The following is a 137,567-nucleotide window of genomic DNA, read 5'->3' as shown; positions in this document are numbered from 1 at the left end:
GCAAGGAGAGGAACCGGGACGCCAGCTGGGCAGGCCCCGCCCACCCGCCCACTTCACAGTCACCCAGCGCCCACGCTGACCTGGCCGGGCTGAACTGGCCACCTGAGCCTCCACTGGCCTGGGACAGGGCAGAAGGGGAGACCTGACCCCAGGGCCAGCCCCAAGTGGTCCTGGGGCGCACGGCCTCCTTCCAGCCTCCCCCTCGTTGCGCCGGCTCTGAGCCAGGAACCCACTCTGCTCTCCTCCCATTGGCACAGGACAGCGAGCCCCTCTCCCGATTGCAGGGAGGGGCCGCAGAAGCTCCAGAACACCACCTGCAACCAGGGCCCCCCCATTCACTCACCCTGGGACCCTCGGCGACCCCATGCCCGGGAAGCTGGTGCTCAGCCACGCCCGCTGCCCTTCCGGCACCCCCCGCCCCAGCACAGGGACCCTAGACTCTTGGCTGAGCCCCGCAGTGCAAGAGGCCAACACTGCTGTCCACGCAGCAGTCCACCTGGGCACCTCGGGTTAAGTCCAGTGCCTCTCTCTCCAATCCCCCAAAGCTGGTGACTGAAAGGCTGGGGCGGGGCTTGTCCTTTGGGCTGTGTCCCCAGTGGGCGCTCAGTGAACATTCAGGGGGCACCAGATGAAGCACCCTGCTGCCCCTGAACCTTGCCAGGACCTTATCCACAAACACCCAAGGCCCACTCCCCGCCTGACCCCTCCTGGGCTGCCGCCTGTGCGGTCCAGGCCTGCCAGACCCTCTCACCACTCCCACATGCCCGGCCCCTGTCAGAGCACCTGCCAGACTGTGTCCCCGGCGTGGGCTGAGTGCCAGACTCCACCCCCAGCGTGGGGTGGGGGAATCAGGGTGGGCACGGAGAGCGAGGCGGGGCGGCTTTGCACTGCAGGCCTGGGGTGGGATGTTCCGACTGGGAGGCATGTGCGGGTAGGGAGCGATGTCTTGGGTGGCTGGGGGCCCCGAGGACGCCGTCGGCGCTGGAGGCCTCCTGCTGGAGGTCACGAGGAGAGTGGCCTGGGCCACCTTGTCGCCTGGGGTGCGCATTGGCGCTCGGGCTCCCCCTGCAGGGTCGCGGGAAGTTGGGGGCGCCCCATCCCTGCGGGGAAGCTGGGCAGTCCCGCCCAAAGGCGAGGTCCTCTCCATCAGGACACCCAGTCCTTGGGGAGGGGGGCTGCGTGGACAAAGGCGAGAAGGGGACACGGGCGCCAGCTTGACCGGCGGGCGGGGTCGGCACCCTGCGACAGCCAGGGCCGCCGGACCAGCCTGCAGTTCTGCGAGGGGCGCGCCGTGGGGCTCCTAAGACACACAGAGCCCTGGGCTGTGAAGCCCTCCCAGGCGGGTCTGAGAGGGGCCCCGACGCCTTGCGGCCCCTTTAAAAAACGGTGCCGGCCCGCCCGGCCCCGCCCCCGGCCCCGCCCCCGGCCACCGCCTCTCCTCCGCACCCGCTGACGTCACCTGCCCCGGGCCACGCGCGCTGATTGGCTGCGGGTGACGTCAGGGGCTTTTTCGCCGGGGTGACCTCATCTCCTGAGCTCCGCCCTCCGCCCCGGGCTGTCACTCGCGGTCCCGCGGCAGCCCCGGCTCCGCGACCCCGCCCGCCGGACCGGACCCGCGCCTGCCGAGCCGGGCCGAGCCCAGCCGAGCCGGGCCGCACGCCGGCCGCGCCCGCTGAGCTGCGGGCTGGGATGCGCGCCGCGAGTGCGCGTGCCCGCCCTCCGTGCGCGCGCCCCGGCCCGAGCGAGCGCTCCCCGCGGCGGCGAAGACGACGGCGGCGGAGGCGGCGACGCGGCCCGCGCGCCCCCCCGGCCCCGTCCCCGGCCTCGCGGGCCCCCGGCGGGCCCATGGGCGGCGCGGCGGCGCGGGCGCCCTGAGAGCGGCGCAGGTCCCGGGTGCGCGCCCGCGGCGAGCGGCGGCCAGGTGAGCGGGGGAGGGGTCCGTGCTTCCGTCCCGCTTCCTCCGCGCTTGGTCCAGCCGTCGCGAGGCGAGGGCGCGGTACGGGCGCCGGGCGGGGCTGCGGACGCGGTGCGGGCCGCGGGGGCCCTGCCGCAGAGGGGCGCCGGGCCTGGCTCAGCGCGCGGGCCCGCAGGAGGAGCAGCGGCCTGGGGACGGGATGCGCGGCGCCTACTGCTCCTCCTGGCCAGCAGCACCTGCGCGGACGAAAGTGCCGAGCAGGGGCAGCCGGAGGCGCGTCCTGAAGTCCCCGCTGCCTTTGGCCGGGCCTCGGCCCTGGGCAGGCTCTGGGCCGGCCACCTGGGAGGAGCTCAGTGACAGAGATGCGGATACTGCCAGGCCGGCAGGGTCCAGGATTCCTCCCTGGCACCGCACCCCTGTCGTGGGGCCTAGGGTCGGCGAGCCCCTGAAGTACTGCTCGTGGAGGAGGACGGTCCAGTCCATGCAAGGGAGACAGCCGTGCACAGGCCACCTCTGCCTGACCCACAGGGCACTGACCACCAGAACCATGGGCCATCCAGTGTCCAGTTGGGGATGTGGCCAGAGGAGGGCCTAGGCCGCCCAGTGTGCACTGGGGACATGGCCAGGGGGAGCCCTGCAGATCTCTGGCAGGGCCAGGCCAGGTGGGGATGGAGGTGGCCTCCTGCCCGGCTCCCAAGGACACACACTCTCCCGTGGCAGGCCTGGCCTGCAGCACGGTGCTGGCCTGGGGTGGCTCTGCTTGGCCTTGGCATTGGACAGGGAGGCCAGTGATGCCGCCCCACCTACCCTAGGCAGTCGAGGGAAGCGAGGCTGAGCTGCTCCCTGCCCCTGCTGACCACGGGCTGGCATCTCAGGATCTTGTTCCTCCAGCTGCTTCCTGAGGGTGTCTAGGTGTGAGCAGAGGTGGGGCACCACTGTGACAGGGGACACCCTGTGCTCAGAGCCACAGTCCTGATGGCCACTCTGGGGTAGTGCATTCCCCTCTGGGCCCTGGGCCTGGGGCCGTAGCTGGTCATGCGTGTGCTCAGACAGAAATATGCCGTGTAGGGGCCTTGGTGTGGGAGCCCAGCGGGGAGCTGGCCTGGGGTGGTCTGCAGATGCCCAGCATGTGTGCTGGCATGCTTGTGTGTGCATACCGTGGGTCTCTGGTCCTGGCGTGTGCACACACGTTGGAGTGTGAGTGCAAATGGGGCTGAGGTGGGAGAGGGTAAGGAATGTGTGTCCCGAGTGCAGAGCGCTGCGGAGGGGTGTGTTCCTGCCCGTGCAGAGCAGCTGCCTGTGCGTGTGCCCAAGGGAACCTCCCTCCGTCCAACCTTGGACTTGGGTACTTCGTGCTCCTTGGCCCGGAGCCCCTAATGGGGGGGTCTTGGCTGCCCCCCCCCAGCCAGGCCTGGGGTGGGGGGCTGGGCAGGAGGCTGGCAATGCCTAGCCTGTTCTGCCCACACACCTGCCCACAGCTGACCTGATGTCGCTGCCCGCCTCTGCCATGCCACCCGCTCAGGGTCCTGGTCCCTGGGATGGGAGGGGCTTCCTGCCAGTGGGGGCACCTGCTCTGGGGGAGGGAGTGGGTGAGGAGGGGTGACCTGCCCACTCTGCAGAGCAGCCACTCGCTCATTCTATGGCTGCTGCAGGAGCAAGCTGTTGCCTGGCACCTCTGCTGTTGCCATGGTGACTGAGGAGGTGCTAACTTGCTAATGAGTCCCCCTTGGCTGCAAATAACCATAGTGAAGCAGTTAATAGGACCAAGCTCCAGCTCTGAGAGCACCCAGGGAGCAGGGGTGGGGACCAGGCACTGCCCTCCAGCACCCCCCTTCTCACTCCGCCTCAGCCTCAGGCACATGCCTAGGAGTGGGCACCCTAACCCCGCGTCCCTTCCTGGGCAGCCTATGAGTAGCTAGCCATGGGGCTCAGCACCTGGATCCCATCCCCTGTGGCCCTTCAGGATTCTGGGCTCCTGGGGTTCTGCCCAAGGTGCAGGGGGTGGGGGCTGGCAGCAGTGGTCTCTGCCACTGTATATGAGGTTCAGACTAGGACTCAGCCAAACACCCCAAGAGAGTACACCAGGGACCCCCTCAGCAGGGCAGGGATCCCCTGGGGCAGGCTGGCCCTTGGCTGCTAACCTCGCCTGCCTGCGGAGGGACTGAGGAGAGGCTAGGGCACAGGCGTCCATGAGGAACCCCAGGCCCCTGTGCCCATGTGGACCTTTCCTTGGGATGCAGGACCCCAGAACCCTGGGTTCTGTCCAGCCTCCTTGTGTGACCTCGTGTTGTCCCCACCCCTTTCCTGTGCCTCAGTCACCCCGTCTTTTCAAAGCAAATTTATCAGCATAACACTGTCCCTTCTGAGGGGTGTGAGGCCTGCAAGGTGACAGGTGACAGGAGGCAGAGCTGCCAGGTGGCTGGCGGCAGGGGCTCTGGTCTCCACCTCCTGTATATGGCTGCCCTTAGCTTCCAGGGCCCTGCTGAGGTCCACCAAGGTGGGGTGTCTGCCACGGAGGCCACTACCCCAGCCTTGCACAGCACAGGGGCACAGAGCCCCAATGGCGGGGTGGGACAGCAGCCACAGGGAAGGAACCCCCAGACCAAGCCCCAGTGCCCCGGCTGCATCCTCCAGAGTCCCCCCACCCACAGGGTCTGGATTATTGGCTAAGGGGGCCCACCCAGGACTGGCTGTGCGCACTTTGCCAAGGAGGGAGGGTGGCCAGCTGGGAAAGGGGCAGAGGGCTTGGTAGGGGTGAGGGGCAAGCTCTGGACCCTGTCCTGCAGGGCTAGGGGGGGATGAGGCGGGGGCGGGGGCTCTGGGAGGCCTGTAGATGGCCCACCAAGGACACCAGGCCAGGCCGGCTCTGAGACCCTCTCCGGGTGCCCACCCACCCTCCTCCACCTACGTGTGTCCTGGCACCCCCGTGTGCTGCACAGGGCCTTTCCTGGAGACTCCCCACCAGTGAGACCACAGCCCATAAGGGGAGGGGTCCCAGGACATGTGTGAGGACCCTGTGCCCCAGCACGGCTGAACCCCTGGCTCTCCCTCAGGTCGGGCACCATGCGCTAGGTGCTGCCAGCACCGCAAGGCCACACCCTCCTCACCGCGAGGTCACTGCCTGCTGCCCACCGCCCCACCATGGCCGGGGACCGGCTCCCGAGGAAGGTGATGGACGCCAGGAAGCTGGCCAGCCTGCTGCGGGGCGGGCCTGGGGGGCCCCTGGTCATCGACAGCCGCTCCTTTGTGGAGTACAACAGCTGGCACGTGCTCAGCTCCGTCAACATCTGCTGTTCCAAGCTGGTGAAGCGGCGGCTGCAGCAGGGCAAGGTGACCATTGCCGAGCTCATCCAGCCTGCCACTCGCAGCCAGGTACCCATGTTCCACCCTCCTGTGGCTTCCCAGCCGGCCCCTTCACCCTGGAGCCAGCTGAGCCCTGGGCTGGGGCAGTGGGCCCTCAGACTGGGCTTCCCAGGGCCAGGCAGGACGATCGCTCCACGGAGGCCCCACACTGTCCTCAGCCTCCCTGTGTCCTCACCCTGCTCCTGCCTGGAAGCCATGGCCTCCTACCCCTCTGGCCTCCACAGGGCTCAGAGATGGGGTCCTGGGCCCACCAGGAGGCGCAGTCAAGCACAAAGGCACCGGGGGGGGGGGGTGCAGGTGGCAGAGGCACAGTGCAGGGGACGGGACAACTGGGTCTGGCTGCCCTCACTGCTGTGGGGCTGGAGGTGCCCCAGGGCTCTTGCCGAGCTGGCCATGCCCGTCCCCTAGTTCTCCCTCAACCCCTGGGAATTCTCTGTGGTCCTCAGGAACATCCTTCCAGGGGGGCAGCCCACTGCTACTGGGACCCCCATGCCCAGCTCCTGGGGAGGGACTAGCTGGGCCATAACCTTCCCCACCCACGACCCCTGGCAGGGAGGGGCATGCTAGCTGCCTGGAGATAGGAGAGGACCCTGGTGGGACAGGCTGCTTGTCTGGAGTTCCTGAGGCTAGCCCCGGCAGGGGAATCCATGATTAATCACCCCAGCCCGGACTCCTGTCCTCCTAGAGTGCAATCCCATTGGCTGATGGTGACATCATCCAGCCCAGGGCTGGCAGCTCAGCTGGCTTAAAGGCTGAGTGTGCTTAGGGGCGGAGCCATCGACCTGTCTGAGCCAAAGCCGCCCAACATCTGGCCCAGGGTGGAGGAGGGGACAGCAGGCACCCAGCTTCCAGGGCTGCCACTGGCTCGGTGGTCCCTCGGGGTGGGGGCTGGGTCCTGACCCAGTCCTCAGTTTCTCCACTGGGATGGGGGCTGGGGAGGGGCGTGCTGGGTCAGCAGTCCTGCAGGGACAGCCCAGGCCCAAGGGCACCGCCCTGCTCCAAACCCCAGCACCTGCCCCCCTGCCCAGGGCCTCCAGAACCAGTTTCCCTGTGCTCATCCACCCTGAGAGGCAGCCCTGGCACTGCACACGTGCCCCCAAGACCCCACACTGTGTCTCCTCAGGGGATGCCCACCCTTCCTCACCTGTGGGTGACTGCCCTGGCCCTCTTGGTCCACTGGCCCACCTGTGTGGCTGTGGGCACTTTCCCGGGCAGCACAGGAGAGCCTGGAAGTGTAGAGTGGGTCACTGCCCTCCTCCCCAGGTGGCAAGGTGATAGCAGCCCCTTCCTGCATCCTAAGTCCTGGCTCCTGGCCAGCGGTGGTGGCAGGGCATTGGGCGCCTGAGGGTGCCTGCAGTGCCCTGACCTCTGCCTGGTCGCCCCCCAGGTGGAGGCTGCAGAACCACAGGACGTAGTGGTGTATGACCAGAGCACCCGGGATGCCAGTGTGCTGGCCGCAGACAGCTTCCTGTCCATCCTGCTCAGCAAGCTGGACGGCTGCTTCGACAGCGTGGCCATCCTCACGGGTGAGCCTCTCCCTTGGCCCATCCGCTGGGCTGAGGGGTCTGAGGAGGATCTCTGCTCTAGAGGGCTCGGGCCTCACACTTCAGGAGCCCTGCACAGGGCCCGTCCCCACCCCACAACCCCACAGTGGAGATGGGGACAAGAGAAAACCCCAAGGCCAGCTCGCCGCCGTGCGGAGCAGGTGAGGGACCTAGCCAGCACCTGAGCAAAGGGAACTGGCTCTGAGCCTGAGCGGGTCCCTCACCAGGGCCTCACCAGGGCCTCCCCTGGGCCAGCAGGTGCAGGTTGCCTGGCAACAGGCACCTTGACCAGGACTGCAGCTTGTGGGCCCAACAGAGGGCTCAACAGAGGGCTCAGGCTTCCTGCGCTCCAGAGGCAGCCTGGACCAGGACCACTCAGTCACTCACGCCCTTGTATACTCACTTGTGCACACACACCCACGCACATAGTCATATACTCATTCATGCACACTCATATTCACTTCACCCTCATGCACACTCACCCGCATACGCACACTCATGTACTCACACTTATATGCAAACACTGCCCATTCACACATGCACACACCCTTATGTACTCACACAGATCCACACCCACATGCATGTACTCATATACCCGTGCACACACTCATGTGCTCGTGCTCACTTGTGCATGTGTGTATGTACCCTTTTACATGCATTCACACTCAGGTATACTCACCCTCACACTCGTACAATACACACTCAGGTACCCATTCGTGCACACTCACAGTCGTGCACTCACTCATGCACATACACACTGTACCCATCCACACACACGTGCTCATGCACTCTCACACAGGCAGTGGCTGAGAGGGCTTCTGTAGGGCCCCCTTCTAGGGAGGTAGCCACATGGGGCTGGCCGTCCCAGACACCACCCCCTTCTGCCTGCATCTGGAGTCTTCGCTGACTCCCTGCCTCTGCGCCATGGGCTGAGGAGGCAGGTGTGGAGTGGAAGGGTGAAGACAGCATCCTGCCCACCACGTGGCCGACAGAGCAGCCTGCACCCTGCTGACTGCTGTCCTTGCCGCCACAAGGTGGGGTGTCCAGCCTGGGCAGGAGGCACCCAGGGACCTGTGGGCTGCTCTAGCCAGGCTGCGGGGAGACCCCGAGATAACAGTGCAGCCCTGCCCTGGGGACGTGGTGGGGTGGGTTCCCTGTTCAGAGCTGGGTGGGGATCTGGTCGTTGGCAGCTGGGAGGGATGCAGGCACGGACCTCTGGGGTCTGCACTGGTCCTGAGCCTACCTGGCTGGGATCCGTGATGTGTGTAGGTGAACTCGGAGCAGAGGCCCTTGCCCACGGAAGCAGGGCACTGGGAGGGGAGGGGTGCGTGGGTCCTGGGGATAGCAGGAACCCCGCGGCCCAGCACCACCCAGGCCAGGAACTGAGGCCTGAGACCCTTCCTTGTGGAAGCCCACAGGGTCAAGGCAGCCCCTCCCTGGCCTGCCTCCCTGGGCGCAAGGTAGGGACAGTGCAGGTGCCCTCCCTCCGCACTGCAGGAAGTCTACCTGGACTGGTGGTCCCTTCTTGGCACCCCCGCCCCTCTGCCCTGTGAGGTTTGTGTCTTTGTCTCCACTTCCCAAAGGGCCCAGTCGGGAAGGTGTCCTGACCCCCACAGTATCCCGGCCGTGAGTTCAGCCTTCTGCCCTTGCCCATGCGCACTGCACCCCCAGGTGGGGACAGCCAGCCCTGAGCTGGGCCTGCCTGCACAGTGGGGACAGCGGGAAGGGGTGCAGGCTGGGCAGGTCGCTGCCCACTCGCAATGAAGGTGGGGTTCCCCAGGGTCACACACAGTGGGTGCTGGCTGCTGGGGACAGGAGGGTGGCCCTTCCTGGGTGGGGCTGGAGATGGGACAGTGGAGGAGCTCGCAGTGCTGGGTTGCAGGCCCTGCTGCTGTGACCTTGTCTGCCCCTGCCCATCCTGCTGCGTCCGTCCATCCTATCCTGTCCAGTCGGGGGGGGCGGCCCTTGGCCCACGGTGCTTGGCGCTGTGGGAATGCAGGCTGAGCATGTGCCTATGGCACCTGTGGACCCTGCACAGAGGACGGGTGGGGACACACCTGGACTCGCAGAGAAGCGGGAGGTGTGCACGCGGCTCCCTGTGGGCCTGAGAGCACCTGGGACCGTGACTTGACTGCACTCGTGTTTCAGGTTAGCCTGGACAAGAGTGTAGGGTGCTGTGTGTGAGTCTGGGATTTGACCCCGAAGTAGAGAGAGCAGGGGTCGTGGAGGTCTGGTGGAAAGGTACCCTTGGGGTGCCAGAGTAGGGTGCCCTCCTCCCTTGTGTCCACTTCCAGAGCCCGGGCTGAAGTCCCTGGAGCCTCAGGCCTTGCTGGCCTGGCACCCAGCCAGGCCCGGGGTGCCTCCCCAGGAGTCCTGGAGAAGGTCGTGCCCCCGCCCAGCACGCACCGCCTGCCCTCCTGGGGAAGAACCAGCCTCCAAGGGGCCAAGCTGCATAGGGAACGGCAGGAGAAGGAAGAGTGGAGAGGCCTTGCCACTCTGGGGGTTGGCCCCCAGCAGCACCGTCTGGGGGTCCCCACAGCCCCAGCACCTGGTCAGCCTCCTTGCAGGGCACCTGTGAGCTGTGACGTGGCTGATGCCAACGCCACCTGCTTCTCCCTGTCCGGCCCACAGCTTCCCCAGGAAGGGGCCAGATCTCCTGATGCCTCTACGCTCCCTGCCTGGAGGCTCCCAGCTCCATGGCCCCCCAAAGCCTAGCACAGGGAGCCCACACGGGGCATGCTAGGTGGGGTTTCCTCACTGTGAACTGGGCCAGGGACAGCAGCCAAGGCACTGTCCTCCCTGGGTCCCTGGCACTGCCTCCCGTCAGGCAGTGGGGTGTCCTTAGCCTTGTTCCACTGAGGCATGGTTAGGAGCCAACTTGCCGGGGGCTTGGCACCCTGGAGCGTGCATGGGCAGCCCCAGTGCTGCCAAGGGGACCTGCTCTGCCCAGCCAAGAGTCGGAGGCGCTGGAGGCGCTCCCTCAGCACAGCCAGGTCTGTGCTCACGGCTCACAGTCTTGCTGTCTTTGCGCCTTGCAGCAATGCTGTGTAGCAGGCAGGATGAGGAAACTGGAAGCCAGAGGCAGGCTCAGCCCTGGTCACTGAGTCAGACATACTGAGGACTTGAGCTCAGTCTCTCCAGCCAGCAGCCGAGGGCTCCTTCACCAACCTCCACCATCTCCCTGCTGCTGGGTGGAGAGAAGCCGTGACCGGGCCACAGGTGCCACTCCGGGCTGGGTCGGTTCCAGGGGTGAGGCCATGCATCCGGCCAGGAGGGCCCTGTGGAAGGCCTCACCTCCTGGGGCTGGCACCTGAGCCAGGCTGGGGCTTGAGGCCAATTGCAGGGAGGGAGGGATGCGAGAGTGATGGGGGAGTTGGCAGCTGGGCTGGGGAGGAAACTCACAGGGGACTGGAGCAGCCCCTGCCTGGGCCACGCAGACTGTGCTGCTGCCACCTCAGCCACTCTCACAGCGTCACAGCAGCGTCCTCCGTGGGGCCAGCTCCTAATGAGCAGCAGGAGGAATGTGGGCAGGCACAGGCTCCCAGTGGGCATCAGCACGCGCCCCAGTGGCGTGGTGTGAGTTCCTGCAAGCAGGAAGCAGGTGCTTGGCCAGCCGGCTGGGCTGGTCCACAGGGTGTGGCGGAGCAGGCGGCAGATGCAGTGTCCTAGGCCTCTTCTGCCCCAGCTGGCCCGCTGGCCTGATGAGCCTCCTTCTCTCTGCCCACAGGGGGCTTCGCCACCTTCTCCTCCTGCTTCCCTAGCCTCTGCGAGGGCAAACCTGCCACCCTGCCACCCATGAGCCTCTCCCAGCCCTGCCTGCCTGTGCCCAGCGTGGGCCTGACCCGCATACTGCCTCACCTCTACCTGGGCTCCCAGAAGGATGTCCTCAACAAGGTGAGTGCACAGTGGGGGGGGGGGGGGAAGGATAGCGCGAAGGTGTGGGAGGGAGGACCCAGCCCCAGGAGCCCCTGGGGCTGGAGGAGGGGCTGGCTGGCCCCTCCCCTCCCCTCCCCTTCCGTGGCTGCCCTGAGCTCCTGTGGTGCCTCAAACCACTGATGTGGCCTACCTGGCCCCAGGCCAGCTCTGAGAGAATCTGTGTTTTTAAAACTGGTGAGGAGGGAATGGTGAAGCCACCACCCAGGCAACTGTAGAATTCCTGGGAGCCAGGGCCGACTTTGGGCGGAGCTGGCGGGAGGCTGTCCCCACACTGTCACTGGGCTGTGGGCTTCTGGCTCAAGGTGGGAGGCGCTCCAGGGCCCAGCCCCTTCCGCACTGCAGGTCCAGCACTGGCTCCAGGCTCCAGTGCCTCCCAAATGCTGAAGTCCTCCCGCCCTCCACCACCCCTTTCCAACCTGTCATCCCACCCCTCCAGGATCTGATGACCCAAAATGGAATAAGCTACGTCCTCAACGCCAGCAATTCCTGCCCCAAGCCGGACTTCATCTGCGAGAGCCGCTTCATGCGCATTCCCATCAACGACAACTACTGTGAAAAACTGCTGCCCTGGCTGGACAAGTCCGTGGAGTTCATCGGTGAGGGAGGGGAGGGCCGGAGGGTGGGTGGGCCCCCCAGAGAGGAGGAGGATGTGCTCTGCTGCCTGGGGCAGGGCCCACGCTCCAGCCCTCACCCCCTGCCCACGCCCGCCTGCCCAGATAAAGCCAAGCTGTCCAGCTGCCAGGTCATCGTCCACTGTCTGGCCGGCATCTCCCGCTCTGCAACCATTGCCATAGCCTACATCATGAAGACCATGGGCATGTCCTCCGACGACGCCTACAGGTACTGCGTCCGGTCCCAGGCCCCAGCCTCCGTCCACCTGCGCCACCTGGCGGGTGGGGGCAGGTTGTGTGGGTACTGGGAGGGCTGGGGGTGGCCTGGCTGCCAAGCGCCCTGCCATGGAGCCGCTCCCACCCAGGTTTGTGAAGGACCGGCGGCCGTCCATCTCGCCCAATTTCAACTTCCTGGGCCAGCTGCTGGAGTACGAGCGGAGCCTGCAACTGCTGGCCGCCCTGCAGGGCGACACCCCCCACCCGGGGACCCCCGAGCCCCTCCCGGGCCCCGCAGCAGGGGTCCTGCTGCCAAGGCTGCCACCACCACCTACCTCAGAGAGTGCTGCCACCGGGGGCGCGGCAGCCACCGCAGCCAGGGAGAGTGGCACCTGGGAGGCCCCGGCCGCCACCCCGGCCACTAGCGCACTGCAGCAGGGCCTGCGCGGCCTGCACCTGTCCTCCGACCGCCTGCAGGACACCAACCGCCTCAAGCGCTCCTTCTCCCTGGACATCAAGTCGGCCTACGCCCCGAGCCAGCGGCCTGAGCGTCCGGGGCCGCCTGCCCCCGGGGAGGCAGCCAAGCTGTGCAAGTTGCACAGCCCCTCAGGGGTCCTGCTGGGCCTCCCCTCACCGGCCTCTGACAGCCCAGACTCCACTGCAGAGACGCGCCCTCGGCCCCGTCGGCGGCACCGGCCGCCCGCCAGCTCCCCAGCCCGCTCCCCGGGGGCACACGGCCTCGGCCTGAACTTCGGCGATACGGGGCGCCAGACTCCAAGGCACGGACTCTCTGCCCTGTCTGCACCCGCACTGCCCGGCCCGGGTCAGCCCGCCAGCCCGGGGGCCTGGGCGCCGCCGCTCGACTCCCCGGGGACACCCTCCCCCGACGCACCCTGGTGCTTCAGCCCCGAGGGTGCACAGGGGGCCTTCAGCCTGGCAGGCGCGCCCGGGCCCGGCGGCAGGGGCGACGGCTGGCCCGAGGAGCCCGCCCCAGACTCGCAGTTCAAGAGGCGCAGCTGCCAGATGGAGTTCGAGGAGGGCATGGCCGAGGGCCACGCGCGTGGCGAGGAGCTGACAGCCCTGGGCAAGCAGGCCAGCTTCTCGGGCAGCGTGGAGGTCATCCAGGTCTCCTGACCGCGGCGCAGGCCCACCATAGACCTAGACTGCATAGGCTGCAGAGGAAGGGAAACGACTCTACTGCGATTTTTACCGAGAAGTAAATATTTCCATTTTTTATTTATTTAAGCAGTTCATGCTGGCAATGATTCGGCACCCATGTGGCCGGCCTTCGGCGCTCTATTTTTACTGTCTGGTATTTAAACTGAAACACTTGTCTCTAAGCAATAGGAGGCTGACATCCGTCCCTGTCACGAGCGGCGGGCCAGGCCTGGGACCTCCCTGCGCCCTCCTCCCCCCGAAACACTGCTGATGTTGCAAAGAGGCTGCCCGGCTTTCGTGCACTTTTTACGTAAGAAAAAGGGGAAAAAGCAAAAAAAAAAAAATCTTCTTTGCCGCAAACTGAGCCGCAGAAGCTCCTCCCCCGCCCGCCTGGCCTCCTTCCCTCCCCGGGCTCTGCACCAAAGCCGTAGGTGGGGAGGGGGGCTGCAGGAGCAGGGCCCTGCCAGCTCCGGGGCCAGCTCTCAGTGGCATGGGGACCCTGCTGCCTGTCGGCAGGGCTGCCCCTGCCCGGTGTCGGCCAGCACTGGCTCCTGAGTCAGAGGAGGTGGACCCCCAGGGCAAGGATGGACAGAAGCGACCCTCCCCCTCGGGCCCAGGTCCAGAGAGGCCCTGCAGAGGCAGCCGCTCCCCTCTTCTCTCCTTTAGGGGTCTCCCCAGGGCAGCCTGCAGGGACAGAGCCTGGCCTGGGGGCTGCCCCGATCAGACAGGAGCCCTGGCCCAGATCCAATCCTGAGGCCTGTGCCGAGCTGCTGTATTCAGGGCTGGGGTCCATGGCTCTGGGAAAGCCCCCACGGGAGCAGGCCCTGGAGAAGTCCCCCTTGTCTGCCTGGCCCCGGGGGACCTCTCAGGAGAGAACCCCCTGTGCACCCCGTTCCTTTCCTGGCACTCTCCCCACATCTTGGGGCGAGGTCCAGACCCCACCCTCCAGAGGCTTTTTGGCCAGGAGGGTCAGCCTGGAGGTGGGGCAGGAGGAAGCCCAGCCACCACACCCCACAGCCTCTCAGGTCACTGGGGCCTGAGGCTTTGGGGGCAAGGCCTGCCCCTCGTGTCCTGGAGTCCGAGGGTTGCCTGTCACCCCGGGAAGAGGCGAAGGGCTTGGCAGGAGTGCCCAGCCCGCCCCAGCCCCGCCACTGTGTTCTGTTTGTTCTTTTGTCCCCGCCCTGTGTTCCGTCATCCCTCTGAGCAAAGTCCTGTTCCGGCTCCCTCTGTCCCCCACGCCCTGTCCCCAAGAAAATAAGCTATCATTGTTGTATTTGCAATCTATGGATTAGAGGTTTAAGTATTTATTATTATTGGTTAATTATTATTATTAATTATGTAAATTTGCCTTCTGTCTGATGCTTTGAGTTTCTGAGGTGACCCTGGAGGGGTCACTGGTGGATGCACTGTCCTGTTGCCCGCCCCTCTGCTGTCCGGGAGACAGTGGTGTGGGGTCACTGGTTGGGCCCCGGAACTCTGGGCGGGTCTCGGCCCCTGCCCTCCCCTGGCGGGGGGGTGTGCGGGCCCCTGGAGCCTCAGTCTGTCTTTGTTCCCGCTCCCCTGACACTGTTTCCCCAGAGTGAACAGCTGGAATGGGGAGAAGGCCTCCATGTGCCAGGAAGGCAGGGCACCAGGGCCCTCAAGTCTCCGGCCTTACCTGGCATTGGGCATCACCCAGAACAGACCTGGCCCCTCCTATTATTTGCTGGAAAGTCCAGCAGAGGAGGGCGCCACCCCCCCAGACCCCCAGTCCCTGGGACCGGGGTGTCCGACTGCCCCCCACGGGAACCCTGCCCCTGCGGGTCACACTTTCCCGTTCCCTCCTTTTGTATTTGGAAATCATATGTTGTAATAAATCCCAACACAGGTGTTTTCCCCACGCCTCCGCTGCCTTTCTTTGGGCTGGGGGGGGGGGGGCGGGGGAGGGGTCTCAGGCACCCTGAGGCCAGGACCCTGGGGCTGGGGCCTGCAGGCCAGGCCGGAGAGCAGGCAGTGACTGGAGGCAATCAGCCCGGCCAGGTGAGGGATGTGGGGCCTCAGTGGACCCTGGCATGTGAAGCCCCTTTCGTGTCCTTCCTGCCGAGACCATGTAAATGGCTTCCGACTGACCACCGGAGACTCGGTTTGCCAGCTGCCTCCCTCCAGTCCTGGGGGTGTGGGTTCCCCATGGCAACTTTCCCAACAGAAATGGGGTCTGCTGAGTTGTACTTGCCTGTAGCACAAGGATTAAAAGCTCACCAGCGCCAGCAGGGTGAGGCAGGTCCCAGAGCTCACGCCAGCCTGTGGGACGCCTCGCCCTCCGCATCCCCTTGCAGACTCAGCCCTTCTATAGGACAGACGTTCGGCCATGGCTTTTCTGGGCGGTGTCCACATCTGCCTGGCGACCCTGCCACGCCTCCTGTGTGCCCAGCACGGCTGGGAATGTCCAGCTCTGTGTTGTGGGTCCCAGCCAGGCAATGTCTTCCTGGTTTGCCCGCTGGGGTCCCAGGGACCCTTCTGCTTTCCAAGGCGGGGGGGGGGGGGTCCCACCAGTGACACTGGCTGGTGCGGTACACAGGACACAGGTGGCCCCATGTGTTTCCGACAGGAAGAGGACTCCAGAGAAGGCTGCAGCTGGAGGAGGTCCTCAAATCCTGCATCTCCAGTCCTCAGAGGCTGAAAGCTGGAAGCAGCTCTGACTCCAGCAAGGCTATTTTTAGCTCAAGAACATTTATTTATAACCCTGACAGCCCTGGGAGCCAGTCAAGGCCAGGCTGGAGAACAGAGAAAGTGCCAGGGCCCCAGGCTCCTCCCTGCACAGGAGCACCTGCAGCTGGGCGGGGTGGCAAGGCCCCCACCCCGGACAACCCTGGCTGCACACGGCTCAGGAGACTCCTCGTGGGTGTGGAGGTGCCACTGCCAGCCCAGCCAGGCCCTAGAGGTCACCCTGACCGCACACCAGGGCCTGCGCACTGGGCTGGCCTCCAGAGGCCGAACCCTTGGCACCTCCCTAGCCCCCAGGACAGTGGAGGGGTGGGTAGACAGGTGGATAAGGGGTGGATGGACATGGAGGGGCAGGTGGATGAGGAGTACATGAATGCATTGAGGGTAGGTAGAGCCCAGTGCAGTGGCTTATACCTGTAATCCCTGTGCTTTGGGAGGCTGAGGCAGGAGGATTCAAGTTTGAGGCCAACCTGGGCAATTTAGTAAAATGCCTCAAAGCAAAAAAGAAAATAATTTTTTAAAGGTGGGGATATAACTCATTGGTGAAATGCTTGCCTAGCATGAGTCAGACCCTGGGTTCAATCCTCAGTACAGAAAATCCCCGATTTATGAACATTCAAGTTGTGAACTTTACAGATATGAACAGACCTCGCATTTGGTTTTTTTAAGCTTTACATTGTGTTTTTTGTGTCCAAGGTGTATAAGACTCACTTTGTCCGACTTACACATGAGTCCAACTTACAAGTGTTCTCCTGGAAAGGACTAACAAGAAGTCAGAGACTTACTCTACTGCAAAAAAAAATTTTTTTTAAAAAGGGTATAAGAGCAGACAAGTTAGTGGTGGGGTGGATGGGTAGGTGGCTGAATGCTCACTGGGAGGGGAGGAGGAGGTAGGAGTCTTGCTGCACTGAAGTACAGATGCTCCTCCCTTAACAACCGAGTTCCTTCCCTGCGACTAGGTCATCGACCGAATGCGTTGCGGAGTTGTGCATAGCATGTGCCTTACAATATTCAGAACAAAGAAATGCTCAAAGGAAACTGATGCGATGACTGCTTTACAGCGGATCCTTGACTTAGGAACTCAATTTGTTTCCAAGGTTGATTGTAATTCAAGTTCGAAGTCTCTCTCCTGTACACGGACAGATCTCAGTGTCCTTAGACCCTGGCCCAGGATTTCTCAGTGAACTCCACACAGGAAAGGATGCTGTCATGCTCCTTCCTGAACTCTTCAAGGATTAAATCTGTGTCTGAGATCTTCTGGAAGCACAAGTGGCCGGCATTCAGATTGTGACTCAAGACTTTGGTCATAACTCAGGTTGTCTGTCAGGCAGGTTGTAACTCAAGGGTCCACTGTACTTGCATAACTCTTGCATGCAGCATTGTAGTGTATAAACAGAACATAAAACTATAGTAGTGTACCATACAGTGCCATCAGCAAAATTACAGTACTGTATACGCAAGGTGTGCTGTACAGAAAAAGACACGAGGCTGCATCAGCGAGATGCACAGAGCTGTACAAAGAACCAAAATGACCCAGGAGTCCATGAATCAGGTGGTAAGTCCGAGCAGGGGCAGGTCCTTAAAGGAGGACCTTGGAGCCCTGGAGGCAGGAGGTGAGAAAGTGGGTGTGACCAGCCACCAACTGAGACCCAAGAAACCCAGAAAAGCAGTTCCGAAACCCGGGTGCCTGGGACCCATCAGAGAGCGCTGGCTTCAGTTCTCCAGGGACTGAGAACAGCAGGCATTTGAGGCCGGGAGACCTGGTCAGCCCTCAGAGTGGGAGATTTGAAAGGCATGTGAGCCCGGCCGCAGTGTCTGCTCTCAGCCTGCAGCATGTACACTGCTTCTCCTCCTGTGTTCCGTGGCCCTGGCTCGCTCTGCAGAGCATGCTTCTTTTCTTTTCACACCTCTTATAAATGTAAAACCTCGACACCTTTTGTGCCCATCTTGCCCGTCCTTCATCAGGACAGGAAGAACCTAGAAGCCACCTTTCGAAGGCGGCTCCAGTGCCCCCAGCCCTTGAACACCCTGCTAGCTGGCCTCACATTAATGCTGGTGCTTACCGGGTCTCCCCTTGTGGTGTAGACAGGCCCTGTCCCCACACTGGAGCTGCCCTGCGCGTGCTCATGAGTAGGCTGCAAAACAGCAGTCCTGGGTCTCACACGGCTGGAGCACCCAGCTTAGTGCCCTCCGAGGGTGGGGAGAGGAAAGGGCTCGTGCCTCAGAGCATCAGAGGAGGAACGCTGGGGCTAGGCTGGGCTCCCCCATGTCCTGGACAGGTCCTGGCCCTGCTGAGAGGGCAGGTCTCAGTGGCACCTTGGATCCAGCAGCCTGGGCTGGCATCTGTGGGTGGATCTGTCAGGGCTTGGGTGAGCTCAGAAGTGGAGGCCAGGTCTCAGGATAGCTGCAAGAGGAGGCCCCATCTCAGCTTGCAAAAGCCCAGGGACCGTCGAAGAGGGTCACAGGGTGACAGAAAGGGCAGGGGGAGGGATGAGCATGGCCAGGAGCTGAGCGGCAGGCTGGGTGATGTCAGAGGTCCACAGAACGTGCTTCACAGCGGGCCACGAGGGACAAGACTTCAAGGGTCTGAACAACAGGCCCGGGCACAGGCATTCTGGCCTCCCAGGAAGGTGCAGGGGACAGGTGGGCCTGGACACATGGGCAGTGCCTGGTCAGCCTGGGCCGGGGGAGCTGACCCTCTGGAGCAAGGGAATCCTTTCTGCAGGCTGAGGGTGAGCTACGCTAGGAGGGCAGGACACAGGCCAGGCTTCTGGGTTCCAGGGCTCCTGGGAGGACCGGCAGCCACGTGACAGCTCCACGTGACAGGGAGTCCCATGTATTGGCCAGCACCACTCTTGGCCAGAGGTGCACGTGTGGGGCAGTACCGACGCCAGGGTCCTGGCCGGGGAGCCTGAGCCCCCTCCCTCGCCAGTGCCCAAAGTAGGGCAAAGTCCAGGCAGCGTCTGTGTCACTGGATGGGGTCCCAGGAGGTTCCTGAAGCAGAAGAGGAACCTGGCCCCCCTTATCCATAGAATAGGTTAGAGGTGTGCTGACTCTGGTCACAGAAAAGGAATTTTCAGGACGAGCTAGGAAGAGGCACGGGAAGTTTATCAGGCAGAAATTCCAAAGTACGCACTCAAAGAAATGGAGTGCAGGCTCTCAAGAGAAAAGCACTTGTGTTCTTGATACTGGGATCATTCTAGCTCCTCTCAAGGGCGTGGAAACCACAGGAAAAAGTGGCCCACGCCCCAGAAAGGTACTGGCTCGTTTTCTGTTTGTCCTTGAGACAGGGCCTCGCTCTGTATTCCAGGCAGGGCTGGAACAACCACTGTCCTGCCTCAGCCCGGGAGTGCTGGGATCATAGGCTTGTGCCCCACGCTGGCTTGGCTTTTTGTTTTTTTAACTAGATAATTTAAACATTCTTTGGATTCTCTCAACCCGCTCTTTATCTTAGATCAGGGTCCTGCTCTTTACTTTCTCAGTTGATGGACAGAGTATTCCTGAGGAATCTGCGGTGAGCCGGCCTGGAAGGGGCAGGCCTGGATGTACACAGGGAATGCTGACAGGCACAGGACAGTGGCTTGGCTGGGCCTGAAGTTGCAGTACGAGTTTCAGTTATGATCTCCTTGTCCCCTTTCTGCCTGTCTTTTATGTCCTCTCTACCTCCTGTGAGCTGCCAGCCCTTTCCAAGGAGCAAGGACCTTCCTGGCTCCCGGCTCCAGTGCAGCCGCCTGGGGTGATCTGAGTTGGGGAGGGTCTCCCCATCCAGGAGAGCACAGGACCCTCTGGGGCAGCAGGGGGGTCACTGCGGGAGCAAAGGAGCCAGGCAGACCTCAGCGGGCAGCGGGTGGCACTGCGGCAGGGGTGGCCGAGGCCAGCCTCAAGGCCACACAGCTACAAATAGCCCATGGGGTGCCGGAAATAGAACGTGGGGGGGGGGCCGGGGCGCGACCCACCGGCCTCCGCTCTGGCCGAGCCCCGGCACAGCACATACCTGGCCCAGGTGTCTGGCTCCGGAGCCAGCCGCGCCCCCTGCTGGCCAGGCCCGGCAGCGCGCTCTGCTGCCCTGCCACGCTGCGGGAGCCGGAGCAGAGCGCAGGCCTTGCGCCCCGCACCACGTGCCCGCGTTGGCACCTGCTGAGGCCTCCCTGTCTCCTGCAGCCTCTGCTCCCCGCGCCTGCCCTGGACGCCCCATCGCGCAGAGAGGTCAGCCACCGCCGTGACCCCAAAAGCTCGACTGTCTCTCCAGCTAGCTTTCCTCCTTCACCTTCACATCCGGGGATGCCGAGCTGTCTGGGAGCGCCTTGCCAGCTCCTGCTCCCCACCACTCGCTTGGCCTGGGGCCCTACCCGAGCCTGCTCCTCGGCCACCTTGCAGGGCTCACACAGTGTCCCCCTGGGCCAGCGTGCCATGGGGAGCCCCACCCAGGGTGCGTGTGTCCTGGGGCCACTGCCACCAAGCCCCCCACCAGGTGGCGTGGACACTGAAAATTTCTCTCCAGATTCTGGAGGCCAGAACCAGGCCCTTCGTGGGCAGGGTGGGTTCCTGCTGAGGGCTGTGAGGGAAAGTGTCCCCAGGGTGACCTTCGGCAGTGATACTCATTCAACACAAGGCCACTTTCCAAGGCCCTGGGGGTTAGGATCCCAGCACATGAATTTGGGGGCACAATCCCACCCATCAGTGGAGGGAGGGCTGCATGCATGTATACTCCAGGACCAGCATCAGGAAGCCCCTGTGAGGTTGGTTGGGAAAAACCATCTGGCCTGGGGACTTGGCCAGATATCTACTGTGTTAGTCCCTTCTACATCACTGAGACAAAATAACGCACACCTGAAACTTAAAGGACAGGATTGTTTGGCTTACAGTTTCCAAGGGTTCAGGCCACGGTAAGCTGGCTCTGAGGCAGAAGCAGTGTGGTGGAAAGGCCCGGTGGAGGGAACTGCTCAGCCCATGGCAGCTAGGAAGAGGGGGACAGGCAAGGACACACGCCTGCAGGTCACTTCCTCAGTGATCTCCTCCGCAGCACAGTCAGCCATGAACTCATCAATGGGTGAATCACTGATGAACCCCCGTGATCCAGTCACCTTGCAAACACATGAGATTTTAGGCCTGCCCTTTAGATCTAAATCTTAACACCTAGGGAGCCGAATCTAGGGTACAGGGCCCATGAATCCATATTTCTGAGGCTTCTCCAGGGAGACCACTGTACCTGTTGATGGGGATGCTTGGCCTTGGGGGACCCATGCTCTCTTGTTCGCACGCATTGGATGGAGGAAATGAGGCTCAGCACAGCTGCACAGCTGGGAGAAGGGTTGCATCTTCTGGCTTCCTCCAAGGCTTGTCTTCCACTGCCACCTGCCAGAGGCCATGCCTGGGACCCTCAGCCCACCCCACCCTACCAGCCATGGGAACACAGGGGCCTTGGCACCCTGCTGCATTGGCTGGCACTCAGACCTGCCCCACTCAGCTCTGCACCACTCAGCTGGTGAGCCACCTGCGAAGGATGAGGGACAGCTCCTCCCAGCAGGTGAAGGGACACAGACTTCATGGGCCCCACTGGCTTCCCTTTCTCTCACTGGCCCTGGAACACCTTCCAACTAGAGAGGGTTGGGGCCCCCGGGGCCTGCTGAGGTGTAGGGAGGAGGCCCGGCCACTCCAGCCATGCCCAGCTGCACTGGAGCTGGGTGGTCGCCATCCTCTCAAGGCCCTGCCTCTGCGTCTCCAGCCCTGGGCCTTTCGCTGCCTCTTCACATGCCTGCCCTGACAGGGCACCAGGCTCCCGCCAGCACAACCTCTCTCAGCCCAGAGCCGGCGCTAGGCTTTGGGGACTGGTGGGCTGAGGCTCAGTACCACTGCCCCTCACAGGGTGGCCCTGGAGAGAGTTGAGCTGGGCCTTGGCATCCCCACCCAAGAGCAGGAGCAGGCTTGGCAGCCCCTCTCCCACCCGGAGCCCAGGAGACGGTGCCAGCCCCAGCCCTACCATCCTTCCAGAGCCTCAGATCCTCATCTGTAACACGAGCCAGGCCGGGAGGGGGCTGAGGGGTCCCCGATCGCTTTCCTGGCCCCTCCCTCCCAGGCGCTGGGGTCTGCACAGGACCCCACCCCCAGCCCCAGGAGCCCCAGTGCAACACGGGCCCCAGTGCTCCCTGTGAGACCTGTGGTTGTGGGCCAGGTGTGTCAGAGCGAGGGGGCTGGGGCAGCTGCCTGGAGGAAGGGGCGCTGGCGAAGCTTTGAGGAGCAAGCAGATGGGAGCAGCACGCCACGTGCAAGAGGGCCTTCTCTCAGGCTGCATGGGCCATTTTGACCCGGCGTCTGCCTGGGCTTGGCACTCTGTGGGCGGCAGGGTGGCCACACCAACTCCTAAGAAGCCTGGGCACCCGCACGTCTGTGCCCTAGAAAGGCCTGTGCTGGGGGCTGGCACCAGGGACGTAAGGGGTGGTTGCCGGGGACTGATGGGGCAATTCCTAAGCCACCGGGTGGGAGGGTCCTCAAAGGCCTCGGGACATCTCACCCTGCCTTCCTGAGCTCCCTCCACCCCGGTCCCAGCCTGGGGCCCCATCTGGCTGTGCCAGGGCTCCAAGGGAGGTCCTTCCATCAGGGCCAGGCAGGGAGTGGCTCCTCCAGCTCCCCCTGGGTGTGTCCCCCTGGGAAACTGCCCCTCCTGCCTCCTTCTGGAGCTGCCAGACCCAGAGCCTCCCCAGGGACCTGTTCCCCCCCCCAACCTGGCCCAAGATGCCTGGCGCTGCAGACCCTGCCAGGGTGGGCCCCCCTTTTCCTGGACACCCCTCCCTGGGAATGGGAAGCCCTCCTTGTCATTCTGCCCTCCTGTCCTAGTGCGAGGGCCCCCAGGAGACCTCCGTGGGAGGGAGGGCAGGGGTGAAAGTGGTGTGAGGGAGCCCTCTGCTGGCCTCCCCTCCCTGTCTGGACTTGGGGCCAGGACAAGCCCCGGGACCAGAGCTGCAGTGGGAGGTGAGAGGGCTGACAAAGCCACCCTGTTTCTGCAGTGGCACATATTTGGATGGGACTCACTCACGGTTGCCTCAGAACCACCTATCGGCCCAGCTCCGGCCGGGCTGGGGTCCAGGGCCCACGCTCACACAGATGCACGGTCATCGAGATCCTCTCTGCAGTACAACGGACGCTCAGAGCCCAGATCCCGGAGTCCAGAGCCTCAGGAAGAGGCCGGCAACATTACACATGCGCCTTGCTCATCTTCTGTGAACAGGCCGGTCTCGGGAGGCCTAAGCAGCAACCATCTGCTGGCCGTCAGAGCCTAGCTGCCCTTTGCCAGGGGACACGGGAAGCCCACCTGCAGCCTGCCCACACCCACTTGCCTCCTGGCCCTTAGGACCCCGGGACATCTGTGTGGACAAAGACCTCCCCATCTTGTAGGCAGCTTCCTTCCCTCTGCCCGCTGCTGCAGAGGGAGGCCAGGCCAAACAGGACAGTGCTAACACATCTTTGAGGCTGCTGAGGACTCGGGTGGGTGGAGGGTGGAAGCTTTGGCTCCACCCCTACGGGTGGCTTGAACCATCCTGGGCACCAGCTCTGGCCGGCAACAAGTGATGCCCAGCTCAGGCCACAGCTGAGCCTCTCTGGGGCCTCGGGAGGCTCACTGGAGCCTCGGGTGACACAGCTAAGGAGCGATGTGAACTGTGTGCCCCAAGAGGTGTGCTCCAGTTGGCCCCAGCACCTGGGAGTCTGCTTCGTTTGGAAACGGGGTCTTTGCACGTGTGGTTCCATTAGGGTGAGGTCACGTTGCGCAGGGTGGGGGTAGTGACAAGGGTCCTCCCAGGAGGGAAGTTTGGGCCCAGACACAGAGAGGCTGTGGGAAGACAGCACAGGTTGGAGCTGTGCACAGACAGCCGGGACCATGGAGGAACACCAAGCACACCAGGAGCCTCCGGGGGCGGGAGAGAGGCAAGGGCAGGCCTCCCCTGCGACACTTGGCCTGGGGCTTCTGGCCTTCAGGACAGTGGAGAATCTGTTGCTGCTGTTTGACGCCAACCTGCTGTGGTCATGTGTCATGCCAGCGCCAGGAGACACGTGCAGCCCCGGCCGGCCCACAAGGTTCATGTAGAAGTTAAGGCTGGCGGCATGTAGCGCTGGCAGCATCTCGGGGTGGATGGGGCAGGCGGGGCAGGCACAGCCTCTGGGCTGGAGGTGGTGGTGCCACTCCTTTTCCGGAGCCCAGTTAAACACACAAGCTGGCTTTTCCAGAGCAGAGGAACCGGTCCTCAGTGGACTCTGGCTGGTGCGAGCTTGGAGGGCCACAGAAGTCATCTGGGGCTCTAGGGGAGGAAGAGGCTGGGAAGGACCAGTGGGAACAGGATGGTAGCAGCTCCGGATGTGGTGGCACAGCATGTGGTGACAAGCCTGGAAGCAGGTGCTCTGGCTTGCCACCTCCCGGAGTGTGCCCCAGGCCAGGAGACGTGGCCACAGTTGCGTGGCAGGGCTGCCGAGGGCCGGCACGTGGAGGCCACTGAGAGGACACCAGGAGGCTGCCACGGCTCACATGCAGGAAGTGAACTGTGCCTGGAAACAGCTGGGGGTGCCAATCTCTGCAGCCCTACTCTGGCTTCCCGTCATCTTAGGCACCACCGGCACCCCAACCCTGTGCTAAGCTGAACACACCCGGACAGGGATTTTCTGCTCTTTGCTGAGGAGGACGCTCAGGGTGGGGTCTTCCGCTGCCCCTGCGGTGGCCACCTCCACTGTCCTCCCAGGCCTGGGGTGGACAGCGCCCGTGGGAGGCAGCAGTCATGGAAGAGGAGAGGAGGTGGTGCTGGAGCCCTAGCTCCCCCCAGCTCCCTGAACGGCTTCAGAGAAGTCCCAGCCCTCTCAGAGCCTCACTCTCCGCACTGGGTAATCACCACCTGGACCCTCACGAGGGTGACAGCAGCAAAGACGAGGCCTGGGGAGGGAGGGCCACCAGCCACAGCTGCCCCGGGGCTGGCTCCCTAGGTAAGGCAAACCGTCACCTGTGGGCGATGGCTGTGGGGCCACCATGACGAGGCCCAGCCTCTCTGCTCCCTGGCAGGCACAGTGGCTGTTGGTGCCCATGGCCTCGCTGGGGACTGTCCCCAGAGCCAGCACCAGCTCCCGAGGTGAGAGAGAGCCATTGTTCCCGGCGTCCCGAGGGAAGGGGGCATGTGTCACAAGGCCCACCCTGTGCCAGGCCCTCCCTGCAGGACAGCAGGGGTGGGAGAAATGCTGTCCGCCTGGCCAGTGACCGTGTCCCCGACTGGCTGTCAGGGAAGGGCAGGGACAACAGGAAGGCAGTGAGTGGACCAGGGAAGGACGGAGGAGTCAGAAGCCCCTCAGCGTGTGAGAGGGAAGGCAGGAGTGGTAGCCCTTGGTCACCCAGAACCTGGCCAGCCAGCTGTCCCCACTACACTGGGGACAGGAACCTCAGGGCTCCCGTGGGTCCCACCTCCGAGGTTCCCCCCGTCTGGAGCGGAGCACAGTTGGGAACAGCAAGCCCTCACTTCTTGGCCTGAGGACCCCCAAACTGGTCAGCTGAAGAGAGACTCAGAGGGATGCTGTCACAAAGGCCACCAACTGCTTGGCTCAGAGGGACACAGTCTTCAGTGTCCCCGGGCTGGTTCCTCCTGAGTGCTGGGAGGGGGTCCGAGGGGTGGGGGCAAAGCCTCACAGTTTCCCTCCTGTGTGTCCTCTGAGGGGAGACACAGGCATGGGGTGACTCCCAGGGGGCCAGGGTCAGCTGGGAGACAGAAACTGCAGACAGCAGGAGAACAAACAGCAAATAAACGCATGAAGAGATGCTCAACATCCCTGGCCATTCAAGAAATGCAAACGAAAAACAACACTGAGATTCCATCTCACCCCAGAAAGAATGGCCATCATCAAGAAATCAAATAACAAGTGCTGGCTAGGCTCCCCAGGGTAAAGGAAACTTCTGCATTGTTGGAAGGAGTACAGACTGGTGCAACCACTATAGAAATCAGGGTGGAAATTCCTTAAAAAAAAAAAAAAGAGTGACTGAAAATAGAAACTCTTACTGAGCCAGCTATTCTCCTTCTGGTAACTTCCTGACAGAGCTATGTATTAGAGTGCTACATGCACACCTATGTTTATAGCAGCACAACTCACACTAGCTAAATCTTGGAAGCAGCCTATATTTCATCAACAGATGAATGGAGAAGGAAAATGTGTTATTCACACACAATGAAGTACTACTTTGCCATAAAGAAAGATAAATTTCAGTCATTTGTAGGAAAGTAGATGCACTTTGAGACATTAAGTAAAATAAACCAGACACACAAGCTTAAGTATTGCATGGCTTCTCTTATACCAGAAATTCAAAATATAAATAGATTGAAAAGCAAAATAAAAGATAGATAATAGGAAACAGGGAGATTGAATTTTTGCAAATAGGAAGAGGACTGAAAGATGAAGGGAATGGAAGGGAAGGAATGAAAGAACTAAATGTGTTATGTACATGTGCCAACTCCACATAATGACTGGGATCATTATGTACTGTAAACATGGACTAATAATAAAAAATTAAGCCAGGCATGGTGGTGCAGGCTTGTAATTCCAGCATCTGGGAGGCTGAGGCAGGAGGTCCACCTTGTGTTTGAGGCCAATCTGGGTTCCACAGTGAGTTCAAGGCCGGCCTGAACTGCTTAGCAAGACCCTGCCTCAAAAAAATAAAAAGTAAATAAATAAATAAATAAAATTACAAAAAAGAAACTGGCTGAGGGGAGCTTCCTGGTACGTGAGCTCCTGCTTGGTGACTGACCAGTGCACTGGTCAGCTCTTGGTCATGATGTTGAAATACCCCACACAGCCCAACTATATGGTCGGGAGGTTCTGAGACTGACAACCCAAAGGGCACGTGAGGCCATCTCTCATGGGGACAGTGGTGGCAGGAGCACGGGGGGCCAGGCTTTCTCCTTTTATTACCACCCCATTGGGACAGCAGGCTTGGCCCACCCGAGTTGCCATAATTGCTTTTGAGGCCCCAGCTCCTGAAGGTCCACACCACCTCCCAACACTAGGACTTTAGGGGACCCAGACGTCAGCAGCCAGGCGGCCCTGCCCCTGCCCACCTGATCCATCTGGGCAGCCTCCACCAACTGCTGCCAGGCTGAGACTCAGAGGCAGTCTGCCACAGTGTAGCCCGACAGACCAGAGCTCCGCAACTGCCATCCCACCACAGGGCCACACCTCCTGACAGGCGCTGTAGCAGGACCTAGGGACAGGCTAGAGGTTTCCTGTACTCACCAAAAGGAATATTCCCGGGAGAATGTGCACACCCACCGCTTGGGGGCTCTGAGGGTCTGGGAATAGCAAGACTTCTCCTCCAAGTGCCAAGAAGGGGGAAAGAAGAGTGAATGAAACAGGACTTTTTTTTTTTGGTACCGGGGATCAAACTCAGGACCTTGCACTTGCAAGGCAGGTGGCAGTACCACTGAACTAAATCCCCGGCCCACAAGACTGTTTTTACTGGCCAGGGATTTAGCTCAGTGGTTTCGCCACCTGCTGCGCAAGCACAAGGACCCGAGTCCGATCCCCAGTACCAAAAAAAAAAGACTGTTTTTACCAAAATAAGGGCAGAGTAAGACATTCAGGACTGCCATGGTCATTGCAGGGTTTTGCAGGAGCCTGAGTTCTTCCTGTCTTTTTATTCTGCCTTCCTTTCCTGCCGCAGGTTCCAACATGGCTTCAATAGCTGCAGCCATCATTTTCCCATTCTTTCTGGGAAGCAGGAGCCTGGGGCAGAGTTGAAACTGGGGAAGAAGGACATAATTTCCACATAGAAGCTTCCATTCCATCACATTTGCCCCCTTGTCTACATGGGAAAGTGGCTGCTCGGCATGCTATTGGTAAGGCGGATGAGGAGGACGAGGGAAGAGAAAGGTGGAGAAAGCAAGAGAAAAAGGAGGAGATGGGCAGCAACTCATAATCTCACACCATTGCTCACCGAGGAGGGCTGTTCTCATCTAGATGGCAAGAGACGTGAATATACAAGCTCTGCGCATGCCCCAGAGAAAGAGGTGTGGCTCAGCCTGGAGGGCGAGCAGTTCTGTCACATGGCATGTAGGGCTGGATAGGCCGGTTTGGACAGAATGAGACAGAAGGGCCCCGGGGCTTTGGAGCAAAGCAATGGCCTCTTCAGTATGCACCATAGTTCTTGGAGACATGTTTACAGTCACACACTGTGTAACAACATTTTTGTCAATATAGGACGGTGGTCCCCTAAGATTATAATGGAGGGGCTGAGTGTGTAGCTCAGCGGTAAAGTACTTGCCTAGGATGGATAAAGCTCTGCGGTTGATCCCCAGCACCAAAAAAAAAAAAAAAAATTCTAATGCAGCTGAAAAATCCCTAAAGCCTACTGATGTCACAGCAGTCACAACATCTTGCATAATGCATTACTCACAAGTTTCTGGTGATGCTGGTATAAACAAATTTGCTCAGAATCACAAATATCATTGTGTTATAATTGCCTGCAGTCTTCAGTAGAGTAACAGGTTTGTAGCTGAAAAGCAAGAGGCTATGGCAAGTGGCCCTGGCACCACAGGCTACAGCGTGTAGGTTTGTGTAGGCACAGGGTCTTATGTTCACACAGTGAGATGGTCCAAAGCAGCAATTCTCAGAACATATCTCCATCGTTAAGTGACGCACGACTGAACCATTTCCACTGCACTGAAAAGAAAGCTAAGGCAGAGAGCTACAAAACAGTATGTCCAAGTCCTTCAGGTAGGAACTGGAAGACACTAGCAAGTCCTGTGATAGCCAGTCCACGTGAACAGCTGAGATGATGGCTGCTGAAAACAGGCAGGATTGCCAAGAGCTAATGCTCTTCAGTAGCGATGTACTGGGCCACTCTAAGCTAGTTAGCACAGGGCAAGCACAGGGAGAGTCATCACCATGGCCATGTTGGTGCTGTGGGAATGAGGACTAGCAGGTATCTGCATGCTCTTCCTGAGATTTCTGTATTAGATGAATTTTTCTCCCCTTGCCTTCATATTTCCTTAGGGTTTCATCTCAGGTGGTTGATGAAGTTTGCCAAGTTCTGCTGTGAGCTCACTTCAAGGTGATAAGATGGGATGGAGGGTCCTCAGCATCCTGGCAAGGGCTGGAGAGATGGGAGTGGGCCCTTTAGGGAGAGGTGAGCCAGTGTTAAATGCATGCTGCTTGCATTATGGTGGACAGCTGGCCTGAGGCTGTCTGACATCCAGTGGCTGGATTGCCAAACTACAGGATGTCCCGGGGGGTGAGGCTGCTGAGCAACTCCCTGTTCTTGACTGTGCTCCTAGAGGCATCCTCCCAGGGAGGGGGGAGGGGGATTCAGCCCTTTACAGGCCGTCACTGAGCTCCTGGTATTAGCCAGGCCCTGGGACAAAGCAGCCGGCAGGACAGATGCCCTGGGAACATGGAGAGAGCCAGGGGCTGGAGAGGATACAAGATGAGAACAGCCAAGAGCCAGGGGTATAGCTCATGGAAAAAGGAGACAGTCCAGGGTACAAGGGGACTTGAAGGGACAAGAATGGATGTAGGGGGACAGCTGGGGTGGCAGGGCACTACCTGAGAGCGAGGGGTCAACCAGGGGAGAGTTGGTGCAGTGGGGAATAGTCCTGGCGCAGGAACTAGGTGGGGCCTGGGGTCACAGGAACAGCCCAAGGGCACGGAGAGGGAGAGCCGGGCACAAAGGACAGTCTGAAGGCACAGGGGACAGCGGGGACATGGGTCACAGCCAGGACACGGGCATACTAGGCCAAGGACATGCCAGGCCAGGCCAGCAGAGCCTAGGTAGCACTGTCAGAGGGAATTCGGGGGGCCCCTGGCACATTCTGGGGACATGGGGTACAAACATGCTTGGGACACACGGGTTGGGTCCAGGGCGCTCAGAGTCTGGCACACCAGAAGACAGGACAATTTCCCGGGGTCCCGGACGTTCCGAGGCCCGAGGCAAGGGTCACAGGTTACGGTCCCGGGCGCTGCAGGTTCGCACTGCGAGACACCGCAAGCTCCGCGAGGGCGCGAGCCCCGTGGCCGTGAGGCGGGCGGAGCCGCAGGGGCCGCCGGGACTACGCGTCCCAGCAGGCCGCGCGCGCGTCACTTCCGGCGGCGGGCGGGAGCGAGCGAGTGTTTACTTCCGGCCGCCGGCGGGGCTGAGGCGGAGCAGGCGCCGGCCCCGCGCAGCCATGGACTGGCTCATCGGGTGAGTCGCCGGGGCGGCGGCGAGGGTCGGAGGGCCGGGGCCGGGGCCTGGGCGGCGACGGGGTCGCTGGGGGCGGTGGCCCGCGCCAGGCGGCTCGGAGGAAGGGCGCTGTGCCGGCGGCGGGGCGAGCGCGAGGCCCCATCCCGCGAGGCCGTGTCCCCTCGCTGTGGGGTGACGAACGAGGACCGGTCGCCCTTGTCCCGGAGCCTGCGAAAGTGATTCTGCTTGAAGTGACTTAAAATTACTTTTGAGGAGGGCCGAAGGCGGGCGCCTCTATCCCGGCCCTTCCGCGGAGTCAGCTTCTTCCCGCGGGTCGGGTTCGGCCACAAGGGCTTGGGTGGGTGGGGGGTCCGGAGCCGGGACGGCTCGGTGGGCAAGGGTCCAGTGTCTCGGGAGCTCGGGGAGGGCCCTGCGGACACCGTACCTCAGGCTATGGAGCCCCTGCCCCACCCCCCCGGGCTGTACTGTCCCCTAGCCCGCAGACCCGGAGGCGCGCAGCCTGGGAGTGAGTCAGGAGCCCTGGGGGCCCCGGAGTCTGAGTGCGGGACTCGACGCTGGAGACCTGGAGAGGCAGCCTTGCCTCCCCACCTGTCTGTTTACTGGCAGTGTACACCTCTCTAGAGCTGCTCATCAAAGTCACCTGCTGGAAGAAAATCGTGCAACTTGCAGTACAGTATTGTGGAAGGGTAAACTGAGGTAAAGGCCAGTACATGCTTGGCTTACGGTAAATGTTGGCAGCTGCAAGTACAGAGAGACGTCTTGTACCAGATCTCTGAAGTCCCCAGGCTCCGAGAGTGCAGGGCACACAGCTGTGTTCACCCTATTTGGAATCAGATGCTTGCTCTCTGTATTTACTGGGAGGGACGTGCTGGAGGCAGCCTGCTTCCAAGTGAGTGTGTTTTGAAGTAGTTGCATTCACAGGGATTCATGGCAAGGGGACCTGCTTGATCAGCTGTGTTGTTGAGGAAAGTGCCCATCGCGGTGTGTCTGTGTGTCCATAAGTAGCAGATGCTTTGGGCCTGGAGGCTGACCAGCAGTCAGTCTTTGAGCTGACCAAGGTCTGTGCTTTACGAGCTCTGCTGTTGTTTTCATTGTGAATATCCAGACATTAGCTATCGTCGGGCTTTCAAGGGCCTGGTTCTTGTGACTCTTGTCAAACCTCAGGTCACAAGTAGCTTACCCAGGAAGCTCAGCTGAGCCCTCTTCTCCTGCCCTAGGCTGGGAACCATCCAGGTGCTGGTGGAAGGGCAGTGAGACGCTGGTGCTTTTGAGGCCCCTGGGGAGGCAAGGAGCATTGTTGCTGTCTCTCTATGAAAACAAGGTTTCAGTTCCAAAAGGGCAATGGAAACTTTTAAGGAGTAATTAGGGTGCAGTGTGGTTGTCTTTGTGTACATATGTTTTCACATTCAGTGGGTGGCAGTGAGTGGTCATTGAGAATCTTGCATTCTTAAACAGTTCATTGAATATAATCTCCTTTCTTAGGTGACACATTTCAGTCGTCAAGCATACTTCCTTCTTGAGAATTGGGTTTTAGGTTGGTATCCGGAATGGTGGAGCCAAGGTGGCCCAGGTAGCCCTCTATTTCTCCTCCTTCTGCTTCCTTCCTTCTTTCTTTCTTTCATTTATTTATTTATGTATTTATTTATGTATGTATGTATTTTTTGAGACAAGATCTCGCTCTGTAGCCCAGGCTGGCCTTGAACTCTCTGTGTAGCCCAGGCTGGCCTCAAATTCATGGTGATCCACCTGCCTCAGCCTTGTTTCCTATCTACTGTAAAGATAAGAGGAAAGCTGCAGCACAAGTGAGTCGCACACACCCTGATCCGTCCCACTGTGTGCACTGTCACCTCATTGGGTGGCTTCTTTGGAGGAGAGATAGTGAGGGCTCAGCATGAGTGAAGCTCCCATCCAAGGGCCTCTGTGTGCTCAGTGCTCGGACTTTCATCTGCCATTAATCCTTTAACTGGGATTTGGACTGGACTGGAAAAATTAGGAAATTTTTTTTTTTTTTTTACTGTTTCTTGATATTTTTCTTAATTCAAACCATTACTGTCAACTAACTAGGTAGGTAGTTTGGAATACAATTTTCTTGTGTCTTAAAAGGTTTTTTTTGTTTTTTTTTAAAGAAAGGGTTTCTATTTATTTGTTCACACTGGATGGCAAAGGATGGACTTGAGGGTAGCAGGTAGCAGAGCTCTCCCCCCTCCCTTTATTATGACCAACGAGTGGTCTACAGACATGCAAATGAAAACCATATCTTCCTTTTCACTGAGGGAGTGAGTCAGGCCTGCTGAGCATAGAGCAGCCTTGTCTTCCATGCTCCAGCTGTCCGAAGGAAGGGAGGCCCAGAGGGAAACGTGTCCTGGAAAGCCAGAGCGGAGCTCGGCACCAGGACTTAGTGGTGGGCCTTGCTGGGACTTTGCTGGAGTGTATTGTGAGGCATGGCTCTCAGCTGCCTCTCTTCCTGTGTGTTTCCTGTGCTTGCTGTTGCCTTGAGCTTGCTGTTGAAGTATTGTATAGTTAGACATCTTCCTTCCTTCCTTCCTTTTTTTTTTTTTTTTTTTTTCCTTACAAAGACTAATTTATAAATTGCAAAGGATTACCGCCTCTTGTGTAGTCAAGCTGTTCTGGGCAGCCAAGGACAGGGCACCACCCAAGGGGAGGCTGCACTTGTCTGTGAGAGGGAAGGACTCTTCTGTGTGGTGGTTGGTACTTTAGGAGCTACTTTTGTCTCCTTTGCTGGCAGCAACAGGCATTTGTGAGCAGAAAGTAGGAGTGCAGTTTAAATTATATCCAACAGAAAGCAGGTTCCAGAAACTGCTAAACACCTCAGAGTCAGAAAAGGAAATACCCTCCTCCCCTTCTGACTGGTGGGCGAATACCAGCCCTCCTGTGGGGCGCCCTGACCGTGAACATCTGCCCCGCCCTGCAGCACTGCCTCTCCAGCATGGCTGGCAGGGCCTTTCCTGAGCAGTCGTGGCTCTTCTTTCAGAGCTGCAGGTGCCATCACAGTGACCCTCTCCTGGCTCCGAGATGGTGGGCAAGGTGGCCTGTAGAGCTCTTCCAGTGCTGGTGAAAGGCAGAAGCCCGTGTGGGCCAGGTAATGCAGAGCACAGCTGACGGATGTGACTCTTACTCAGCTGCCAGGTATTTGCTAAATGGCCCCAGGCCTCTCCAGCCTGTTTGGAGCTGCCTACAGCAGCCTTTCACTCTGAACAGGAGAGCCCTGTGTACAGGTATCTGCAGTGTGGATGGCTTTGTTTTCCCCCTTGCTTTGCTCCTGGGAGGGTGTTTCCTGTGACTGGCACCAAGCTGGACTTGCCAGGCTCTGGGCTTTGTTTCAACAGCCTCATGAGGTATCATTTACATACCACAAAGTTTGCTTGTTTCAAGTGTACAATTAAATAATTTTTAGTGAAATTACAGGCTTTTGTAACCTTCACTGTGGATTAATTTTAGAATGTTGCCATCACCATCAGAAGAACCTTTGGGTCCACTGCAGTTGCCCCGCCCCTGCCTGAGGCAACACTAATCCATTTTCTGTCTATAGATTTCTGGTTTTGGCACTTCATACAAATGGAGTCCTGCTATCAGGTCTTTTGGCAGATTCAGTAGGTAGTGCACCCTTTATTTATTTATTTATTTTAGGTACCAGGGATCAAACTCGAGACCTTGCAGTTGCAAGGCAGGCGCCGGAACCACTGGGCTAATTCCCTGGCACTGCCTCCTTTAAAGTTCATCTGTGTTGCACTCACTAGCAGTTCCATCCTAGGCAACGTGTGGAGATCTGCACATTTGTTTCCCTGTTCACCCGCAGGCGGACACAGGGGTATGTCCCTTCTCTGCAGTTATTGCTGATGCTGCTGTGACCCAGCCTTTTTTTTTCTTCCTGGTACTGGAGATTGAATCTAGGAACTTTACACTTCTGAATTTTATTCTGAGCTGTCTTTACTCTTTTATTTTGAGACAAGCTCTCACTGAGGGTCCCACCCAGGCTGGGCTTAATTTGTGATCCTCCTGCCTCAGCTTCTCCAAATGCTGGGCTTACAGGCGTGTGCCACCATGGCCTGCTATGACCTACTTTCTTTTGACAATGTACCAGACTTCTCCCTTAGCCAGGGTCCTGCGTTTTCTGGCTGTCCTGACTGGCTGCGTGTTGGGGGTGAAGCATTTCATGATCAAAGCATTTGGGTTCTCAGGCTGGCAGGAAGGGTGAGGACAAGTGCCCTGCAAGCATGGAGGAGGAGGGAGTACAAAGTGTGCAGGAGGGTGCCTTTATTTATTTATTTATTTGTTTAATTTTATTAATTTTCCAAGGAGAAAGAAAAGGTGGGGCCCCGGAAGTGGGAATAGTCCTTATGGAGGCACAGAGGCAAGAGCTGTCTCTGCCTCCAGCTCTCCAGGCTGGCCCTGCTGCAGGGTGTGTCTTAGCCTCTCTCCCTGATGGCTCTCCCAGTTGGTCTTAGGGCTGGGTTTGTGAAGGTATCTATCTGCTTAGGGCAGTATTGTACTCAGAGACCCTTTAAAGATAATCCTGGGTGCCATATATGCCAGGATGCCCTCAGCAACATGTCATTTCTCTGTCCTGCATCCCACAGAAGGCCTGGAACCAAGTGCCCTCCAAGCCTTCAAGTCACCGGTAGGGTGTGACCCCATTGGAGGTGGCAAGATAGCCTCTGCTGTGTTGGGCTGGTGGACAGCAGGGTTGGCTTCCCAAGCACAGGTGTGTCTGGGAGCGCAGCAGACTTGTGTTCGTCCTCCCCAATGCCTCCCACATCCAGCTGTTGCCTGAGGTTGCCTACCCTGTACCTGCTCAGCAAGCCTCTTCTAAGGACCTAGGGAGCCAGTGCATGGGCTGCGTGCTGATCATGTATCAGTGGGTACACTTAGGGTGGGCATCAGGTGAGGCTGTGCTCATCTACAAAGGCTTGTCTCGGGGGTAGTGTGGCCTCCGCTGTGGTCACTTGTGTGGGAAGGGTCCTGGAGGCCATCTCAGTGGTGACACTTGTGTCAGTGATCTTTTAGCCCAGAGTTTCCTGCATCAGCCCCATAGTAGCTATGGAAACAGAAACACCAAACCCCACTTCCTGTGTTTGCTTAGCTCTGCTGTGGACACCGAGCGAGGCCTAGGCTTAGGAGGCAGCAGGTTGAGCCAACCAGACCCTGGGTTGCTCCCTCTGTTGCTGCTGGTGGTGACCAGTACTGGGACAAGCTTCAGGGAGCTGGGGTTTCTCGTGCCCACCTCCTCAGGCTGATCCTGGAGGGAAGGTGGCATGTGCTGCTCCTGCCTGTCTTGGCAGAAGTGCCTCCCATTCTTTACTGCCTTGTGTTTGTTTTTCCTTCTGCACAGGTTTCTGTGACTAGGGCATGCCCACTGGTGTTCACTGCAGTTCTGTGGGACAGTGCCTGGGTACATGGAAGTAGGACAATTGAAATAAAAACGAAGTGTGGAAATTTAAAGGGAGAAGAAGGTAGTTGGCAGGGTGTGTGACCATGTGTGACCATGGCCCTACTTGGAGTGGGCCACACATCTCTGCCATAGCTTGTGCCTGCACATGTCTTTCCTAGTTTCCTTCTTTTCAGAACTTTCCTTTGTCTGTCCACACAACCACCTGGGCTGCTGTGTTGATCCAGGGGTTCCTTGTTGGTGGATATTTCCACCAGGGTGCAGCGTGATATACTTAAGTCCATGTCATGTCTTTGAATGCTGTGTGTATGCTGGGTGGCTGTGATGTTGGGCAGTGTGCTTGAGCATTGTGGTGTTTGGAAGGCAAGGTGCCCCTACAGAGGTGTGTGGCTTCACCCAGGGGAGCTGGTGAGTGGAGGGCTGAGAGGCAGGAGCAGAGGACACACTTTGGCTTTGACCATGGTCTTTCTAGGTAGGGCCTTTCCTTTCAGTTTCTCTTTTATTACCACCTTTTCCCCTCCTACCTTGGGCTGGCACAAGGAACAGCCTCAGGAGCCCTTGAGGGGTTTGGACTGCACCATCTGAATCCACCATGTTCCCAGCCCCACCTTATTGGGCTATGTCCCCAGTCTGTGGAAAAGCCTGACAGTGCCAGGTGGCCCCAAGGAGCCAGATGCCTGAGCCGACCTGGCCCTGGGAGTGAGCCTAGGAGCGTAAAATTAGCTTGGGTGTGGCGTGCACTCACTCTGTGTCCATATGGGGTCTGGCTATGTGTAGCCTGGCGAGTCCCTCACCTGCCTCCATGTCCTATACAGCACTGCTCCCTGCATGTCTGCTTTTCTGCTCCATAATCTGTTCTTTTGGTGCCCCATTTGTTAAGACAGTTTCCCATAAGCAGTGGTGTTGAGAGGTACAAAGATATGAACCAGAAAATGTGGTTGGATTGAGTAGGTCCTGGGGACCTGAACTGTAGGGAACATGTAGCTTCCTGCTGCTGAGGGGATGGAGTAAGGAAGCTGGGGTATGTCGGGGTAGGGGTGGGAGAGCTGTTTTGGCAGGGGTTCTAGGAGGCCCCTGAGAAGCTGCCCCAAGGCTGCACTGGTGAGGTAGGTGCCAGGGGAGCGCCAGGCCTCTGTCGGATGGCCTGCTTCTGCTGCGGCCCCCATGGTTTCTTGGGTTTGCAGTCAAGAATAGTCTTTATTGTCATGATTTTTAGTTTATTACTTTTGATGAGTGAATTGTCCCAAAGTTAGCCAGTGGGAGTGCTTTTGAATTGGCTTCTCTGTCAGTTGAGTAGGAAGAGTGGGCAGGAACCATTTACTTGCTGCATGGCCTGTTGATGGCCACAGAGCGGGGAAATGTGAGGGCAACGCGCACTGAAGATGGGGTGAGGTGAGCGGTGGCGGGGAGCACAGGTGAGCGCTCTGTTGTGAGGTTATGGCAGAGGTCATATGTTCATTGTGTTTTGGTAACAACAAAACAAATGCATGTATCAGTGGCATCAGTAACCAAGTTTTTGATGTCAAGAAATACAATGTGAACTACAGCAAACTAACAAAAGAAACCCTGTAATGCCACATTGGAAATATTATGAACCTAAAGTTGGTGCATCTGTCCCTTGGTACCCTTGGGGATTGGTCCTAGGACCCCCTCTGTAAAATGGTGTACTGCTTGCACAGAGCCTGTGCACATCCTCCTGTACACAGTAAGTCAGCTTTGGATCTCCTCAAACCCAGTGCAGTGCTACTGCTGTATAAATAGTCGTACTCTATTGTTTAGGGAGTAACGACAAGTCCTGTTGTATACTCAGTGCAGACAGTTTTTTCCTGAATATTTTTGGTCCTCGGTTGGTGGAGTCCAGATAGATCCCACAGATGGAGGGAGATGGGGGCTGGTGTGTGTATATGCATTTCCTGGGCCATGTTGCACACTGCATGTATTTGGGGCAGTACTGGTCACCTTGCCTCTGCCTGTGACCTACCACTGCTGCCCGGCAGGTGAGTCCTCCCCTCCCTGGAACCTCCTGCCTCAGTGAGGGACCTTCACCTCTCCTGCCCTACCCCACGTCACTCTGTTACCTCCAGCAGTGGCTGGTGTAGGAGGCCTGAGGGCTCCTTGCTCCCCACCGAGGCCATGGGGGCCTCTCTCCATGTGGAGTCATGTCCTCAGTCTACAGAGAGTTCTCAAACTGTCTGCTCTCAGGACCTCTTTACACTCTGAAAAAATGCTGGATTTCCATGGGTTGTAGCTGCAGTGTTTACTGTATTACAGATTTAAAATCCAGGTGTGGTGGTGCATACCTGTAATCTCAGCTACTTGGGAGGCTGAAGCAGGATTGAACGTTTGAGGCCAGCCTGTGCAATTAGGTGATATCTTGTTTTAGAATTTAAAAATAAGGGCTGGGGATGTTGCTCTGCACTCATTGGTGTTCAGTCCTTAAACTATACAAATCGGGCCGGGGATTTAGGTCAGTGGCACCATGCCTGCCTCAAAAATGCAAGGTCCTGAGTTTGATCCCTGGTACCAAAAAAACAAAAACAAAACTATACAAATCAAAAAGCCTGAAAAAACCTTTAATTCATTTGAAAAGAATAAGAACCTAGTATTATTAACGTAAGTGCCATTTTTAGTTTAAAAAGTAACTACTTTCCAGAGTAAAAAGTGATGAGAAGAATGGCATTCCTTGTTGCTAGTTGATTCTCAAGCTGGCTTCCACATGGCTTCTGGTGTCGTTTTGTGCTTCGTGGGGCTTCTGCGGTGCTCTACCCTGTGTCCGTGAGGGGGCTGAGAGGCAGGTATGCCTTTGTGGTGCCCTGCAGAGTGCTGGCCTGTGAGCCTGGACCACACTGGGCACGGAGCCCCAGGGCTGTCCATGGCTGTCCACACTGGGAAGCTGGGAGACAGGGGCATAATTTTTGCTACTTTGTGTTGTCCAGGAGTCACAGCCACCTGGATTCAAGACAGGAGAGGAGAAACCTGCCTCAGGGCAAGGCACTCCAGTGCAGCTGGGGCTCTGCCGACAGTTCCACTTGGGGACGCTGGACACAGGGGGCCCGCTGAGTCAGCTGGTCCTGAGATCTCAGTATCCCTGGAGTGATGATGATGGTTTGCAGCCTTCCTTTTGGCTGGCAGGTGAGGCCAATCAAGGCAAAGGGCGCAGGTGCACTGACTTCTGCACAGAGATTGTGTAGGGCATGGGGCCCAGGCTGGGCAGTCTGGTTTGACTCTTTCCTTGAGCCACTCTGTACCTTCCCTCTGTGACTTCGAGCTGGCCTGTGTGCCATCACGGAGTAATCAGGTGCCGGCATTCCTGGTAGCAGGTGGGGGAGCACGTAGGCCACCGTGTGGCGTGCTCTGACCCTGGCCCACCCCTGCCCTGCATGCAGCAGTCTGGCTCATCCCCTGCCCCTCCGTCGTGGATCTGACAGCACCTCATCTGCCCAGAGCCCCTGCAGATCTACTAGGTCCTGTCAGCACAGCAGCCTTTTGTCTGTGCCTGCCCTCTGCTCCCTTATACCTCATCTGGGAGCCCTGCTGGTCTTCCTCGTGGCCTCTGACTGTGAGGTAGAGTGTGGCCATTTGCCTTTCCTGCCTATTATATATTTGCTTCCTCAGTCTTCCCCTCCCTCAATGGTTATTGCAACCAGGTCTTGCCCAGCAGTGCCAGAGCATGGCAGTGAGGCCCATGATTAGACGCCATGCCTAGCACCCTCCTCTCCATGATGTCTTCTAAAAGGAGCCTCCTCACATTGTGATGGGCTGCATGCCCATGTGGAGGTGGGCAAGGGGAAGAGAGAAGTCTGCTTAGGATTGGCAGTGTTCTTGCTGCCTCCTGGGCACCTTCTGTTAGCTTCACCCTACCCCTGGAGCAGTTCCCCCTAGCCTGCCTCGGTGAACCACAAGGCTGGGCCCTGTTTCTCTCAGCATCTTCTCAAGGGAGCAGCAAGAGAGTTTACCATCTGCTGTCCACACATCCTTGCACTGGACTGCTGTTTCCCTGGACTCTTCTTCGAACTTCTCAGGTATTGGCTGCCTCCTGCCTTGCTCTCTACCCCAGCAAAGTGAAGGTAAGTGCAGCCCACTGCAGCAGGAGCAGCTGCTGCCATGCTGTAGCCTGGTAGTGGCAGTGGTCTCATGGTGCTTGTAGACAGGGATTTGGTGAGAACCAGGGCTGTTTTAGGGAGACTGGTGGAGGCCTTGCTCCAGCCTGAGGCCTGCGGGGCTCTCCTCTGTAGCACAGCATCCAGTGGGCCTGGCTTCTGAAGGCAGTCAGTTTGCTAAGTGCTCTTGGGCTGAGCTCTTGGGCCCTTGGGAGCTGGGAGTCCAGGAGAGCTGGTGGGAAGAGTGACCCATCCAGCAGGTAGGAGGAACTAGTGATTACCACCCAGTCTCAGCTACTTATTAACTAGAAGCAGCCAGTGTAAATACACCTCCTGGGCAGGGGAGCTCGGTGCCTGGTGGGGCTGCACCCTGGGGTGCCAAGAGGGTGTAGGTGAGAGGGAGCCGGCCCCAGCACCTGGGCTTCCTTGGGCCCTGGGCCTTGCACAGGGAGGGTTCTGCAGGGGGCAACTTCAGATGCAGGTGAGGGGCACAGCCTGTGCCGCCATTGGGCCCTGGGGCCATGCAGATTGGATAGGCGCTACTTCTGGCCCAGTTGAGTGCACCCTGCACAGAGATTGTCTTGGCAGGTTCATGACCTAAAAGGCAGTGATCCCCTGGCTTCCAGGCTTGATGAGTGGAGGGGACACCCTTGAGGAGAAGTGCTGGGTGGCTCTCATTTAGGAAGAGCTCCTGAGCCGGGTCCCTTTCCGGGGGTCATCAGTACCCAGTAGTTCCTGCACAGCTTGGACTCCCCTGTTGGACCACTATGCCTGGCACTTAGCGCACAGCCATGTGGTGCTGGGAGGAAGAAGGTCTAACCTTACAAGACAGGCTTGGGCAAACAGCCTGCTCCTGTACTGCCACAGCCCCATTGGATGACTTTGTACTTCATTGTATGTCTGGTCAGGCTTCTCTGGGGGCTGCTCAGCCCTTTTACATGTGCCTACACTGCAGCGGCCTGGCAGGACCTGCTGGGTTCCCTGGCTGCTCATCCCAGCAGGGACTTCACAGTGCAGAGAAGCTGGGCCCCTGATGCCACAGGCGGCTGGCACTTGTGGCAGCATGGCTCCATTTGGGTGGGTGCCTTTGTAACAGCTGCTTGTGGGTGAGCTGGTGGGGGGTGCAGTCAGGATGGTGATCCTGGTGCTGTCCTGCAGCCTGTGGGCTTCTGCTTTCTGCCTATGAAATGGGAGTAATTTACTTTGCCTTATGAGGCCTGGGGATGTGCTGGTCCCACAGAGGTGCCTTACCCAGGGCCTGGCACCTGGGGAGACTGGGTGGAAAGTTGAAGTGGCCATTTCTACCATGTCATTGTGTTGTTGGTGACAGGACAGAGAGGAAAGTGTGCATATTGCAGACAGCTTGGGCCTTGCCACTGTGCCGTGAAGGAGACAGAGAGTGCCTGCGCAGGGAGCCCGGAGGGCACCTCCAGTCCTAGGTGGAGATGGAATCCTTTCCAGCTGCTTGGGAAGGCAGATTTGAGGGGCGCGTTTCCTTGCGAGTTTAGGCTTTTCTGTTTAGACAGCCCCTTCCCGGTGGTCCTTGTCCATAATGTCAAAGGGGCCCAGGAGAGGCTGTGCCTGACAACATTGTTGTGTGTGGTTTCCTCACCCACCAGGTCATGTGCCTCCAAAGGGCGGGGACTGACATGCCCACTTTGCTCCCCAGGGCCTGGTGTGTGGACGCACTCGGGACCCTCTGTTGGGCTCAGCTTTGTTTGCCTAGTACTTGTGGAATATTGAGGGTGTGTTTTGTGGCTTGTGCAGGACAACACTGGAAGGGACAAGGTCCCTGCTCTTCTGGAACTTGGTGTTACTTGCCCATTGTAGAAGTACAAAGCACAGAAAAAATAGAAAATAAAAAGCAAATCATCCCCCCCACCCCACCCCCAGACAGTTATTCTAAACTTTAAATTAAAGCCATGCCACACCCTGTGTGGACTTTGCTGAGCCAGTAAACAGTCAGAGAGTGTGAGATTCTCAGGGCTGCCTCTGGGTGTGCCCAAACCTACTTGTTCCTCTGTTGTTGGATATTTAGGATGCCTCTAGGCTGTGCACTGCCTACAGTTGGCATTTTCCTGAGTAGCACCCTAGCAGGCGTGCCTGCATTCCCTGCTGGCAGCAGTGGCACACACTAACCTTCGTATTCTCTGCCAGCCACACACATTGTTCCTCTGGGAAGAGGCCCTGGCTAGCTGGCAGCCAAGACCAGGGCCCATCCACTCTGTTCAAGGGCAGTGGGTTGGTGTCCTTGTGCCCTTCACCTTTCGGTTTCCTCCTGTGATCATCTGCTTGGTCCTTGCCCACTTTACCTTGACTTGGTCTTGTTTTCATGAGGCAGACATAAGTTCTCTGCCTTTTAAGGGTATGAGTCTTGAGTATTCAGATATTAGCCACAAGTGAGTTCTTAGAGACAGATGAAAGCCAGTGCAGACCCAGTGGGCAGGCAGGGGCCTGAGGGCCGTCTCCACCACTCCCCTTCCCAGGCTGCATTCGGAGGGGGTGTGTGTGTGTGTGTGCGCGCGCGTGTGCGCTGGGACCTAGGCCAGGGGATGGGTACCAGCTGGGGACAGGGCAGGAACTGTAGCACTCCTGGCATCTCCTGGGCCCTGTGCTGCCCCTTCCTCGGCTGGAACTGACTGCTTAGCTCCTCTGTTAGGAAGACACTTGGGGCTGACTGGCACTTGGCACTGCTCGGCCCCCAGGGAATCTGCGTAGAGCTGAGACGGCGGGACATGCTGCAAAGGCAGTGGGCGCGGAGCAGTACCCCAGGAATGCTTGCCCCTGAGATGACCAGGTGAGGTGGGAAGCCCTGGACTAATCAGATCCTTTGGGGAGCTCAGTGAATATTAGGGGCTCTGAGGCTGATTCTTTAACCAGCGGCTCCTATCACTGCCTGAGGGGCAGAGCTGCCCGCCCCCCCGCCCCGCCCCGTTCTTCTGATTTCATCCTTCTCTAGCTGTTGGGGGTATGGTTGAACAAGAGAAGAGCCAAAAGAGCTCAGAGGCCGGGGAGGGTATACAGGTGCTCCGCCGTCTGCCCTATGACTGCACATCGCCGGGTGTACCCAGAAGGGCTTTCTTGTCATTTATCATTCTGTGACATGCCTCCTATGGGGATCTGGAGTGCAAGGCTCAGTCTCCCCTAAGGCTGCTGGGCATCTATCCCTTGGCATAGGTTTGAGGACTCCTAGCACCTCCGTCTCCTGTGGGCACAGCCTCTCTCTGGTGACAGCAGCACTCCCTGCAGATGTCCTTCCTGCCCCCTCCCCACCCTGCTAAAATATGCTCCTGTTTCAGAGTGGGCTTCTCTCTTCCATGGGGGCAGGGAGTGTGCTTGATAGGTCTGACCCCAGCCGTGCCTACAGCTGCCCCGAGGCTGGGCAGCATGGCATGCGAGAGCAGTGCTGCATGAGATGCTGAGGGCCCTGTCTCCTCTCCTGCTGTGCATCTTGGGGACGTTGACTGCAGCATTTCTCATCTATCTGTAGTGGAGGCCAAGGTCTGTCTGGAGGTGGTACTGTCACCAGGAGAGTCAGAAGGACCTGTCTTTAACATGTTCACCATGGGGCTGTAATTCCTCTGTCTCACTGCCAGGTGGGTCTGATTTGAATGTGATACGTTCCCGCCAGCTTTGACCACTGGTGGTATGTGCATGACTGTCCCATCAGGTGGCATGGGACAGTCTCATCCAGTGGGTCAAGCCGCCTGATGGAACCACACACATGTGGTTCAAGCTGGTGGGACTGTGTTAAAAGCCCTTTTCCTGTGCCTGACGGAAACCTCCACCTTGGCTGAAGCAGTGCTGGGCATCTGGTTCATGGAAAGTTAGTGTCGTCTTGCAGGGGCATGCCGGGCAAGCGTACTTCCTGCAAGACCATGTACACTGCCACTGTCTGCTCAGGTGCTCAGGGCTCTGGCCTGCAGGCCTTCTGCTCTGATTTCTCTGCAGAAATGCTGTGTACAGTGGAGGGGATAGTAGTGTTGAGTGCTCTGCTCCCCTTGGGGTGCTCTGCGTGCTGGGTCAGCTGCTACTTTCTGGATGCCGTGATTCGAGTAGCAGCATTTGTGATTTGCTGCTCCTTAGATCCGGACTGTCACGAAGTCCGCCTTGGGTGACACGAGCTGGGCCATTTTCCCCACACAAATACAACCGTAGCCATCTTCCCCAAGTCATGAAACAGTTAAGTTCATAAACCAACGCACCACTGTACCTGGTAGTGCTGTTTTGACACTGCTGTCCTTGGAGCTATAAGATCCTCCCATGCTGGAGTAGATGGGGAATGGTGGAGACTCCTTGGCCCTGTCCTTCTGAGCACCACTTTCCCTGCCAGGTCAGGTACAGGAGCGCTGCTGTGGTGTTTCTTGTTTTCTGGTGCCAGGGATTGGAACATGGTCTTAAATGTACTCAACAAGTGCTCCCTGCACTGCAACTTTCTGTCATTTCTGACAGAAAGAATAAACTCATTATGGGAATAAGAAATGTCTTCTTTTTGGTACCGGGGATCAAACTCAGGACCTTGCGCTTGCAAGGCAGGCGGCAGAACCACTGAGCTAAATTCCTGCCCCAAGAAATGCCTTTTGCTGAAAGAGAACACAAATATTTTATGTCAAGACTTGCAAGGTACACATGGGCCAGAGAGTAGCTTGAGCCTGCGGTGTAGGAGCCGGAAAGCAAGGCTCTGACTCACTTACTGAGCAGCAGGCAGGAGGAAGGAAGGTGGGAGCTGGGCAGGCGGTGCAGGAAGTAGGTCTTCAGCAGAGAATTGTGAGGCCAGAGGCTGTCTTTGAAAACAGGAATAAAGTGAAAAACCCTCAGTGAGACCTTAAAACAATGCAGCCAGCCAGTCTTTTTAGTGAGTCACCCGGGTGTATTTTAAGTCTGGGCTCATCCCTTCCTCCATGGAAAGAAACAGCTCAGTCAGGTAGGACCCAGGGCTAGATGTGTCTGGTCTTGCCCTTGCCTGGCTGTTGAGCACTGGAGATTGGCTGTACAAACGGCACTGGACTTCAGAAGATAACAGAATGTCCTCTTAGTACTTGTTATATTGATTACATGCTGAAAACATTTTAAATTTTGGGTTAAAAAATAAAAATTCTGTTTCTTTTACTTTTTCAGTGTGGCCATTGAAAGCTTAAAATTACACCCATGGCTCCTGTTATGGCTTGTGTTACATTTTTCTTAGAGAACACTGTTCTAGATCTTGACCCTTTGGTTAAGAGAAGTTTCTTTAAAGAGGACCAGAAAGTACTAAACTTAAAGGAAAAGATGAAAACTTTGATTTACAAGTTAAGCACCTTCTGTCCATCAAAAGAAATCCTTCAGCTGGCGTGGAGGTGCATTCTTGTAATCCTGGCACTTGGGAGGCCAAGTCAGGAGGATCACGAATTCGAGGCCAGCCTGGACCACATAGTAAGACCCTGTCTCAAAAAACCAAACCAACCAAACAAAGACAAGTCTTTCAATTGAAAGGTAACCCTGAGGGACTTTAGATTCATGCTTTCCCAGTGGCTAGAGGCAGGAGACGGGACAGCTGGCTCCTGGGAGAGCAAGTCTGGGTGTGGGCGCCTGGCCTGTGTCTGTGAAGCAGTGCAAGCAGCCCTGAGCGTAGACAGAGCTGATGGTGCTCAGATCATGCCCCACATGCTGCTGAAGGTCCAGTGGGCATGTGGCCATCCTTGCTCGGCTTGCGTGTTTCACATCTGGTGTGGCTGCTGTTAGCTGAGGCGAAATCCTCCCATGTGGCAGGGTTCCTGCCCACCCAGCCTCCCCACCACTTGTCATCATTTTGTCTGACTTTGGCCTTCCTTCTAAGCCATGCCTTGGGAGTCACGTGCTACTTGTCCTTTGGTAGGCATCTGACAGCATTCACCTGTATGTGCAACATGGGTGTTGGTTGACCACGCTGTGCACCTCCTTGGGGACCCTGGACAGAGCACTTTCCTGCACTACGTGTTTCCTGAGTTGAGTGCACAGGGTAATGTGTTCTAACATTACGTGCATTTGTAGCCCCAGACATCATCCTGGTCAGTTCCTCTGGTTTTTAATGTCCTGGGGTCCCTCAATTTCTCTGCCCCCTGCCGTTGGTGATGAGCGTCCTCTGTCTGCTACAGGCCTTCAACACCTGATTGATCTCACAAGATCTGCTGCACTGTGCGTTCTCAGCCCTTTGGCCTGGGAAGTGCTCTCCAGGTGTTAAGTGCTTTCCATAGATTTTCTCCCAGCTTTCTGCTGCTTGGCTTCTCAGTGCGTTGGAAAGTCAGCTGATGAGCAAACCGTTGGTCTTACACTTACTTTATCATTTTTTCTCTCTGTGCACACATACACCCACCCATTCTTCCTGAGTGAGGGTCACATGCTTATTCCCCCGGACAGGGAGTAGAATGTGCTTGTGTGCACATCTCTAGGTACTACGCCACTGGAGGATGCCACTGAGGGGTCAGAGCCTTACCTTGTTCACAGACTATGAGGTAGGCTCTTGTCACTTCGAGTATGAGGCAGAGGAAGATGGAAGAGGTGAGGGTGATTGTATCTGTGTCAGGAGAAACAACCCGCATGTCTGGGTGTGCTGTGGGAGTGACCGCATGGGACTGCCAGTGCAGAGCAAGGTGAGGGGATGGAGAGAGAAAGGGCAGCCAGCTCTCAGTTCTGCATGTCTTGGAGCAGCGGCCTGCAGGGTGGGGACATGGCTGTCCCTTGGGTCCCCACATGCCACTGTTGGAGACCATGGAGACTGGCCCCTTCTCTGGTGACAGGGTAGAAAATAGAGTAGAGGGAGGAGAAGGGCTGCTTGAGGAGCTTGGTGGCTGACCCTAGGTCAAGACACAATGTGGTACAGAAGTATAGGTCACCCCGAGTAAATGCCTCCATTACATAATTGTCACAACCCACACTTCTTTTGGAAAGGTCTCTAAAGCAGTCTTTGTTAATGAAGCTCAGTTTTCCATTCTTCTGTTGATTCACTAGCACCTCTTCTACGTTGTTTGAGGAAACCTCAGGTCTTCTTTGCTTCTTGTTTTAATCACAGCTCTCACACTCATATTGCTGAACAGTTGCATTAAGCCTTTTCCAACTTACTGAGGTTAAAAGTGCTGAAGCCCATTTCCAGACACTCTGTCCCAGGGGCGCTTCCTCTTCTGGCACAACCTTTCCCTGAACTTCTGGTTTTATAACATCCACTGTGTTATGTAGATGCATCCTCAGAGCCCACATGAACCCTCCTGGTGCCCCCCAGTGTGGCAACAAATAAACATGCTTCACAGTCCAGAACACTCGCCTGACTGAAATAGTGGCTCATCCTCCTGACCCTGTCCTGCATCTCTGGCCAGCGCTGCACTGTCTTTTCTGCTGTCTGGGGAACAGCCAGAGGCTGCCCAGAAATGACCCAGGTTCACCTCCTGCCTCTTGCTCCTGTCCTGCATGCTGGCTTTCTTTGCACTGCATATTCGCTTATAACATCTCTTCTCGGGGATGTCATGTGCTGGCCTTCCCCCAGAAGGCTGGGCCAGTTCTTAGGTTTTGTGTCCCAGCATCTCACAGGGCTGATGCCCCGCCGATGTGTGCTCAGTTCAGTGGGTGTGGAGAAGCTATGGACAGGAAGCCCTTCTGCTGCCTTCACTCAGCTTCTGGCCGGCCCTTCTCATGGCTCAGCTTGCTTGTGGCCCAGAGCATCAGGCGGGACAGGTCTGCTGGGCTGTCTCTCCTAGAGGAGCCACCCAGCCCCAATTCGGTGTTCAGGGCAGCCAGGCAGGCTTAGAGCTTGTGGAGGCCCTAGACCACCTTCTTTGTGCGCCCTTTGCATGGAGTGAGGGGCTGCAGAAATGGGTTTGGGAAGCTCAAGCCACTTGCAGTGGTTGGGAGTGACTCAAGCTCTGGGTATCAGAGCAGCCACTTTGTGAAGGGAACTGTTCCCTGTAGCAGGCACGATGTGCAAGGGGGCTGCAGCACACTGGGACCTCCCTGCTGGCACTGTGGCCGCCTGCCCTGGGTCACAATGCTGGGGGAAGGGAGACAGACCCTCTGCCTCAGACAGTGCAGACAGGTGGATGCCAGCTTCAGCCACCTTTTCCTCCACAGCCTCAGAGTCTTTTTCACACGGGCTGGTGGGACAAGCTGAAAGGGTGCCATGGCCAGAATGCAGTCAGTGCCCCACTCTGCTGTCGCACAGCCTTCACAGGTCCCTGTTGGCTTCCTGGGTCAACACTGTGATGAGCACCTTTGCTTCTCTGAGATGTCCTCTCCTAGGGCCTTGGGCCCTGGGCCACTGATACCGCCATCTGAGGCCCTGAAGGGAACAGAGGCCTGCCCTGAGTTCCCTCTAATTCCCTCCCCTTTCCTGGATGTGGTGGTTCAGGCACCTCCCCGGCTCCCTCCCTCGGCCTGAGACCCACTCCATCTTCCCCTGTGCCCTACCTTTCCCTTGGGTCCTATTTCAGGATGGGCATGTGCGCAGCTGGGGGCCAGCAGGGTACCACTGTGCCCATGTGTCAGGCTCCATGTGACCTGGAGGTACGTGATCCCATTGGTTTGTCAGCACCCCTTTCTGTGAGCTCTTCCCTGGGGCTGGTTAGTGTGTGGGTCCTTGGTCCCTGACTGGGGGCCCTGGCCAGCTGCCCTATGAGGTAGAGGAGGCTTTGAGAAGTCCCAGAGTCAGGACTTACCCCAGGCCCGCCTGGCCAGAGTGTCCACGCCCAGGGGCACCTCTTGCAGGGCCCTGTTGTGGGCTCTGTCCCCTGGGAGTCCTATGGTTCCATCTGTGAGCTTGTGGATATGGGTGAGCATCACTGCAAAGGACAGCTGCTGCCTCCAGATTTGAGACCATCTACAAACACTAAGAGAATCAGGCTCCTCAGCTGTCGTTGCTGGAAACATGGAGGGTGTGGCCTTGCGTGGTGTAACATGGTGCATGGAGGTTGGTGATGAGAGGCTGGAAGTGCTTGTGAGGAGCAAGGAAGTGGTTGTGACCTCACTCATGAGGCTGGCTTTCGAGCAGTTTGGGCTGGGGTGTGCCTGGCTGTGTGAGGGTGTCCTGGGGTTCCAGAAAGCCTTTGTCAAAGAGTTTGGCAGAGTGGAAGGTGACCCCTGCCTGCCTCCCTCAGTGTGGCTGTTCAACTCCTCTGGGGGCAGCCACACCAGATAGTGGGAGTTTGTCCCTGACCACCCACACATCGACAGCTCAGTGGTGCTCTCTGCTCTTGATGGTGGGGCTTGCACATGTAGCCAGCAGAGAAGGGGGTGAGGGGCATGCTGATGCCCAGCTCAGCGCTCTTCACCTTCCTCTGCCATCCAAGTGCTTGAAGCCTCAGATTCTCTTGGAAAGTGTTTCAGTGTACATCTCTGAAAGATAGGGACGGTTTTTTTTTTTGGTACCAGGGATGGAACTTGGGTCCTTGTGCTTGCACAACAGGCGACAAAACCACTGAGCTAAATCCCCAGCCCTATAGGGAGCTTTTTTAAATGTAGCCACAATAAATTTTATGCCCAAAGCAGTAAAAGTTCCTTAACACTGTCAAAGTTCTATCAGTGTTTGCATTTTCCCAAAGATGTCTGTCTATTCCTCCATAGCTCCATATGCATTTCCCTGCCTCCTGTGTCCCCCAGTTTATTTGGTTGAGACTCAGGTAAAGCTCATGTGTCTAGTTGGTTAGAGCAGCTGCCTGGCCACTCTTGAGCTGCAGGGCTCATTCTCTCCTCACACTGTGCTCCTGAGGAAATCAGATCATGCTGTTGCTGTGCCCCTATCTGGGCTATGCTGGTCACCAGGTGTCGCTCGCCCTGGACTTCCTATGGTTCGATCTCATCTTAGCAAGACCTAAACTCCTTCACAGGTGTGGTATGGCTGTTTCCTCAGGTGTGAGATGGCTGCCTCTGCTGGGAATGCTGCCAGCCATTAGTGGTCCCTGAGATCCATGGGATCGCAGGCCTGCTGGCTGTTGGTCGCACATTGTCATCACCGGCCTTGTTAGCTGGAAGACGTTAGCAACAAGAGCGTCCTGTTAGCTGCATGGGTACTGTGGGAGAGTGGGGGCAGGTGCTGGATCCTTCCCTCCATCCCCTAGCTCTCAGAATAAGGGTGTTGAGCCCTGCCCTCTTTAAAGCTGATTGATGAGAGTTGAGAGAGATGGATATCGATCTTTAAGCATTGGTGGATCACAGCTGTTTTGGGCTGTCACCCACTGTGGCCGTCCCTGTACAGATGAACACGTTGTCCTATCTTGGGCTCTGAGTTGCTGAGGCCTAAAGCACAGTCGTGTAGCCTTTGGCTGTGACAGTGATGTCCAGGCTCCAAGTACCCTGTTTCTAGGCCTGGTCAGCAAGCAGAATTACATGGAAAAGTGGAGGCACAGGCCTCACCTCCACCTTTACCTACTTTGGGAGATGTCTATTCAGGTCCTTTGTCCGTTATCTCTTGCCCTGGAGTCCCATGAGCTCCTTTTGGGTATGAACCCTATCGTGGGTATGTGGTTTGCAGATACTTTCTCTGTCCTGTGGCTGCCTTGGCATCTCCTTTGTCCCCTGGGGCCCTGGCATTGGCTCTTGGCTTGCTTGGGCTTACCCTGTTATGCTGTTGTCCTCTCGTAGGAGATAGTCTCTACCCTTCTGCTTCCAGGGGACCCTCCCTCCTTGCCTGCTCATCTCCATTCCTTTCTCCTAGCCTGTTACCTGATTGACTGAGCTCTACTCTCCTGTCTCCAGGGCTCTAGCTGCTGTTTGTGGTGCTGATTGAAGTACAGGGGATGAGCTTGGTGAGTGGCCTGGATCTGTGGCCTGGCCAGCAGGCTTCTCACTGCCTGTGGGTCAGGTCAGGGCCCTGCACCCAAGAGGACATCGTTTTGCATAGAGTACAGCAGACAGCTGGTGAGAGGCCCCAGGCCCATCCTCTAACCCCCCTAGAAATGGGAGGAAGATGGGGGTGTGGGTGAACTGAGGAGGCACCCAGAGGAGGAGAGGGAGGGAGGCCAGCCAGAGACAGGGCCAAGGAGCAAGGCGACAGGCTTAAGGATGTGACCAGACAGCTTTCCTGAGGCCCCTGTAATGTTGCGGGAGGAGGGGGCAGCGCCCATCACACACCTGCGGCTCCCTCCCTTCTGCTCATGTATGAGAGGTAAACAGGTGCTGGAACCACCCATGGTGCTGCTTGGTGGGGGCCAGGGCTCACTCTTCTGGCCGTGCTCACCTGCCCTGGGGCTCTGGTCAGATTTGAGATGCCATGGTGGGAACAGCAGGCTTCTCTTGGGTGAGGAGGAGGGAGTGGTGGCAGCCAGGTCTTGGCAGGAGCAGGTGGGGATGGGGCATTCATCTGTGGAAGCTGGCAGAGGTCCTGAGTGTGTTTTGGGGTACACTGAGCCTGCAGTGGTGTGAGACAGCAGGAGATGTCAGGTGGGTAGGGCCCGCGCCTCCTCGAGGCAGGTAGAGGAGGCAAGGGGAGGAGGTAGAAGCAATGTGTATAGGGGGATGGGGACAGAGTCTGCGGGGGCGGTGGCTGCTAAGTGCAGAGTGTGGCTCTAGAGAGGAGTACGCTGCTGCATGGGTATGGGCTTGTGTCCTTGCGGCCAGAGCTCAGTGTCCCTGTGGCTGCTTAGAGTGGGACCAGCCCTGGGAGTCTCCTCCACCTTACAGTATGTTCAGAAGCTCTTAGTGTTGTTTCTGAATCCAGGTGCTCAGAGAAAACTGGGAGGGGGATTGCTGGCCTTTCCAAGATTGCCTGGGGCGTCCAGGGCTGGTGGAAGGTCCTGGGGAAGTGGTGTGCTTTGCTGGCTCTGGACACACTGGCATCAGCATTCCTGTTGCACAGGGTTAAGGCATAGGTTCCCAAGTGCCACTCTGCTTCTTTGGAGCTCTTTGTGGCTGTGCCTGTGGTAGAGGCCTCCAAGGGGTCAGGGCAACTCCTGAGGAGTGGCCGGCCCATCTTCTGCTCCCTTGAAACCCCTTTCAGAAACTCCATTCTCGTGGGGTGAGTGAGGCACATGCAGGCCTGTACGGGGACAGCCCTCCAGGGACCTGCAGGAGGAGGGGACAGGGCTGGCCATGGGGCGGTGGAGTTGTGCAAGCGGGTTCTGTGCCCACCGGGGGGCGCTGTGGGCCCTCAGGAGGTGCATCTGCTGCTGGTGTTGCTTGGTGCAGGTTGGGCAAGAGGCTGGTGAAGGCTTTGCAGCAGCACCGTGTCAAATGCCAGGTGCAGGGGCTGGAGGGGCCAGAGCTGTGCAGGCTCTGCCCTGAGACCTGACCCCTGTTACCTCCAAGCCAGTCCCAAGACCTGTGCCTTTGTCACCACAGTGGTGAGAGGGCTACTAGTACTGGGTGGCTTCGGCGTTTTTATCCCTGCCTGTCCATGGGTGGAGAAGATATTTACTGCCTCAGTTGGACCACTTCTGGCCTCGTTGGCTTTGACCCCACCCCAAATGCTGGAGTTTTGTTTGAAGAGTTCTGGGTAGCCTGTGGCCACTCTGCACCCCAAAACCTGTTAGGATGGCCCTGGGGAACGTGTCCCACTCTACCCTTGCTGGTTCTCACACCAAGCGAGGGGCTGTGCAGAGCAAGCACATCCTTCCCAGCCCTTTGCCTGGCTTGTCACTGGTCAGCACTTGGGTGTCTTTGCTCAGATAAGCACCTAGAGAAGGGATCTTGCACTTTGCTCCATGGTTGGCCTTGAGTTCAGGTCCCTTGTGAAGATGGTGACCGCATCCAGAGGTGGTCCACACCACAGCTCATGTTGCCTGTGCTCTTCCTGTCCTGGCCCACTAAGTCACAGGAGCAGAAATGGAAAAGGACACAGCAGCCAGCAAACTGGGAAGGGCAGTGAGAACTCAGCATGTGGGGCACAGGCTCAGCCCAGCCTGAGCCATCAGGGGCCATGTCCACTCGGAGCCTAGATGGCTCCAGAGTGGGTGTGGGCCAGGCCTCTTGCTAGAGCCTCACTGGAGGCATAAGGAGCAGTGACCCCTCCTGTCTTCCCTCAGTGAGTGGGTCCTGCTTGGTCCCTGCACACCATGTGGAGTTACTACCATGCAGGTAAAGCAGAAGGTGTAACACATCCATAACGTGGAGGTTTCCCTGCCCACCATCCCAACCACTGGCTCCGCCCTCCATGCAGACATTGGGGTCTGACCTGCAGAGAGAGAGGCCTCCAGACCCTGAAAGAGGGAAGGAGAGGCCACCCCGTGCCCCTCACACACACCTGGGTTGGGGTTTGGCCTTCAGGGAGGCCTTGCCCACAGAGCTTCTGGGTTCTCTGGTGCCCACTGGTAACACGTGGGGCCAGGATCCCTAGATGCTTTGAGGAATGCCTGCGTGTGAAAGACCAAAACAGAAAGCCACAGAGGAAGCCAGTACTGTACCCCAAATGAAACAAAAACATCTTTGGTGTGCTCAGAACCTGCTGACTGCACAGCCACTGCCAGGAGCAAGGGCCAAGCCAAGAGAGGAAACGTGCAGAACACTGGGCAGAGGGCTGGGCTGAGGCTCTGGAGAGCAGGTCGGCATACCTCACAGCAGGCCGAGCAAGCAGCCAGGCATCGGGTGTGGAACCCAGCCTGCGAAGATGGGAAGGTCAGCATGTCAGGCGGGCGTTCCAAAGAGGAAGTGATGAGGGAACGTGACTATTCTCCAGGCTGGCAGGAAATGGTTCTCTGGAAGGTCCACAGTGACCCCTGTGTGCCTGGTGTGTAGGGACAAGGGAGACTGAACAGGTCACCCAGCATCTAACACAACTAAAGGAAGACCCTAATCATGCACACAAAGAGTAAAGAAAGGATGCAGAAAATTTTCACAGATGAAAACAACAAAAACCAGGTCATCTCCAGTATACAAGAGTCAGAATTCTGGCTCTAACCTAGAAATTAAAAAATAGTCTTCAAAATGCTGTCAAAAAAGGATTTCCAAGGGGCCAGGGATGTAGCTCAGAGGCGCCACTCCTGCCTGGCAAGCTCAAGGTCCTGAGTTCCATCCCTGGTACTGAAAAAAAAGAAAAAGGATTTCCATCTCCTCAGCGTCAGCCATTCTATCAGTTGTGTGTGAGGGTGGGATCAAAGTTTTTTCTAATGTGCCAGGTCTGGGAAAAGGTGCTTCGAGAAAGCCCCCTTCAGGAAGCTCTGCCGACAGTCCATGTGGAGAGATGAAGGAGTCTAAGTCAGGTGTGTAGAAAGAGGGCCTGTTGGGCAGCAGGGTGGGGCAGGAGACTCACACAGAGGCTTTCTTTCTGGTCAGTGCTGAGAAGCCACTTGGAAGATGCTGAGGGTAGTTAAGGCTGGTTTGGGAGGGAGGTCTCAGCCTGTGTTCCCATGTGTGTGCCCTGGTCTCAGGTTTCAGAGGCCACGGTCGCTCTTTGCCATGTGACTTTCACAGACACCTGCAGATGGTCACCCACAGGGCAAGTGTGTGTTTGTATTGCTCTCTTCCACTTGAGTCTTCTTGTTTTTCCTCTTTATATGTGTAATGCCTACTTTTAAAGGAAGTTTTGGAGTGGACAAAGCATGAAAAATGGAAAGAAACTCACCCACAGTCTTGTATTCCCTCACGAGCAGAGCTCTGTTAATGGGAGTCATCTTGATAGTGAGTCCAGGGGCTCCTGAAAGGCAGTTACTCCTGGAATTCCCTCTGCATTGTCTTCCTAGTGACCCGGCCCTTCTCGTCTCTGTAGTTCCAGGACTCAGTTGTAAAAGTGTGTGTACGTGTGTGCGTGCCTGTGTGTGTGTGTGCACACGTGTGCCAGCAAGATCTGCTGGGTAAGGTGTCAGTGACATGGCATAGATTTCCCTGGTGACGGGCGCAGTCCAGTGAGTTCTGACAAGTACATGGGATCATGCAAGCAGCCCCTCTGACATGTCCCCTCTCCCTACTTCAGCCCAGCCCCGCTGGCAGCTCCTCTGGACAAGGACAGTCACTCTGCCTATTCTAGAAGGTCTGGGGAGCGGACCACAGGCTCTGTGTGTATTCAGACCGGAAGTGGCCGTGCTGTCTGTGCCTCGGGGCTGGTTCCTCTTGCTTTGAGAGTCTCATCCATTGCAGGGTTCCTGTGGCTCTCATCTCTGCCCACTAGCTCTGAGTTTTTGGGTGTCCAGGTTTCAGTCACCGTGGCCAGAGTTCCTTGGACCATTGCTGAAGAACAGGTGGTGGATAATGAGATTGTTGGGTGGCATGGTGAGTGGATGTTTAGCTTTTTAGGAGTCCACCAAATGCTTTACTCTCTGTAATCTTTAACATCTCTTATGACAGAGGAATTAAATTTTATTTCCAATTATAATAGCAAGATTTTTGGAAAACTTGGAAGCCAGAAAAAAAACTGGCATTTTCTTTCTAGGCCTTATCCTGTGTATCTCTCCCCAAAATTAAAATAGTGTCTCAGTTACTTTTCTCTCGTTGCTAAGACAAAATACCTGACACCCAAAGTTAAAGGGGGAAAGGTTTATTTGGCTCACAGTTCATAGAGGTGTCAGTCCTAAATCGGCTGACTCCAAGACAGGGTAGCAGAAGGGCCACAGCTCATGGTGGACAGACAAGAGCAAAGCAACCAGAGAGAACCTTAACAGCGTCTTTCTGCCCCTTTTATCGTATCCACACTACTTAGGGCAGGTAGGACTTATGCCCTTAATCCTGGTGCCCTTGAGCCTAGCACAATTCCAGAGTCACTCTAGATCCAGCCATCTTTGAAAAAGTCCCACATAAGACCACATGAGGCTTTGGGGGACATCTAGACACAGCCGTAACAAATAGTATATTTCTTTTGATTATAGTGATTATATGTTTTCATGGGAGAAATTCCACTAATGCACACATATACAGGGAAAGTAAAATCCTGTGAAATCTCATCATTTCCCAGTGTCCACTGTTGACATACATTTTTCACATGGAAAATTTCAGTAATTCTGAAGCCTTTACAGAAAATGTACCTCTAGTCACAACCCCCGAGGAGCTCTTGGCTGCACTCTCCAGCGCCCCAGCATGCTGCAGCCCTGGGCCCTGACCAGCCTCCCTCACCTCCAAGAGGCCTTTCAGGAATCAGTGCTTCTGAGTTTGAGTGTTAGTGACCGATTGGTAGTTAGACTTCCTGATCAAGGCGTTCGTATTTTGCACCATGGAACATTCTGGGTGTTCGTGAGGAATTCATCAAAACACATGTGTTATCCAGCTGCTGGCCTGGACTTGGCTTCCTGTTCCCGCTGAGCCCACAGAACCTGGGGGCAGGGGAGGTGGGGCTCCTGGGTGACGTAGGCAGACTGGGCAGACTTGTAGGACAATGGGTCGCTTTCTGGCTGATGAAGCATATGCACAGGCGCCTCAGAAGCCCTTGGGGGCTGGAGAGCAGTCACGGCCAGATGAGGGGGGCTGCGGTGGCTGGGGGCATGGAGCTTGGGTTCCCAGTGCAGCAGTGCTGAGGGGTGGGCTCGAGGAGGTGACCCCTGGAAGGGGTCTGCCCTTGGAGTGGTTCACGTCCCTGTTGTGGGAGTGGATTTGTCACAGAGGCAAGCTCAGCCCCTCCTGACTGCTCTTGCGGTCTGGCCCTATGGCCTTCCGCTGAGGGGTGATGCCCTCTGACCCCTCAGCAGGTATCTGTGCTTTTTGCTCTTGAGTCCCCCAGCCTCTACCACCAGATACTGAATACATACATCTCAGCGTACTGTGAGTTACTCACTCTAGGTCCTGTACTCTCTGAGGAATGGCACAAAATGGACTGCGGCAGCCCCCGGTGCCTCGGGTCCAGGAGTGACTGAGCAAACTTAGGTTGAGAAGGAGCCCTCCAGCTGAGGGCCACGCTGGGCCAGCATCAGCCAGGTGGCCACCAGGTAAACTGCTGGGACTGGCAAGGCTGTGGGGCTAGGTTCTGTCCCTGGTGGGACAGCAGGCAGAGTCCTGTCACTTGTTTCTGCAGGTGCTTTGTGCTGACTGGCCAGCAAGCCCACCTTTCCTCTCAGCCTCTGGCCCCTGAAGGGATCAGAAGATGGGCCAGGACGTCTTTGCTCCCTTCTTACCGTCACCCTTGAAATGTGGGCTGCTGCCACACCTGACACATTCCCCCTGCTGCACGGACAGAGATGGCACTTCTAATTAGAGAGGAGTCTTCATGGAGGAGGCTGCCTGTCTGGGCACCCTTCCAGTGGGAGCAGGTGGCCAGTGGGAGACTAGGCCCCGGGTCATCTCACGGTGGCCAGCCCACCTTCACCTGTGGATCAGCCAGGGCAGGTGAGGACTGGTGAGGTGTGGGGCCCCCACAGTACCAGGTGCTGACTGCTGGCCTGGTCACTGTCAAGTTCACAGATCCCTGGGTGCTCAGTGTTTGACTCCCGTGTGGCTGTGGTGGGCCAGGCCATGTGCCCTGCGAGTGGGCCAGGAGCTGTGCTGGCGCAGTGCCACCCTGTGCCCCTGGGACAGGCTGCCTGGCATGGCCCAGACCTGGGACAGGTGGTGGGCCGGGCTGCCTGGAGGAGTCCTGGAGGGAGCCACTCCACCTCCCCTCTGGACACACCTCTGTCCCTCCAGGCAAGGCACCCTGCAGTTTCTCTCTGGGTTTCTCTCGTAAAAGGCTGTTTTTCTTACCCAGATTTCAGTAGTTTTGAAAACAACCTACTGGTTTTGAGTTTTTTGGTTAGCGTACCTTTGGCAAGGCCACTGTGAGAGCCCCCTTGAGGGTGTTTCAGGAGGGGTCTGACCCGGCAGCCAGCAGCCAGTGGGTAGGCAGGCAGGCTCTGGCCAGCTCCATGCTGCCCGGTCGTATCTTCCGTCTCTGCCTCCCTCTCTGTGGGCTCCCAGCTGCCTTCCTGTGGGACCGGCTTGGGCTAAATTTTGCAGCTGAGGTTTTTATATCAGACGCACAGGGTGGGGTGGGTTGGCACAGCCCATCACCCTTTCCTGGCTGGAAGAGCACAGGGCCTGTGAGGCTTGGAGGAGCAGGGCTGAGGGCAGCTGATGGGCAGGGCGCACAGGGGAATGGCCTTGGGCCTGTGGGCACTGTGCTTCTTCCACCTCCCGAGTGTGGCCCCCGGGTCCCTGGAAATGCCCCCACCCCCACCCTAAGGAGACCGAGCCCTAGATGATTTTGCCCTCCTGCCAGGCCCAGATGAGATGCCTGGACAGCTCCGGCTACCACTTTCATCCTTTGGAGTTTGGTGTACTGTGAACTTGAAGCAGGAGGATGTTTACGTGGGAACCCTGTCCGCATGTGGGCTGTAGCACCCCTCCTGTGCTCCCCCTGCCAGGCAGCTCCTTCCTCCCACCTCCCACTGCTCCTGCTTCTTGAGCTCCATGGTCATCCCCACCTCTGGGAGGGGTCCCTCTGACTTTCTGTACCACTGGCTCTGTCTTGGGTGTGTTGTCTGGGTGTACAAGGCATGCAGGGGCTCCACTGGGCCTGCTGTTGAGGTGGGGGTGCCCTGCCTCACTTCCTGCCTCTTTCCACATTCCTGGGTTGGCACTGAGCTCCCCTTTCTTCTTGGGATGTGGTGTTCTGCTTATGTAAGCTGTGCACTGTACGTTTATAAAATTGAGCCGATGAAGGCACACACTCTAGTGTGTTCTGACAGATGTGTTGCAGAGGAAGCACATCATGGTCCTAGTGTGGAGCGTGGAGTTGCCTGTGCCCTCTGCATCTGGGCAGCTGCCTGCCTGCTGCACAGCACTGCCCTTCTGGCACGGGGTTCCAAGTGCCTAGTTTCTGTGTCTGGCCCCTTCCCTTAATGCCGGCTGCTGCTGGGGTTGCTGCTGTCAGGGCGTGGCTCCTGTGGTTGCTGAGGAGGATGTCTTAATGACAAGAGGACACCTTGCTCACCTGTTCGCTGCTGGTGGCCATTAGGTAGTTTTTAGCATGGACAGGTGTATGTGTATGCTTGCTTTGGCCCGGAAGCGGTTAACCTGCTGGGCCACAGGGAGGTGGAACCTGAGGCAGGGCCTACACAGTGCTTCGGGGCTTCCAGCCTGCAGGGTGAGGCTCTGAGGGCTGGTGGCACCCCACCCTGCTTGCAGTCCCTCTTGATTCTTTCGGGGGGTTGGGGGGGGCGGTGGAGCACTTTCTCTGTGGCTTTAACGGCATTTCCTTACATAGTGGCAACGGCAGGCACTGTACACGTGTCTCTTAGCCATTTCTCTGTCTTGGGGAAATGTCTACTAAAATACTTTGCCTGCTTTTTAACAGGATTTTCCTTCTTACTGTTGACTTTGGCACTTCTTTATCTGTTGTGGTGATAGGGCCTGTATCAGCTGTATGATTAGTTTGTGGCTCATATTTTCTTTTCTTTTTTAGCGGAGGGGTACTGGGGATTGAACTCGGGACCTTGTGCTTGCAAGGCAGGCACTGGAACCACTGAGCTACATCCCCGGCCCAACTCATGTTTTCTTAACGGTGTCTTTGGAAGCACAAGTGCTCTTGGTTTCATTGCAGCCCACTTGTTTTCCTGTGTGGCCTGTGCTTTGGTAGCTTTCTCCTCTGTGTAGAGGACTGAATTCATGGTGTCACTGCTCCTCAGCAGTCCCTGCCTCTCCACTTGTACCCTTTCTGTCATCTGCAGCTGGCTCCCAGGGTCAGGCGGGACCGTTTGAGTCTATTTCTGTCTTCTTTTCACTGGCCAGTAGGCGTGAAAGGTGAAGCCAAGGGAGAAAGGAGACAGTCCTTGAATCACCTGCCCCCCTGCCCTTGGAGTTGTGGGTGTCTGGCTGCGTCCAGGCCGCGTTTGGGGTGTTCTCAGCCAGTCTCTGAAACGTTGGCACCCTCTGGGCCTGGAAACTTTCAAGCTACCAGGAGCCGCGTGGGGCCTCTGCTATCTACGTGTATGGAACCAAGGCTTATACAACCATTCAGGAACTTGGTGCTTCTGCCAGGTGTGGTGGCACACGCCTGTAATCCCAGGAGCCTCCCAACTTGGGAGGCTGAGCCAGGAGGATTGCCATGAGTTCAAGGCCAGCCTGGCCTACATACTGAGTACAAGGCCAGCCTGAACTACACAGTAAGACCCTGTCTCAAGAAACCAAAGAGATAAGTGAGGAAGGGAGACGGGGAGGAGGGACAGAGGGAAGAAAGAGAGAAAGAAAAAGAAAGCAAGTAACTAAATTAGCTAGCCTGGTGCTTCTTGTGCCAGGTTTTTAGAAAGGAGAGGTGAGCAGATTAACAGCAGCCACACCCTACTGGCTGGGAAGGTAGCCAGTAGCCTAAACAGTGGTGGGATTGAAGACCTGAAATCCCTCAAAAGGGACACAACCTGACATCATCCCTGGCTGCCTGCCGTTTTCCCAGGGCTGCAGGAAGGAAGCAGGTGAGCCCTGTGTCCTGACAGTCCCCTCTGGTCAGGGGCTGGGGTGGGACGGCCTGTTGGCAAAGGCTCTACACAGGTGCCTGTGCCTCGAGGAGGCCGAGCAGTAAGACACTCGTGTGTCAGAGCAGATCCCCAGGCCCAGGCAGGAGGAGGCTGTGTGCCAGCTTGCCCAGGCCTCAGAGCTGAGTGACACAGGCCAGGGGCCAGGGAGTGCAGTGACGCAGATGCACACAGATAGCTCACTCACACCGCCACCCACAGGCTTGCACTGCGTAGCCTCGCTGTGTCCATGACCATGCGGTCCATGCACAGGCTGGCCAAGCTAGATGCTGTGCTGTGTGGCCAGCACTGTCAGGTAGGGTGGAGCATGTGCTAGAAAACTCCTGTATACATTCAGTGGAGGCTCGTGTGTGTTGTGTGTCTGGACAGTGGTGGCCACTGTGTAAGGGGGCATCAGCATTTGTGTGGACCCTTTATCATGTCCATTTCTCCTGTGTCTAGAGTGGGCATGGAAACAATCTGCTGTGATTATCTGATGGGGTGGGAGGCTCCCCTGAGGTAATAAGCAAAAGCATGAGGGCGTTGTGCTTAGGACTCAGAGCTGCAGAGATTTCATACTTCAGGCTCCTCCCAGGTTTCAGCCCCATACCAGCTGCTGTGGATTTAAAGCAACAGGATCAACAACGCCGAGTTCCCATCTTCCAGGTTTTGTATTCAAGGACCTCAGGAATCTGGAGCCCTCCAAGCTATGCTTTCAGCTTTATTTGGCACCTCTCTCTCCTAGGTCTGGAGGTACTGCTGACGCAGCTGGCCAAGCATCCTCCCCAGTGCTGAGGTTGGGATCTGCTAGGCCCACAGCAGTCCCAGTCCCTGCTCCCTGCTTGAGGTGGCCTCGGTCTGTGCTATGTAGACCTTCTCATTTGGCTAGGTGTCTCCTCCCTGGCAGCCTTGCTGAGACCTGCCTTGGGCCCACTGGCTTCGGGTGGTGTGTGTTCTGGAATGCATGTCCAAGTTTTCTTGAGAGAAGAAGCAGAAGAAAGTAGCTTCTTCAAAGCTCAGATAGGAGTTGAGCATTCCCTGTGGCTGTCTTCAGTTTTTAAGTGTCTGTTCTGGCAAGTGCTGGGCTTGAGTGGAAGACAGCTTTGAACCCGAGTCCTGGAATCCTCTCCCAAGCCCAGGTCTTGGATGAGGCCCACCCTCAGCAACCTGTGGGCACTGCACTGCCGGGTGTATGGGATATTCCCAGGGCTGGCTTCCCTTCCTGGCATTTCAGCCTACTGTTTGTATAAAGCCGTAGACAGAGGGGCCATTTGGTGTCTGTGCCAGGTGCTAGCACTGGGGGCAGGGTTGTGGGTATCTCAGTCTCACCAGGTCTGCCCTGAAAATTGCCTCTGATCAAGGGGCAGAGTACGCCACTCAGCCCACTGGGTATGGAAGCCCCTAGCCTGAGGGCATAGAGGATGGGGAGTATCTTCTGGACTCGGGAGTGCGCTGCCATGGTTGTCTTGCACAGATGCCCTGCTGCCCCAACCCCTCTGAACTCTCATGCCATCTGTGCCTCCTAAAGGGGGCCGTCAAGTGGAGGGCAGGGTCCCTCTGTGCTGTGTGTCCTACAGGCTGAGCCCCCAGGGGCAGCTGGGCAGAGTGGCTACTCCCGTGGGCAGGTGTTGCCGGGACCCTCATGGAGGAGGTTGAGGGGGCCTCAGGAAACCCATCATGGTGAGTTTTGACCTCGTAGGCTACTGAGAAAGGTCTGTGGGCTCCACAGAAAGTGACCAGAAGAAAGACTACCCCTACTCCTGCCTGCTACCCTGGGCACCTAAGCTCCAAGGCTGCACCAGGTAGACTCCAGAGCCAGCGCCTCCTCGAGGAGGTGTGCCCAGAGACCCAGGGAGACTGAGCACCTGGCTTCCAGAGCCCAGTTTTCCCCAGATGACAGCATCAACAGGTCATTTTGAGGAATGTGGTCCCTTCTACCTGGGTCATTGTGGGCAGCCATCCCCCAGCATGCCACTTGGAGGTCGCCATGTAGGAGTGCCCTGCCCTGGTCAGTGTACTACACATTGCCAACCTCAAACTCCAAGGTTAAATGACCAGCAAGAGCAGTTCCATAAATCAAGTAGGTGTGGAATGACAGGTGGTGGATCAGCATGCTCACCTCCACACCCAAGGCCATGGGATAAACTCGGATGTCCGCAGCTGTCAGGATAGAGCAGTGGGCCTGGGCTCACCTCCCATCTGAAACGGCAAAGCACTGGGCAAATCTGGGAAATGACAGTTCCCGAGACACTGACCATCCCAGCCTCAGAATGAGCCATGGCATTGCCTGGACTTTCGGGGAAGGTCAGGGACAGAACATGGTGTTGGCTCAGACCACAGGATGGAGAAGAATATACTGAAAGGCAGAAGACAGGTTTTTGCTCATTTGCTTGGTTGCCACCCACCCATAACTTCTCTGTGCCTTCAGAGCTGTTTTCTGGCTGTGGTGCTAATTTTGCAATTTCTTTCATTCATCAACATTGTTCCTGTAGAGGTGTTGGGAGTTAGAATGCCCTAGAGCTGTACATCCTAATAGGGCAAACACGCTGGCCCGTGGAGTGTGGCTGGACAGCACGAGGCGGGTCAGGGAGGGCCTCCTAAGAGGCTGCTCAGGAGCAGGGACCTGAGGGCCTGGGCTGAAGGACAGTCTGAGGAAAAGTCTCAGCTTGAGCCAGGAGCAGGGGGAGTAGCAGAAACGTGTGGCTGCAGCAAGGTGTGGAAGGAGGGTGAGGGCTCAGAGGGGCTCCTGAAGGGCAGTCAGAGCACTGGTAGGACATGGTCTGTTCTCTGAGACACAGGAGCTAGGGGCCATTCTGAGCAGAGGAGGGATGGGACTGAAGTTAAGTTTGTAGGAACCTTGCACACAACTTGGGGTAAGGAAGGAGGAAGCCCTGCCCCTGCAGTGGTCAGTGATGGCTCAGGACCCGGCCCAGGACCCAGCAGGAAGAGGCCAGATCCCGGTGTATTTTGTGGCCAGATCCATGAGGACTTGCTAGTGGATGGGAGATGGGGTCTGAGAGAGCACCTGGGAGAATGGGTGACTCCCTCATGCCTGGGGAGACTCTGGAGGATGACTGAGTGAGAAAGGCCAGCAGGTGCCTCACAGGGCTCCTTGGGCAGTGGGAGGGGAGTTCAGTGAGGAGGCCCTATGGAAGCTGGTCTGCTTTTGAACCTTCCTCATGGTTCCCTTGACATCTAGGAAGCTGCCACGTGAGCCTGAGGGTGTCCCCTGGTCCTCCAGGCAGTCTTTCTCACACTGGTAGCTCTCATACGTGTAGGCTGTGAATGCTTGGCTGAGGACTTGGGAGGCCTTTGAGAGCTCCCCTCTTGGGTGTCCGAAGACTCTGAGACCTCTGGCTCCCCTGTCTCACCAGGTGACTCCTCTCAGCCACCTGCTGGACCTTGTCAGGCCCCTTTTCTGTGCCCTTTTCATCAGCCAGAGCTGTGATCCAGAGGCCCCTGTGGTTACCCATGCCACAGGGGTCACACAGTCCTTTGCTGCCTGGTGTCCAGCTAGTATCTTGGGAACTATCATTTCCCAGATTTGCCCAGTGCTCTGACGTTTCAGATGGGAGGTGAGCCCAGGCCCACTGCTTCATCCTGACAGGTGTGGACATCCACTGAGTTTATCCTGTGGCCTTGGGTGTGGAGGTGAGCCTGCTGGTGCACCACCTGTCACTCCACACCTGCTCAATTAACAACTGCTCCTGCTGCTCACTTGCTTGGCCTTGGAGTCTGAGGTCAGTGATGTGTAGAACACTGAGGGTTAATTGTTCTGTTTTTCCAACTGTATAGTTACTTTGCTCTGTCCCACCCAAGCACTGGCCATCTTGACTTCACTTGGCCTCTGAGATTAGGTGGGGTTGGGCGTGTTCAGGATGGTATGTTTCTAGACAGTCTTTTGTTCTCTCTAATGTGTGGCCATGGTGGCCTCTTTGGTGACCAAGAAAGGCCAACTCTTGTATTGTTTTCTTTCCAAGTGGCAGCCCCGTGCAGAGGTGCTGGTGTGCCCCAGTGTGCAGCAGCAACTGTGCTGCACTTCCTGGCATCTCTGCCTGTCCATCGGATCACGCTGCCCACAGCTGTAGGCCAGCCAAGTTCCCGAACTGCCTCATCCAGGGTCTTCATCAGCAGAGTCCCCACTGGATGGCAGGAACCACAGGCTTGAGAGCATACCTCTGCCGCGCTTCCTTGGACAGAGGTGGGCAGAGGTTAGGGTGTGCACAGATACAGGTGAGCATCTTATGAGCCCCGAAGAGATTTCACACATGGGGTCCTAGCAGTTGAGCCCGTCTTCTCTACCTGGAAGTTCTGTGTAATTCTTGAGAACTCCTATTTTTTTTTTTTTTTTGGTACCGGGGATTGAACTTGGAACCTTGCACTTGCGAGGCAGGCACCGGAACCACTGAGCTAAATCCCCAGCCCCAAGAAATCTTTGCAGTCTTCAGTAGTTGTTGTAGTTTAGTCTTTTAAACATAGACATGTACTTTGCAAATAGGTTTTGTTGGGTTGCCCTTGTGTCAGTTCTCCAGGTCATTTGCTGCGTGGTCAGGACATTAGGCGTCCTGCTGTCTATGCGTGCCACACCCAGCAGGCACTCCAGAGGAGAGAGGCAGCATGAGGCTGGGCCAGCTTCCTGAGGGCTATGCTCCCCTCTGCTGTCCTTGCTGGACATGGTGGGCAGGGAGGTGGTTGGGAAGGGGTTAAATGCACTGCTGAGGTTTATTATTCTGCCTGAGGTCACAGCAGCACAGACTGAGGTCTGGCCCCTGCTGACAGGAAGAATGTCATGTGGTCACCTCCTCTGGTGTGAATTTTGACTTCACCACTCCCAGCTGCCTGATTTCATGGGTGGGCCTGGTGGTTTCTGCACAGGGGCACTGGAGGCTCTGTGAGGGTCACCATCAGCTTTCCCCTCCTGGGAGCCAACCACAGAGAAGCCCCCAGGGATGCCGATAAAGTTCAGTGTGTTGCTCAAGCCAGGCACAGGGATTGGGAGCTGAAGCCTTGCTGGTTGTACTGTGGGCATGAGCTGTGTGTGTACCTACTGGCACCCACCCTTTGAGGGCTTTGTAATCCCAGAAGTGCTATGGCACATCCGTCATTGAGAAAGGTCATGTTCCCAACACATCTGGCATTACACTACCACGGTTGTTGCCTCGAGGTGACACCCCTGCCTGTCCAGTCTTGGGGTTTGATCATGTACCTCCAAGCTTCAGTGGCCCTGGCCCTTTGGGGGACTGGAGGACTGAAGGGAAGTTCTGTCTCTTCACAGACATTCTGTGCTGTGTGCTCCTCCACAGGGGCTGCGTTCCCCACTGGTCATAAGGGTGAGCGGTCCAGGGGCATGCTGCCTCCAAGCTCTTGTCCAGCACACTTGGAGCTTCCCTGGCACATCGCAGACTCTGGATATGTGCCGTTTTCACCTATGAATATTTCCTCCTGGATGTGAAAGGCAGTCTCAGTGTCGTCTCGGGTCCTCCTCTAGTCTCCTGCAACTTGTTCCAGTGTGTTCAAATGTGGATTCAAATAAGAGTCATGCTCTACGTCTGCAGACAGACTCAGTCCCTTTTTAGCTTTATATTTTGAAGTAGTTATAAGCTCACAGGGTGCACAGAGCACAGAACCCAGTGACCCTCATCAGCCTCCCAGTGGCTGCAGTGCCGGTCAGAGCAGAAAGCAGCGTTGGCACAGTACTGTCAGCCAGGCTGCGGGCTTTACCCCCTTGCGTTTCAATCCACAGTCTCACCCTTTTGTTTTCTTCTGTGCATTTTTGTTGGTTGGACCAGGTTGCTCTTCCTGTGTGTGGATTTTGTGGGTTGTTCAGCACCCCCATTGGTAGCTGGATCTGGACACTGGGCTGTCAGTGTTCAGGTTCTTTTCATCAGGAGGCGAGACAGCTCTAGGTGGTGCCACCCTTCCTGGCAGAGTGTGTGACGGCTGGAGATCTTTGGGGTGTGCAGCCTCCCCTGACCTCCACTTAGAGTCCTCCCGTGTGGTTACAGTGCCACCATGGGGGCTGACCTCTCAAAGACTCTGCCTCAAAGCGCTGTCACACTGGCTTTGGGCCGCAGCTTCGGAATTGGGCAGGACAAGCATCGAGTTCATGGTGGCAGGCTTCTGAGGGGAAGTATCACTGAGGCCGCTGCAGGCATGGCTCCCTTCCCTTCGGTGTAACCTGCCATGTGTGCAAGCACTGTCATTGTGGACTGGGCACTCTGGGGTGGGTGGTTTTGGTTTGGCTTTCAGGCTCTAGCTTCAAGGCTGTCTTTCTCTTCAGTTTATCTGCCACCTTTCTCAAATGCTTGCTCCTTCTTCCTGTTCGCAAACTTTTAGTTTCTTAAAAGCTGGACGATGATATTACGGATTTTAAATGTAGATCAGGTGAGTTTCACAAACGTGAATTCACCTGTAGCCATGCCAGTTGAGATGCAGCATGCTCTACCATCCCAGCAGTTCCCTCCGAACACCTGCCCCCTGTCCCAGGAGACACCCATGTTGTGATTTTCTTCAAAGGCTGGTTTGATTTGCCCTCTTTAGAACATCGTGTAAGCACAATGATATGGTCGCTGCTCTTTTGCTCATGGCATCGGCCCTCCATAGAATGTCTGTGAGGTTGAGCCATGGTGGCTTCAATGCTTTTGCTTGCTGAGCAGTGGTCCACTGTGTGAATATGCCACGGCTTGTTTAGACATCCTCTGTTCGAGGGCTTTTGGGTTGTTTCCAGTTCTTTGTGGTTGTGAGTAATTTTCGTATGTGACCATTCTTGTATGAGTATGTGGACAGATATTCTTGTTTTCTCTTGGGTAAGCAGCCATGGTTGGTTCATAGGTGCATTTCTAACCTTAAAAGAGATACCAGTGATGTCCGCCATGGCTGTGCCATTGCATGCTCCCCAGAGTAGTGTGGAGCTCAGGCTGTCCTGCCTCCTCTCAGGTTCCCAGTGTTCATGGTCTCCTGGGTGAGCCACTCTTTAGGTCTCATGGTGGGCAGAGCCTGCATGTCCCCAGCAGCCAACCCGCACTGAGCACTATCTTCTGTGCTGCTTGGCTGGCTAAATATTGTCCTCTGTGGTGTCTCTTCAGACATCTACCTTTCCTGAAAATGGAGCTGTCTTTTATCGAGGTGCAGGACTGCTTTCTGTAGGACATATAGGAGTCTTTGTGAGATCCACGCAGCCTGTGACTTGCCCATTTGTTTTTTTAAAACAGTACCTTGAATGGGGGTGTGTGCGTGCGTGCGTGCGTGCGTGTGTGTGTGTGTGTGTGTGTGTGTGTGTGTGTGTGACTAGTTTGGTGAAATGTATTTCACCTGGCTTTTTTCATTTTGGTTAGTGCTGTTTAGATCTTAAGGACCTTTGCCTGTTAGCTTTATTGTAGACACCTTGTAATTTTCTTTTATGTTTAGGTCTCTGACTCATCTGGTATGAGGTAGAGCTTTAGGGTGTTTGTTACTCCTTACGGATATTCCATTTTCTCAGTCTTATTTATTATAGATACTTTGCTTTTCCTATTCAGTGGTTTCACATCTTTGTTGGAATCCAGTTGAGCATGTAAGTGTGCTTTGTTTGCGAATGTTATTCTGTTCATATTGATATCAGGGACAGGCTTTTGAACACTGTGGCTGTAAATAGGTCTTGAAATGAGCCCTTGGCTCTTCTTTTGTAAGAATGGTTCAATTACTAAGTCTGTTTGCATTTTCATGTGCATTTCAGAGTCTTCCTGTTAATTTCTAAAAAGTAAATTGTGCTAGGCTTTTGGTAGGATTGTATTGAATTAGGAAGATTGACATTGTAACAATATTGAGTCTGCTGATCTATGACCATGGTGACTTTCTTCATTACTTATACTTTTAATTACTCTCAGCATTGATTTGCACTATTTAAATGAGAGGCTTTGTACAGTTTTAGAATTATTTCTACATTAAAAATTCTGTTGTAAGAATTTATAAACTTTCTTTTCCATTTATTCGTTTCTGTTATACAGGAATGAACCTTATTTCCTACTGACCTGCTGGCCCTGGTACTATGGATATACCTAGCAGCTCTGCCAATGTGGTGTGCTCTCCGTGGACTTTTCTCTCTGTACAGTCATATTGTGTCACACAAGATGCCCTTTCCTTCCTACTATGCATGCCCTTTTATCTCAGCTCAATGCACTGGCTCAGACCACAGCACGGCGCTGAATAGTGAGAGCCCTTGCCTTGTTCCTGGCCTGAGGGGAAAATGTTGAGTCTTTTAACTGGATATTTGATGTGAGCTTTGTATTTTTTTGGAGATGCCCTTTACCAGTTGAGAACATTCTTTTCTTTTCCCAGTTTGCTAAGCTTTTGCATAAGTATTTTGCCATATATTGTTTCTACCTTTAGTTGAAATAATTGTACTTTTTTCTGATTCATTCCATTAATACAGTGAATTACATTGAACGATTTTTAAGTATTAGCTAATGAATGGTTTTTATATTCCTGGGATGAATCTCTCTTGGTTATGATATATTGCTATTTTTCTTTTTTTTTGGTACCAGGGATCGAACTTGGGTCCTTGCGCTTGTGCAGCAGGTGGTGAAACCACTGAGCTAAATCCCTGCCCTATATTGATATTTTGATATATTGCTGAAGGCAATTTATTATATTATGTCATGGAATTTTGCATATGAGTTCTGAAAGACACTGGTCTGTGATACTCCTGTTCTTATAATGTCTTCTTGTGGTATTGCAGGGGTATGCAGTGGAGAGCTATGCAGGCCCTCCTCTTTTCTGAAAGATTGTGTATGTGGTTAGTGTTACTTCATGTGACTGATAAAATTTGTTTTTAAGACACTTGCACTTGGCATTTCATTGTAGGGAGGTTTCTAGTATTCTAAATTTCTGCTTCCTATGTCAATTTTGATAACTTTCCTTTGTGAAACAACTTGTTATCCTTTAAATGTCTGTGGGATCTGTAATCTCCCCTTTTATATTCAATTTTGGGGATTTATGCCTCCCCCCTACCACTGTTTCCTCTTCTTTTTTGATCACTTGGGAAATTTATCAGTTTTCTTGAAACTTTCCAGGCTAACCTTGCAGTTAATTAATTCTTCATTATTGTTCATTTTTAATTTCATTGATTTCTCTTCATTTCCTCTCACTTTGTATTCAATATACATGTTTTTACTTCTTAAGGTGGATGTGTGGATCGTTTGATTTTAAGTCTTCTCTTCAAATATAAGCATTTATAGTTAAAAATGTCCAATTTCTGTTTTAGTTGCTATCTATAAACTTCAGTAAGAATGTTTTTATTTTAATATTTTCTTTAGCATTATTTAATATGCTATTAATCCTATCGTAAAATTTCATTTCAGATTTTTTTCTTTTTTAGTTCTAGAAATTTCTTTTTTGGAGTTTATCATTCTCTAGAGCCCTGATCTTTTTCCTCGTTGTAGCCATACTTTCCTCCTCCAGATCTTTAAATATATTTATTTTCATTGCTTTTGAAGTTTTTGTTGCTTCTAACATTTTATTTTATTTAGGATTTAATTTCTCTATTAATTTTTTTTAATGATCATATAATAAAGTGAACTTTTTCGAGAAGGAATCTTTTCTGCAGCCACCACCACAATCCATATAACAAGCATATTCAGTCACCTCTCCCCTCACCACTCACTGCTGATGACCACAGATCTGTCCCTGTCACTAGCATCATGTAAGTACAGTCATAGCTTTTGTGGCCTTTTGAGCTGCCTTCTTTCACTCAGTATAATGTCTTTGCAAGCCATCCGAGTTGTTCTGACAGTATTTGTTTCCCTTCGCTTCTGCATAGTACTGCACTGTGCTCGCTGTTGTAGCTGCGCATGCACCTATTGAAGGGCCCACAGGCTGTCTTCAGTGCAGGGCGTTATGATGGAGCCACTCTGTACACTGGTGCCCAGGATTTGTGTGGACGTCGGTTTTGCTTCTCTGGGTTGAGTGCCCGGGAGACACTGGCCGAGTCCAAGGAACTGTGGCCCTGGCCCTCCGGGTATCGCCAGACTGCTTGCTGGAGCAGCTGTGCCATTTGACTCCTTCCAGCAACCAAGGGGAGGGCCAGCTGCCCAGGGCCTTGTCAGCACCTGGTGAGGCATCTGAGGTAGCCATCCGGCAGGTGCAGCTATGGTCGGGACAGCCAATGTGTCCCCCAAACATTCTGTGTTGAAATTTAATTCCCACAGTGAGGCATTAAGAGGATAAAAGCTTAATCTGGCTCTGGTGTTTTGAAGTGGGGCCCTTGGGAAGTGATCAGGATTAAAGTCATCAGGGTGGAGCCCATGGTTTAGTCCTAGTGGCTAAAGAAGAGGGGGAGAAGCCAGACAGATGTGCCCAGCTCGCCATAACGCCCTGCATGCCTGGCACTCTGGCAGCTAGTGGGCAGGTCGCCAGAGCAGACCCTTGCACCTCCAGAACTGTGAGCCGAGGGAACAGAGTCACAACACAGAGTGGCCCAGTACAGATACACAGTGGTCTCAAGGGCGGCTTCGATGCCCTTTGCTGTGCTACCTCTGGGCCTGGCGCTCTGTCCACGTGCCCACCCCAGCAGCTCACACCACAGCCAGAGGGACCCTGAGGGGCATCAGTGGATCATGTCATCACCCTCATGTGCCTTCATATGGCTTCCCATCCTGTCCCCACCTGGAGCCTTCCAGTCGTGGTGCCTCTCCTCTCTTGCAGCAGGCCAGGGCTCTGACCACACACATTCCTCCACCTTGCCTGGCTGGCTGCCCCCACCCAGTTTCCCCTCTGTATCGCTGCCCCAAGATGCTTTCTTCACCACCCTTCCAGGAGCTCTGCTTCAGTGTCACTCATGGCAGTGTCACAGTGTCATCTGTATATTTGTGTGTTCTTTTTCGTTTTGTTTTGTTTTTTCTTGTACTGGGATTTGAACCCAGGGTCTCTCTCAAGCTACGCAGGTACTAGAACACTGAGCTAGACCCTTTTTAAAAATTTCTTTTTTTGTTCTTTCTTTGTATTTGTATACCTATTTGCATTGGCTTTTGGCTCCTGGCTACAGGTTTCATTTTTCTGCCTTTTAGCCCACAAGTTGAGTTTCGTGCGCTGCACGTTGTGCAGGCACTGCTACTCAGTCTCAGCCCCTAGATGCTCCCTGTTGTGTCTTGCCTGCTTCGGGTCTGTGGGATTCTCTTGGGACTTGTTGCTGAGCTTCTTTAGGACTGGTCTAAAGGAGCCCCTGCTCTGGGCTGCTGTGGCTGCCCCTGTCTTCAGGCTGGGCACTGTCCTTCCCTGTCCCTGACCCATTCCCTCTGGAGTCTCCCCTCAGTGCATTCTCCCTGGAGCTGTTCTCCACCAGCCTTGGGGTGGTTTGCCCTGCACACCCTCAGCTGCTTACAAATTTGGCTGCAGCCCTTCTCTGTAGCTCCATCCTGTGAATCCTCCCACCTCACAAATTCCAGCAGTCCAATAGTACCAGGCGTGGAGCCCTCTGCCTGCCCGAGCTGTGCTGCCTCCTGTGTTTTCCCAGTGTTGCTGTTGGCCATGGTAGAGGTCAAGACCAGTTCCCATCATTCTGTTGTGTTGGAAGTGGTCTGCTCATTTCTTTCTTCTTTAGAAAATCCTTTCTATTTCCATTTTCCACTTGTGTAAGTATTGGCTTTGTATTCTTTCTAAAGTTCAGACTTCATTTCCTGGTTTGCCTTCTCATTTCTGATTCTTATTTTGAGTTCTTTAACCTCTTTTAAGTCACCGTTTCTGTGATTTTCTAATGCTAATGTATTTGGGTTGTGAGTTCTCTCTGTTTCCTGTGTGTGTCTTTCCAGGGTGTTTTAATCATCACAGGCGTCACTGTCCTCTCTGTTCTCTTTTATGTTCACTGGACTCTGTCAAGACATTGTTCCTGTGTGCTGTTAAGTGCACACAGATGCAGGGGAGCATCTGTGTGAGAAGAAGCAGCAAGTACTGCTGCCTTGGAACCCTGGAAGGGGCTCCTTCCTAGAGGGGTCTGCACACAGGCGAGGGCAGAGGTTAAATGTATAGCTGTGCATGCACGCATAGCTCTATGCTGTGCAGCTGAGAGAGGCTGGGAGCAAGGGTACCCTCAGCGCTCTGATCCCCGTTTTTAATATTCTCTAGTAGGGAGCCAGGACTCCTTGAAGAAGTGGCTGATTCCTCAGCTGGGGCAGGAAGTGCTCCAAACGAACCTAAGGCTTCCTATGGTAGTGGACAGTGTGGAAGCACCCAGACATACCCATGCAGCAGTGGGGCACCCCCCGGCACCAGAGCTGGCCCGTCAGATTAGCAGAGTAAAGTAGTGCTTTTCATCTCAAGCTGTGACATAAATACTTGGGATTCCACACTGATGTTAGTAAGAGAGTCAGTCAGTTAATAAATGGGAGAGGCCGGGGCTTTAGCTCAGTGGTTCCACCACCTACCTCGAAAGCCCAAAGACCCGAGTTCAATCCCTGGTACCAAAAAATAAAAAATAAATAAACGGGAGAGAATTCCAAGTAAGTCATGTAAATGCTGTACCCTCAAGCTGGTGAGGAAGAACTCTCCACCCTTTGCACATGGCTATGCATAGCATGACTTCCCTCCCCAGAAGGGAAGGAGTCACTGCACCCCGGAAGCCCGACACACCCAGCCAGGAGATTGGGCACATCACTGGGATGCGTCTCCTTGGTGGAGGTGATGTGGAGGCATTTTGCCTCTGGTCTTCCTCCCAGACCACAGCCCATCTGACCCTAAGAAAAACACCTGTCAGATCCCAGCTTAGGGGCCCCACAGTGCACCCTCAGAACCGATAGGTGTCCAATCATGAGGGCAAGAAGCTGTCACAGCCAAGAGGAGCCCCAGGACCACATGTCTGGTGGGATCCTGGATGAGGTCTAGGACACAAAAAGAACAGGAGGGAAAACCAAGCCTTTCCTCCATGTGTACAGATTTAAGCCAGACTGGAGCCCTTGTGTGGTGGGTTCTTCTGGGGATGTTCCCTCCCTTTGCTTCTGCCCACCTGATGCTTACTGCGGAGGGACTTTGTGGGTCTGAGGGAAGGGTCAGGTGTCTGGACAGTGCCCCATGTGGCCCATGTTGGCTGCCATATGGACCTCCTCCCAAGCCCTTGGACCACACTGCAGCTGCTGTGGGCCCAGACCCACAAAAGGTGGTACTGTCCCTCTCCAGGAGTTTGATCTTCACGGCTTGGTGATGAGCAGTGTGCAGAGCAGCCGTGAGGCAGGCCTTGGCCACACAGCTTCTCGGGCACCCATGAGGAAGTGTTTCCGATGTTTCCATCAGGCACTGGGCCTTGGTGGCAGTGTTCCCAGCTGGCAGTCCTGCCCAGGGCCAGCACAGTACCCTTCCCAGTGCCCCAGGAGCCAGGGGAGAGATGGCAGCCTGTGTCTACTCTGTCTGTCCTGGCTTGAGGGTGCTTGCTGAACCAGCCCTGCCTGCCTGCTGGTTTCCTGGGTTGACCTGGGGCCAGCTGCCATCAGCCCCCTCAAAGTGTGACCTGGGGCCTCTGTGACAGGCCCTTCCCAGGTCCCTCCTCCTGGCCCTGCTCAGCCCAGCCCCGCCTAGCCAGCTCTCCATAGCTCTGAAAAGGCAATTCAGCCACTCCTGAGTCTAGCCAGCTTGGGCGGTAATGTTTTTCTCTGCAGGCGTCCTCATTGGCCCAGATCGAGGGCGGAGGGCACTTCCGAGGGAGGGAACCAGGGACGGAGCTGACCAGCCAGCCTGGCCTGGCCCCTACGCACCAGCCAACAGTCTCCCTCATCATGCTCGGGGATCACTGTGGTCTCCCTGCAGACAGAGCTCTGCTCAGCCAGCCTCCCAAAACTGGATTCTGCTGCAAAATGGTGCTTCAGGCAGTCAGCAAAGTACTCAGGTAACAGCCTACAGCAGGAGGGCAGTCAGGATGGGCTGTGGCCCCAGCTGCCTCCAGGGAAGGCAGTGCTGGTCAGCCATGGGCAGGCGGGCAGGCCACCCCTGGGTAGATGGCTGATGAAGCCTGCAGCCAGCCTCAACTCCAGTGAGTCAGTGCATCACCCAGGAGAAGCCAGAGTTGGTCTGAAACTTTACTCAGTGAGGTTCTCCTTGACCCACTGTACTTCCTGCTGCCATGGGAGAGACCTTCACCCTGAACCCCAGGAGGGAGGCAGCCCAGTCCCCCACCAGGGCTGGAGGGGCCTTTCTGGCCTCACTGTGTCTCACCAGCATACGGTCCTGCCTGGTCCTCGGGGGCCCTTCACCACCAGCAGGCAGGGGCTTTGGCTCTCAGAGGTAGGGGTGACCTGGAGCTGTCCTCAAGAGTCCTTGTCCAGAGAGGTAATGTGGGGTGCCCCCAGATACCTGGTGCCAGGCTGGCTGCTGTGAGGGTGTTTGCCAAAAATACTGTTTCTAACAGTTCTCTGGCCTCTTGTTTTTCTGATCCGCATGGTGCCCCCAGCCTGGTATGTATATACACGCGTGTTGGTTTGTGTCACCTAGTATGTGAATGGGTGTAGTGTGTGTACATGATGTTAGGGTGCAAGTGTGCTCGCATGTATGGGTGCATGCGTGTGTTAGTGTGCTGGCGTGTGAGTGGCATGTACAGGTGGGTGCATGAGTTCTGGACATGCCTTGGCTTCTGGAGCCTGGAGCTGTGTTTCAGCCAGCAGGGCAGGAATCCTGGCAGGGTCACTCAGGACATGTGTTCTGGGAATCTGCCCTTCCCTTCCATGCAGCTGGCTGCCTGTCATCTCACAGTGTCTCACAGTCAATCTCTGCACTTGCTTTTCTGAGGCTCCTTTCATCGCAGCCCCCAGAGCAGGGTTCTTAGGCTGTGAGTGAGCGCAGCCTGTGGCCCCCTTGGGACCTGGCCAGGAAGTCCTGGGGCGCCTGTTCTGTGTGCCCAGCCATCTCCAGGTACCTCTGGCTCCGTCTTTCTCTCCCTGGCCTCGCTGCTCAGGAGGTCCAGGTGGAAACCAGAGAGCCAGCCTGCCTGGTTCTGGTACAAAGGCGTGAGACTTTGGGAAAGCGTAGGTGGGCAGGTGGTGTCTCTGGCTCTAATCTGGAGCAGGGCTGACATCGATGGTGTGTGCAAGCATGTGCACACGCGTGTGTCTGCACATGTATGGGGGTGGCCTGCAGGCACTGCCTGGCTACAGGCACTGCCTGCCTAGCAGAGGCTGCTCCACTAGAGGAGGGAGGTATCACTGGACAGGGCGCTGTAGCTGGGCCTTACAGAGGAGTGGCTGAAGAGGGAGGGCTGTGGCCCTGGGGGGCTGCAGCGGCTCCTGACTTGCATGGGCCTTTGGCTCTGAGCTGCTGTCTCTTTCTCTGCCACCTGGGCATTTTCCAGCAAAATGCATCTCCTAGTGTACTGGGGACACGAGAGGCTGGTGAAAGTACGCCTGGTCTGTGGGGCCACAGGACAAGGGAACTCGTGTGTCCTCTCCACAGTGTTTGGGCCAAGCCTATGCCAGGCAGGGTGCTGAGGGATGGGATGGGAGATGCAGGATGTGGTCCAGGTGGGGTCTGCCAGTGTTAGAAACACAGTTTAGGCTGCATGGAGGCCTCAGCTGCATCCGCTGGGCTGGGGGTAGAAGGTGCCCTCACCTGCGTGTCCAGTCTGCTGTCCTTGTTGGGTAGTGGTTGGCAAACAGGAGGGAGGCTGGGAGGGCTCAGCCAGGGAGCGGGGTCCTGCCGAGCTGCCCATGTTACGTCCTCGAAGGAGGCACTGCCCAGCCAGTGTTGGGAAAGAGGTCCTGCGAGCCTCGACTTGGGCTCGGGGGGCTGAGCAGCGCCCACAGTCACCCTGGCCAAAAAATGTGGAGGTCCCTGGTGAGAGGGCTCCACCATGTTCTCCTCTTTGCTTCCCCTGAATGCTGCTCAGACAGCGATTCCTCAGGCCCGGGCTTCAGGACTTGTGTCTCTGAGCTCTTTATACCACTCCTTGCCCCCACAGTATTACCCTGGCCACTCCTTTCTTAGGGCACTGTATTCTGCTAGGGGCCTCTTGGAACTGCTCCTTGCCATTCCCAGGCCTTCAGTCTCCTCGGGGGTCTTGCTTCTGCCTCAGCACCCACACCACCCTGCTGGGGACAGCTGCCCCTGCTCTGTGCCTGGGAACCCAAGGCCCCCTGGCTGACACAACAGATACCCCAAAGATTCTTTCTGTTTTTAAAATCTGCAAGCTTCTGTTGCTCCTTGGCCACCAGGGATGCCAGGCAGGGCACCCTGCAGTGGCAAGGATCCACTTTCGCCTGAGGCCGATGAGCACAGCCTCACAGGGTATGGCTGGCTGGAGGTGGGGTGTGGCTTTAACGGGTCTTAGAGGAGCAAGTGAAGTTGGCCGTGTGGGCAGGTGCTCTGGTGGAGTATGCATCCATGGCAGCAGTGAAGGTGTCAGGAGCTTGGGATGAGGGGTGAGTTGGAGGCAGGACAGAGGTCATCCTGGTAGTGCCTGGTCATCTCAGGAGGTGCCTGCCCTGTGGAGGCCAGGCTCAGCCCAGCTGTCAGGCAGGGCTTGTTTTGGGGGCTCCCTTCCCCCAGGTCACAGCAGCCCTGTGGGTGGGCTGAGGCCTGGTGCCTCTGGCCCAGTCCCCCTCTGTGAGCCATGTGGGGAGCAGAGGAGGCCCATGGGGCCACTGCCTGGCAGGGCAGCTAGGCCACCAAGACCACATCCTGGGTAGGCCTCTGGGGCAAGGCTGAAAAAACCTGTTTCAGAACCAGGATCCCAAGGATGGCCATAAGGACAGAGGCCCTGGGCCGGTGGATTGGGGCTGGCTTAGCAGAGCTGGTGTCCCAGCTGAGCCCCTCCCAGGAGGGAGGGAAGCAGGGTTGAAAGTGTTTTGCTGTCTTACCTCCATTGAGTCTCCAGATCCTTCCCGAAGCAGAGGCTAGGCCTTATGTGTCCCCTTGGTCCTGCCCCGTGGGGCCCAGCTGGAGAAGGCCCTGGGACCAGGGTCCACAGAATCGAGGTCTGGCAGGAAGGTTGTCCTGGAGTGCAGGGACCTCAGGAACCTTAGGGACCCCAGGCCAGTCCTGGGTGATGAGGTCAGCGTGAACCTGGAGGAAGAGCTCATGGGTCCTGGTGTGCACCTGCCTGTTTGTTCCAAAGCAGCGGTGCCCAGAAGAGGAGGCAAGATGCTAGTGCCCAGCCCAGGACCTCATGGCCTGTCACAGAGGGAGCCAGGTCCCTAGGCACTGCCTGACTGGTGGCTCTGAGAACCAGAGGTGGAGGGTAGCCTCGGTCTGGAAGGGTTCCCCATTTACTGCTCTGTGACAGGGCTCTCTTCGCAGGGCAACCTCCCCAGGCAGGCCCTGAAATCAGGACTCAAGGGGGTGCCTTATTCCCAAGATGGCTTTGCCTGTTGCTCACAAAGCATGAGGTGGGTCAGCAGCTGGACTGGCAGCCTGTAGTCTGCCCTGCTGTGCAGTAGGGCCCCTCCAGAGGGAGGCTGAGCTCAGCCTGTGTGGCTGTCCAGGTGGGGCTGGGCCCATGGCAGGGGATCAACCTGGTGGTGATGAGGGCCAGGCCCAGGGTCCCGGGGAGCACCTGCCCTGTGGATGTGGGGCGTGGGCAGGTCCCACAGTGCTCAGTGAGGCTGGTTCCATGTGCCCGGTGTTAGATTACAGGCTGGCCTGGGCTTTCGGACAGAATGGTGCTTGAACTCTGCACATAGCATGATCTGATGCTGGAGATCAGAGCAGTGCTGGGGACAGGGAGTAGACATGTCCAAGGATATCTGTAGAGCTCTTCCTGGAGACCTTGCTGTGCCAGGCCACCATCATGGGCCCCAGGAGCTCCTGCCGGGAGCCTTGGTGTCTGTGTATCCATGCCTGTGTTCCAGCCCCGGAGGAGCCCAGGTATCTTCCCCACAAGCTTGCTGTGTGTTGGGTGCTCCGGGCCTGGGCTGGGCCCTGCCCTGTCCCCTGCCTGGCTCTGGCCACTCCTGGCCCCGCAGCAGAAGCCAAGCATATGTCGCCTTTTAAGGCCAAGATCTGCCGTGAGAAGCTGAAAGAGAAACATTTCCCTGGCATTGAGGGAGCATTTTTCTTTCCTCTTTCTCTTAAACTATCAGCAACCTTTCAAAACAGAAAGGAAAAAATAGGATTGGTCAGAGTTACAAAGACCTTTCACCTCCACCCCACCGTCCATGTGGCTGCTGACGGACAGGGACACAGCCAGAGTAGGCCACCTCCTGGTGCCATGAAGGTTGGCTGGCCTCAGTGTCCTGTGTTCTGGGCCATCAGGAAGGCACCAGCTTGTGCGCTCTCACTGGGTGGGCACCTGGAAAGAAGCCCGGGTGAGGTTTGTGCCACCTTCCTTCTAGGGGCACTCACTGCCTAGTGGGGAGGTGCTAGGGACTGAGCCCCCACCTGGGGGCTGGCAGGAGAAGGCCCTGGCTGTGGTGGTCATGCCTCTAGCACCTTTCTTCCTTCGGGTGTCCTCTCTGCAGCCAGGCAGGCGCTCTTGGAAAGCCTTCCAGGGCACCTCCTCGCCGGGTTGGCATCCTTCCTCACTCCCCGACTCACTTTCCCAGGTATGGGGCCCTTGTCTCCTCAAGCAGGCAGCCACACCAGGGCATGCTGTGTGCTTCCTCGGGGCCTCTCTGTCTGGGCAGTGCTCCCTCCTTGGGATTGTCTAACAAAGGTGTCTTACGCCTGTCAGTAAGTCTGCATGCCAGTGCTAGTTTACACCTGGTTTTGTAAAAGTCATGGTGTTTACCACTAAGGAATTCAGGTGTTCAGATGGGAACAAGAGACTGAGCCAGGCTATATGGAAGGCTTACTGCAGCTTGCAGCCAGGGCCTCCCTGCTGCCCCTGGGGTCCTCAGAGGTCACAAGGCTCCCCTGCCCCCAGGATTTTCATGCTCCCTTTGGGGTCCCTTGTGTTGTGCCCAGTGGAGTCTGCCTTGGGGAGCTCCCCATGGAGGCTTCCAGTCAGTCACCTCTTCGCTCCTGGAGGTGCATGTGGCTATGGGATGGGGCAGAGACCTTTTTAGAAGAGTCTCCAGGCTGGTGTGGCACCTCCTGGAGAGCTCAGGGCAAGCATCCGGCTGACAAGCACTGCAGTGTTTCCTCCCCAAGGGGAGCAGCCCTCCTCGTGGCCACTGAGACGCTTATTTAGCTTCTAAAGAAGCTTGGGGGCTGGGTGCTGCCCAGCGCAGGGGATGGCTGGCCTGAGAAAATGACCACATGCAGGGCCACAGCACGTTCTGCTCAATGGCCTTAGTGCCTGATGGCTACTCTGTTCAGCTGAAAACAAGACATACACTTATTTATTTTGTTTAACAGTACTAGAAATTGAACCCAGGACCTTCATAATGAGCTACATCCCAGCCTATTTTTAATTTTTATTATCTTTTTAAAATTTGAGACAAGGTCTTCCTCAGTTGTCTGGGCTGGATTCAAATTTACAATCCTCCTGCCTCAGCGTCCTAGAGTGGTAGGATTACAGGAATGGGCCACCAGTCTTGGCAGTGAAACCAAAACATTTTAGAGACATATATTTATCCATTTAAGAACAGCCATACCAAGGCATTGTGTGTTAATACAGCTATGCAATTTTTTGGAAAAGAACTGTTTTTCAAACAAGAGCAGAGCTATTGAGAAGCCTATGGGTCCTACTCCCTGCGGAAGCTGGGTTCTCATGCCACCCTGCCTCACGATGTACCTGGTGGAGAGCACAAGGTGCTCCATGGAGCCTTGGTCCCCTGTGGGTGTATAGACGCCTTATCTGGGACTCACACAGGGTGCAGGTGGGGCCCCTTGCCCTGCTGGCTGCTACTCAGTGGTCGTCTGTGAGGCCTGAGTCCCCAGAGCTGTCACCTGCATGGTCTCCCTGGTGGCGTGTGGGATAGCTCAGTAATGGAGGACCCGGGGTACCCAGGTGATGGTTTGGGGCTCCTGTCACACTGGGTGGGGTAGGCATCCTTTGAGGCCAGCCTTCCTGGGAGGATGAACCTCCGGTGTGCCTGGGTGGTACAGAGTGCCGGGTGAGCCTGGCCACTGCAGGAGGGGACATGCGGCCCACAGGACTCTGCTCGGGGCTCAGGAAAGCAGTTTTCTGAGGGAGGCTCACACTGTAGACTTGCCGACTGATGGCCACCCTGCCGCCGGCTTGGTGGCCCTGTGTTGAGTGCAGAGGCCCACAGTATTAACCAGGATGTTGTGAGGTCAAGTCACCCGAGCGCCAATGTGGCCACCACCTGCCTGCCTAGGTCCAGGTTCCAGCTAGCCAGAGGCCCAATGTCCCCGAAGGCTGGTCCACAGCTTCCTGGCTGGATCAGCCCCACCGTGGGTATCCTGCTGAGCTCCGGCAGAGGATGGATTCCCTCCAGGGGCTTGGGCAGCCCGTTCACCTGCACTGCCATGAGTAACCACAGTGGGGCCCTCCTTGAGGCCCCATGGGGCCTGAGTCCAGCCCAGCATATGGTGACCAAGCCACCCCTTTTCTCTCGGCAGGAAGTCAAAAGCAAAGCCCAATGGTAAGAAGCCTGCTTCGGAGGAGAAGAAGATGTACCTGGAGCCAGAGCATACTAAATCCAGGATCACCGATTTTGAGTTCAAGGAGCTGGTGGTGCTGCCCCGGGAGATCGACCTCAATGAGTGGCTGGCCAGTAACAGTGCGTGTGGGCTGATGGGGAGGACCCAAGGCTTCGGGCAGTCCAGCCTCCCGCCCCCATCCCGAGGACCCCCAGCTGTTGTCCAGCAGCCCCCTTGTGGAGGGGAACAGGCTTGAGTGCCCAGCTGGAAGCAGGGTGTTTCAAACCTGGCCCTTTCCTTCTCTTCCAGCAACAACATTTTTCCACCACATCAACCTGCAATATAGCACAATTTCAGAATTTTGCACAGGAGAGACATGTCAGACGATGGCGGTGTGCAACACGTGAGTAGCGGTTTGGCCACGCCCTCCTGGAAGAGGTAGGGTGGTCTGTAGTCGGCCCTGCTGCCAAGGTCCAGGCTCACCTAGAGTTCTGCAGAGCCTTGGGCTGGGCATTTCTCTGCACATTTGCCTGTCTGTTAGGCAGTCGGTCGCCTGGCCTTCAGGCTCCCTGCTAGGGCACAGGGGTGTCAGGATCTGGCAGGAGGCTGACAGGCAGGGATGTTTCTGAAAAGGATGCTCAGATGTGGTTCCCTGAGACTGCAGGACACCATGGGGGCAAGTGCTCCCCTGCACCAGCTCCTCTTCAGACTTCAGTGTGCTGGGAGGGGCAGCATGGCTGGGGGCAAGAAGGCTCACTTTGCAGGGGCTGATTTGCCTTCCTGGTGGCTGCCTGACAGGCCTGGTGCTGCCAGGTCTCCCGTGCATGTTCATTTCTGCCGTGGGCACCTCACCTGCGTTGTGGGTAGGAGAATGCAGATGGCATGGCTTGCTGCCAGGGCTGTGTTGGTTGTGGCACAGGCAGAAGGCTTTGTCTGCCAGGGTGTAGCTTGGTAGGATCCAGCCATGCATGTTTCCTTGCACCAGGACATGCGGACCAGGGCCAGATACAGACACATGAACACACGTGGAGGCACCGTCCTGAAAGCCATCCTATTTACAGATGTGGCCCTCCAGGCTCCTGGCACAGGGAGCAGAAGTCCCCAGGCAAAGCCAAGCTCTGCTGTGGAGATCCCACAGGAAGGAGGCACTCACATCACCCCAGTGGGTCACAGTCGTGCTTAGTGATGGGCTGGTGCAGCTGGCTCTCCACATCCTGTCCACCCAAATTTCGTAGTCTGGCATTGTCCTTGGAGGATGGGACAGAGCTCTGTGGCGATGCTGGGAGCAAGCTTGGTGTGGTAGGACAGAGATGGGTCCTGATGGTAGGTGAAGCAGCACTGCAGAGTGTCCATCCTGGCCAGAAGTAGTGTCGGTGGTGCTGGCCCAAGCGGCTGCCACAGGCTTCTGTGCCACATACCCTCAGGATTGGGTTTGTTGGGACAAAGCTTCCTGGTAAGAGCATAAGGTATGGTGTGGGGCAAGCCTCTGTCCATGCGGACAGCCATCCCCAGTGTGTCCTGCAGAGCCCAGAAAGCACAAACTCCCCTTCACTCCTGTCTGCAGCCACTCTATACAGCTGTTGTATGTGGATTCATGTTCATGTAATCCTTCCTAGGAATCATTTGAGACCAAAGGACAGAAACTCAAACTAGTTTGAAAGGAAAAGAGAGGTTTGTCAGAGATCCACAGAGCCCATTGCCACTGTCAAGGCCAGCAGGTCTGCTTGGTCAGAGAAGGTAGTCACTAGGCAGGGGACTCTCTCCTTCCTGCCAGTGCCCAGAGACAACCCAGAAAAGCCAGCACTGGAATCCAGGGGGGGTGAGAGAGGGTGGGACCAGGACGAGGGCAGAAATCGCTGCTGAGCACCTCCCACCTCTGCAAAGCTGTGTGCCCGGGGCAGAGGAAAAGCCTTCAGCGCCTGGCTGAGACTGGAGCCCGCAGAGCTCCCCCACATCACAAGTGCTGACAAAGCAGGGTCATCCCACGTCCCACATTCCACATCCATGGATCGCTGTGCTCTTCTGGAATGAAGAAGTGATGAAGGGAAACTTAAGTGTGGTGTGGCCTTAGACCTCTGGAAGAGAGTTGTCCAGGAGTCCTCCAGTGAGCAGTGGGGTGAAGGAGGAGCCACAGAAACAGCAGGAGCAGAGACTCCCTCTCAAGCTTAGCTCAGATAAGCAGGAACAGGAGCCAGAGCTGGTCTGAGAGTTTCTTGCTTGCGAGAAGGGGTGTGTAAGGTACCATGGTGGAAGGCAAGAGGCTCAGTCTGCCTCTGGTTGGAAAGGCCACACTCCGATGCAGAGTTGAGCTTGAAAGCCAAGTGTGTGTTTTGTAGTGCTGTGAGCAGCCTCTAAAACTATAGAAAGAGATACAAAATCTTAATAGGTAAATTAAAATGGATGGAGTACTAGTGAAAATTTAAGTAGCTCAAGAGAAAACTGGAAAGAGGAAATACAAGAAATGAAAAGCAGAGGGAAAGAAACAAATAATGGTATATCTAAAATCAAAACATCAAAAGTTATAGTGATACAACTTTTGATATAGTTATCAAAAGTTATAAATATGAATGGTGTAGACACAGTTAAAATACAGTGTTTATGAAAATGGATTCTTAGGAGAAATTTCTTAAGCCAACTCTGTGGTATCTACAAGAAACTTACTGTTTAGCTGCTGTAACAATGTCTCAGACAGTGCCTTCGAAGCCATGGAAGTGTCTTTCTCCCAGTGGTAGAGGCAGGAAGTCCAGGTCCAGGAGTGGCAGATACGGTGTCTGGTGAAGGCCGGATCTTCTGTGAGGTGAGGCGCTCTCTGGGCCTCAGTCACGGCAGATTCCACCTCCCAGAGGCTCCGCTTCTGACACCATCTCCTTGGGGCGTGATTCATCCTGCATGTCTGTGGACACAGACACTCAGACCCTAGCATCATTTTAAATGCTGTATAGAGGTTCAGAGTAAAGGGATAGAAAACGACAAGCCTGGAAGACACTAATCAGAAGAAGGCTGAAGTGGTTGTGTTCCTACCAGACAAGACTGAGGACAGGAGGAGACTCACCGGGCAAAGAGGGAGCCATCACATGCTGGCAGAGGGCCGGCCTGCCAGGCAGAGTGAGGTTCCAGTGCATTGCATGAAGCACCAGCTGAGCGTGGGGCATGCAGATAGAGCCGAAGCCCCACCACAGCCCTGACCCTCACGCAGCAGTGAGAGCAGGAGCAGTCTCCTGACATGCCCGTGAGCTGAGGCAGCCTCAGCAGAGGATTGCACACTCTTCACGTTCACAAGGAGTGTTCACCAAGATAGAAGAGCCCTTAACAATTTTTTAAGAAACTGAAGTTAGATACTAAGTAAGTTGTGTAGCCACAGTGGAGTTAAACTGGAACTGAGTAACAAAAAAGTAATGAGAATTTTTCTAAGCACTTGAGAGTCAACACAGTCCTGAATAATCTCTTGTCAGAGAGACAGTCTCCGGGGAAATTAAAAGCTGTTTTAAACTAAACACAAAGTTACAATCAGAATCGTGGTATGCAGCAAGGCTTAGAGGGAAATTTATAGGCCTGGATTCTTATTTTATAAACATCTTGAATCGATAATCTTAAGTTTTCATCTTAAATAAAAATAAAAATCAACCAAAATTGAGCGGAACAAAGGAAATAAGAGAAGAAATCATTAAAAGTGATTTCTGAAAACAGTAGGGAAGTCAGTAAAACCAAAACTTGCTTGTGTGAAGAGATCAATAAACCTTTAGCAAGATGCAAAGATAGAGACTGTGCAAACGATCAATATAAAGAATGCAAACATAACTATAAACTCAGCACATGTTAAAAGGATGATAAAACATTTTTTAAAACCCTCTATACCTGTAAATTATATAGCTTAATCCAATGGACCAATAGTTTGGAAAACACAAGATTTAAAAATTAGCAGTGCACTATGGGGAGAAAAAGCAAAGACATCCACACTGGAAAAGAAGAAATGAAGCTGCCACCACTTGGACAGAGCGTGACTGTGAAAGCCTCAAGGGTTCAAGCAATAAAGAAATAAAGCCAGACCAACATGCCAGAAAAAATATATGTAGTTCTTCACACGACCACTGGATAGTTGGAAACCTCAATGAGGAAGGCAGTACCATTTATAGTAGCTTTAAAACCATGAGACACTTAGCTGTAACTTTAACATTCACAGGATCTGTACCCCAGAAATTACAAAATACTGATGCAAGAAATCAGCATTGACCTATGTAAATGGGGTGGGGATCGCCACGTTCGTGAATGGGAAGACTCAGCAAAGAACATAAATCCTACTGCAGGTGGATCTGTTGTTTTAGTGCAGTTCCCATCAAAATCTCATCAAGGTTTTCTGGCTTTGGTCCAGCTAGTTCTAATTTACATGGAAGGACACAGTAGCTGGGACAGCTGCAAGAATTTTTAATTTATCAGAACCTATTAAGTGATGGTTTTAAAAGCAGAGTTTCCATCAAACACTTAATCAGGGTAAAAATACATATAAAAAAACCTAAATCTTCAGGCAGAAGTAAAACATAAAAACATCATGTCTACTACAGACTGTAGAATGTCAGAATTTTAGGAGATTCACATAATAGTATTCTGTGGCACTAAAATGTGTAAATACAGTTAGAAATACTACCCTTTGGAACAAAAGAATTTTGAAACAAGAATTAAAAAGTCTCATAGTTTTAAGGTTTAATGTAAAACCACAGTAAATAGAACAGTATGATATTGACCAAGGGACAGACACACAAACTGTGGGATTGGAGCAGGGTCCAGAAGGAAACTCATAGATGTGGCCTTCTGATTTTTGACAAGAATGTCAAAAAAATTCAGTGGTGGAAGGACAATGTTTTGTTTTGTTTTCACTTTTTTATAAAAATTTAAAGTTGGCTCATAGCTTGCATACAGTCTCTTAGCAAAATAATTATAGTTTACACAGCCATTTTATGTTATGTGCCAAAAATGATGTACAATTACTGACAGAATACACCAACCATTTTTCAACACTTGATTCACACTGAGAAACAGTCTCTTGATGATTCTTCTCAACTCTGATTTTATTTAATCTAAGTTTTCACTTTTAGCTAAAAAACAGTGCAAGTAAAATATATGCTGAAAAGGTTCTGATTTCTCTTTATAGCTTCACAAACTGTAGGAAATAAAATGCATTTGTACAGATGCTGAGCACATTCAGAGGAGCCCGCCCCAGCTGGACTTCAGCCTCCACCAAGCAGAAATGCGGTCACCCTCCAGGGTGACAGTGCTGCAATGAACTGTGTGTTCCTGGAGAATTTTGAGAGGAGGGGAGGGGAAGGGAGGGAGATAAATAGTCTAAAAATCAGTTTGCTTTGCCAACTGACTATTACAAAAATAAAATAAGTGAAAGGAGGTCACTGGCTGCAGACACACACCTACACAGTAAGTTAGGCTGAACTAAACCAAAACGCACAAATAAGGTAGAAACTGCTACACGGTGACAGAGCGCAGCGAGTCATTTGCTAAGCGATTCCATCAGTCTTTATATAAGGCTTGTTTGCCAAGAAGGCCACACAATCAAGGATGAGCTCGGGTTTAGTTGTCCTTTAGGAGTATCCACAGGCCTCTGTATTCTCTCTGCTACAGAAACAGGTTTTCCACACTGAGCTGATTTAGAAATGGGAATATAAAACTGTTCCATTGTAAAGAAGTGGCTTTTAAACTATATCCCATTTGCTTATTACAAAAAGGCATAATCTGCAAGTATATAAAAATGTCCCCAGGAGTCTCGTCAAAAACACCGTGCTCCTCCTGTGTCACTTAAGGAATGTTGTGTAGAGCAACAGTGAATGGCTTGTCTCACGCTCATTTTCTAAACGAAATATGAAGTCCCTGAAATACGAGGTGGGACAGTGTTTTCAGTAAACACCTCCTTGAAAACCAGTCAGAAGTGTGCAGGAGAAAGGAGAGTGACAACCTAAACCTCACAGCTTATGCAGAAAGTGTGAGTCTGCAGTATTTTAGAAGGAGATCTGCATGGCCTGGGACGAAGCAGAATTCTGTGAAACTGAAAAAGAATCAGTCAGATTTTACAAAGATTTAGAACTTTTGGTCTGAGAAGGACACTGTTAAGAGGAAAGACAAATTGCAGGATGGGAGAACATCTTGCAGATCATATATTGCACAAAGTACTGGTACCCAGAAACAAAAACTTTATCCAGAATATAGAAAGAGCTCTCAATGTACTGAGGCATCTGGAATACTTTGGGAAAAAAACCTCACATGCACTAATGGGATCCGGGTTATGAAACAAACTCCCAGTACACCTCTGTGATCCAAGTACATACAACAGATCTCTCACACAGGCCGATAGGATCCAGGACATGTAAGGAGCTCTCCTGCACCTAAAGGAAGATGTCCCAGTGTACAGTGTGCAAAGGACTTGGAGACAGCTCCCCCCAGTGGTCCTAAGAAATGGAGCGGAATCAAACAGCTAGGACTGGAAGCCCCATTTGACCCAATTCCCCTGCTGGGTATCTTCCCAAAAGAATTAAAAGAATCATGCCACAGCGATATACGTGGACCCATGTTTATAGCGGCACAGTTTGTAATAGCTAAAGCTTGGAAACAGCCCGAGTGCCCATCAACTGGAGACTGGATAAAGAAGATGTGGGGTTTTTTTTTAATGGAGTACTACTCAGCCATAAAGAATGAGAAACTAGAGTCATATATAACTAAATGGATGCATATAGAGGCCATATTCTTAAGTGAAATAAATAGGACACACGTGTAAATACCGAATAGTTTCTCTAGTGTGAGAAACTGAAAGTGTAAATAAGGACTAAATGTATAATTGACATTGTGAAATAGGAAGGAAAGTTCTAAAGGAGTGGGGGAGGGGAAGGGGAAAGGACAAGGGAAAAGAAAAATTATGAGAACAGGAAAAACATGGAAGCAAATTGTTTGTAAATGGGGAGGGGTGAAGGGGGTGGAGGGAGGGCTGGGAATGGGAAAAAAATAACCAAGATACGTCATGTACAGGTGCAAGATCCCAGTGAGGAATGTAACTGCGTTGTATACTAACATGTGCCAATAAATAAACCTAATGAGAAAGAGAAATGAAGCAGAAGATGGTCAGTACCAGTAGCAGGGAAGGAATTCGCCCTGAAGCCCTGCCGTCTCCCTGCCCGCACACCTGTGTGAACACCCGGGGCCCATGCGGACATGCAGCCCTGGGATGTAAACGATGCCACTGCTCCAGACAGGGATTCGCAGATTTTCCTGAGATGAAGCACATCCTTTCTGCAAATGACCCCTTCCTGGTATTTGCCCTATAGAAACGTGTCCCACAAAGAAAGCTCGTGTCCACGCAGAAGCCCACACAGGAGTGTGTCACAACTGCTTCCTAGAAAGAAGATGTCGCTCAGCAATGAGTGGACAAATGGGCTGCACCTCAGGGTGCAAAGGGATGGACTCCTGATACGTCCCCATGACAGGGCCAGCTCCCAGAGGCATGTGCTGGGGAGAAGCCATGTCCTTCACTGCCAGTCCCTTGTGGTGGGCTCTGAGGAGACAGCTGGAAGTGTGGGCAGCCAGCGGTGTGTTGTCATAATCACGGTTGCAAGTCTGTGACCAGATGATCCAAGTCACCCTGAGCTCTGTGGCCCGTATGTCCTTGTCCCTGACCCTGGCCTCTTAGGGTTGGCTGCCCCGTGCCTGGGCATCCAGAGGCCAGACTGCAGGTGCCCACTGGGCCCCATGGGCAGGGTGGGTTCTAGTGGCGGAAGTGGGTGCTTCTGAAGCTCTAGGCCCTCTGACAATTACCGGGCTGCCTCCCAGGCAGTGACAGGCACATGCCAGCTACTTGGACTGAGGTGGAGGGTGGTGAGTTCACAGCCCACCCGGGCAGCATAGTCATCGAAAAAGTACGATAGAGTGCAAAGCTAAGCGGAAGTGCAGGAAGTGAGGATGAGCACCTTTGTCTCCCTGCGCACACGTCCGGCCCTGGGCCTGGGGCTGCCAGCCCCTCCCAGGTGGTGGTCTGGGTCAGCGCCTGCACACCCCACAGGGTTGTGGTCAGACACGGTCTCTGATGCCCTGGCTGCAGGTCCCGCCTGTGCCATCGCGAGCCCTGTGTTATGTGAGGTGGGAGCGGGCACCGACTGGCTCTGTCCCCACAGACAGTACTACTGGTATGACGAGCGGGGAAAGAAGGTCAAGTGCACAGCCCCTCAGTACGTCGACTTCGTCATGAGCTCCGTGCAGAAGCTGGTGACCGACGAAGACATGTTCCCCACAAAATACGGTACGTCCCGCAGCTGGCAGCTCAGCCACCCCGGCTAGGCATCATCCTGGGGCTGGCAAGTGCTTGTCCTGCTGGGCTAGCGGGTGGCCAGGGTGTGGCTGGGGGTGGGGCCCCCGCTTAGCACCTGGAACTTGGGCCGTGCAGTGGGGAGGGCGCCCTGTGGCCCCACTCTGGGACCTGAAGCTCTGCACGGCCTCCACCACCAGCTTTACAGTGAGACCATCCCCTTGGGGGCTCTCAGGCTGATACGTCCAGGCCCGGCATGGCTGGGGGTCCCGGAGGAGACCCTGAGCTGCCAGGGGCCAGCACAGGCGCCGGGGACTTGTCACCCCAGCCCAGCCCGCACGGTGCCTGGAGTGCACTCGGCAGGCCCTGCCCCGCCCCACCCCGCCGGGCTAGCCCGCAGGAGACCGCACACTTGAGCTCCCGCTGGCCACCCAGGCTGTGGATGCCCAGGGGGCTGGGTCGGGGAGGCAGGCCCCCAGCCTGTGACATGCTGCCTCCCCCAGGCAGAGAATTCCCCAGCTCCTTCGAGGCCCTGGTGAAGAAGATCTGCAAGTACCTGTTCCACGTGCTGGGCCACATCTACTGGGCCCACTTCAAGGAGACACTGGCCCTGGAGCTGCACGGACACTTGAACACACTGTACATCCACTTCATCCTCTTCACCAGGGAGTTCAGCCTGCTCGACCCCAAAGAGACCGCCATCATGGACGACCTCACCGAGGTGCTGTGCTGCAGCCCTGGTGGGGGCGGGGACGGGGACGGGGCCAGTGGCGGGGCCTCAGGGGCACAGAACCACGTGAAGGAGAGATGAGCCAGGCTGGACGGGTGCACATGTGCAGAGACGAGCGTGCGTCTGCGTGTGCGCACACGTGCTGGGCACGCCGAGGTGCGAGGGCCTGGGGCCGCCCCGAGTGCGGGCTCCACAGGTGCGCTGGGGCTGCAGCGTGCTTCCTGGCTTCCCTGTTGGATGGATGAGTGCTATTTGTAGCAGCAAGCCTGGGATTCATTCATTCATTCAACAAACATTTATCGGACTGACGTTTGCATTTTCTTACATGGGGTTTCCCTTTCTTGGGTCTTCTGTGTGGCGCTTGCCCTCCCTCGGCCCCTCCCGGGGCTGTCACTTCGTGGAGGAGGAGGGCCTCTCTCCGGGGCTGGACCTGCACACCCGGCCGGGTTCTGCTCTGTTTCGGGGTGGGGGTTATATCAGAGACCCTCCCCTGGCCTTGCCTGGGTCCTGGCTCTTTGTGGCTCTGCGTGGGGGTGCCAGGGTGACCCACCAAGACCCACACCTGCTGCTTGCTCTCGCCACCCCTTCTTGCTGCCTCCCCACGCCCAGCAAGGGTACACAGATGCTGGGCGAGGCCGGCCGTGGCTCTGTGCGGAGACGCAGCAGGCAGAGAGGCAGAGATCGCTTTAGTCCATCTGTTCAGTCGTAATAAACAGAATTCTCTCAGGTCAGAGCCTTGTGTGTCCTTAGCCTAGCTGCTCCTCCCTGGCAGGAAGGGGTGGGAGCGAGGTGTCACTGCCTGGTCCCTCCTGTGGGGCAGGAACCACAACCATGGCTGGGTCAGCTGTACCCAGCGTGGGGCTGCATGGCCAGGGTGGGTCCAGGGCAGCAGTGTGCAGTAGATGGTGGTGGGGAAGAAACGGGGTTGGGCCCAGGCTGAAGACTGAGCAGGTGGGCTGCGAAGTGGGCTGCAAAGATGAAATGGACCTGGGTGTGGGCACTGCTGTGGGCTGTGATGGCAGAGCAGCTGCCACAAGGCCGGGCCCCTTCCAGCCTGGCTTGTACAGCGTTCCCCGGAGGTGACAGGCCCTCTCTCCTGTCCTGCACCACCTCCAGCTGGGGCCACTGCAGGCCAGAGGCCCTTCTGCTCTCACTGCTGCCCGTGGTCCTCCCGGCCCCATTCTGCCAGCCTTCTCTTTGGACCTCCCCAGCAGCCTCTTGCTCCACCTGCTCCTGAGAGCTGTTCCACCTGTTGGCCCTGAGGCTGCCCCAGAAAGTCCTGGGCACCCCAGGTCCTCATAGCCTGGCCCTGCCTGACCCTGGGTGCACCGCCGGTCGGTGGGAGGAGCTCTAAGCTCCAGGGGCCTGGGCCAACCACAGGCCTGCTGACCCAGTCCTTGGGATGGAACCCCCACCCCAGGTGCTGCCCGCCACACAGCTCTGTCCCACACAGACCCTCTAAGTGGGGGCCTTGGGATGTCCTTTGAACCTGACCTCCGGGCTGTGCTGTTGCGGGTGCTGGAGGGCCTGTGGGCGAGGGAGAGGCTGGCCTGGCAAGTCGGTCCCCTCTGGTCAGTTCCCAGGGCAGGGCAGAGACAGGGGTCATGAGGATGCTGCTTCCTAGACGGAACTGCTAGACAGAGCCCTCGCTGTCTGTGAGTCAGGTAACACGCTCGGCCAAAGCCACAGGAGCTCCTGGGGAGGTGTCCAGGACACACACGGGCCCAACAGGAAGGAACAGTGCATCCCGGGGCCCACAGGTGTCAGAGCCTGTGCAGTCCACCTGGTGGGTGGGCAGCAGGATGAGGGCTGATGCAGCTTGTGGGGTACTGGACAGTGAGCCCCCAGGTGACCAGCCTGCATGCCTTTGAGGGTAACAGGACACTGTGTCCACTGGATGGCTCTTTGCCGCAAGACCCTGAGTCCTGGTGAACTCGGGCCTCGGGGAAGCCTTCGTACCTGTGCCCGGATTTCCCTGCCTGTCAGAGGGCTGGCTGCAGGGGGCTCAGCCTAGCACACAGCTGCTCTTCTTCCTCCTGGCAGGTGGAGCAGTGCCCCACCCCACCCCATGCCCATGTCCTGGCCCCTAGGACTTCGTGTCACTGTTGCTGTGGCAAAAGCTGCATAAGAATCCGGGCTCCTGACCAGCTGACCTTGAGGTGGGGAGCAGGCCTAGGTCGCCCAAGTGGTCAAGTGCCCTTGTAAGGCCTCTTCGCGTGGAAGGAGGCACAGGCAGGGAGACAAGGGCTGGCAGCCTGAGACGGACCCAGCCACACAGAGGAGAGGGCTTCCCCTGAGCCTCCCGGAGACGCTGTGCCATTTCACACCTTGACACAGCGTGGTGAGGCATGCTGTGGATTTCTGACTTCCAGAAATGCAAGGTAACAGATTTGTTTTCTCCTAAGGCATGAAGTTTGTGGTAAGTTCAGCTACAGAAATGAGTGTGGAGTTGGGCCCCAGGAGTGAGGTGCTGCTTAGCAAATGCCTGGAAATTTGGTCATGGCTAGGAGACTCTGGGAAGTGAGATGGGGAAAGTGCAGATTCCTAATGCTTGGCAGCTCCTGCATGGGCACAAAAGTAAAGGGCACGGCAGGGAGGATGGAGGCATCCCAAGAACACTTGGGGGCAGGAGCATTAGGAGTGTGTCACTGTGGTCAGATGGTGACGTGGCAGCCAGCCTGGACACTGGCAGAGGTGCCCGAGCCGGGTCAGGGCCTGTGCTTGGTAGTGTGAGACGACCGGGGATTGAGTCAGCATGGCACTTGGGGACCTGAGGACGCCTCTGCCTGCCTGAATCCCAAAAGACACTAAAATGTGGCGATTGGGTCAGGGAGGCACAACCTAGAGAGGAAGTTCGGGGTGAGGCTGGACGGTCTTTGGCCAGTACCTCAGAGGGGAAGGCCAGAGCTGGGCCGCACGGAGTCCTGGAAGAGAAAGTGTATGAGCACGTCACCTGTTGTCTTCGCAGAAGCCAGCGTGGAGCTCGGTGGTATCGGAGGGTGGGACCTGTGCCTCAACTCTCAGAGTGCATGCCATGGTCGACAAGAGGCCTTTGAGGGTCCTAAGAATGCACCGGAGAGGAGGGGACTGGAAGGCTGGAAGGCCGGGCCCCTCGCTTCTGCAGGCAGAAAGCAGACTAGTGGAACAGTCCAGCGACAAACACTGGCTGTTTTTCATAAAAAGAGCGGGTAGCCCACAGGGGTACAAGTGCAGGGGCATAGCTTGACCCACAGAGGGTGTCTGTTCTGCTGTGGCCGGACCCGTGGGTGTGGAGGGACTGCCTGGGCCGGCTATATCAAACCCGGCACACACGCACGGCGACGAGACTCGGGCGGGACTCTGAGCTGAGATCTGGGTGCGGAGTGGGACACAGCTTGGTGCTGTGATGGGGTGAGTGCATTTTGTACGTGAGGGGGACATGAAATGACCCAGAGGATGGACTGGGCAGGTAGGACAGTGCCCCTCACACACACATCTGCCCACGTGTCCTGGTTCCCAGGAGCTGTGTGCTGACAGCCCCGGGGTGCAGAGCTTCTGGGGAAGGTCGCAACCTAATGACTACCCGGAGACAGTCTGGCCTGGGGTGACCAGAGCCCCAGAGTGGAAGTGGGGGCGGGACAGGGAGAGCCAGGGCCTGCAGTGGAGGTGGAGGAGGGGCTCCTAGGTTGGGGCACCCTGGAAGTGGGCACTTCCTGGGGCCCCACGAGAATAGGCTGTGCTGGCTCCTGTATCTCCAGCCAGAGACCTTTCAGTTCCCAACTCCAGAACCAAAAGACAGGAAGTTGTGTGTGGTCACTTGTCACAGTGACAGCAGGGAACTAATACGTCTGTAATGTGGGTCACGGAGTGCTCACTGGATCTTTTCTTTTTTTTTTTCTTTTTTTACCAGGCCCAAATACTCTGATGGAAACAATACCTAATTTTTAAAAGCAGAGTCCTTTAACAGGAGTGTTCCTCACTTAATAAGGCAAAGCCTTTCATTTTACACAACTATGAAAATCGTGTAAGAAGAACATATTCACAGGTTTCAAAGTTCAGGTTAAAATTAAAATTTAGGTAGCGTTTCTAGAAAAACTCAGGGGATGGAATAGTTCAGGGTCTTTTCTGATAGCCTAACGAGACGACCCGATAAAGCACGCGCCCGAGCACCTGGGTCCAGGCCTGGCCCAGGAGGCTGCTGTGGGCCTCAGGTCAGGGACACTGTCGCCTGCCTCCGTCAGCCCAAGGCACCTCTGCCATGATGTCTCCCTGGTTCTCCCTTGCCTGCCATCGCCTGCCTGCTGCCCTCCACCCCTTGTGAGGTCACAGCAGAGACCTAGACTGGGTGGCAGGGAGCGGGGTGGACACAGGGAAGAAAAAAGGGAAGAGGTCAGCCAGGAGAGGGGATGCTGGGCCGGAAGAGCCGTTAGCAAGAGCCAGCCCTGTGCTGGACAGCCTGGCGTGGGGTGAGGGCTGGCTCTGCTGCACCCTGCAGCCGGCAACAGGATGAGCCTCCCCACAGAGGTCCCACTGCCTCGAGCGCCTCTCCCTCAGGGGTGCTCTGGCCCCACTGCACCCTACCCTAGCCAGCAGAACCATGGCCGCGGGCTCGCCAGACAGTAGCAGGTGCGCACCCCGCACATGCCAGCCATGTTAGCCACCTGAGACCTGGGAGTCTGGACACAGGGCACAGTAGCTTCTCTGTGGACCACGTGAGAGGGAGGACAGCTGGCAGGTGCTGAAGTTTGGGTTGAGCTTTCCTTGGCTTCTCCCACTTGGAAGCAACCACGTGGTGTCTGTGATAGGACTGCAAGACAAAGCCCCTCCGGGCCATGCGGTGTGACAGTGTAGATGGGTGCTCAGGCCTGCTGCCCACTGGTCTCCTTGGGGGCTCAAGTCCAGTGCCATTAGGGCTGATGGCAGAGGGCGCACTTGGAGGCTCATGGGGTGGGGTACGGGGTGACTGCTAGCAGAAGAGCAGGTACAGGACCAGGTCAGGACTTCTGCCTGCAGCCGGCCAGCAGCCAGAACCCCAGAGCTCGTCATGTGCCTGGGCTGTGTCCGGGTGCCTCGCTCCTTCCCTGGACGTGAGCAGCAGGCAGACAGCTGGGCCAGCCTGCCAGGGGGCCTTCTGGGCAGCCCAGCTACGCCCAGGAGCCGGCGGAGGGTTTCCAGCTCCCCTCAGCACCTTCCCCAGCCTGGCCTTGAGGCTGACAAGCCGGACAGTGCATCACTGAGGCTTGCTCCTCCAGGCCAAGATGAGCCCAAAGCCGAGTTCCAGGCAGTGCTTACCAGCCAGCCGCCCTGCCCCATAGACTCACAGCAGCACCAGAAACCCCTGCTTGTCATAGCAGGGTGAAGGACAAACTGGCATCGGTGGCAGACGTCAGGGATGCTGCAGACCCCACCAGAGACAATCCGCATGCTGCATGCGACAGCCTTGCCCTCCAGGGCTGGCACAACAGTGGGGCCTCTCACCAAGCCACGCTGGGGTCGGCTGAGAGCAGAGCCTTGTAGACCCTCAGACAGGGCTGAGACACAGACAGCCCTGAGACAGGGCTCAGACAGCTGCTGCCACAGCGGGGGTGGCTGGGACTGTCCCCTTCAGGGTTCTCCAGCAGGGAGCAGAAAGGTTTATGCTCCAGGAGACAGGCCAGGTGCCTGGTGAACCCACACAGGTGCAGGGTGGAGGACAGCACTCGTCACTCCCTGCTGCTGGCCCCATGGAGCTCCATGCCAGCTTGGCAGCTCTTCCCGGCCCAGGCCTGGGGCCCTGCCTCCAGCTGGGCGGCTTGGGAGAGGCCCAACACGTCCAACTCTGTCCCTGGCCACCTGGACGCCCATGCTGAGCTCTGCTCTCTTCGGCTGGGCAGACCCCGACTGGGTGCCATGAGACAAGCTGCCTTGGGGCGTCCTGGGCCCTTCCCGTGCCCGCCCTGCCCGCACGGAAACCTTGCGTCGGCTGTCTTTGCGGAAGGAATTTATTGTTCCGGGACTGAGGCGCTCACAGCTATCTGACAGGGTACACTGGGTGGGCTCGTCCACTCCGTGGCTCAGCGTGAGTCCATGTGCTGAAGTACAAAAGAGGAAGGCTAACGCGAGGTATTGCTTCGGTGTCCTCTGTCTCCGCGAGGAGCCCTTCCCGCCTGTGCTGCGTGGCTTTGCTGTTACAGGTGTCTGACCTCTATGTATAGAAATCCCGGCCTGTGGCAGAGTTGAATGTAACAGAAGCATTAAGATCTATACATGAGGGGCGGCGGGGTCACCCAAAGCAGTGGACGCTCACAGCAAAGGCATGCATGGGACCTCCTGCGCTGCCCATGCCCTGTGCCAGCTGGATGGAGGACACAGCAGCCAGAGGTGGGTGCACCTGGGCGGACCTGGCCGCTGGCAGGCGTGGACAGGTGGCTCGGCCTCACTATGGACGGCAGGAACACTCCACAGAGGCACACACCAATTCTGTCTGTCTGGTAATTTTTTTTAACTTTTTTTTCCATTTTAATAAAAAAAGCCCTGCGGTGCACTACCATCCTGTGTGTGAGGGAGGCTGCCCAGGGCCCTCCTCCTACCCCTCACTCCTGGACACAAAGCCAGGAGAGCAGTGGGCAGTGCCATCATGGGTGCCCTGCCCGCCCCCCTACAGGACGACAGGTCAGAGCCCAGCCCAGAACTGCTTCTGCAGCACAGCGGCACAGCCTGGGCTAGAGCTCACTGCACCGTTCGTGTGTGTGTGTGTGTGTGTGTGTGTGTGTGTGTGTGTGTGAGTGTACAAATAACCAGGAGCAAGGAACCAAAACAAACCTAGCCCTGCCCAGCAGCTCCCCCCACCCCCGCACCCTTTTCCAAAAATCACCAAGAAAAAAAGTTTATAAAAATATCTTGCAGGAATTCTTTGAAGTTTACAGTAGCTTGCCGGTGCTGCATCCACCAGCCGGCCCCTTGCTGCCCCAGCCCCCCGACGACTCTGTCCTCAGAGGGCCCCTCGGCTCTGGACCCACCCTACCCGAGATGGACGGATGGACGGCAGGAGTGCACTCCTGCCATCCCTTCCCTGAACAGAGAACGGAGACATAAAGGAACTCAATAAATTAAAACAGCAAATAAATAATACTGATGTCAGCCCCGCCCCAGCCTGGCCAGCCCAGCAGCTCTGCTGCCCAGGTCCGTCCCTCTGTCAGGAGGGCCAGCAAAGCCAGGGGCGCCAGCAGCCCGGCGCAGCTGTGGAGACACGGATGCAGACGACACAGGAGGCGGCCCCCGTGAGGTGCAGAGGCGGCCTCCCGGTGCAGCATGAGGCAGGGATGCTCCCCGCTGCGGCTTCGCCCACCACGGGCCCCATCTCGGGAGGCGGCTGGCAGGCATCCCTGCGCAGGGTCTGGTCACTGGCAGTCCAGCGGCGGGGCTGGAGGAGGCATCCCCCGGGGCCAGGCCCTCCGTGTGGCCATGCGGGGCTGCTGTGGGTGGGCGGGCGGAGGCGGTGGCAGGAGGGAGGGCGGGTCCGCAGCAGCTGCCTTCGTCAGCCAGTGTCCGCGCGGAGCAGAGGTTGGCCTCGTGGAGGTGGCATGTTAGCTTTTCGGGATAATTCCTGGTATCAGAGTGGAAACAAGCGATGCCGTCAGAGACAGGCAGAGACAGAGACCTCGAGAGAGGAGAGCGAGCACAGCGGCCCAGCCCGCAGGCCATGGCCAGCTGCTCTGCTTTCCTCCCAGGCTCCGAGACAGCGGCGGCAGCAGGGTGCCCGGTCCACACAGGGCGGTGGGCGGCGGGAGGGACTAGTGTGTAAGGCTGCTCGCGGCGGCCGCGGCCGTGTCCTTGCCCGTCGGGAACTCGGCGTCCCCTCGAGGGCCAGTGGCCGCAGGGTCACCGAGGGGGCCGTGGGCACTCCGCCTGGCGGGTGCGCTGGGGGCCGGGCCCGCCTGCCCGTTCTTCTCGTCTGAAAAAAGTTGTTTAATTACGTCAAAGAAGTTACTCAATGGGCTGCCTGGGTACACAGAACAGGAGACAAAAGAAGAGAAAAGAAAAGAATGGGGGAGAGGAAGAGGGGGAGGGAAGGAGAGAAAGAGAACAAACAAATGAACAAAGGGGCCTCGGCAACAGGTGAGCCCGAGAAGGGCACGGAGCAGGGAGCGTGGGCAGCAAGCAGGCCAGGCAGGCGCCGGCAGGGTCCCCGCGCCTGGCACTGTCCCCCGCCGGCCCCTCCCTCCCCGCTCCGGGCCGCGAGCCGAGCCGAGCCGAGCCGAGCCGAGCCGAGCCGGGGTGGGGGTGGGGGGTGAGCCCAGGTGGCTGTGAGCCTTGGCTAGCGCAGGCCTGCCGCCACGCCTCCCCAGGAAGCCCGGGCCTGGCCCGGCCAGGGTGGACAGCTCAGCACACAGACAGATGGACAGATGGCGCACAGGCATGGCGGGCGTGGCGGGAAGGTGGGGGCCGGGCCCTGGTCCCAGAGGCAGGAGGACAGGGCAGAGATGGGGCAGCCCCCCCCGCCCCGCCCCAGACCGAGCTCACTGCCGGGTGCCCGACAGGGCTCCCCTGCGCTCCCTAACTAGCCTCGCCTCGCCTCGCCTCGCCTCGGCACAGGGCCTCCCGTTTTGCAGAGCGCAGCCAGCGCTCCCCTGGGACCCCTCCCACTCCCAGCCTGTGGTTCCCAGGGCCCATCCTCATCCTGGCAGGGACAGGGTGGGGCGCCCAGGACAGCCACGGGGCGGGGTAGGCTGCGGGGGAGCAGTGGGTGCCCGGCCGAGGTGCCAGGTGAGCGGGCGGGAGGGTTCTTACCACATTTGGAAAGCCGCCCCGTCATCATTCCCATACAGTTAGTGGTGTCTGGAGCACAGAATGGAGAGAGCAGGGAGGGAGCGAGTGAAAACCGGGCCTGCGGGGAGGGCCGTGGGTGGGCGGGGCCTGAGCAGGGCGGGGCCTGGCTCAGGGGCGGGACTTGGACGAGAGTCTGGAGCTGGGGCAGGGGCAGCAGGGCTGTCATGAAGACACCCCAGCACCACAGGCTCGCGAGGGCAGGCTGGGCCAGAGAGCACGCTGTGTGGCCACCTGCACAGCCGCACCCTGCCACTCCCATGGCCCTCGCTGTGGCCCCTTCCTCTGCTGCACCTGGGAATGTTGGCCGCCAGCCTTGGAGGGGCAGTGGGGACTACCACCTGCTGCAGGGCTCTGGGCTGCCGCTGCTGGACACGTGTCCAGGACAGGGTGCCCAGAGGGCTAGGCCTGGGAGACCCACGCCGGTAAGAGGAAGCAGCCTGGGTCTGGGTCTCCGGGAAGGGCTCGGCAGGCCCCTCCCCTCACTGCCCTTGGTGTCCCCATGAGCACAGCCCCTTGTTCCTCAGCCTCTGTTCCCTCTGCTCTAAGCTGGGGCCAAAGCCCCAGGAGGCTGCAGCTGCCCCAGGCTGACCACACATCCTCCTGCTGCAGGACGGGGCCACAGGGGCCTGGCCACCCCCCCTGCTGCCGCCTCTCAGCCCTGGCTCAGCCCCACCGCCATGGGTGACAAGGTACATGCTGTGGACACAGCCACAGGTGATGGAATGAGGATGGAATGAGGAGGGTGTGTGGAAGGACCCTTGGCCCCACACACCACAGTGGCCCTGGTGGGCCCTGGCCATGAGGACCACAGAGTGGCTGGGCGCAGGCTGCCCCGGGCCCCGACCAGGCCCCACCTCATGGCTCCAGCAGCCCCGGGCCGCGGCGGCACCCGGTTCACCCCGCTAACACACAGGCCATGCAGGCGCCTGTGCGCCCGTCCCGCTGCCCAACAGGGCCCACGAGCGTGCGGTGCACGTCCTGGCCTTTCCAGTTGCTGCCAGGCAGCTGATGTCCCTGTGGGCCTGCTGTGGCTGGGCCTCACCTGCCCTGCTCAAGGCAGGGCTGAAGGTTCGGGAGCCCCAGCCTCTCTCAGATGCCAGGGCATGGAGCCCCGGGGGGCGTGGCTTTGGTCGCAACCCCACAGCCTGGCGGGGCTGTCTCCGTGTCCGGCCACCTGGTACGGGGCCCTCTGGGCCAGCCTGGCTCTCGCCCGAGGCCCTGCCGCAGCCCCGCCCGCCCCGGCCAGACAGCGGGCCGGACACCTTACCTGCCAGAGTCACAGGCTACTCTCGTAGCTGGTGGCCACCTTCTGGCCCTTAAGCCCAGCGCCCCAGCTCAGTCCTGGCGCTGGCGGGGGCGGTTCTACGGTGGACAAGAGGCGCCTTTCAGGGTGCTGCGGCCGCCGCGCCAGGGCCCTGCTCCCTGAGGGTGGGCCGCAGTTGGGCAGGGGGCGCCGCCCTGGTCCTCGAACCTGCTGGCCGCCGCTCGCTCGCTAGCTGGAGAGCCGCGAGCCCCGCCTCACCTGACAAGTGCTGGGCTGGCGGCTGGTCGTGGGGACTCAGCAGCTGGGCCTGGATGGTCTCCACCACCCTCTTGAAGCGGCGGCTGGGGCCTGGGGGAGACGGGGGTCAGGACCTGGCCTTTGGGCACCCGAGCTCCGCCCGCGGCCTGGACTCACCTGAGAGCAGGGTGAAGGTGACAGAGTAGATGCCATTCTCCTTCTGCGCCTCGCCGCCCTCCGTGTACGTGATGTCCACCTGGAACTTGACGGGCTTCTGGAACACGGCCGGGCCGCCCGTGGCCTTGTACTCGGCCCGGAAGCTGGTCTGGGAGATGACGCTGTGACTGAGGCTGGGGATCTGCGGGCATGCGGGCACGTGAGCTCAGGTGGCTGGGAGACAGCTCTGCCCGCCCGCCCCGCAGGGTGAAGGCACCTGTGGGAGACCTGCAGCCCAGCTGAGTGTGGCTGGGAGAGCCTGGGGCAGGGACCCCGGCCTCCTCCAGTCCTGGCCCACGCAGGAGCCCCAGTGCCCACCTCCAGTGCCAGTTAAAATGGCAGAAAGCGGACGGATCCCCTGCTACCGAGTCTTTGGCCAGACAGGTGGCGGGCACAAGGCAGGGGCAGACCAGGCCCGGCCAGGCCCAGGCTCCCCAGCACCAGGGAACCCGAGGGTGGCCCGAGGGAGCCAGGCGGTGTCCGGTAGGGAAGGTCACCCTCGTGGGGCCAGTGGAGAGGGGCTGAGGGCATTCTGGGGCCTGTGCTGGTGGGAGCGGTCTGCATGGGGTCTCTGAGGGCCTTGTCTCCCCCGAGACCTGAGCCCAGGGCCCCTCACAGTGACCCTGGGCTCTGCAGGACGAAGACGGGCGTGGAAGCAGCTCGGAGCCTGCCCCAGGCCCACGCCTGCCCCACAGCCTTGTCTGAGGCCAGGAGGCCCCCAGCAGCCCAGCGGGCGCATCCAGGAGGGAAGGTGCAGGGACAGAGGGTGTCAGGCGTGTGCAGGGCTCACCGACAGGAAGGCGTGCACAATGTCGGCCTTGATGGAGCTCAGGGGCTTATCCTTGATGACCACAAAGATCTGCTCCTCCTTCTCCAGGTTAATGAAGTTCCCGAACCAGGACTTCTTGGCCAGCCTGGGGTGGAATAGAGGCTGTGGTGAGCATGGGGTTTCTACACTGACCCTAACCCCACTCCCCGACCCACCCCACCCAGCACCCCATCACCATGAACCCCCACTGCATACCCATCTTCCAACTCGAGACTCAGCGCCCACCTCTAACCCTGAGGCTCATTCCACGTTCCAAACCCCACCATTTACCCTTCCTGACCCATGGTCCCCACCAACCCTAAGCCATGGCCCCAGCCCTGGCTCTGCTACTCCAAGTGCCCTCACTCAACTCCCTCCAAGCTGTGGGGCTGGGTAGAAGGGGCTGCAGTGGGTGCCCCGGCCCCATCCCTGTCTAGGTCCCTGAATTTGGGGGCGGCCTGCTCTGCCCCCCACCCCGAGTGTCCCAGCCTCATACGTGGTATGCATGGGCCAAATGGTCTGCAGACCACGGGGAACGCCCCTCCCACCTGGCGGGGTGTCTCAGGGACAGGGACGTGAACAGGGAGGGCCTGCCCAGAGCTCCCCACAGCCCTGTCCCAGGGGCTGACCACAGACACCATGGCTCCTTGAGAGTCACCTGCCACCTTCCTGCTGCCCAGCAAGCCCCAGACCCCATTCCTCACTCTGTGCCCGTCTGTGGCCCGCCCTTTTCCACAGAGCTGGACACGGAGGGACAGATGCCTCCAGGCTTGGTCTCCCTGGTGGGGTTGTGAGCCCGGTGTGGCAGGCCTGACCTGCTTCTAATGAGGAGAACCCTGTGAGGCCGTCTCCCGGGCCTGCCCTGCCAGCCTACAGGGTCCCAGCCAGCCAAGCCCTCAGACACTGGACGGCTCTTCCTTGGCCTGGCTGATGCTGTGCTCAGCCTTCAAGCCCCGAAGGAACCTGCCCACACCACCGGAGGGGCCAACTTCAGCCCATCCCGTCACACGTTGCCAGGAAGGGCCTGGGTACCTACACACTGCCATGTGGACAGTCAGGGCTCTGCAGGTGCCCGTCCACCGAGGCGGGGGCCATGGCAGAAGTCAGGCCAGGCCAACAGGTGGCAGTGAAGGTAGAGGTCTGTCCCTAACCCCTTTCTGAAGCTGCTCTCTGGCCCCCACCCGCCCCTCTGTTCCAGGTGCTGCCACATCCAGGGCACAGGCTCCCACCCCAACAGTGCCCAGTCCCAGGCCCTGGGCTCCAGAAGCACCTGGGCATCTCACAGAGCAGCCAGCTGTCTGGAAACCACAGATGAGGATTCCGATGCCCCCTCCCCGAGGAAGACAGGGAACATGGCACCCCAACTTCCTGCACTGCCGGCCAGCAATGTGACTTCCGAGGGCCTGGGAGGGCCCTGCCGTTTGGGGCAGTGCAGTCCATGCTGGAGCTCAAGTCCATGTGCCCGGGAGCAGGCAGTACGGGGGTGGCCACAAAGGTTCTGGGTGGCCCTGCACTTGATCAGAGGCTCAGAGCAGCAGCGACTTTTGCTGGACTGGCCTCGTCCACCCGAGAAGGACCTGGCATCCTCTGGAGTCACTGTCCCTCCTACCTCGGGCCAGCCACACCCCAGCCCCATCTCTGAGGACCCTGCGGACACGGGGCTGGAGGCAGCTGGGGCTAGTCCTCGGTGCACAGGCCGAGGGGACAGGACAGTGCAGGGCCTTGGAGGGGGACAGGGCCGCCTGGGGGTCTTGCTCAAGAGGGGAGAGACAGCAGGTGACTACTCAAAACAAACAACCACAGACTGGCTGCTGACTGCTCCCGAAAGCAGTGACCTCACGTGCGTTTCCCACAGACCGGGAACAGCACCCGAGGGCAGCACCCTCATCAGCAAGGTCAGCACACAACCAGCAGCCCCCAGAGGTCCTTCCTGAGAGCCAGCGGCCAGGGCAAGGTGCCTGGTCTTGCTCCAAGCCCAGTGCTGCCACTGCACAGGCCACGCAGCTCCCGCTGGCCACTGCTCCCTACAGTGCACGGCCCGGGCTCACTCAGCACCACCACACGCATGCCGGCAAGGACCGAAATGGAGCCCGCTGCGGTGTGCTTCACCGACATCTTCACTTCGATGCCTGTCACCAAGGGCTGCGCCGGCCGGGCCGCAGGGCTCCCATTTCAGTTTCGTCCTCCAAGGAGAAACTTCCACAGCGTGGCGCCTGCCTTGCCCGCCCTCTCCGTCCACACCAGGGCTCTGCCAGGCCCTGCCCTCCCCAGCATGTGTGCCCCAAAGGCCCCACCCCACTGTCCCCCCTCAGACTCAGCTGCCCTGCAGTCCCCATGCTGCTCTGCTTCAGTGACCTGGGCTCCCCGTGCCGTGGCTCCTCCCCACTGGCCTTGCCTGAGCCTGGGTCCTCAGGCTCCCAGGACTCCCAAGGCTGAGCCAGGCCTTTGCAGTGAGACCAGGGGTAAGCAGGGCTCCTGGAGAAGCACCCTGAGGTGACTGCCCCTCCCAGGAGGGGCCGCAGGTCCCATACCAGGCACCTTGCATGGAGGTCACTTACTCTGGGGAGGACTCGGGGGTCAGGTTGGACATCTCCTCGGGTGTCGGAACTGTCACAAGAAGGACGAGGAGAAGGCAGTGACCGCTCCGACCCAGGCTGGGGTGCTCCGCCCTGACAGCCACTCGCCCGGGGCCATGGGGAGCTGTCCGTCCCGGTGCCTAAGTGGTGCCGCACCTGCTGGGCCTGGGGCCTTCCCTCCCCAGCACAGCCCCACAGTGGGAGTGCCCGTGGCCGCCCAGCACAACCCAGGGCAGGGGCCACAGCGGGGCCGGCTGACCCCATGCTCCTGGCCCCGGCCGCTGCCCAGGAGGGCAGGAGGGACGGGCCAACGCGGGGCATGGACAGGCTGGAGCAGCGGCGTCCCCTGTGGCCGCGAGCACAGCGCAGCCGACCAGGCCCTCGGCCCCACTCCATGCTGACCTTGCAGCTTCCGGCGGTGGAAGCGAGGCGAGCCCAGGAAGCTGTTCTTGATAGAGCTGAGCCGCGTGCGCCAAGGCACCCCTCCGACACTGGGGCTGGATGGCGGCGTGGGGTTGGGCGTGCCGGCTGGACTCTCCTTTGGCGTGTGGACGGGCGTCCCCTTGGGGGTGGGGAGGGGACTGCCCCTCGGTGAGGGGTGAGGGGTCACCTGCATGGTGGGGACAGATTTGGTGTTTGGTTCAGTCTCAGGGGCTGGAAGGGCTGGGGGCCCAGGGGGTAAGGCCGGCAGGGGGCCGAGGCCAGGGCTGGGCGGCCGAGCCTGGGTGCAGGCTGGGAGCGGGTTGGACTTGGTGCCCTGCAGCGGCTTGCTGGTCAGCTTGGCCTTGCGCGGCAAGGTCTGGGTCCTGGGGCCGGGCCGCGGGGCGGCCTGCGGAGTGAGTGGCTGTCCGGGCCGCGGGGTGCTCCGACAAGCTTCAGGCTCCACACAGGTGGCCGGGGAGCAGGCCAGGAGGGGCAGCTCAGGGGGCGGGGCGGGCAGGACGAGCTTCCTAACAGGCTGCGGGTGTGGAGGCGTGCAGGAGGGGCGACCGCGCGTGCCATGCGTGCCCCCCCATGCACACACAGCATTCGGGGACCCAAGCGGGACAATGAAGGCCGCGGGGCACAGAAGACAACGACACACAGACGACAGACGACAAGAACAGAAAAACATGCAGTTAGCAAGAGCAGCCACGTGAACAGCCCGGGCTGGCGTGGGGCCGGGCAGCGCCCCCCACCCTGCACCGTCGGGGTGCAGCCACAGCCTGGCACCAGCGTGGGGCGCCACTCACCCGCGGGCTGCTGAGGGGGCTTGTGGAGAGGCCCGAGGAGGCACCGCTGATGGACCGAGACCTGGGATGCAGAGCAGAGAGGTGATCACCCAGGGCCCCCAGCGCCTCTCCCCTCGGGACCTTCCAGACGCCCGAGGCTCTGGGGCCGGGCACAGCCTGCCGAGCCCATGGGTCCCTGGATGGCACGGCAGTGCCAGGCTTGTCCTGCTGACCTTGGCGGCAGTGCCCAGAGTGCAGCTGGGTTCTGGGGCTCCTGCCCACAGTGAATGCCATCAGCAGCCCTGGCCCTGGCACAGAAGGTGCGGAGGGGCCCGCAGCAAGGGGCTGCAGTGCTCAGGTGTGTGGAGGGACGAGGGGACAAGACCCAGCCCCGTCCTGCCATCACCAAGGTGTATCACCGAGTGGGTGCGTGGGCCGCTGGCTCGGCACCCACCAGCCCAGCCCTCTACATCCGTCCACTGCTACCCGAAGAGACTCCAGGGGCACCCACGCCCCCTTGTCCCACTGCTGCTCCCTCTCGGCTGGAGACCTGGCCCGGCCCAGGGTGTCCCCTTCATGGGGACCAGGTCTTGCTCCCCCACACCACGAGAAAGCCAGTGCCCCTGGTCCTCAGAGGAGGAGCGCGGCAGAGGCTGAGGTAGCTGCCAAGACGAGGCAGGAAAGAATGAAGACACCTGGGCACCCTGCCAGCCACACCCTGGCCTGCTGGCAAGCAGCCTTGGGCTCAGCACCCAGCCATGCTGGCCCCTGCACCTGCGGGTAGAGTCACGGCTACGTGCTAGGCTCCAGCGGACCACCACGGGGGCCGGAAGGCAGCCCAGACCGGTTCCCAGCACGGCACCCAGGCCTGAGACGTCAGGGAGCTGGGGATGGCCACACAGGACAGCAGCCAAGAGCAAGCAAGGCCTGCAGGCCCACCACGCCAGCCAGGAGCTCGCCACGCAGCACAGGGGCAGCACGGAGAGGCGGGAGGGCGAGGGGCGAGGGGCGAGGCCTAAGCTACGGCGCCTGAGACCTGAGGTCAGCCAGGGTGGTCATCTGCAGGAGGAGGTGCAGGGCGCTGGGCAGGAGGGCGAGGGTGGGCCAGACGGCCAGCACCGAGTGGGCAGAGGGAGGCCCTGCCTGGCACAGCCAGGGCCAGGCCGGCTGCTCTGCTTCCACTGCGGCCACTGCAAGCAGCATGACAGCCCCGGCACCCAGGCCCCTGAGGCCCACTGGGTGCAGTCCACTGGCATGAGCAGCTGTCTGAGGTCGTGTACGTGGCTCTCCCCAGGGCTGGCCACTGGCCACGCTCCATCACCCTGACCCTCCTCCCTGGCTCCCCCTGGCCCTGGACAGTGCCATTCCAAGACAAGAGGGCCAGGAACGTCGTGCTCAGCCCGCCACCAGGCCCGCTCTGCTGCCTGTCCAGCAGGGCAGCGCATCTGGGCTGGAGGGCTGGGGCGATGGGCAGGGTGTATACCTGTCTTCTGTGCTGAATTGGGGATGGGCTTCAGCGATATCCAGGCTTTTACTGAACACTGCTTTACTACAGCAGGAACAAAGCGAGAAAACAGAGTTACTGCCACACGCACGCAGGTCAGCTCCAGGCCCAGCTGCTGCCTGGGACGCGGGCGGGACCTCACTCTGCTCTGGGTGGAGTACAACCTGACCAGGCCAGCACACGAGGCGGCAAGAGACCCGGGCAGGGCCAGTGAGCCCTGCCTGCCCTGGGCAGCCTGCAGGGCAGCCGGCGGGTCTTGTAGGATGCCCAGCACTCTCCACCAACCCCCAGGACACCTCGTCCCCATGGGTGGCCAGGCCAAAAGCAGAAGCAACTGGGACATGGTGGGACAAGGCCTTCCAGAGACACTCAGGACAGCGTCCACCCCATACTGAGGCTGGAAGCTGGGGTGGAAGCCAGGGACTCTGCTCAGTCCAGAGCATGGGAAGCTTGGAGAGAGCAGCACTCAGGCCGCAGTGAGGGACCCCAACATGCAGGACACTGTCGGGCTCAGGAATGGCGTGCTCAGGAGGGGCCCTCACTGTTTAGCCTGGTGCCAGAGCCCTGATGCAGGAGGCCGAGCTGGCCCCACCCTGGAGGGCCTGGGCAGGCTGGAGTGGGGCAGTCTTATCTAACAGTGGCCAGACACTCATGGGTCCTGCCCCAGTACCCAGGCGCCCGGCAGACAGAGGGGCAGTGGGCTGCTGGGGTCTGGACCGCAGGGCTAACAAGGAAGGCTGGGGCTACTGAGGCTTCCCAGCCCCACACAACCAAGACCCCTCCTGGTGAAGGACGGCTGGGTCCTGAGAGCTGTGCCTGGTACCAAGCGTTTCCAGGGCCTCTGTGGCCCTGCTCGGCCCAGGCCCACCCAGGCTCTGGGGCTGGGACAGCACACACCCGCCTTCACTCCCCGACATCCACATCCCTGCACCATCACAGGCCGCCCGGAGCGGCCAGGCATCAGGGAGACGAGCCTGCTGTACTGGCGGCTCTGACTACGGCCCCGACACACCGCAGCCCAGCCTGGCCCGGGCCTGCTCAGTTCCATCCAGTCCTGTTCTGTGCACCTCACTCTGGTTCAATCCTGATCAGCTGGCCTCAGCACAGCTCAGTCCAGTTCAATGCAACTCAGCCAGGCTCAGTCCAGCTCAGTCCAGTTCATTCCTGTTCCATCCAGTTCAATCTAGTTTAATCCACATCAGTCAGCCTGTTCAGTCCGTTTCAATTGAGTCCAACCAAGCTCAGTCCAGTTCAATCCAGGTCAGTCCAGTTCACCCTGTATCAGTTCAGTTCAATCCAGTTTACTTATTTAACCCAGCTCAGCCACATTCTGTCCAGTTCAATCCTGCTCAGCCCAGCTCATTCCAGTTCAATCCTGTTCAGTTCAGCTCAGTCCAGTTCAACCCAGTTCAGTCAAATTCAGTCCAGTTCAATCCAGTTCAATACTGATCAGCGCAGGTCATTCCAATTAAATCCAGGTCAGTCTACTCAGTCCAGCCCAGCTCAGCCCAGTTCAATGCAGTCCAGCCCGATATAGCCCAGCTTAGTCCAATTCAGCCCAGTCAAGCCCAGTCCAGTTAAACCCAGCTCAGCCCAGTTCAGTCCAGCTCAGCTGAGCCCAAGCAGCCCTGTCAGCCCATGCAGCCCCGCAGACCCCAGCCCAGCCAGCAGCCCGGGGAGAAACCAGGCCAAGCCAGATGCAGGAGCGTGGTAAGAGGCCAACACCGCTCTCCCCTGGCAGCAGAAGCCTTGGGGTAGCTACGCACCTCTGACTGTGCTGGGCCATCTCGATGGCTCGCCTTGCGGGCACCGGGGAGCCACCATCTGTCACACTGAGCACCTCCATGGACTTGCGTTCCGGCCGCCGCTTGCCATGCCGGTTCAGCATTGGAGAGTCCACGCGCTTCCGGGGAGGGTCTGTGTGCAGAGGAGGAGTCAGTGGGCAGCCAGCGGGCAAGCGGTGCGGGCGGGGTGGAGGCTGCGTACCTATCTCGTTCCTGGGCGGCAGGTCCTCATCTTCGTGGCTGGGGTACCTCTCTTTCCGGTCCAGGAGGAGGAAGTATATCATCTTCTCCTGGTTCTCCCTGCAGCAGCAGGGGGCAGCAGGAGGGTTGGGATGCAGTGTGCACTGCTGGACGTCGATCTGGGTACCAAGAGGGCTCCATCCCAGAGCAGCCCCAGCCCAGCGTGGAGCCCACCCGGCTTACTCCTCGGACAGCAGGTCCTGTAGCAGCTTGTTGCGGTCCCGGAAGCAGCCCAGCGAGTGCATGCTGTCCAGCACATCAGGGTCAATGTCCTCTAGGCTGGGCAGCGAACGGATCTGCACCTTGCGCGGGATGGGCTGCTCTGGCTCTGGCTCGTTTTTGCCCCCTCTGCAGATGACAGGGCACAGCGGTCACTCACCCAGCCCGGCCGCCCCACCCACCCTGAGGCAGCGGGAGGGTGGGAGCCCGGTCCTTCCTGTGCTGTCCCTGGCCCAGCCCCTGCAGGCCCGTCCTGCCACTCCAGTGCGGGCCACCCCCCCCTTCCTAGCTGGCTCTCAGGCCCCAGAGGCAGGCAAAGCAGGCATTAGTGCATGGAGAAGCTACTTACATATACCATATGTGTTTCTGAATGTGCTCTAGCTACAAGGAAAGAGAAACAGGGAGTTAGTACAGGGGTCCCAGGTTAGGAGGTGGGGCCACAGCACAAGGGAGGGGAGGCCCCCGGGCCCCAGGCCAGCACCCTGCCGGCCTCCTCCTTGGGGCATGGAGATCACAACCAAAGAGGGAGCAGAGCAGGGGACAGGCGGGGTCCAGGCGGGGCCAGAGGGGCAGGGAGAGGCGGGAAGCACAGATCCCGAGCCTGTGCTGCCTGAGCTGGACCCTCTGGGAGGCACCGGAAGGCGCAGAGGTCGGGCACCGGGCTGCCACTGAGGGGCTGGGTGCAGTGCGGGCAAGGGCTCAGCGGCCCTGCCAGAGCCCGTTCCACATGCCTGGGGCAGCTCACCACAGGGGCACCTGGCTGCCTTCCCTGGGTGGCCCCACGCCTCTGCTCACGCTGCTCCGAGAGCGCGCATGTGTACGGGGAGCCTCCGGGGCTCACCAGCGCCTCCGAGACACACGCACAGGCACAGGCCTGCCGCCCACCCAGTGTGCACCACACGCTCCTGGGCAAGAGTGCTTTGGCACACGCCTGCTCCTGGGCACGTACCCTCGCACACCCACACAGTACACCCACCTGGCACACAGCTGCACACACATACCCTGGCACAGCCGACACTACACACTTGGCCTGGCACTCACACCCATGTACACACACCTGTGTACACACTATGCACTCACCCTGGCACGCACAACCTGGACACAGGTCCTAGCACACACTCATAACACCTTTGCTCATACACCTGAGCACATGCACATTGGTGCACACTCCCATACTTGTGCACATGAACCCTGGCTAGGCTCACACCTGTGCACACACAGTGGAACACAACACACCAGGCACTCACACACCTGTGCACATCATGCTCCCCTAGCGCCCCAGGGCCCCATGCACAGTGGGCAGCACCCCTCAGGCGACACCATGGCAAAGGAGCTGCATGGGCAGCAGGGCTGTCTGCGGAAGGGACAGTCCAGGAGTTGGTGGCGAGAAGGAACACACCGTGAGGCGCCGAGCCGCGTCCACTTCAATCATGCCGCGCAGCAGGCTCTGGCAGTCGGGCGGGATGAAGTGCGGCATGTGGAACACACCCCGCTTGACCTTCTCCAGCAGCTGCCGCAGGTTGTCATCATCGAAGGGCAGTGCCCCCTGCGGGCGGGCAGGCAGCATCAAGAGGGCAGGTGGGACCTGGCAGGGCACAGCGGGGGCAAGAAGCGGGCAGGGGACATGGCTGGCCAGGGCGAAGGGGCCCTGGGGGACTCACCACCAGCAGGGCGAACAGGATCACACCGCAGCTCCACACGTCCGCCTTGCGCCCGTCATACTTCTCCCCCTGTGGGCAGTGCCAGAGCAGGTGTTGGCAGGGCATGGGCCTGGGGCTTGGGGGGCAGAGGGTCTGGGAGGCCAAAGGGTGCAGGTTGGAGCTCGAGGGTCCTGGGAGCAGCAGACTGGCCTGACAAGGTGACCCCCACCACAGGGCCCCAGTGACTACTTACCCGGATCACCTCCGGGCATGCGTAGTGAGGGGATCTGGGGGCAAAGGCATGGGTCAGGGGACAGCAAGTCAGGACCTTCCCCCAGGCCCAGCCTCCCTGCCCACCCTGGAAGGGGCACAGTGGGGCCACAGGCTGAGGCCCCAGGCTTTGGCCGAGCCCCATACAACCTCAATCCTCGGATGCTCCTGCAGGGTGCAGAGGTCGGGGCCTGCCACACCAGGGCCAGCTGCCCCTCCATCCAGCTTGGGAGGGGCACCCAGGCCCCTGGCTGATGGCAGCCACTGGGGCCAGGCAGGGGTCACACAGCCCGCTGTGGGAGCAGGGGCTGCAGCTGCACTCAAGCTGGAGGCAGCTTCGGGAGGGAGGGCCTTCCCTGCCCACGCCGGGCCCTGGTGCCGGGGCAGGACTGAGGTCCTCCTTCACCCATGGCCAAGCTAGGGACTGGGACAGAGCAGTGACCAGGAGGGGGCACCACACACCCGCAGCTGGTCTCCAGCAGGCTGTCGCCGACCTGTAGGGATGCCATGCCGAAGTCTGCGATTCGAATGTTGTTCTTTTCATCCAGCAGCAGGTTCTCAGGCTTCAGGTCCCTGTGGCTGCGGAGGGGGTGGCGAGGCTAACCAGGGTGTCCTCTCTCTGCCCCATCCCACCTCCGAGGCTGCCCCCTACCCAGCGCCGCAAAGCAGCCGGCCAATGGCAGCCCAGCCTGGTGACATCATGGACAGCCAATCAGGTCCCTCCTGGTTGGTGAGAGGGGGCTGGGCCGGGGGCACCTGGTGGGGTGGGGGGTCACACGGAGGAGGGCGTGCTCGCACCATATGGAGTGGCTGTGGCAGAAATCCAGCGCCGAGATGATTTGCCGGAAGAACTTCCGGGCCTCCTTGGGCGTTAGCCGCCCCTTCTTCACCAGGTAGTCGAACAGCTCCCCGCCGGACACGTGCTCTAGCACCAGGTACCTGCGGTGCAGGGGCGTCAGTGCCCCTGGAGCAGGCTGCAGCCCGGGCTTCAGCCGCAGTGACCCTGCAGTGCCGGCCCCTGGGACAGAGGCCTCCTGGGACCAGCCTGTCCCCTCCTGCCCGCTGGCCACGTGGGCAGAAGAGGGGCCACACCCTCACTCAGACTGGACGGGCTCTGGTGGCCCGTGTCTCGGAGCCTGCTCACTGTGCCCACCACCTGCACGCCGCAGCTCCCGGCTGCCTGTGCTCTTTCTCCGTCACCTTTTGTGAGCGTCCCCAAGGGAGACGAGACCAAGGCCAGGGGCCGACCCTGACACCCCCACAGCCTGGCACCCACAGACACTCAGGGCATCCAAGGCAGGAGGCAGGGTGGGGCCTCTCTGCACCCTCCTGACGTGGCCTCCCTTCCAGGGGAGAGGCACGCAGACCCCATGTGCCCTGCCGTCTCCCCGGTGAAGGTGACGCTGTGAGTGACCAGTCCACCCCACCCTGGATGCCTTCACCTAGACCAGCTCTGGGGCCACAGAGCAGTGGGGCACTGGGGTCCCCCGGGACGGGGCTGCCAGGGCAGAGCGATGTGCTCAGCCACGCTAGACAGGGGTTGGGCTGGGCAAGGGGCCTGGTGACAGCAGCTGGGGACCCTGGGGACCCTGAGGCGTGAGGGAGCCCTGGGTGGGCGTGGGCAGGCCCGGGCCTCTGCCTGCCCTCCCGGCCTGGGCTGCGGAGCTATGACCTCCCGGGCAGCGGCCTCCCTCAGACACGCCCTCCCGCCCCTGTCCTCCAGGCCCAGCAATACCTACAAATATTTTTTGTTCTCATAGACGTCATGCAGCTTCAGGACGTGTGGGTGCTCAATGAGCTTCAGGATGGCAATCTCCCGCTCCACCTGCAGAGAGAGCGTCAGGGCAGCCACACCAGCCCTGTGGCCTGTGCACTCAGGGCCTCCCACTGTGTTGGCAGGCTGGGGAGATGGGGTGTTGGGGATGCTGGCTACTCGGCCTGGCCCACACAGAAGGCCTGGGAGTACAGCGGGGCAGTCCACAGGGCGGTGTGGCGGGCTGCAGGCAGGAGCATGCATCCCTCCCCAGGCTCCGGCTGCCCCACGGAGGCAGAGAGCCCAGACCCAGGATGCCAGGCTGCCCCTGAACAGAAAGCAGGCCCTCTGCCCTCGCCACTCCTCTGCCCCCAGGACTGGCAGACAGGGCCACCCAGGCCACAGTGGGCACAGGCTGCGCCTCTCACTGGCGCAAGCCTTTCCATCTGTGGTGGCTGCATGCCAGGCCTTCGTCTGCGTATGGAGACCCCTGCCCCAGTGTCCGCACTCTGCGGCTGCTGTGCTGGCCCTGGCCCACCCAGTGCAGGAAAGCAGCCAGGAGCCCTCCCCTGGCACCCTCACCTTCATCAGCACAGACTCGCTGAGCTTCTCTCGGTTGACGATCTTGATGGCGACTTTCTGGCACGTGACACAGTGGATGCCCAGCTTCACGAGGCCTGTGGGAGAGAGGCCTCTCTCAGCCCCGGGCTCAGCAGGGATCCTGCTGCCTGCCACCCCGCCAGGTGTTCCAGGTTGCTGACCAGCCCCGTGTCAGGCCAGCGCACTGCCCTAGAGTCACGGGCCCCTCCTAGGACACCAGTCCTCCCGATAGGCTGAGGCCCTGCACCTCTGCAGAGTGGTTGGTCCCTCTGTGCCGACCTAGACCCCGCCCAGCCCAGGACAGCAGGGTGGGCAGCTCCACTGCTCCTGTGTCCTTGCCCACTCCAGCCCATGTTCCACAGGTCAGAGCCTGGACTCTCCCGAGCTTGGCCCTGAGGTCCTGGACTGAGCCTGGCGATCGTGGCCCCACTCTGCTTCCACTGGACAGCAGCTCCCGAGAGTCCCCAAGAGCTCCTGTCACTGCCCAGCCTGCCTCGGGCCAGCACCCACGAGGCCCGGGGCTCTGACAGAGCTCCCTCCTGGCCCCCATACAGGAGCAGTTGAGGCCTGAAGAAGCCGCCTCCCCCTGCTGCCTTTGATCTGTGAAGGCCTGGGATTCCCACCTTCATGGAGAGCAGAGCTCTCAGCGGGAGGTGGAGAGCAAGGCTCTGACAGCAGCCATCCCTACTCCAGCGCCCCGGCCACTTGTACGCCTCGAGCTCTGCCAACACACGGCTCTGTGCTCGGCCAGGGCTCAGCGAGGACAACCTCTGTCCAGCGAAGAAGCCCGAAAACAAGGTTTGGAAAAGCAAAAACAGCTGTGACAAGTGACAGGATGGCTCTGACAACCTGCTAGACCCAGTCCTGAGGAGGCAGAGAGGCAGGGCCGGGAGGGCGCAGAGAGGAAGCCACAATGGCCACTGGGAACCTGTCCCTTCTGTGTGAGCCTCAGCTCCAGGGGGCAGAGAGCAAGCCTCCCTCCAGCACACGACGAGGGCCAGGCCAGAGGTGGGACGGGCACGCAGCCACCCGGGGCAGCTGGGCACAGCCTTTGCCCAGCTCTAGCTGCTCAGGAAGCATCCCAATAGTTATGCACTGCAGCCACGGGCCACGCAAGGACCACAGCATGCTGGCTCAGCCCACGCCCTCCCGTGACCTCAGGTGCCCTCTTGTATGTGTCCTTCTGGAACAGGGCAGTGGGCGGCCTGGCCAACCCAGGGGTCAGAGGCTGGAAGGACAGAGCTCGACACCCATCTGCCAAGGTGGCCCAGGCTGGGCACCACCGCAGGCTGCAGCCTGTGAAGCCCACACCTTCCCCCAGGCAGTTGGCTCCCCATCGAGGACAGGCAGAGGCTACACCAGGGTCCACACCCTCACTGGATGAACAAGCCTCCCATGGTGCAGGAAAGTCCCGGCTGCATCCTGGAGCTAGGTCACTCCTTCCCAGCCTCTTCCTTCTTTCACTTGTCCATTCCCCATCACTGTGGTTGACCACTCCTACACACCCCACAAAGCCCCACAGGCAGGTGCCCCTTCTTGGTAAAGCTTGCTGCATCCTAGAAGTAGCCCAGCCTGTGTCCTATTGTCCCATGGCCACAGGTCCCCTGGGGCTGGGTGTCTGTGTTCTGCAGTTCTCAGCCCTCCTGCCTGGCTGGGGCTCAGGGTTGCAGGACTTGGCTTCGAGGGGGAAGATCGTCCTAATTACCCACCCTCTGACTCGCTGGGGCTCATTTTCCAATTGTGAGTTTATCTCTAATTATCATCTTTACACAACACAGCCTTGAATCAAGAGAAAAGTATACCGCATCACAGATAATTGCAGGGCACCAATGTGCATGCATGGATGGAGCTGTCCCCACTGTGGGAGGCTGCTGGTCTGTGGGTGGGGACCCTGGCCCCGGCCCTTCCCCTCCCCAGGGCTGTCCTCCTGAAATCCCCTGTTCCCAGAGGCCTGGGGTTCCTGCTATCCCCAGAATGTCTCCCTGCCTCATTGCCTGGCCCTGCCACGGGGCAGGCCAGCAGCTCTGGGTCTGGGTCAGATGCTGGTGCTGGTGCCGGAGGTGGGGTCTAGTGGGGGCGACCCCACATCCTGGTGCTGGGACTCAGTGACCAGAGGCAGGGGCTCCAGGCCTCCACAGGGACATCTTGGCCACCTGCTGCCTCAGCTGCCCCTGACTGATTGGCACCACGCCTGGCAGGGAGCTTCCCCAGGGAGGGCACAGAGCACACTCCAGCTAGGAAAGGGGCCCCTTCGCTCCATGAAGACAGTGGGCTCCTGGTACTGCACCCCTCGAGCAGCCAAGGACTGTCGGCCACAGTGTGAGGGGGACAGAGTGACCGTTAGCCTCGCCAAGGGCTCAGCTCCGTCTTCATCTCCACCTTAACCACCCGCCACTTGTGCTCAGGCTCCACGTGGCCCCACACAGGGTGCCAGCCCAGGCCCTGCCCTCCTGCCGGGTCAGTGAGGAGAGTGTGGACATGGACGAGATCGGCTGCTCCCCTCACCCTGAGTCCCAGCCTGGGGACGGAGTGGGAGGCTGAACAGGGAGCTGGGCCGGCTTGGAGGCTGGGGCGCTGTCCTGGGTGCTGAACACAGCCCTGGGACCAGATGACCTCTTGCAGCCTGGAAGGCGGGGGGGGGGGGGGGCGTGCAGGCTGTGAGGCGTGGAGTTGGCCTCTCGCGGCTCAGGGGTGGGCACTGGGCTCAGGCGGCTCGGGGCCCCTGAGTCTGGTGAGTGGCCAGCAGTTTCCTTGTGCTTTAGGAGAGGAGGCCAGCTTGCCTGACGCTGGCCTGGGCAGCTGACAGCTGCTGTCCCTCACCATGCAGAGCCCACCAGGCACAGGACACCTGCCACCTGAAGGCTCCTGCACACCAATGCCTCTGAGCAACCAGTGTCCCCTGTGCCTGCCCCCTGGCTGCCCCTGCCTCTTGGGCCTGCAGCCCTTGTCCTGAGCAGCACTCCCAGCCCAGGCCCAGGGACAACCAGGCAGGCAGTGACCCACTTTCCTAGAGCCTTGGCCACCGTGTGGGTGTGGAAGCAGCAGCACTGGCTCCCTGGGGCTGCGTGGGCTGCATGGGGACTGCGTGACACTGGCTATTTGGAGAAGCGGATCTGCAATGCAGAGCCCCAGCTGCTGGCCCGGCTGTCCAGGATGGGTGACAGGAGAGGCCGAGTGAGGTGCAGTGGGTCCCTGCAAGGCCAAGCCCCACACAGGGCAGCTAGACCCTAAACCCAGCCCTGGGCCTAACATGGCCACTCCCCAAGGACAGCCACCACCAACAGGTTGCCAGCAAAAGTGCCTCAGCCCCAAAGCCCATCCTAGCCAGGGGCAAGCTAAGCCTTTGGGCACACACTGCCCTTGCCAGGCACCAAGCCAGGGCTTATGCCTGCATGTCTGGGGGGGGGCAGCCCCTCTGCACAATCGGCTCCCATCCAGGGGGGCCCCAGGGGTGCCGCAGGTTCTGCCCCAGCAACCGTGAAGCCACAGCATGTGTTGTCATGGTGCCGTGGCTGCCTCCTTGCTGACGCTGACCCTGGCCTTCCAGCCTCTCAGGTGCAGGGCTGACCCTCCCCTGCCCTGCCTCTCCCAAAAGCAAATCCCACAGCTGGAGCACACATGGGTGGGGGCACAGGCGGCTGGCAGGGGTGCTGGTGTGCAAAGGTGGCAGCAGCTCAGCTGGCCAGTGCCCTGCTGGGCACAAGGCAGCGAAGGCCTCTCTGGTGGGCTGGGGTGCCATACCCCACTCTTTAGGTGCTGGGGAAATTCTCGTGGCTGGGTCCTTGCCCATCCCACTGGATCCCCATGATGAATCCCAGAGCACCCGAGTAGGAGGCGGGCTGTGGGCCCAGGCAAGACTTGGGCCAGAGCACTGCCCTTCCTCAGAGTCCAAGGGCTGGCACAGAAGCTGCCAGGCACAGCTACAGGTACCTGGCCACCAGGAGGGGCTTCGTGGTGGCCCCACGGGCACACCCACATCTGCACACCCAGAACCCACCAATGGGCCTCGGAGGAGGTCACTGAGTTACGATTTCCACGTGGGGCCGTCCAGACTTCAGGATGCCGAAGATGTTCAGGGCCCCAGAGCCCAAGAGGGCGCAGCCCTGCCCGCACCTGCATTCGGGGCGGGGCCTCAAGCCTGGGGCCAGCACGTGTGCCAGCCACATAGCCCAGGGGAGCTCGCAGAGAGTCACCACGCCCATGTCCATTCCACTTCCTGCGATCACAAAGCGCACACCTCCACGTCAGCCCCAAGTGCTCCCGTGCCGCCCAGGAGTGGAGCCCAGCGCTCCTCAGCCTGCCTGGGCAGAGAGGGCTGAGCGGCAGGCAGGCCCGGCCCAGTCCCAGCAGTGCCCACCCTTCGGTCCCTTCCTCGAGAGCCTCCAGGTGGGCAGGGCCCCACGCTGCAGGCACAGGCTGGGTCCTCGCGGTGAAGAGCAAAGAGGAATGAAGCCCAGGGGCAGGAGGGCGGCACCTCTCCCCACAGCCTCCACCACAGCCCACACCCTCAGCCCAGGGAAGGGGGCACAAACCCAGATCGGACCCACCCCAAATGGCTGCCGTGGGAAGGGGAGGCCGCACACACCTGCAGCCCACACCCCATGGCCAGGAGGAGCCCAGCCCGGGCCCCTCCAAGGCTGCCTGCTGGGAACAGGCTCTTCAGCCTAGAGCACCCCGGCAACCTGAGGGCACTGCTCAGGCCCCAGACCTGCTGCGGGGAAGAGGGGAGGGTCTGAGAAATGGGCAGCGGGCACACAGGGAGGCACAGCCCAGGGCACACGCGACCCAGACCCAGCACTCGAGGGAGTGTGCCTTGTGCATTCACTCCACCAACACAGGCTAGGATCTCCCGGTGCGCAGCACCACAGGAGGGAAAGCCATCCCCGCCACAGCCGCTCTCAGTGTGGACACAGCGGGGCAGCACCCTGTGGAGGGGCTGCCGGACCCTGACACCAAAGTCCCCCCACTTCATCTCTGGCAGGGCGTCGGGACCCAGGACAAGCCGAGGCTTGGCGGCAGCAGCCAGCAGCGAGGAGATGCACCCTCGGCCAGGAGGTGCGGCCACGGCCGACTGATGCGCATGCTCAGAAAGCACTCGAGGACCTAAGTGCAGGGAGCCCCATGGGCCACAGCAGCGGCTCCGGAAGCCCTGCCAGGTAGGAGTCGGTCTGAGCGACACAGGAAACAGACGACAGCACATGGCCCGCATCCTTCCCATGGCCGAGGCTGGAGGAAGCCTGCAGGCACAGGGCAGCTGGAGAGAGAAGCCTCATGCGTCCCCACGCACTGAGACCTACAGAGTTCCCCAGGCTTGGCAGGTCTGAGTCACAGGGCCCCATGAGGGAAACCCTGGCCCTGGGCAGGCCGAAGGCACAGCCGGGCAAAGGGGGCACAGCCTCACCTGGGACTGGCGCCTCCTGCGGGCCTCAGCGCTGAGGGGAGACTGGACCTCCACCTCCAGCAAACATCCCAAGACCGGGCTGAAGGAAGACCGCACACCAGGTGGACCTGAGAGCAGGGGTAGGGACTCTGGAGACCATCCCACCTGCAGGTGGGGAGCTGGCAGCCCAGGAGGGCTCGCACCTACTCCACAGGAAGCATTTCTTAGGTTCAAGCCTGTGAACACGTCACAGAGCAATGCCCCGCGGGCCAGGCAACTCAAAGGCAGCAGCCCTCAAGGATGGGAGTGGGAAGCGGAACCTCAGCAGGAGGCAGGGCCACTCAGTGACTCAAATGAGAGGACACCAGCACACGCACTGCACGGTTACATCTGCCGACCCTCATCACAATAGAAACACAGACATTGCCAGTACCCACACAGTCACTCAGAAACAAGCCTACCGTGCACACACTAACACATACACCTGACAGCATCGCCGAAAGAAATATCCAGGGCTTCCAAAGCCAACGTGCCTGCTTTCTGCCTCTGCATGTCCCTCGGTGATGAGCCTGCAACTTGGGACCTGGTGTCCAGGCAGAGTGTCCATGACAGGACAGAACAGCCTAGGCCTCACGGCTCCTGGCCTAGGACCCTGACAGTCACTGCCCTGGAGCAACAGCTGAAGACGTAACACAGGGAAGTGGTGACTGCACACAAGGGCACTAAATGAACTCGTGGCCGAGGACACAGGAAACGTGTGCAGAACAGACGGGCAGAAGGGACACACAGGCAGATGCAGCCATGGCCACCCTGTGTGGTGGCTCTGGCACAAAGGCGGGTCAGGGGGACAAGGACCAGTCCTGAGTGTGGCAACTGCCCCATGGACCACGCTGTCCAGGGTGAAGGGAGACCGTGAGATGCTGCCCGGGGGTCAGGGACCCAGCTGGCACCAGGGAGGGGAGGTCGCAGCATTCCAGGTAGTGTGATCAGGACACAGAGGAGGAGCCTGGTGTGGACAGCAAGAGCTGTGGAGCCTCCCAGCAGGTAAGGGGCAAGGGCAGGTGCACCGCTCCTCTGGGGATTGCCCGAGACAGAAGCGGGGTCCCCCAGAGGCTGGTCCCAGAGAAGCCCCTCTCCCCAGAGCTGAGGCAGGGCCAGAGCTCTGGGAAGGGAGCAGCATGAAATGGGCAGGGACAGGCAGGCAGAGGGCTGAGTTTTTATGGAGCTGCACTTACAGTGAACAGGCAAAGAACGCAAGGGAAACAGAAAAGCAGCTTGGAACTTGAAGGACGGGAAAACCTGCAACAGAGCAAACTGGCCCTGTCATGAACACACACAAGCACGGACACCAGGTTCCAATCCGAGCCTTCCCAACCCCACAAAAGCCAGGTCTTGAGCAGGCCCGGGGCACCAGGCACAGCTTCCTCCCATGGGGCCACTGGGGGGCTGGAGGCAGCCTGAGTCCAGGCTCAGCCCTGGGACGGCCACGCTCCCTTCATCTGTCAGAAGCTCCCCAGGTTACCAGCAAGAGGCCTGGGGGGCAGCTGCGGGCCCAAGCCCAGGACCACTCCAGCCACAGCGGCCACTCTGCCCCTCCAGCCTCCTGCCCCGCCACAGGTGCTGGGCAGGGGTGATGGGGAAGCCTGGTGTCCCCCGGCTTTCACGGCAGTGGACAACCCTCCTGACATACCTGTTTCCTACAGGAGGCAGGGGCTGGGGACCCAGGCCCTCCTCCCGGCAGGCTCCACTGCCCTGGCCCTGCAGGAGCCCCAGCCTCCCCAGGGGCCACTCCCTCCAGCCCCAAGGTCCCAGATGGGGGCCCCCGCGGCCTGTGGACTGTCACTGCGAGGGCCCTCAAGGCCCACTGGCCACCCAGGAGCCAGGCCCTCCCAGGGCAGTGGGGCTCTGCGGGAGGTGGTGGGTTGCAGGCTGGAGAGACTGACCATGCCAGCCCCAGGCCCCGTGACGGCAGAGACCACACCATCCTTCCCCGGGGGTTGCAGGGCCAGAGCCTCTCCCAGCCCCGGCTCAGCACTGTCAGAAGGGTTTGCCGTGGGGACCACAGAGGCCCTGCCCCACCCCACTCCAGAGAATGCAGGCGGCAGGGACACGGTCACTCAGCTGGGCCCCAGCTGAGGAAAGACCCCAACTCTGTCCCAGTGTTTCCCAAGGGTGCCCACCCCACATCCCCAGAGTACACAGCAGGGACGGGTACTTGGGGCTGTGCCCTTGGGGGGCCAGGCGCCTGTGCTCCCATGGGGCTTAGGAACCCATACGTGGCTGCCCAGGGACCCCACCACGCAGTAACCATCCAGGGTGCTGTGCCCACCCTGGCCTTGGGGGACCCTGTGTAAGAGTCAGGGCGCCTGGCCATGTGCCAGGTCCTTTGGCTGGGTCCCTGTGGCCCAGGGCCAGTGGCCCGGTGGTCAGCAGCGGCACAGGGCGGGGCTGGCATCCCACGGCGGGGGGGGGAAATTGGTCCTCCAGCTGGGGCATGGCCCCTTCCAGAAACGAAGGCAGCCTCCCACCTGGGGCAGCCCTTGGCGCTGGGAGGAGGAGCCACCCCACACCCCAGAGGGTCCCGCTGGCCTCCAAACCCCAGTGCCTCACACAAAGCCCTCCCCTCCTATTCCTGCCAAATCTCCATCTGTTGCCATGGTGACAGGAGCCGAGCAGGCAGGCAGCATCTGTGGCTCCCACCTCACCCTTCCTTCTGGCCCCCTGCCCTGGGCCAGCTCGGGCCCCACCAGCCACACCCTACCCTGGCCCCTGAGACTGCTGGGACCTGCTCCTCTCCCCACCAGCCCACAGCAGCTGGCTGTTCCCTGACCCGTCTCTGCCAGCCCCAGGGAAGGGCACCCTGGAAGGCCCAGCCATCGTGGCCCACCTTGAGGCAGGAGGGTCCTGGCTGGGGCACTTGGGGGCCAGGGGTGAGCAGCGCTCGTCCGTGCTCGCTGTCCCCATGGAAACTCCAGGGGCCCCAGGAGCCGGGGGATACTGGATCCTGTGCTGTGCCCTGGCTCTAAGAGCGGCCTGGAGGCCACGACTGCTCATGGGGTGGTGCCGCCCTCCCAGCTCCCAAGCCGAGGCCTGGGCACCCGCCATGAGCCACTGAGCCTCAGGCACCCGTGGGGTCACCCAGGGAGGAGCAGCGCAGCCGGCACCCTACACTGTCCCCTGCTCACAGCCCTCCCACAGCTGATGCCAGAACCTGACCCTGGCACGGGGCCTCGGCCGCTTCCCTACAGCCCCCGGGTTTCAGGAGCGTGGGGCCTGGGGCTGAGTGACGCCTGCAGAATGGTCCCCCATCAGGAGGGCCGCTCGCCATCAGTGTCCCTGTGTCCCTCGCACCCCTCCACCATGCGCCCACATTCTGCCACCACCCATCCGCCGCTTCTCCAGCTTCGCGAATGGAATCACATGGGAGCCACGGGGACCCGGGCATGCGGCACCCCAAACAGGACAGGCTTGTGGACTGGTCACACAGGCCTCCACCCATGCAGAGCTCTGGGCAGCCCGTGGAAAGCCCAGTGACACCTCAAGCCAAGGACATGATGGGTGATTGTCCAAAAAAGCCAAGTTTCCCAGCGAGCTGTGGGCGACTGAACCCCTGAACAAAGCAGGTGCACATCCCCTGCCCAAGAAACCCCACCGAACAATGGAGACCCCTTCCCAGCATCCAAGGCGTCTGCAGAGCACATGGTGCTCTTGCTGGGCAGCTGAGGTGTGAAGGCCCCAGGGTACCTCGGCCCCCAACCATGGCCCTACACTGGCCCGCAGGCTCCTAGGACGAATGGTGATGTGTGGTCCAGCTTCTGGGCTCCACCACACAAAGCCAGGACTTAGATGGGGCTGGGGGTCTCCCAGAGGGCAGGGGCTGGCCAGGCTGCCCTGGGCAGCAGGACTGTGAGCCTTCTGGCCAAAGAGATGGCCACCCTGCACTCCCCAGGCATGAGCTGCGTGTCACGGGTCCCCAAGCCTGCAAGTGGGCAGGGGGGCTGCAGCTTGTGTCCCCTGGGGGCAGAGGGGTGGGACATGGAGCTGGGGAGATGCTGGCCCCACAGCTGGACTTGGGCCCCTGACTCCCCCCAGATGCACCACCATTAGCACAGTGACGAGGGAGCCATTCAGGAATATGAGGGCCAAGGGCCTGCGAGGAGGGTACCCCTGTGCTCCTGGCTGTCATTCAGCCTGGTGGCCGCCTGCCCAGCCCCCCGCCAGCTCCAGATTGCCATGGCAACTGCGGAGCCAGCCTGAGACAACCTTGTCGTGAGGCAGCTGCAGCCCACTCTGCCCAGGCAGAGGCCAGCAGGGACCTGGGTGTGGGCCCTAAGAGACAGTGGGGCTCCAGGGCACAAAGACCCCTGCCGGGGACGCCCCCAGCCTTCCCTGCTCCCTGGACTGGGGACACAGGGATGGAGACTGGGGCGATGAGTGGCACACAGTCCCTCTGCTGTGCCCCGTCCCTGCCCCAGTCTCCCCGGCCGAGCCACATGGCACCACCCTCCTCGAGGCCCGTGGGACCCGGCATCACGTCAGATGCTACAAATGGGTTTCTGCTACTACAGGACCAACCCAGTGAGATACCTCGAGGAGGCCCTCCCTGCTCTGTAATCAGAGGAGGGCTGCTTTGCTCTCCTCCAGCAGGGCAGGACTAGGCCCTGGGAGCAGGTGTTGAGCCTGAGCCATCCGCTGGGTGACAGGGCTGGGGACCCCAGGAGGAGATGAGTGGAACCCTGGGGCAGGGAGGGGCTGAGCCCAGCTGGGGTCAGACACTAGGGTTCCCCCGCCTCACACCTTCTGCGTGGACAGCACCCCAGCCCCAGGCGTGGGGTGGAGTGGCTGAGTGCTGGGCTAGGCAGGACAGAGCAGCTGGCGGGGGATGAAGGGCCTGCCTCAGGGGCCCGGGCAGACACCCGCCCCCCATGATCCAGGCTGTGGCTGCTTCCTCCTGCTCTGCACCTGCCAGGCCCCACCCCTCCAGGGCCCCAGGGATGGGGGTGGGTTGCCATGGTGACAAGGTCGGGGATGCCTTCCTTGGGAAGCCCCAGGGAGCCTTGCCTGTTATCCCACATGCAGGCAGACTCGGTGTGCAGACTTGCACACCCATGCACACACACACACACATGCTCAGTCCTCTACACACCCATGCACTTACACACACACATGCACACACACAGCTGCACACACATCCATGAACACACAGGCCTACACACCCACACCCCCACACATCTATGCACAGACCTTCCACAAACTGACAGGCCTGCACACATACATCATGCACACCCAGTCCTACACCCACACACACCTATGCACACAGAGGCCCACACGCACATGAGCCTGCACCCACCCTCGGGCATACCCTGAGACAGCTGACTCCCAGATCCCTAACCCCACTGTTGGTGGGGACCCTGCCACTCCTCCCAGGCCGTGACAGTCCAGGGACAGCCAGCAGCAGGGCCCACGTGCCTTGCAGAGCTGGAGCCACCCCTCCTGCTGCTGGCCCTGAGGGTCCTCCACAGGTGCGTGGCCTGCCCTTTCCCAGGACCCCCAGGTCTCAGGGTGGGGGCTCTAAGGACAGAAAGGTCCTCTCCCTTCCTCCTTCTGGGGACATCTCTGGCCCCTGCTGCCATGGCCCAGCACCCTCTGCCTGGTTTGGAGTCCAAAACCCGCCTCTCTTGGGAAGGTGGGGACACCTGGATGGGAACTGCTCACGCATCCAGGCCTACTGCAGGGGTCAGGTCAGCCAGGACTAGGGGCAGCTGCAGGGGCTGAGCTGAGAGGGAGGGTGCAGAAAGCTCCAGGTGGAGGATGCCTGGAGCCCAGGGTGGGGTCAGGACCATGAGCCTGGAGTGGGGCACCGGGGAGGGCCACATGCAGGGCTGCGTCTGGACACATGACAGCAGCATAATGTGGAGGCGGCCAAGGGAAGCCAGGCAGCACTCCAATTCCAGCCAGAGGGGATACCTTGCAGCAGCATCTGGCCATTACCTACCTGGCCTGGCCTGGCCAATGGCTGAGGACAAGACAGCCTGGCACAGCCACCTCCACGCCCTCTGCAGAGGAAGTAATTCCCTTGGGGGAACTGGAGGGATGACAGACAGACACACACCCTGCAAACCCCGGCAGGAGGCCATCAGGGGGGGCACGAGGGCCCTGCACCATGACAAGGATGCACGCTGTCCCAGACGCCAAGAGGTAATCTCCAGCAGGGTAATAATAGAATGTGCTTAGCAGGCAGCGGGCAGGAAGGACAGGGAGGAGGGCAGAGCCTGCTGCCCAGATGTGAGCAGCCGTCCCCAAGTGCTACGGAGCCAGTGGCCACACCCAGAGCCCGGCAGGACGCCCATCTTGGCCACCTCTCCTGTGCAATCCAGCATCAGGCTGGTGGCCTCCCTGTTCCACGCACTCTGCTCCTCCCCATCTGTCTTCCTAGGAGTGCTGGGCACAGGCCTGACCCCTCCAGCCCCCCTCTGCCCCAGCACCAGGAGGGCACCCCAGGTGGCACTCAGTCCTGATACCCTACAGCACAGGGGACGGGCCAGAGCACTCGGGGGCCTGGGCAGGCGGGACGCACAGGCACAGTGTGCTGGAGGTGTGGGAGCGCAGCCGCGAGGCACTCACGCTGGCAGCTTCACAGGGTGGCTGGAGGGAGACACTGTGTCCCCATGGGCCCCCACCCAGTGCAGCTGCTGCTCACACTTCACGGGCCAAAGAACATGCATCCTGCCGAGGAGAGGCGAGATGAGAGACCCCGCACCCTGGGGGCCAAGACCTGTCGCAGCCTGGGTCCTCCTGTGGCCGGCAAGCTCCTGGGAAAGGCTGTGAGCACCAGCACTGGGTGAGCAGGACTGGGTACAGCTCACTCTCCCAGCCCTGACCCAGGCCGAGCCTGCACCCCGGCTGCCGCCCTGGCCCTTAGGTCCCCACAAACTGGGCTTCTGAAGCCAGAAGGCCACTTGCCACCAGAAGGGCCACCTGTCTGGCATGTTTGTCACACTGCAGGGACCTTGGGCCCCAGATGGAAGGGGCACTGGGCTGCCTAGGACTGACACTGCTTCTTGGGGCTGTGGCCACCCCCACGGGGAGAGGCTCGCAGTCCCGGTGGGGACCCCAGAACCCAGAAAGGAGCCCCTTGGGTCAGAGTCCCAACAGCATGGGGGTGCCCACAGCTGCCAGCCAGCCCTCAGGGCCCCGACCCAAGATGGACTCAGAGAGACGGGACATCCTTCTGCCGGGACCAGGCCGCAGGGACACGAGTCCATGGCCTCGGGTGGTGTGGCATCTCTGGATCCTGGGCTCCCTGTCCTTGGTGCAGAACCAGTGGACGAGGTCCCAGGCACCACCAGCAAGGGACCAGCACCGGAGAGCCCCGGAAAAGGAGCTGGTCAACTCAGGACCCCAAGGAGTTCCCTGGCATGACTGTCACCCCAGCAGCAGCAGAGCGACCTGATGCCGAGGTCCCTACATGGGCTCACGCTGGAGTGAGTAGGCGGCCGCCACCCCTCCTCCCAGGAATTGAGGACTGCCACTGACCCCAGTGGCCGGCAGGCCCCATTGTCCTGCACACAGCTGGCCAAGCACCGCAGCACACAATGCCCGGGCCACAGGGTCCACATGGGGAGGGCACAGTGCTGGCACAGACCCTGGGCTCTGGGCATCACTGTCTCTACTGCAGCCCCAGCCAGGCACCTGGTGAGTCCTCCCCGGGATGACAGGAACTGCAGCTCACCCACACACCCCTCTGCCGGCAGGATGCCCTCACCACGATGACTGTCTGTGTTGCTGCCTGGATGTAAATCCCCAGGATCGGGGTGAGAGCCACAAACCTCCAGAAACCGGCCCTTGCTGACCTGCTAGCTCAGTGGCCCCCAGCCTCCTCTGTGGGACAGAGCCAGGCTCCAAGGCCTCTCTCCCTCCCAAAGGTCAGCTGCTTGTAGTCACTGTCCCTGCCCCAGCCAGGCCCACCCAGGCCCCAGCCCTGGAGGGGCCACAGGTGCAGACTTGAGGCCCCCCCATGAGCAGGGCCCATCGAGAGCTGGCCTGGACAGGCCAGGGTCAGGGACCCAAGGGACTCAGGTCAGGCAGCCCATGGGGAACACCAGTAGCCCCTCCATGTCTCCCTGACCAGAAGGTGGGCTGCAGGCTGGCAGCCCCCAACTCAGCCCCAGGCCAGCCACTTAGTCCAAGCCCTATCCACCCTGTGGCCGCCCCAAGACCATCTCCCACATGCTGCATGCCATCCACCCTGTGGCCATGACAGCCTCAAAATGCCAGGGGACAGACATCAGGGCTCCTACCTAATCCCACCCTTGGGGCACCCACACCGGACCTTGATGTCTTTCTGTCCGACTGGGGGACAGACATTGGGACTGGGGGCCAATGTCAGAGGCCACTGCGATAGTGGCTGTTCTCCCAGACAGCCAGAGCCCAGGGCTGCTGCGGAAGGACAGGCCTGGGGTTCGCCCAGGAGCCTGAGGCCTCACACAGCTCTCCCTGCATCTCCCAGCAGAAACAGAGGCCTGGGGGGGGGCGCAGAGGGGCAACCCGCAGCTTCAGCACAGACCTGCTGGACAGCTCCAGGCCAGCACAGGACTCAGGGCAGGGTCCACACCACCCAGCTTCACCAGGGCCTTCCCGGAAAAGAGGGCCGCGGGCAGGACGGCAAGAGGATGTGGGCTCTCGGTGTGAGGGTCAGGGGCGCAGGGGTCCAGGGACGAGCTCAGGCCGGCGGCCCCCGAGGGCCCCACGCTACGCAGTGCTGAGGACCAGCCAGTCACTCTTCCAGGTCGCCACAGTCCTGGCCAGAGCCACACGCACGCACGCACACACACGCGCATGCGCACACACACACGCATAGGCACTGCTGTGCACCATGAGTGAGCCCTGATGCACAGCAGGCAGGAAACCCCAAGGAAGACACCCTCCGGGCCTGCGTGTGGGTGCTCACGGGCAAGTCGGCCTGGAGCTCCGTGGTGCAGGAGCGCGTGGCCCAGGCAGAGTGGTCCCTGGGGGCCGTGCTGCAGTGCCCTGGACAGTGAGCCAGGGAGCCCTGCACTGCAGAGGTGGACGCTGCCCCGGGAGCCTGGCGTCAGGGGAGCTAGGGGACTGATAGGTGCTGCCTCAGCACCCAGCAAACACTGGCCCGAGCGGCACACTGCAAGGCCCAGCACTGGAGGGGTCGGGGGGCATGGCTGGATGGGAGGAAGTCGTGCTCAGACCTGAGCACATCCAGCCAGCAGATCCACGCTATGGACGCTGGTCCTGTGCCTGCTCACCTGCATGGTCCCCTGGGCTGGAGGATGGCACAGGGCCAGCCCAGCCAGTGTCAAGGCAGCTGGGAGCTGGTGCTCACCTCTGGAGCACCCTACCAGCTTTCTGGAGCAGCACAGACCCCCGCCCCACCATGAGGCTAAAACAAGCCTGACTCCACTGAGAAACGCAGGACACATCCCCCTTGTAGCCCCCACCCTAGTGCTGGCAGTGTGAGGGGCCCACCCTCAGCAATCTGTGGACTCAACCCAAATTTGCCGCACTGAGGCCCAGGGGTCAAGTAAGAGTTGGCCCCACGGTGGCGCTGGCCAGCATCAATGTCAAGGACGAAGATCTGTAGCCTCCCAAACTGAGGTCTCGGTGACGCCAAGCTGAGGACCCTCAGGAATGATCCCCAGGCCCAGGCCTGCTGGGCACCAGTTACACTGAGGAGGAAGGCAGTCGGGAGCCCCTGCTGCCCCTGGGCAGGGGTGCGCAGAGCCAAGAATCAGCCTCCCAAGGTTAAAAGTCCAGTGTCTGGAGATTTCTGCCAGTGCTGAGAGACCAGTGTTCATTTCCAGGACAGTAACAGCACCGTGGTTCCCAACACTGACACCAAAACCCTTCTTGGTTCAACACTGCCTGGGACTCACTTCCAAATAACAGGGCCAAGAGAAGCAAAACAGGCCATGAGGGGCTGGTGGGTAAGGCCAGGGCTTGCTGGCTTCGGGGACCCTCTGCATCCAGGTTGGAAATGCCACCGTCCAGGGTCAACCCAGAGCTGGGTGCTCCACTCCCAGGACAGCCCCAACACACAGGAGTCCTGGGAGCCATGGACCTGAGGCTCAGGTGGCCCTGGGACAAGAAAGTCCGTGGCCAAACCCTCCTAACAAGCAGAAAGCAGGGCCAGGGTGGGTGAGGCCACCCTGCAGGAGTCCAGAGACAGGAGAAGCCCATGGATGGCAGGGCTGGGCCCCGAGGGACCATGCCAGCCCAGCATCCCCTTGGCTGGGCGCAGCTGGCCAGCCAGCTTTGCCACAATCCCCATCCTCTTTCCCACTCGCCACCACCAAGGGCCCTAGGAAACCCCGTCTGCAGGGAGGAGCAGCTACCCGCTCCACCCTCCTTCACCTCTCCCGTGATCGCAGGCCTGAGGACCGTGGCAGCCAGGCCCTGCTTACCCATGCACAAGCCCAGTCCTGCCGCGCCATCTCAGCCACACCCCGGCCAGCTGAGAGGAGGGAAAGCAGGCAGGGCAGCGTGACTCCTGGACTGCGATCTGGGCTCCACCTGGGCACTGGGGCCCAGACTGCCCTGCACCCTGATGGCATGGATGCTGGTGCCCAGGGCGGGCAGGGTCAGGCCCACAGCCCCTGCCGCCCTGGGGAAGAAGGCACTCCTGGGCAGGCGGAGGGCCCTGAAGATGCAAAGCAGAAACAGCTGGGCAGTCGGGAAGTCTGGCATGGGCCACACCGGTTCTGAGGTTGCCTGCCCAGCCCAGCATTCCTGAGACCACCCAGGCCGTGCCAGGCCAGGCAGGAGGGCAGCTGGAGCAAGGAGGGGCTTCACCAGCCGCACAAGAAGAAGTGGAACAAGCCTTCACTGTTTGGTTGCGTTACTGGGGCCTAGCCTCAGGGCTGCCCCCCTGCTAGTCAGCAGCCACCTCTAGCCAGTGCTTCCTGGAGCGCATGCTGCACCAGTGAGATCCCTGCCCAGGTGAGTCCCGCGGGCCAGGCCCACGCCACTGTCCAGGCAAGTCAGCCCTGCTGCAGCCTCAGGGACCCAGGGCTGTCTCTGGGACACTGGGCACGGCCGGGCCAGCCCACATGCTGGCCCCCTTACCCCTGCCTGGCAGCTGGGGTCAAGGCCCCCAGGGCATGTCTCAGATGCCACATTCCTGATCGGGCAGCCCCCCACAAACCACCCACGGCCCCAAGCCCCACTGACGTGTAGCTGCCCCCGCCTACATCACTAGCCACACACTGGCAGCTGCCAGGCACCCTCCCGCCTCTGCCCACAGGCCAGCAAGGCCAGCCCTGCCTCGAGGACACATACCCCAGCCCGGCCCCAGGCAACACATCATCCCACAAGCCCAGGAACTCCTGCCCTAGGGAGACCCTGAAGTGCCCAGGCCACCCCTGCCCCGGCTAGGCCCTGTCCCCACCTAGACAGTCCAGAACCGCAAAGGCTGGAGCTGTCTGTCCAGACTTGGCCAGGCCTGCAGGAAGGGTGGTTCTGTCCTCCAGGCCAGAACCCCTAGGGCACTTGGGACTGAGCTCGGCCTGGGGACACGGTGACCTAGGGGACTTCATGTTGCTGGGCAGGTGCTGTCACACCCTGGGCCCAAGGAGGAATCCCAGACCCAGCCTGGAGGAAGAAAGGCCAGAGGCCGCCGGGTCAGGGAGGTGGCCTCAACAGCCAGGCCCTGGGCACTGGGCTCAGAACACTGGGCCTCAGAGACAGTAGAACAAGGCCTGGCACAGGCCCTGCTCTGTCCCCGCCCCAGCCCTGGCCCAGCCTCCATCCTGTCTAGGCCCTGGGGTAGCCTGGCCCCACGGCATGCCTGAAGCAAAGCTCCAAGGCCTCCTCTCCAGAGCTGGGCAGGCCTGGGGGCTTCCTCAGAGAGAACCCGAGCCCCAGCGTGTCCCCTCAAAGAGCCACCAGGTCACCCTGCGGGCGGCTTCTACTGCTCCCGCGCTGCAGGCTGCCCAGTCACGGTCTTCCAAACAACTGTGGCCCAGCACTGCCCGCTGCTGGCCTAGGAGGGCTTGCCGGCCTTGAGGGGGACTGTACCAGGCCAGGCCGCACACGGTGGGCAGGATGGTGTGTGCTGCTGCGGGGGCGCCACAGACACAGAGCAGGGGCATGGAGCTCCAGGGAGGTAGCGGCTGGGAGGCTAGTGGGGCACACAGGGAACAGGGGAGCTCACACACTGGCAGCAGCCACCTTCAGCAAGGGGAGATCTTGGGCCACGTGGAACGTCGTCCAGCCCCACCTACTGCAGTGTGGCCTCCACTGCCCCAGCCGTGGCCACCTCCAAGCCTCCACAGGCTTTGCCAGGAACAAGTGCCCTCAGGTTCAGGGCGGCCGCGCTGCACGTGCAGTTGGGCCAGCTGTGCAGGTGTCCGCTCTGCTCCGACAGCCCCAGACAGACTCTCGACGCGGGGTACAGGCAGACGCCCCGCAGCACAGCCTGCTCTGCCAGCTCAGCCGCAGCCACACTGGGGTACCAGTGCCTCAAGGAGGTGGTGGCTCGCCCCAAGGGGGGTACCTCGCCTGTCTCCTCCCTCTCCTCCTGTCACCTGCCTCCTGTCTCACCTGCCTTTCCCCATCACCTTTCTTCTCCTGCTCACTGTCTCCTGTCACCTGTCCCATCTTCATGTCTCCCCCTCACCTGGCCGTCACCTCCTGTCACTGGTCCCATCCTCCCTGGTTCCTCCCACCCCCGGATGTCCCACCAGCTGCCAGTGCTCCATACCAGGTGTCTCACAGATCCCTTGGAAGGGGACAGGGACACCAAGGCCCCTCAGCCTGGCAGCCCAGCCCAGCGCCCCTGTGCTTGTGACCCCAGCCAAGTGAGCGGGAGGGCAGCCCCTGTCCCCATCCCCAACAGGCCAGGAGCAGCGGAGGGGCCCTGTCCGCCACCTGTTCCCGCAGTGCCCAGATGCTGCAGGCTGCAGGGGACCAGGCTGACCTGGGCAGGGGAGTTCTGGCCTGAGCAGAAAGGTGCCCAGTTCACCTACCAATGGGCAGAGGGACGAGGCCACATTGCCCACCGGAGGCCAGGCACCCTTGAGGTCCTGCACCTTCCTTCCCTCCAGGCTCTGGCAGGCTGGATGTCAGGAGTGTGTCCCAGTAGCTCTGGCTCCTAACTCTCAGCACACATCCTGGCAGGGGCCTGACGGCCATCTCTTGGTCAGAGATAACAGCAGAGCCTTCTTGGGTGGACACTGCCCCTGCCTGCACTGCCCCAGGGCCTTGAACAGGGTCTCTGGGCCCAGAGGCCTCCTGGGGCTGCCAAGTGCCATCTGGGGTACACCCCGGGCCACCATGGAGCTTGCAGGGGACATACCTGGGCAGAAGGGAGATGACAGTAGCCACCCCGGCCAACCAAGAGCAAGGTCAAACGCCATCACAAAGTGACAGGAACAACTCCCAGGGCCAAGGACGCCCAGGCTGAAGGGGTGGGGAAGGGCTGGGCCAGCCCAGAGGGCAGTAAGGGGGTGTACACCACCCTGGCCGACTCCGCGAGGCCCACCCTCCCTCAGGGTGCCTGCTACCACCAACCATCCCGCCCAGCCACCTGAGGAGCGGCTTCATCTGGAAAGACCTGGGAAGGGGGACTCGGGAAGGACAGGGAGAGACAAAATGTCCTGGGCTCACAGACACAGTGTGGGCGAGACCAAGGGGCAACCACGTGCGCCTTCATGGTTGCTCGGTGGCCACACCAGGAGTGGGTCCTACACAAGAAGTCCCAGACAGAACAAACTCGGGCAGCAGTGGGCACAGGGCCTGGGCACACTCCCCCACCGAGGCCTCCTGCAGGGAGCCTGTCCCCCTCTGGTGCGAAGGCCAGGTACACTTTGGGCCATGTCCCCCAGGATGCTCCTCAGCAGCACAGTGGGAAGATGGACACACGCTGCTCTGTGACCACCAGGACGTGCGAGGGCACGGCTTCCCACAGCTGCATGGGCTGTTTTCCAAACATCACACTACACACCTTGGTGACACCCGTGGCCACCAGTCAGGTCGGAAGCCTCCTGAATGAACTCAGACTTAGGGCATAGAGAGAGGCGGCCCTGGGCACGGCTCCTGCTATCATCACCTGCCTGCCCAAGGCTCCTCATGCTAACATTTTATTGGAACAATAATTAGATTATTTCGCTCTCTCCTGCATTCTGCTGCCCTTGGCCCTTCCTTCACTAAGGGTCTCCTGAACTACTTCTGTTTCCCAAGAAGCTAAGCACCAGCTGCCTGCGCCTCCCCTAGACCCAAGCTACACTCTGTGCCCCAGGTCCTCCTGCCTCCCAGGGTGGGCCAGACACTTTCCTGTCTCTGCCTCAGTGACATCACAGCCCAGGCTGGCCCACTTTCTTCCCAAAGGCAGCCTCCCCCTCTGCTTCTGGCAGCCCTGGGGTACTTGCCAAGGCCCCCACCGGCAAGGGCACCCTCCTACTCTCCCAGGCCTGCCCGGACCGAGGAGCTTCTCCCATAGGAAGAAGTGCTCTGTGGTGACCGGACCTCTGGGAGAAGAAAGAAAATGGCTGAGTTTCAGCCTCCGACAAAGAGGGCTGTGAATGCGTCCGGCTGACCCAGAGAGGGGGCTGGCCGGTGGCCAAACGCAAGGGTCGCAGTGCTCATGGCCGGCCGGGGGCTGGGCCCCCAGCAGGACCTAACCTGTCCCGGGACAGACACCCAGGATCGGCGGGGAGCCCCTCCCTGAGGCCCAAGCGGCTCACAGGCCAGGCCGGTGGCACCGGTCACCCTCTCGTCCCCTGGGGAGCGCAGTGTCGCAGCCACCCGGGTCCAGGCAGCAAGAAAGGCGCTGTCCAGCTGCGCACGGTCCTGCGCTCGCCCTGGCTCGGAGGGGCGTCGAGCCTGGGCAAGGCTCAGGCCTGGCCGCGGGCGGGGGTCACGGCGGCGCAGCTGTTCGGGCGCAGCCCATTAGCGGCCGGCAGCGGGGACAGCAGATGGGCCCGGCCCCCGCCTCCGCCGCACAATGGCCCGCCGCTCGCGCGCGCACAATGCGGCCGCCGCACCTGCAGCGGGCCCGGCAGTGCAGCCGGCCGTGCGCCCCGGGCCTCGCCGCGTGTCCTTGGGCCGCGCCGGCAGCCCGTAGCCTGCGGGACTTCGCGGAGCCCCGGGCGTTCGGGCCGAGCCATTGTTCGCGGTCGCGGGCCAGGCCTGCAGCATCCGGCCCGCGGCCTCCAGCCCTCCGCCCGGCCCCCCGGCGCTGACCCCCGCGCCGCCCGCGCCCCGCGCACGCACCTGTCTGCCCCTTGCCCAGCGTCTTCTCCAGCCGGTAGGGCCCCACATACTGCGCGTGCTGCGCCCCGCCGCCGTCCTTCCCCGTCGATGTCATCGCTCCCGGGCCCCGCGCCGGCGAGTGGGCGGCCGCGCGCGGGCAGGGAGGGGCCGGCGGCCGTGCGTCCGCGTCCACCGAGCGCCGTCCGCGCTGACCGGGCCGGCGGCGCCCCCGGGCGGGCCGCGCTGCTCCCCGCCCCCGCCGCGCCCCGCCGCCCCCCCGCGCGATCACGACGCGCCCGTCAGAGGCCTGGCCCGGCGATGCCTCCCCTCGTCTAGAGGACAGGGCGGGCGGGGGCACCAGGATCCCGCCGCCGCCGCCGCCGCCGCCGCCGCCGCCGCCGCCGCCGAGGCCCGCGCCCCGCGCCCCCAGCGCACGCCCGTCCGCGGCCGCGCAGCCGAGCCGAGCCGAGCCGAGCAGCCGAGCCGAGTCGAGCCGCACAGCCGAGCCGAGTACACCCGAGCACCCGAGCACCCGAGCACCCGAGCCAAACCGAGCAGCCGAGCCGCGCCGAGCCGAACAGCCGAGCGCAGCCGAGCAGCCGAGCCGAACCAAGTCGAGCAGCCGAGCCCAATCTAGCGGAGCAGCCGAGCCGAGGCGAGCCCGTGAAAGCGCTGCGGGCTGCAGCGAGGGATTCTAGTGGTGCCTGCACCAGCCAATCAGAAGCGGTGCCCGCCCCGCCCCCTCACATCCACCGCCCCACCTGCCTCTACCCGGCTCACCTAGGCCGCACTGAAGAGGCGAGGCTGGGGTGCCGCCCGGTCGGGCGCGGGCGGGGACAGGGCAGCCGCCTTGGGGAGACGGCGCTCCGAAGGGCTTTCCTGCCCCTCGCGGAGTGCTGCGTGCGGGGGTGGGGGTAACGCATGCAGGCTGGGATGCTGCACACTTGCACGGTGCCGCAGGAGAGATGGGTGTTGACTTCGGTTGGGGTGCTGCACGTGGGGGGTGCGGTATGCAGGCCGCGGCGCTGCACACCGCGGTGCCCAGCCGTGGCCGTGGCCGTGGCCCTCCTGAGGTGGTGCCTAGAAGCCATCCCCCAGCGCTCTTCCCACAAGAGGAAGGGACTGCATTGCCTGGCTATGCAACCTGAGACGGCGGCGCAGCAGGGCCGAGGAACTCACCCGGTCACACTCAGCCTCGGCGCCTCCCAGACCTCTGCTGCAGGTCTTTCCCCCTCGGGCTGGGCTTGGGCTGGGGAAAGAGGGACCCAAGATCCAGAGAAGCATCTGGAAGACCGGTGGACCTCATGTCCATCTGCAGAGCAGCCAGACCTGGAGAGACCCTGTGTTTCTGGCAGAAGAGCACTTGAGTTTCCTTAAGCTAGTGCTGCGGAGAGTTATGGGAGGGAGTGGAGGGAAGAAAGCCCAGGCCCTGCACATCCAGGGGTCCCAGCCTGTGGGCCCTAGGGCAGCAGCGGTGGCTGCTTGGTTTAAGGTCTACAACGAACCCTGGGTGCTGCATTCACCTACAGACCCTCTGCGGCACACTCTCCCTGCCCATGCCCAGCTGCCTGCCGCTCCTGCCGTCCTGGGTTGCAGGCGAGCCTGGAAATTCCCCAGATCCTCCTGCACCCCTGAGAAGGCCAGTGGAGAGTGGAGTGCTCCTTGGGCTGATTGTGTTTCCATCCCTCAGAACAAGGGTCCCCTCCTCGAGTCCCCCAGCACCGGCAATGCCAGGCAGGGCCCTGCCGGGGGTGGGGGGGGTCACAGGCAGCCACAGTAGAGGGGCAGCGCTGGACTGCTGCTCGTGTGACTTAGCTGAATTTAAGGAGTGTTTGGGACCTTGGATAGAGAAATTATCCAGCAAGGAAGTCTGGCAGTAGGTAGGTCCATCTGCGCCGAGGGTGTGCAGGAGCCTGAGGTGTGGGGGCTCTGCAGGCCAAGGGGGGGCCCCTAGGAGACATCAGTGAGCTTGTGTGCTCAGCAGAGCAGTTGGCCTGCTGCCTCTCCGGGTCTGGTCACTGAACTCCTGCCTTCCAGCCTCTGCCCATTTGCAGTCCACCCTGCCCATCCCAGGTCCCTGGGCTTTCATTGGTTCTCTCTGGGTCTGTGCCACCCACAACCACTGGAGTCTCAGTCAGGGGCCTCTTCCAGACTCTCCAGGTACAGTGGTGTCTGCCTCAGCCTTCTGCCTTGGTTTCATGACCTGTGTCTAAATCACCACTGCCAGCGTCACCCCAGGTCCAGGGCCGTGGGACCTGCTCTCACCCACACCTGTCCTGTTGTATCTTTGCCTTCATGGCAGCCACCACATCTCCCTTCCTCCATCTTCGTGGAGTCAAGGGTACAACCCCTTATGGCCAGGCTCCTGGCAGCCAGTCCAGGGCCTGGTGCTGAGACACCCCAGAAGGGAAACACCGGGTCAGGGCGCAGCCCCGGATGCCACATTGGGTGGGGCCCTCTCAGTCAGTCACACTGTGGGAACAGAGTTAGAAAGAGCCCTGGCCCTCAAAGAGTCCAGGCCAAGAGGCCTCACTCACCAGTTAACCTTAGTGCTTTTAGAACTAGTGTGATATGTAACCATCATGACCTCGGTACCAACACCAGACAGGCCGAGACTACCTCTCATGAGCCTAGGCACAAAAATCCTTAACATTAGCAAGTTGATTCCATCAGGGCCGAGGATGTAGCTCAGCGGCACAGCACCTGCCTGGCAAGTGTGAGGCGCTGAGTTAGATTCCAGGTACCAAAAAAACACTGGTTTCAGTAACAAGCGGAACAAATACATGCAAGTCTGTGGGGCTTTTTGTAGGAATGGAACAAGTTAGTGAATGTTTCAAAACCATTTGATACAATTTACCCCATTAGCAGACTGAAGCAGAAAAACCATAGGATCATTTTGATAGGTAAAAAAAATTTGATAAAATGCAAGACCCATTCATGATAGAATTTCTCCATAAATAGTGATAGAAGGGAACCCTGCACAATGACGAAGGACACTACAGAGCCTAGCATGAACATCACAGAGGCAAGACCGGGCTTTGCTGCCAGCTAGGAGTAAGGTGAGAAAATCCACTGCCACCCTTCTGTGTGAACAGTGTTGGAGGACATGGCCAATGTAATTAGGCAAGGAAAACAAAAGTCATGCCAATGGGAAAGGAAAATTTAAATGTGCTTTGTTTGCAGGTAATTCCAGCACTCTGGGAGGCTGAGCAGGAGGATGAAAAGTTCGAGCACAACGTGGCCAGTGTAGTGACTTCATAATCCTGTCTCAAAATAAAAAATAAGAAAAGAGCTGGAGGTGTAGCTAGGTGTGAAAGCCCTAGAGTTGATCCCCAGTACAACAGCAACAACAACAAGTTAAATGAGTTTACCAAGCCACAGGATACAAACGCTTCCACCCCCCAAATCGGTTCTGTTCCTTTGTACTAACAATGGACAATTGAAATTGTAAAAATAATTCCATTTTTAAATCGAATTTTTTAAACACTGAATACTTAGGAGTAGATTTTATAAAGTATGCCTGAGACCTATACACAGAAACTGTAACATACCACTGAGAAAGAAGATAAGACTTAATTAAATGGAGAGTCACTCTGTCTCCCTGGATTCCTAGGCACAATACTGCTAAGCAGTTGTCTTCAAATTTATGGATTGAATACAGTTTCAATCAGAACCACAGCTAAACTTGGTTTATATATTTTGTTTTAGAAATCGACAGGCTCATTCTAAAATTTATAAATAACTACAAAAGACCTGGAAATGGCCGAACAGTTCTAAAGAAAAGCTAGTAGGCTTAAGCTGCCAGATTTCAAGTCTCATTGGGAAGCTACAGAAATTAAAACAGTATGGGGGGCCGGGGATTTAGCTCAGTGGTTCCGCCGCCTGCCTCACAAGCACAAGGTCCCGAGTTCGATCCCCAGTACAAAAAAAAAAAAAAAAAAAAAAATTCTTGGGCCAGGGATTTAGCTCAATGGCACCGCCCCTGCCTTGCAAGCACAAGGTCCAGAGTTCAATCCCCGGTACCAAAAGCAAACAAACAAACAAAAAACAGCATGGTACTGGCTTACAGATAGACATATAGATTAAAGAATGAGCTTAGAGGCTAGAAATAAATTCTTTTTGGGGGTCGGTTTGAGACAGGGTCTCTGCATGTAGTCCAGGCTGGGCTCCAAACCATTACATACCCCAGGCTAGCCTCCAACTCTCGGCCACCCTCCTGCCTCAGTCTCCTGAACGCTGGGATTACAGATGTGCACCACCATGCCCGGCTTTAGAAATAAATTCTTACTCAATTTGTGGTGCTGGCCAATGAACCCATGGCCTTGGCACTGAGCTACATCCCAGCCCTGTTTTATTTTTTATTTTGAGACAGGGTCTCACTAAGTTGTCTAGGCTGGGCTCAACCTTTCAATCCTGCCTCAGCGTCCCAGAGCACTGGGATTACTTGTGTGCCACCACACTGGCTGACAATAGGTTTTCAGTGGGTGCTAAAATAATCCAATGGAAAAAAGGTTGACAGTTGCAACAAAAGATGCTGAAACAATTTGACACCCCATATGTAGAGAAAGAACCTCACCCTGCATACAAGTATCAGCTAGGTTAGCGAGCTAATGTTATTAAGTACTAACTACAAGTGATTTTTAGGCCCAAATATAAGAATTACAAATGTAAAACTTCTAGAAGAAAATGTAAGTAAAAATCTTTGTGTGCTTGGCTTAAGCAAAGATTTCTTGACTAAGTTGTAAAAAAGCACAGCCATAAAATAAAAGAAAAATAGTAAATTGGACTTCATCAAAATTAGAAACGTGTTTCAGAAGACATTGTTAACAGAATGAAAAGCCACAAATTGAAATAAAATAGTTGCAAAATTATATCTCTAATAGGAAACCTGTATCTAGGATATATAGAGTATTCTCATAACTCAGAAGTAAGACAACTGGACAAAAAATTGGACAAAACACTTCAAGAAGGGACATGGAT

The 137,567-nt window shown here is 58.7% G+C and overlaps 3 protein-coding genes and 1 pseudogene across 27 annotated transcripts; 3 read left to right on the top strand and 1 right to left on the bottom strand.

Moving 5' to 3' along the window:
* The first annotated feature begins 1,597 nt into the window (after positions 1–1,597).
* On the top strand, positions 1,598–14,618 carry Dusp8 (dual specificity phosphatase 8). Of its 4 annotated transcripts, XR_205552.4 has the most exons (8): positions 1,599–1,921; positions 4,969–5,287; positions 6,666–6,804; positions 10,550–10,716; positions 11,195–11,354; positions 11,475–11,598; positions 11,735–12,801; positions 12,927–14,618. XR_205552.4 is itself a non-coding variant. In XM_004851615.4 (7 exons), exons 2-7 carry the CDS (start codon positions 5,057–5,059, stop codon positions 12,717–12,719), a joined length of 1,806 nt encoding a protein of 601 aa, XP_004851672.1. In that variant the 5' UTR covers positions 1,598–1,921; positions 4,969–5,056; the 3' UTR covers positions 12,720–14,618. The 4 variants fall into 4 exon arrangements, 3 of the variants coding, with proteins under 3 accessions (XP_004851672.1, XP_087067621.1, XP_021119655.1); XM_004851615.4 differs by having other exon boundaries at positions 1,598–1,921; positions 11,735–14,618; XM_087211495.1 differs by lacking the exon at positions 1,599–1,921 and having other exon boundaries at positions 4,733–5,287; positions 11,735–14,618.
* Positions 14,619–29,553: 14,935 nt separating this feature from the next.
* Positions 29,554–89,605, top strand: Mob2 (MOB kinase activator 2). Of its 6 annotated transcripts, none has more exons than XM_004851616.4 (7): positions 29,575–29,640; positions 37,984–38,179; positions 38,972–39,069; positions 79,836–79,996; positions 80,166–80,259; positions 88,019–88,143; positions 88,653–89,605. In XM_004851616.4, the coding sequence occupies exons 2-7, from the start codon at positions 38,144–38,146 to the stop codon at positions 88,958–88,960; spliced, it is 822 nt and encodes a 273-aa protein (XP_004851673.1). In that variant the 5' UTR covers positions 29,575–29,640; positions 37,984–38,143; the 3' UTR covers positions 88,961–89,605. The 6 variants fall into 6 exon arrangements, with proteins under 6 accessions (XP_004851675.1, XP_004851673.1, XP_087067620.1 ...); XM_087211494.1 differs by having other exon boundaries at positions 29,576–29,640; positions 38,972–39,114; XM_004851618.4 differs by lacking the exons at positions 37,984–38,179; positions 38,972–39,069 and having other exon boundaries at positions 29,554–29,640.
* A 5,216-nt stretch (positions 89,606–94,821) lies between these two features.
* On the bottom strand, positions 94,822–132,735 carry Brsk2 (BR serine/threonine kinase 2). 16 transcript variants are annotated; one of them, XR_002397249.2, is made up of 22 exons: positions 132,609–132,735; positions 111,971–112,065; positions 111,375–111,460; positions 110,434–110,574; positions 110,098–110,214; positions 109,619–109,652; positions 109,387–109,455; positions 109,125–109,271; positions 108,075–108,106; positions 107,690–107,854; positions 107,469–107,566; positions 107,249–107,399; positions 105,462–105,527; positions 104,000–104,060; positions 103,170–103,377; positions 102,750–102,798; positions 100,174–100,297; positions 99,345–99,525; positions 99,189–99,278; positions 98,934–99,028; positions 97,628–97,675; positions 94,822–96,791 (listed from the first exon to the last, which is right to left on the bottom strand). XR_002397249.2 is itself a non-coding variant. In XM_087211492.1 (21 exons), the coding sequence occupies exons 1-21, from the start codon at positions 132,700–132,702 to the stop codon at positions 96,424–96,426; spliced, it is 2,424 nt and encodes an 807-aa protein (XP_087067618.1). In that variant the 5' UTR covers positions 132,703–132,735; the 3' UTR covers positions 94,822–96,423. The 16 variants fall into 16 exon arrangements, 12 of the variants coding, with proteins under 12 accessions (XP_087067618.1, XP_021119663.1, XP_021119661.1 ...); XR_002397247.2 differs by having other exon boundaries at positions 94,822–96,443; XR_002397248.2 differs by having other exon boundaries at positions 96,720–96,839.
* LOC147827955 (uncharacterized) lies at positions 132,696–136,552 on the top strand (annotated as a pseudogene). The gene is made up of 2 exons (XR_015451396.1): positions 132,696–133,809; positions 135,549–136,552. The product of XR_015451396.1 is annotated as an uncharacterized LOC147827955 (transcript).
* The last annotated feature ends 1,015 nt before the right edge of the window (positions 136,553–137,567 follow it).

This window comes from Heterocephalus glaber, unplaced genomic scaffold (genome assembly GCF_053883595.1).
Source record: "Heterocephalus glaber isolate CG9 unplaced genomic scaffold, H.glaber_assembly_v1.0 deba00001428, whole genome shotgun sequence".
NCBI lineage: Eukaryota > Metazoa > Chordata > Mammalia > Rodentia > Bathyergidae > Heterocephalus > Heterocephalus glaber.
Note: the sequence above shows the minus strand (reverse complement) of the source record. Positions and strands in the feature narration are given on the sequence as shown.

What these genes read in the sequence shown, in the direction of transcription:
- Brsk2 (XM_087211492.1), bottom strand. Translation starts at nt 132,702, where the DNA reads ATGACATCGACGGGGAAGGACGGCGGCGGGGCGCAGCACGCGCAGTAT. An exon ending in GCCGCCCAGGAACGAGATAG is followed by an intron (nt 107,400 to 107,468) that starts GTACGCAGCCTC and finishes CTCTGCACACAG; the next exon opens with ACCCTCCCCGGAAGCGCGTG. An exon ending in CCACCGCCGGAAGCTGCAAG is followed by an intron (nt 102,799 to 103,169) that starts GTCAGCATGGAG and finishes TTCTTGTGACAG; the next exon opens with TTCCGACACCCGAGGAGATG.
- Dusp8 (XM_004851615.4), top strand. Translation starts at nt 5,057, where the DNA reads ATGGCCGGGGACCGGCTCCCGAGGAAGGTGATGGACGCCAGGAAGCTG. An exon ending in AGAAGGATGTCCTCAACAAG is followed by an intron (nt 10,717 to 11,194) that starts GTGAGTGCACAG and finishes CCACCCCTCCAG; the next exon opens with GATCTGATGACCCAAAATGG. An exon ending in CAAGTCCGTGGAGTTCATCG is followed by an intron (nt 11,355 to 11,474) that starts GTGAGGGAGGGG and finishes CCGCCTGCCCAG; the next exon opens with ATAAAGCCAAGCTGTCCAGC.
- Mob2 (XM_004851616.4), top strand. Translation starts at nt 38,144, where the DNA reads ATGATGATGGTTTGCAGCCTTCCTTTTGGCTGGCAG. An exon ending in ACGATGGCGGTGTGCAACAC is followed by an intron (nt 80,260 to 88,018) that starts GTGAGTAGCGGT and finishes CTGTCCCCACAG; the next exon opens with ACAGTACTACTGGTATGACG. An exon ending in CATGTTCCCCACAAAATACG is followed by an intron (nt 88,144 to 88,652) that starts GTACGTCCCGCA and finishes TGCCTCCCCCAG; the next exon opens with GCAGAGAATTCCCCAGCTCC.